The 125,000-nt window shown below is 39.1% G+C and overlaps 7 protein-coding genes and 1 pseudogene across 7 annotated transcripts; 1 reads left to right on the top strand and 7 right to left on the bottom strand.

The window, feature by feature from the left end:
- Positions 1-50,602: 50,602 nt before the first annotated feature.
- On the bottom strand, positions 50,603-71,260 carry LOC113053553 (homeobox protein Hox-D3a-like). The gene is made up of 4 exons (XM_026218675.1): positions 70,823-71,260; positions 55,156-55,221; positions 52,227-52,768; positions 50,603-52,032 (listed from the first exon to the last, which is right to left on the bottom strand). Exons 3-4 carry the CDS (start codon positions 52,666-52,668, stop codon positions 51,284-51,286), a joined length of 1,191 nt encoding a protein of 396 aa, XP_026074460.1. The 5' UTR covers positions 52,669-52,768; positions 55,156-55,221; positions 70,823-71,260; the 3' UTR covers positions 50,603-51,283.
- On the bottom strand, positions 61,639-65,074 carry LOC113053554 (homeobox protein Hox-D4a). The gene is made up of 2 exons (XM_026218676.1): positions 63,612-65,074; positions 61,639-63,130 (listed from the first exon to the last, which is right to left on the bottom strand). The coding sequence occupies exons 1-2, from the start codon at positions 64,078-64,080 to the stop codon at positions 62,829-62,831; spliced, it is 771 nt and encodes a 256-aa protein (XP_026074461.1). The 5' UTR covers positions 64,081-65,074; the 3' UTR covers positions 61,639-62,828.
- Positions 71,261-75,481: 4,221 nt separating the features above from the next.
- Positions 75,482-77,018, bottom strand: LOC113053552 (homeobox protein Hox-D9a-like). Its single transcript, XM_026218674.1, has 2 exons — positions 76,189-77,018; positions 75,482-75,818 (listed from the first exon to the last, which is right to left on the bottom strand). Exons 1-2 carry the CDS (start codon positions 76,724-76,726, stop codon positions 75,577-75,579), a joined length of 780 nt encoding a protein of 259 aa, XP_026074459.1. The 5' UTR covers positions 76,727-77,018; the 3' UTR covers positions 75,482-75,576.
- Positions 77,019-78,659: 1,641 nt separating this feature from the next.
- Positions 78,660-84,056, bottom strand: LOC113053549 (homeobox protein Hox-D10a-like). Its single transcript, XM_026218671.1, has 2 exons — positions 79,936-84,056; positions 78,660-79,247 (listed from the first exon to the last, which is right to left on the bottom strand). Exons 1-2 carry the CDS (start codon positions 80,654-80,656, stop codon positions 78,973-78,975), a joined length of 996 nt encoding a protein of 331 aa, XP_026074456.1. The 5' UTR covers positions 80,657-84,056; the 3' UTR covers positions 78,660-78,972.
- A 140-nt stretch (positions 84,057-84,196) lies between these two features.
- LOC113053550 (homeobox protein Hox-D11a-like) lies at positions 84,197-86,915 on the bottom strand. Its single transcript, XM_026218672.1, has 2 exons — positions 85,582-86,915; positions 84,197-84,905 (listed from the first exon to the last, which is right to left on the bottom strand). The coding sequence occupies exons 1-2, from the start codon at positions 86,177-86,179 to the stop codon at positions 84,673-84,675; spliced, it is 831 nt and encodes a 276-aa protein (XP_026074457.1). The 5' UTR covers positions 86,180-86,915; the 3' UTR covers positions 84,197-84,672.
- Positions 86,916-89,222: 2,307 nt separating this feature from the next.
- LOC113053551 (homeobox protein Hox-D12a-like) lies at positions 89,223-91,122 on the bottom strand. The gene is made up of 2 exons (XM_026218673.1): positions 90,529-91,122; positions 89,223-90,163 (listed from the first exon to the last, which is right to left on the bottom strand). The coding sequence occupies exons 1-2, from the start codon at positions 91,085-91,087 to the stop codon at positions 89,925-89,927; spliced, it is 798 nt and encodes a 265-aa protein (XP_026074458.1). The 5' UTR covers positions 91,088-91,122; the 3' UTR covers positions 89,223-89,924.
- A 2,769-nt stretch (positions 91,123-93,891) lies between these two features.
- On the bottom strand, positions 93,892-95,103 carry LOC113052851 (homeobox protein Hox-D13a-like; annotated as a pseudogene).
- A 26,007-nt stretch (positions 95,104-121,110) lies between these two features.
- LOC113053778 (homeobox even-skipped homolog protein 2-like) lies at positions 121,111-124,874 on the top strand. The gene is made up of 3 exons (XM_026219044.1): positions 121,111-122,071; positions 122,662-122,900; positions 123,547-124,874. The coding sequence occupies exons 1-3, from the start codon at positions 121,669-121,671 to the stop codon at positions 124,153-124,155; spliced, it is 1,251 nt and encodes a 416-aa protein (XP_026074829.1). The 5' UTR covers positions 121,111-121,668; the 3' UTR covers positions 124,156-124,874.
- The last annotated feature ends 126 nt before the right edge of the window (positions 124,875-125,000 follow it).

Below are 125,000 nucleotides of genomic sequence, written 5' to 3'. Positions count from 1 at the left end.
GCACTGCCCAAACTCAACAGAAAGATTCATTGTTGTTGGATCATTTTATACTTAATAAAGGAAATGGTACATGACTCAAGCTGTCTCCTTACAAAGAGAGAGAGAGAGTTAGTGTGTGTGTGTGTATGTGTGTTTGTGTGTGTGTGTGTGTGTGTATGTGTGTGTTAAATCCATCATAACAGTTCAGCCCAGAGCCAACGTTTTACCTTATGGGTCAGTTATTGTCCGTCAACTGTGTGTGTGTGTGTGTGAGAGAGAGAGAGAGAGAGAGAGAGAGAGAGAGAGAGAGTAATGATGACATTTCTCTGTAGTTGGAGATCAAAGGGTCAGATCGATGATAGATGCTCACTTCCTGTTGCTCTCCCTGCCAAAGGGCTGCACTTCCCTTTTCTCTCGGGCAAACATGTAATCATATTCACACACACACAAGCTCATTCCCCTCTCACGCTCTCTTCTCTCTCTCACATCACACACCTCCGCTCAGCCCTTTTGTTTATTTGCCTTTGGTGAAGAGATTAATCTCTGGCACGTCTGTGTGTGTGTGAGAGAACAAATGTATTTTTGCATGTGTGCTAATGATTAAAAGCAAATGCAAATATGTGTGGATGTTTAATTATGAGACAAAGATAAAAACAGCTGAAAAACAACTGAGAGTGAGACGTTTTAAATTAGGCTTCATTTTCATGTTTCTCTCTCTCTCTCTTTCTCTTTCACTCTCTATCTCACTCTTTCTAACTTTTTTATTTTTATTCAGCTTTATTAACAGGAAGAAAAAAAAACAGTGGATTTGATTTCTAAAGCATATCATAATAGGTAGAATAAAATTAATACAACAGTTATATGAATAAAATAAAATAACATAATTAAGAGAGGTACCATCAAAATGTATTAAATATAATAAATATTGGCTATAAATATTAAACAGGGGAAGCCTCTCTCGCTCTCTCTCGCTCTCTCTCTCTCTCTTATCTTTATTGCCATCAGAGTTAAGTTCTCTAGCTCTTCTGCTTTACATCATTGTCAATCCAGTGTTCACATTCCTTCACTATCAGCGCGCACACACACACACACACACAACACATGATTAGCCTTGATCACATGGAGGAGCTCAATCTGAAGACTGACGTGCTGTTGCCTTTTCTTACATCAGAAGGTCGGATTCTCAGACTTTCTTAGACCGTCTTTGTGTGTGTGTGTGTGTGTGTGGCTTTGGCTGTTGAATGTGTGCTGCAATGCCACTTGCGTCCAGTTGGGGGAGTCTGTCCTCAAGTGTGAGTTCTCTGTGTCCTGGAACTGAACGCATTATTAGCAGAAGGGAAGTCCGTTTTAGAGAATCGATTCGGTCATACAGTTCGTTTAAATGAATCGGTTCGCTTCAGCTATGGCGTAAACACATTTATAGTATTTGACTTTATCTAGCGAATGCAGTGTTGTTTATCGATTCAAGAGGTTACTCGCCTCTCACTTTTACCCCTTGCTTTCTTGAAATTACAATCCAGAGATTTATGAATGAATGAATGAATGAATGAATGAATGAATGAATGTTCGAGTCATTAAAAAGATTCATTCAGAAAACTTTTCTTTCCCAGTCATAAATCATGTAATAAAATATTTAAAAAATAGTGTAAAAAGATCACCCACAGTCTATTAATTCTTTATACACTGTACCATCTGTAGAAATATATAGCTAAATGTGATTCCCTAGTTTGAACTCGAATGGTCGAATGGAAAGTAGGTTTAACTGAAGGAAAATGACTATTTGCCAAGGAGAAAGTGAGTACTGTATATTTGTGCTCCAAAGCAGAAGAATGATGAGGAAATGGTCTCTTGACCATACCATCTCTCTTCTACAGGCTAGGATGGAGCCCTGTATTGGCAGTGAAGTTTGTGTTTCCAGATTTAACTATCCTCTTCAGTCAACATTGGAGAGCAGAAGTTTACCTAATGTGTTTAATATGATTTAATACGGAGGTCCATGGTTCAGACTGCCTGCACTCTCCTCGGTCAACATCATGGAGTTCAGTGCCAATTAACACAAATAGTAAGCGTAGCCTAATGGTAGGGAAATGCTTGTTTGCTAAAGTCCTGAAACATGCAAGAGAGTAAAAAAAAAGTATTTCGGATGCATTTTTTAGATTTTTATATCATTCATAAAAAATTTATAATAGTAATAAAAAAAAGCCAAAAATAAACTAACAAATTATGGTTGAAGTGCTTCCTTTATTTATGTGCCCTGCTTAAGTCTAAAATGCGACATGTTGACAGCAAGTATTTGGACAGCCTCTGTTTGATATGAAATGTCAATGTTGTGAGCTGTAAGCAGAGACGAGCAGTGAGACTGCTTTCATAGCTGCTGTTTTACGAGTCCCTGTAGTGCACTTACATCTGGCCTTTTTGACAAAAGACAACAATAAGAGTCAGTTTGGTGTTTTAGTACAGTCTATCCTGACCAATACAACATAACATTTCCTCAGCTCAACTCAATGCACAGTTAATAATTCCTGCTTAATCCTGCTTAGCCAAAATGTATGTCTCTTGTGTGTGTGTGTGTGTGTGTGTGTGTGCTTCTCTTGTCACAGCAGACAAATTATGTGGAAGCAGAGTTTCTGTACACAGTGGCAGGCACTTATTTCCCATCCAACACACACGGTATAGTCACGTTCAAATGTTGCTCAAATTACAACAGCAGTAATTATATCATGCTTTGCGTTGACAAAAATTATTTCTTTATTTATGACTAATTGTAGTACACTTCTTATGATGTGTCTCCAAACAGAAGAGATGATCCAAGAGACTTTTTGTCTAAAAAGTGGTTGATGTTGGTGTACTGTTCCATGGTTGCAAACTTAAACAGCTGCTTTTGGATGCTATTATGCACTATCAAACAATATTGCTGTAATTATTGCTGATTTAAATACGCCAAAATACATATATACTTGCTGGCTTACATATATCAAGTTTTACTAAATTGCAACTTGGCAACTGTTTTTGTCTTGGCAGAATCAAACAAACAAACCATTTCTATTTTGCACTAGATGCCATTGTCTTCTAACAATTGCATTTTAGTTGCATTGCTAGTATATTTTTGTATGACTCACAGCTATTATTGTAAATCTAAATATCTAATTCAATTTTTTTAATCTTTGTTCAATAAGTGGCAAACTGTTCTAGGGTTGCAAAACAAATTTAATTTGTGTGAGATGAAAATGAACTATGTTACAGTATACACAGACAGACTTATGCATAGTTACTGAAACATATGCATGCGCACACTGGTGCTCAAAAGACTGTAGAGATAAATTATGTCATTTGTCTCCAGGTGTTATAACCTGGGTCAAATCACGGCCTACTCTAGACTGACTTTACGGTCATATACAGTTTGACACATTTTGTCTGATCTTACCACAATGTAATTTTATCTGCTTCTTGCCCCATGCTGATCCAAACACACCCCCCCTCCAGGATGGGTATATTTAACCCTCAACGTCTCCTCACATTACTGCAGCCATTATCTGTTAGTTAAAGGCTGGGAGTGGTGTTCAGGGTGCTCTGCCTCCCTGACCAGCTGCTGAACTCTCAACCACTCCTGGAAAACACGCTATGGCCGCGCTGCTCATTTGTCACGCAGTACACTGACAGTAAAAGGTCATCGTCTCCCATTGCTGCGAGCCAGAAACAGCGGCCTCCATATTACCCAGCACAACAGATTTGTTTAAGTCTGGGAAGACAAAAGCGCGCACGCACACACACACACTTGCGCGCACACACACACACACACACACACTTTAGAGCTTTATCGAATCTAGGCCACCTGTCTGTGCATCTACCTCCCAGGTGGCAGAAGGACATGGAAGAGGATACACTGTGTAACATTGCTGTGTGCTGGCCATTACAGTCATCTGCCCATAACCATTTGTGTAAATGAGCACTGAGACCCTTATTCTGATCACCAGTCGCCTCAGAGCGGACAAAGAGGAGACCGTTTTCACTTTATAAATAGAAGCAGGATGTATTTTCTATCTGCAGAACAAGACCTGCTGAGACACTGTAACTCTAGAAAACCCTAAATATGAATTGGACTATATTTTTGTATTTTCTGGAGGCGTAGCACAAACTATAAAAGATGTGTCATGCAACAAGGCTTAGTGTTTAGGGTGAAGTTTTTTATTCTTTATGTGTGTATATATATTTTAATATATATCCCCCTTCCTCAAATCTTACCCTGGAGGTCCAATGCACTGCAGAGTTTAGCTCCAACCATTTTTAAATGATCCCAAAGACATTGTTTGACACTGACTAGCATGCTCAGGTGTGTTTGATTAGGGTTAGTGCTAAACTCTGCAGGAAAGTGGATCTCGAGGTCCAGCTTTGAGGATCCCTGATATATATATATTTCCTAAAATGTCAAAAGCTGAATTTTATGTGGAGAAACTGCTTATACATATTAGATTTTTTTTTTTTTTTTTTGCATTTTGATGCATTTAAAAAAAGTTAATGGCCAAATGGATGTTTGTAAAAGTTCACATGAAATATAACAAATTAATATTTTTATTTTACCAGGTTAAATGTTGATTAGTTACCCAAACCCCTTTATCTAAAACTGTCACAATAGTAGTAAGGACAGGAAGCAGTTGCAAGTAATTGATGTTTATTTAGAGAAGTATCACCAGGATGGATGATGGTGGGTGACGCAGGGACCTCGATGGCAGCACCGACTGGTGAGGAGGTGACTGAGTGCGCTGGTGGTGGTGGTGGTGAGGAATCCGTGCGATGACTGGTTAATCCAATAGCGACCAAACAGTAACAAGACACAAACGTAGCAGAGCAGGTGGAACACAGACAAGAATCACGAAGGACCTCAAACAACGATCTGACAAACAAAAGACGAAAGACAGGGAATTAAGTAGGCTGGTGGAATGAGCTGTAGCTGCGGTAACACCCACATGAAACAATCAACATGACGTAACATGAGACGAGCAGGAGACAGTACATTCATGAACGGTGACAGTACCCCTCCTCCTAAAGACGCCTCCTGGCGTCCCCAGACTCCCTTACCTGTCGATTGTAATCATCGATAAGGGAGTGATCCAGGATGTCTCTAGCAGGCGCCCAACTTCTCTCCTCCGGACCGTAACCCTCCCAGTCCACCAAGTACCGAAATCCGTGTCCCCTCATGTGAGTCCATAATACGATTGACCGAATACGTAGGTTCCCCATCTACGAATCGCGGCAGTGGGGGGAACCGGGGCAGGCGGATTAATCGGAGAATGAAATACAGGTTTTATTTTAGATACATGAAAGGCAGAATGAATTCTCCTGTAAGCTGGAGGAAGTTTAAGGTGGACTGCCACCGGACAATTGATCTTGGTGACAGTGAACGGGCCAATAAATTTGGGAGCCAGTTTTTTAGAGACGAAACGGAGAGGAATGTTCTTGGTAGAAAGCCACACTTTTTGACCCACGATGTATACGGGAGGCCTAGACCGGTGGCGATTGGCTTTAGCCTTGTCTCGCGTGCTCTAACCCAAAAGCGGTGACACCTCTGGACAAAGGCGTGAACGGAGGGGACCGCGACTTCGGATTCCAGACTGGGAAAAATAGGTGGCTGGTATCCTACACTACACTCAAACGGAGATAGGCCCGTAGCTGATATTGGTAATGTATTGTGGGCGTACTCCACCATTGACAGCTGTTGGCTCCAGGAGGAATGATTCTTTGAAACCAAACATCGCAACACCCTTTCCAAATCTTGGTTGGCTCTCTCGGTTTGACCAGTGCTCTGGGGATGAAACCCTGAGGACAGACTTACAGTCGCTCCCAGTAATCTACAGAATTCACGCCAAAATTTGGACACAAATTGGGGTCCCCTCTCAGAAACCACGTCTGTCGAGAGGCCATGTAAATGAAAGATGTGATCTACAATGATCAACGCTGTCTCCTTGGCTGAGGGTAATTTGGGCAAGGGAATAAAGTGGGCCCCCTTCGAAAACCGGTCCACCACGGTCAAAACTACCATGTTGCCCTGGGAGGGCAGTAATAAAATCTAGTGCGATGTGGGACCAGGGTCTCGAAGGGACCGGCAGCGGTTGAAGTAACCCATCAGGGGGGCGATTGGAAGTCTTACCAGTGGCGCAAACCGAGCAAGCCAAAACAAAACTGTGAATGTCGCGGAGCATAAGTGGCCACCAGAATCATTGCTTGACCAAAAATTTTGTACGGTTAACTCCTGGATGACAAGCCACATTAGAGCAATGCCCCCACTGAATGACGTTGGACCGTAATCCCTCTGGCACAAATAATCTATTTGGTGGGGCCGTCTTGACCTTCGATTCGACCTCCCATGTGAGTTTAGAGACCAATAATGTCTCAGGTAAAATACATGCGGGAGTAGACTGGCGTTCGGAACGGTCAAAAATACGCGACAAGAATCGTGTTTTATGTTCTTGGAACCCGGGCAGTACGAGATAGTAAAGTCAAAACATCCAGAAAAAAGTGCCCACCGAGCCTGCCTGGAGTTCAACCTTTTGGCATTACTAATATATTCTAAATTCTTGTGGTCGGTCCATTCTATAAAAGGAACCCCCGGGCCTTCTAACCATTGGCGCCATTTCTCCAATGCCATCTTGACTGCCAACAATTCTCAGTTACCAATATCATAATTGCGTTCGACAGGGGATAATCAATATGAATAAAACGTGCATGGGTGCATCTTGTCGTCTGAGGGAGAATATTGGGATAACACCGCACCTACTCCCACCTCCGACGCGTCGACCTCCACCACAAACTGACGTGATGGATCAGGGGTGATCAGGATGGGGCTGAAATGAAGCAGCTCTTCAGTTTGGCAAACACAGCCTTGGCTGTGTCTGACCACCTGAACGTAGTTTTGGGGGAGGTCAAGGCGGTCAGAGGTGCGACAAGTTGACTGAAGTTGCAAATAAAACGCCAGTAGAGTTGGCGAACCCCAGAATTCTCTGTAGGGCCTTACAGGAATCTGGACTTGGCCACTCTACCACGGCCTTAACCTTCTCAGGATCCATGCGTATTCCCTCAGTCGACATGATATATCCAATAAATGGAACAGACTGTGCAGGAAAAGCAAATTTCTCCGCCTTGACTAAAAGCCCATTCTCTAGCAACCTCTGAAGCACTCGTCGAACGTGCTGCACGTGTTCCTGGAGAGAAGAGGAACAAGGTAGACATATATGAATCGAACTATCATATCTCGCAGCAAGTCATTGACGAATGCCTGGAAGACCGCTGGGGAGTTGGACAGCCCAAAGGGCATGACCAAGTTTTCAAAGTGCCCCCTGGGGGTGTTAAAAGCGGTCTTCCATTCATCCCCCTCCCTGATACGGACCAAATGATAAGCATTACCTAAGTCCAATTTCGTGAAGATCGACAGGCTGAAGACATCAACGGCAAAGGGTAAGTATGCTTTACCGTGATGTTGTTCAGTACCCGGTAATCAATACAAGGTGGCAGCGATCCGCCCTTCTTCCCCACAAAAAAGAACCCCGCCCCCGCTGGAGAAGAGTAAGGGCGGATGAACTTCGAAGCTAGAGAATCAGAAATATATTTCACCATAGCCTCCCTTTCTGGGACAGAAAGTTTATATAATTTGCCTTTAGGCGGAGACTTACCTGAAAGTAAATCTATGGCACAGCCATGGGGACGATGCGGAGGAAGAGAAGCAACACGAGACTTACTGAACACTTCCTTCAGGTGGAGGTACTCAGCGGCAACGTTAGACAAATCCACTGCCTCCTCCTGAAACACACACATAGAAACAGACGGACAAGCAGACACTAGGCAAGACTCATGACACTTGTTACTCCAGGCCAGGATGGAATGTAATTGCCAGTCTATTTTGGGATTGTGAAGGAGGAGCCAGGGATGACCAAGTACTATGGGTGCAAGAGGAGAGTCAAGGATGTAGAATGAGATGATTTCTGAGTGGTTACCTGATGTGATGAGGGTGATATTTTCAGTGACATGTGAGATGACCAGCAGTCTCTGTCAATTGAGGGCGTGAACCTGACCCTGGTGAGTGAGGGGTCTGAGGGGAATTTGAAGTCTGTTTGCTAGTGCATAGTCCATGAAATTACTTTCAGCACCGGAGTCCAGAAGTGCTTGACAGTCGTGAACCTGTGCTGACCATCTTAGTCTTACCGGGAGGAGCGTAGATGATGATGAGGTCTTCTGCAGCGGAGATCCCACCCGATAGTTGCCTCATACTTACTACCGGGCTTGGCCCTTTTACCGGACAGATGTAGGCGTGATGACCGTTCCCCCGCAGTAGAGGCACAGACCCAGGGACCTTCGCCTCTCCTTTTCCTCCCGGGAAAGCCGAGCTCGCCCTACCTGCATGGGCTCGTGATCGTAGGAGGGGCTGGCTGCGTCCCCGGCGCTGACTTGAACATCCGTATGGGCTCCTGGTGTGGAATTGGGTAGGTTCAGATGATCAGTGATAACACCCACATGAAATAATCAACATGACATAACATGAGACGAGCAGGAGACGGTGCATTCATGAACCATGACAAAAACTCTTAACCATCAGTTGCACATATCCGCCATGTTTGTAGTTTTTTTTTAAACACTTTTATTTCGTGTTTGTAGTTTTTAACTGAATCCTTTGCAAAGACAAATTAACTGTGAGCAAAATTTTAGTGTGTATAAAAAAATTATACCTGAAATAGCAGACCATCTGGGGACCTTTTTCCATGTGGTGTAATTTTGGACTCACTTTTTCTAATCTCACATACCATTTAGGATGGATAATATGAGCACTGGGACACAGGAATAGTTCTGTCATGCTGAGTTCTTCCAATGCCGCCGCATTTGCCAATCAGAAATACTACCTAATCCATGTAACCATATATCTGTACAATTATATTATGTCGCCATGCCACACGATTATGAAAACTTGAAATGTAAAATATAAAGAAAGTAAAATAATTTTGAAAATCAACCATAAAATCTTCTGAAAGTACGTTTAACCAGTTCAGAAACTGTTAAGGATTAAATATCAAAGGGTTAAACAGCTGAGTGTTTTAATGACGATAGCTGTTATGGTCAGGAGTGATGTAACGTGAAAGAGGTCCTGAAGTTTATGACACAGATCTTTCAAAGCTCAGGGCTGTGCTGTTTGAACAGTCAGGTATGGGCAAACCGTGACAGTGAAGGTTTGTGATGTTCTGAGTGCTCCATTAAAGGTCTGTATAAACCGACTGACATTTCTTACTAATACTTTACCTCTGTCTGCTTTTGTGAGGAGAGTACTTTCCAAGGTCAAGCACTGAGAGCAAAGTACAATACCAATCTTTCCAGACCAGGACAAGTGGTTAAAAAAAACTATATAATAATAACTTCCTGTGTTGTTTCTATTTAAACATGACATCACGACAATACTGACAACACAAGAACACACACACAGTCCCACAGTCCCTTTACTATTGAAGCAGCCTTTTTTTATTTATACAATACATATTGTCAGTTTTTGAGATCAAATAACAGCACCTATAATGGCATATAAACCTAAAATAAACATAAACTATTCAAACAAACACACTCAGTTTGACACCCTCGCATATGATCTCTGTGGGTCATTTCACACTGTACAGACTCACCTCATTAGATGCAATGACTGTGCTCACACAAAAGCACACACACGCTCACACACACACACACACACGCACTCCAGTGGTGTAGTGAGTATTTTAAAGTGGGACAACTTTTGCACACAAAGTCTAAAATTTGTAGGTGAATCCAGGGGTATTTTTAATGCCTTTTGTCCTCAATACACACTTTTTCTTCATATACTTGAATACCATTTATTATCTGTCACAGAAATTCAGAGGAGTTCCCATGAAATGCATCTACACCTGGATTAGATCGGTGATCTGAATGATATTTGCAACTGAAAAAAAAATTGCATTTTGTTAAGAAAACTGAAGTTGTATATATATATTTTTTTTTAAATGCTTTAATCAGTGCATAGGATTTCCATTCTTTATCTTGGCTAGCAATGAACGTAGGTCTGATGCTAGTGATTTCTCCCTCTGCTGTCCTTATTGAAAACTAATAAATGTTTTGTTGTTGGACCATTGGGACCCACCACTGTAAGATATATAGCTGGATATATATAACATTTTTGTTACTATTTTCAGCTATTGTCTTTGCTATTACCCAGCCATTGAATTGCAACATCGATCTATTGTTGATTATTGCACTGTAGCACTCGTGACATCTGCTTGTGCAATGCACACTTTTTAATTGTTCCAATAAACTGCACATCACATACTGTAAATACACATAGTGCATATATATCATAATTAATATTAATCAAATAATTAAGATTTTTACTCAAAATTTATATTTCAAATAATTGCTGTTCTTTTAGACTTTTTATTGATCCAATAATCGTGAAGAAAAAATATATTACCTTTTCCACAAAAATACTGTGACACCCGTAGTAATAGCTGCAGAAATGTAAGCTTTGCATCATGGGAATACATTACATTAGAAAACATAATTGTAAAAGTTATTTTAAGCTGTAATAATATTTCACAATATTACAGCTGTGCTGTATATTTGAACACATAAATGCAGCCTTGTTGAATGCAATACATTTATTTCATAAACATTACAAACTCTTACTGACCCCAGGCATTTGCACGGTAAGTGTGTGTTGTAGAGTTCATGTGTGTTTTCTGCAGCGGAGGTGAAGTGATGGTGTATCTGTCAGCCTGAGGGTGCAGTCACTCTACATCTGACATCATCAGGTCATAAACTTTGACCTCTTGACCTTTCTGATGGTCATATCGCACAGCACTCATCAGCTTCAGACACACACGCCACAATGTCTGAACCGAATAATTCTTAGAAAACTGGGAGCTGGAATTCTACACAGAGCTGTCCAGCTTCATTTGTACCTTTCATTGGTGAGTTTATGCTCAGTAGATATGCTATTGTGTAATTTCACAGATGTATTTATGAGGTGAGCTTCTAGATACAGTCTCGGCTGACTGATGAATCTCTGGTGTTAAGTGTACCCATCAGAAAAGCAGTAATGTAATGATTAAGATTATGGGCTGTGTGAGTCAAACTACTATAAAAGCCACTATATGATGCAGATGGAGAGGCTTCAGTCTGACAAGGTCACAAAACACACACACATTTATGTAGCTGTGCATGCTGTCCAAACACATAAACGTGCACAACGACAATTTGGGGTCTGTAAGATTATCAAAATGTTTCTGAAAATCTCTTATGTTCAGTAAATCAAGGATGTATTTATTTGATCAAAATATGTTATTTTTATTTTTAATATATTTGATACAAAGCTGAATTTTCAGCATCATTAATTCAGTCTTACACAATCTTTCAGAAATCATTCTAATTTGTTGATTTGCTGCTCAAGAAACATGTATTATTATGATGATGTTATAAATCTTAAAAATGGTTGTGCTGCTTCATATTTTTGTGGAAACTTTTTTTTTAAAGAAGTTAATTGGAAACAGAAATGTTTGTAACATTTGAAATGTCTTTACTGTCAGTTTTGATTAATTTAATGAATCCTTCCTCAATAAAAGTAGTTCTTAAAAAAAACTAAAAAAAAAAAAAACTGGATTTTAAACCTGTACTTATTTATACAGTATTTATTTAGAAAGAATCATATCAAACATCTTCAATGTTCACTTTAAATGCTCTTGAATGTATGTATGGAACCTTTAAAATTGCATTGGGAGCATATAGATTACAAAATGTTATTTTCAGTGTTTATATGATGATGAGCTTATTGAATCTGGTCCATGATATATCCCATCTGGTCCCATCTGATCATCATATAATGCAGCTAACCACTGTTCGTGTTGTTTTATGTGCCTTTAAGGTTTTATCTGAAATAGATAAAGCCAGTCAGATTAAATCTTGGCAGATCAAGAGAGTGTTTTCCAGTTTTGTATAGAATAAGCATCAGATGGTCAGTAAATGGTCAGAGAGCTCATGAAACCGTTCAAGAGACCCATATTTTCCAGAGCTCATGTTGCATGAGCGTATTGTATGGTCTTTGCAACCCCACACAGAGCAACAACAGCAGGCTGAATTATATTCATCCAGAGGACAGGAGACCCACACACACACACACACACACACAACAACAACATGGCCCAGTTACACACGTCCCAGCCTGAGTGTGTTTGTTTGTGTGGATCTGTGTGCGTCCCTGGGGAGGACAGTTAGTCCAGAACTACTACACTGGCACATTTTCTCCAGCATACATTACCCACACAAACAAACAAGACCGGCAGAATGTGTGTGTGTGTGTGTGTGTGTATGGAGGCAGAGAGGGCGTGCTTTGCGGGCGGAGAGGGCCGAGAGGTGAGCTCTGGTGGTAATAAAAGCATATGCTGGCTGTTAACTGAATGAGAAATAAAGACATCGCAATGATCCATCTTCATTACTTCTCTTCCCCTCTCCTCCATTTGCACTCGGATCTGTTTCAGCAGGTCACATGATATTCAGCTCTCTCTCTCTCTCTCTCTCTCTCTCCAGCCGCCTGGCTCTAATGGCTGTTTTTTAATGCCGAATGATTGCCGTTCAAGGGCGTTTTGCAGACATTGCTGCTCTCTCTGAAAGTGAACCATCATCACCTGACACATTCAAACAGAGTCGTTTAGATCAGTGTTCTCACACGCTGTATGTCATGGCCAATTCAGGGTACAAAGATGCCCCGATAGAGTGCTGTTGTGTGTTCACATGCTCGCAAAGCCACACTCTCACACATTTTACATGAAGGTCACTGCTGAATAATACAGCTATAGAACAGACCAGTCTTTCTTTGATTGTGAAACATGTCAACAAAAGTTTCCACCAGGTTATTGCTATTACCGAACAATCATAATGCATTATTATTCTATACCCTTTCAAGCATAAAAAGTAAATAGTAAAGAATATATATTCTCCATAAAGAAACAATAGTTTCATTAGCAACTATACCATTGCTGGTATTGGTTCTTTTTAGTGCGCCTGAGGGCAAGAAAGCAAAAACCGCTCTGTGTGCAAAAAAAAAGTTTAATGCGGTTTTCAGGGGAATTAGAAAGTATTTGCGTTTGTGTGTTTGCGAAGCCTGCATGCATAAACTCTCTTAGCTAAGTGCAAAGATGCAGCAGGGTTTTATCTCTCTGATCAGGAGTCTAAATGCCACACGGACACCGTAATTACATGATTTATGTCATTCTGTGATTCTAAGACAGGCACGGCATCTCTCTTCTGCTGATTCATGAGGAACGCACTCAAGTGGCTTTTGAGGGCACATCAAAGGAATTACCTTGATTCATATGCTTTATGTTTGTTTGTTTAAATAAATGCACGGTGATCAATCTTAAGGTTTTCTCCAAAGTTTGTTTGGCTCCAGACTGACTGAGGGACGGAGCCAGATCTCATCTCACGCAGACCGGCTCTTCCGAACATAATCTCGGGCGCCCTGGGTGCTCATAAGAAAAGAACCAGAAACACAGCTCGCTTCACCTGAGTGTGTTTGAGACTGCTTTGTTTTCCGTTCTACAGTCGGGCATATGACCTCAAACATCTCGCCAAACTCTGCCAGCTCCTCCAGGGGCCGGCAAAATAGGTGCGCAAACTAAAAATAAACTTGTTACCGTGCAGCGGCACTCAGTTTAGTGACTGAGGAGGGTTTTTTTTATTCTCCAGCTGTACTCAGGTGGGTTTCGCTTCATGGTTTGGAGGCACACATTAATTATCGCGCTCACAGGAACTGCCCTGCCTCACTGCTGACTTACTGCCCTTCACTGCCTCCACTCTGAGGGGGTTTTAAAGCTGTCATTTAATACAGTTCAGGCAGTCAGGCCTGCGGACAGGGCTGAATGCTGCGTATGCAAATGAAAAGATACCTTCTGACTGTCGAAATGAAAGGGAGGCAATTCATTAATCAACTGAGGAGTGTGAAAGTAATTTTTACCGCGAAGGAGTTCTGGGATGGTGAAGTGGTGTGACTGCATGTATGTGTGTGTGTGTGTGTGTGTGTGTGTTTGCCGGGGGCTGCTGCTCGCTTCAATGACAGTATCTCTTAGTATCTGGACACAGCGCCACCATTGCCAGCGATAATATTTGTTTATCTCGGGCGTTCTTGAGATGCTGCTTGCTCTCCTCTGAGCGTTCGCGCAGCAGTCATACACACTCACGGTTGTCCTCCATCTAAGCCGTCTCACTCGGTTGCAGGAGCTGACCCACACTTTTACACTGCTCATGTTCACTGTGTGTCACTGCTATAATGCAGTTTTCATCTGTCCTCCCTGGTTTCTGTGTTGATGTATGCATGCATGAAATGGACACACTATAAAAAAAAAATTGACATAATTTTATTGATAGAAAACTGTACAAAAAAAATGCAATGGTTAAAAGCTTGGTTTGGGTGACATTAAAAGGGTAACACTTTATAATAATGCCCATTTATAAATCATTAACAGACATTATATAATGCTTAACAGATGATTAGTTAATATATATCCACATAGCTAGATATATGGGATAATGTTCTTGTTAATGTTTACAACACATTACCTACCAATTAACATATGATTATTTAATGTAAATTGAAATGCTCACAAATGTCAGTAAACTTTCAGTTCATGTGATCTTCATTTGTTGGACTTTGTTTGTTGTTTAGACCTCTATTTTTACATCTTAACAAATAATCTATTAATTATTTGCTCATGTTTTGGCAGTACCCAATCTAAAGTGGAAACTATTCATCATTTGGAAATGTTTAGAAATGTTTACTAATCATTTAATATCTTTATGGGAACTGGGCTTTTAGCTAATTTAACAAGGTTTGTGTAAAGGGTGGCTGTTTAGGTTTAGCTAAATGCTTGCTAAAGACATAACAGATTGTCATTTTGGTGCAAAAAAAATTATGTTGATTGCCTCAACACTCACATTAGTATAGTACTCTTCAGTATATCATTAAACAGGATATTCATTGAATAATAAATAATCAGGAGAAAACTAATAATTTTTTAAATAGAAAATACTTGTTCATTTATCAAAACAATATCATATAAACAGATCTAATTTGTGTCCCCATGTAATAATCAAACTGACCCCTGTACACTGTTGACCCTTTAACCGACCCTTAAACCAAACATTTAAAACCTTAAACTCTGATTTGATTTGAACATGATTTTTGAAAAATTTGTTTGAACATTATCTAAAGTCTAATAAGTGCTTTAGTAAACAGACATCAGACCCTCTGATGTCACATGGACTACTTTGATGATGTTTTTCTTACCTTTCTGGACATGGACAGTAGACCGTACACACAACTTCAATGGAGGGACTGAGAGCTCTCGGACTAAATCTAAAATATCTTAAAGTGTGTTCCGAAGATAAAAGGAGGCCTTACATGTTTGGAACAGCATAAGGGTGAGTTATTAATGACATAATTTTCATTTTTGGGCGAACTAACCCTTTAACAAACACATTATCTGACGTTTTTAACTCTTTATATACTATTCGCATTATATAACATTTGTTAATTATTTATTAATGAAAGTGTTTATAAAGTGCCTCGTTTTAAATTAATTAAATTCAATATGGAGTTTAAATGAACCTGATTAAATTCTATTCCCAGAATTCCCTGTGTGACACATGAAAAGTTTTTTTCATTGAAATAAGATTGAAATAAAAGTTTATTAGCATTTTTCTGATCAGTTATGTATGTTCTGGTTTCATGGTACAATTTATGTTGTTAAATTCACGTTTATTGCATTGCTTTAGTGTCGTGTGTGTGTGTGTGTGCTACCATGATGGTGTTGTGTATTTGTGTGTATGACACTGTGTGCATCTTCTACATATTAGCATTTACTTCAGCTTGTGGAAAAGCTGAACTTTGATTCATCATTTTTCCATTTCTCTTGTGTTTTAAGTCAGTTGTCAGTGTATTATAAAGGTACGAAACATATTTTAGCAGTTCAGTAGTAGGTATTTTAACAATATTCATAACAAGCAATTGTTTCGCAAACATTGAACAGCATTTCACCTCTCCTTGCTGTAAAATCATGCAATCAGAAGGTCGTCAGTGTATTATTACACACACTACTGCACAGCTCAGATGAGGAGGGGTCGACGAGGAGACCGACTTCAGTCAGACAAACGAAGCTAAAACAAATGCTGCATATCAGACATGCTCCAGTGCATGTATGATTCATCTTGCTGTGTAAACTGTTTTTCTTTTTAGTTGTTTGCAGAATGCCTCCAAGTGCTGGCTGTTATTGTGTACAGCTCCATGCACCCCAGCCATGAACAGGCTCATGTGCCACTGAGATTGTTTCCAAATGGAAAATGAAATCAAACCACACACAACACCTGAAACCATATGAACCGAAATTAATCATGTTACTGATTTGGAAACTTGAGCCATGTGTGAAAATGGACTGCAGCAGGGATTTGCAAGTAGCATTTGACTGTGAGTGAAGCAGAGAGACCCTTATCTTATTTTAGCACAAATTTAAAAACAGATTTATTTTTATGGATAAATGACCGGCTAGTTTCTCAAATTTTGTATGAAAAGAATACACTGCATAGTCTTTCCAGCATGCTGTTCGACAAGAAAAGCAATGCAGTTCATATATTTTAAAATATTTTAAAAGACTAACCATAACAGCAATAAAAAGTACTTTTTCTATAATGGTCTTTAGTATAATGATAAAAAGAGTCCATCGCATACCTCAATGCTTCTTTAACACATTGTTTTGCTCCAACAATATAATATGAGAAAGTTGCTTTCTACTTTAACATTTTCTCAAACCAATTTCAAACTGCTGTTGTTTATCTGTGCTTTCTGTGTTACCACCTCGGGTGTGCATTATTTTTCAATAATTCAAACATTCCTTACATAACAGAGCTCAAAATAAGGGAAAAAAAATCATTAAAAATCTCCATGAGCTGAGAGGATTTGTAGCATTTCTGTATGATGCCAAATGTATGGTAAATGTTTAGGTTTTATTTCAAGTTTTCCACCAACTTAATATTAGGCACAACAATAAGATATGGCAGGCTTAGTAATGCCAGCCACAGTGCTAGCTATCCTCTTAATTTTATTTAATATGTAATGTTTTACAGACCTAGATAATAAGATGTATACAGAAGTATTGTATTTAATGAGACAAAAACCAAACACCAGATTGATTACATTATTAAATACACTATTCAAAGTGCTTTAATTTTATAAGTTCTAAACTAAATGTGTTAACTGATGTTATGTTATGTTTCACTTTTCACTTAATAATATGCAATTTTATGTTTTATATGTTTTATATGCCATCCCTTTCTCTCCATTCCCTGACCACACCTCCTACACTGAGGATGATGGAGGGAGAGATGAGAAAGTAACAGAAACAGAGCAAGTGAAGGAACAGTGGGAGTAGATGTGTGTGAAAACAGCACTCTCAGCTCTTTCTGTGTGAAGATGCACGACCATCTGCAGCAGTACACGCACATGTCTGTACATCATTTGTCCAGTGTGGAGTGATATTGTGTGTGTGTGTGTGTGGGGGAGAGAGAGAGAGAAGGAGAGAGAGAGAATGCCAGAATTAGTTGTGTCAGATGATGTATGTGTTTCTTCAGTGCTGTGATTAGTGCTGTGGTGTGGGGGAGCTAGACTCACCTCATCAGTTCCACTCACTCTCTCTCTCTCTCTCTCTCTCACACACACACACACACACATATTATAAACTTACAGAAACAATATAACCAAAAACAACGTCACACATATGAACCAAGCTAAATGAAGGCACAACATTAATAGACCAGCCCTTACAATAAGTCAAGTCACCTTTATTTATATAGTGCTTTAAACAAAATACATTGCGTCAAAGCAACTGAACAACATTCATTAGGAAAACAGTGTCAATAATGCAAAATGATAGTTCATCATTGAATTCAGTTATGTCATCTCTGTTCAGTTAAATAGTTTCTGTGCATTTATTTACAATCAAGTCAACGATATCGCTGTAGATGAAGTGACCCCAACTAAGCAAGCCACAGGCAACAGCGGCAAGGAACCGAAACTCCATCAGTGACAGAATGGAGAAAAAAATCCTTGGGAGAAACCAGGCTCAGTTGGGGGGCCAGTTCTCCTCTGACCAGATGAAACCATTAATTCAATTCCAGGCTGCAGCAAAGTCAGATTGTGCAGTAGAATCATCTGTTTCCTGTGGTCTTGTCCTGGTGCTCCTCTGAGACAAGGTCTTTACAGGGAATCTGTATCTGGGGCTCTAGTTGTCCTGGTCTTCGCTGTCTTTCAGGGCTGTAGAGGTCCTTTCTAGGTGCTGATCCACCATCTGGTCTGGATACATACTGGATCCGGGTGACTGCAGTGACCTTCTGATCTGGATACAGACTGGATCTGGTGGCTATGGTGACCTCGGAATAAGAGAGAAACAGACTAATATTAGCGTAGATGCCATTCTTCTAATGATGTAGCAAGTACATAGGGTGTTATGGGAAGTGTTCCCGGTTCCGGTTTACCTAATTAATGCAGCTTAGAAATCCTTTAATAGATTTGGATATTAGAAGCGTATTAGTGTGTTATGTGTAAGCCAGGTTAAAGAGATGGGTCTTTAATCTAGATTTAAACTGCAAGAGTGTGTCTGCCTCCCGAACAATGTTAATTAGGTTATTTCAGAGTTTTAGGTGACAAATAGGAAAAGGATCTGGTGCCCGTAGCAGACGTGGAGGACTATAATGTAACAAGAGCTTATTTAAATACTGAGGTGCTAAACCATTCGTGGCTTTAGAAGTAATAAGCAAGATTTTAAAATCTATACGATGTTCTATAGGGAGCCATTGCAGTGTTGACAGGACCGGGCTAATATGGTCATACTTCCTTTCTTCCTGCTGCATTTTGGACTAGCTGGAGTTTGTTTATTAAGCTCAGTAATACACCTATTTTATCTTATTTTATCTTACCCCCCCCCCCCACCATTTTTTAAGTTTGCCTTTTTCTAACCTCACATCTTTGAGAATCAGCATCATTTTCTTCTGGCAACTATCCCTGTTCATTCTCCCCTTCTCCTCTTTGTATGTGTAACAGAGAGAGTGTGTAGAGATCACTGAAGCGATCGGAGGTAAGTGTTGTCCCTGCATTTGTCTTAATTAATCTTTAATGAAACGGCCTCATCCTACCCCCTCTCGCTCTCGCTCTCTCATAAATGAAAGATGGAGCTGAGCAGTGCTGGTCGCAGTGTATTATTAAGGTTGAGCTGCTCATGAATCCAGAGTCTCCTGGCCCTCACATTCACTGCATGGTTTTTTTATTCTCTCAAGTATCTGACTAGCTGCTTTCTCTACTCCCAGATCAGACTCAGGTTGAGCCTTCTGATGTAAGACAATTTTATTTAAAGGTGCATTGTTTGTCTTTTCAGTGAGACTTTATTTTTGGGTAACACTTTATTTTGACAGTCCACTTTATCTGTTTTACTTACTTTAAGTAACTTTGCAACTATATGTCAACCAGCAGTCATATTATCTGCTCAATACATGCTAACAATTTATATTGTTCAGACCACAAAGGCCATTCTAATGACTATAAGTTTGCAAATACATGTCAACTTATTCATGTAGTTGCAAAATTATCAGTTAATTTAGATGTTAAATTTCCAGGTTACCATTTTTTTTTCTGTGTACAGCACATAAATAAGTATGTTTCTGTAGTTGACAGGCTAAAATGAACATGCTCTTACAGAACTTTAATTTCAAGCTGCATTTAGCTTCACAGTTTACACTGGGCTGAGTCTGCAGAAACTATGTCTTGTCACATTATTTTCTTTCTGTGTGGGTGAATTAATTTTGTTGTCTATTAAAATGGTGAGGTGTGGAAAGGAGAAAACTGAGAATCACAAACATAAGAATGTTAGAAAAGGCATGAGAGCTTATGACTTTGCTATGTGATTTTATGTAAAGGCAAAATAGAAATGGTCCGGGAACTGATCCCTGTGGAACACCAGTGGATAGCATTTGGGTAGATGATATAGATCTATAATATCTGTTCTGGTTCTCTTCCGGTGGTTATGTCCAGTTCACTGATGGTTGTGGACAACAGACAACCTGTGCGAGCAGAGAAGCCATAGAAAATACAAACTGACTGATCCATCTGCTCCCCACAGCAGTTGTTTCCCAAAAATAATCTTCTTCACTCTCACACTTTCTCGCTTTCTTTCCTGTTCAGTGAGGCCTTTAAGGGCCTGGGCCTGGTTCGTCAAAACTCTGTCACACAGTTACTCTTGCATCATATCCGAACTGTAACACACCGAACAAAATCAATCAGCTGTTTTACAGTCACTGTAACATATATTTATCACACACAGCTCACTGTTTTAGAGTGATCAAAGAGGAGAATCTCAAACAGCCTTCTTCACCTTGGGAAAGAACTTCACTCACTTGAGAAGATTCGATTAAAATCTTTATTAACAACCTTTTGAATGAATTTTGGACGCATTCAGTGAGATAGTGTAAAGCGGATACATACTGTCATATTAGTGTAAAGCGGATACATACTATCATATTAGTGACATTTTAGTTACATTTTCTGGGCAAAAAGTCTATTTTCTATTGACAATAGTGTAAAAATGAACGAAGTACAGCCCACATAGAACTCACTTTCCATATAATAAACTTGAACTTGTCGTGAAATCTGCATGAAAAAGAAATTGTCTTGAAATTCACTAAATTTCATGAAATTTGTCAAACTATAATAAATGTGACAACATCTTTAGCTGCAAAATGAGTGTAGAGTGTGAAATGGAAAAGCAGGAGTTGGTTGCAGGATGCTCACCTTCTGCAAAGTCTAGTTCCAGTTTAACTTGAACGAGCGAAAGGTCTTTCGGATTACTAGAAATTTATAGGCTGATGTGTTGGGAAAGGAGTTCAATTCTTCAGGACACTGGGCCTCCAGGAGCAGAAATGGACACAAATGACTGACATAATCAGGTGACAACTGTATTAAACTGCAGTTTGTATGTGGCCCTGCTGAAGCAAGAACCTGTGAAGAAAGGAGACGCAGTTTCACAATTTACACCAGTCAACACTATTATCACCTGCTTTGTCCTTCATAGACTGAGCACAGTCAGAAAAAGGCATGTGGCAAAATAAATGACTCTTGACTTCAGCAGTGGGGAACAGCATGAGTGAAATGTACTTATTTATAAACACAGCAGTATAGGTGATGGGAATGTAGATTTGACTTCATTCTTTACTTGCAACTTTAGCTGCATTACAAGTAACTCAACCCTCAGTCTTTTATACTGATTCAACTGCTGAAAAATGACAATCAACAGAAGGACTAGAGATAAAGCACATCTCTGAAATGGACTTTTACCAAATGAAATTCCATGCTGGTCCAAGCTGGTTTAAAGTGATTAATGCAGATCTAGACCAGCAGAACCGTCTTTTTAAATGCTGGTCAACAAGTATGGTCTTTTTGAGCAAACTCTTTGACCAAGCATCAAAAACAAATGTGCTGTTGACCACACTGGTCTTTTTGTAACAATGAAGTACGTTGTTTATTCCTTTTCAAGTAATTAGCATGAAATATCAGTTTACCATTTACTGGTCAACAAGTATGGTCTTTTTGAGCAAGGGAAATTTGCTGGTTAAGCTAGTTACAATTCATTTTAATATCTTCAAAAGGTTTAATGGTAAAGTAGAGGTGACAGTTGCAGACAGAGAATAACATGTAACACAGTTTGTGTGTCCCTCTCTACTGAACACAAGAGAGACAACCACAAGTGCTACTAGAGAAGATGATGTGCAGAAAAAAAAAATGGTATAGTGGTTAACGGAGGCTGGAGGGAAGGTTCGTTTCACCCCTGCACACAGACATTATCATGCACATATTCACACATAGATACACACACACAAAGTGAGGAAATTCTAATTAATGTGTTAATGACAGCTGGACCTGTGGCTAGCTTGGGGAGTGTATAATAAATTGTGATAATAAAAATGCATCACTGAACCCTTCTGAGGGTTTATTTAATGTAGTTACAAAAATGCCAGCAGCTGATGTGGACCAGAGAGCTTCCCCGTACACTTCATTTTCAACATCAGACCTCACATTGGGCACATTACAACTCTCCCATTCTCTCTCTCTCTCTCTCTCATACACACACACATACACACACACACACACACACACATACACACACACACGGTTTCTGTTTCATTTAATACTTTGTTGCAGGTGGAAGGTGAGTTTATAGTTTTATTTAAATTAGTTAATTACATGAATTTAGGGCTGTTATTTAATTTCCATGAAATATTGCATGGAAAATCCTCACATTTTCACTGTTTTACAATAAAATAAATCTTAACGTACTTAAAGATATTCAAAAGCAAAATTATTATTATTATCATTATTATTTGTGTGTGTGTGTGTGTGTGTGTGTGTATGACCAACCCGATCTCACGGCAATTCGTAAATTTTTCACAAGGTGGCTTATTCGTATGAATTCGTACGACCACACTCGTACAAATTAATACGATTGTTGCCAAACCGTACGTATATTACGATTTGCACAATTCGTATGAATTTGTACGAAAGACCTACACCTAACCCCGTCCCTAAACCTAACCGTCACTGGGGTCTTATAAAATCGCACGAGTGAGGTTGTACAAATTCGTATGAATAAGCCACCTCGTAAAATACGTACGAATTGGTCGTGAGATAGCGTTGGTATGACAGGACTTTCTTTCCAGAAAGTCATCCTGAATATTAGTTTCACAGAACTCTAATGGTTATATGCTGAGGATGAGAAAATGTGGTCTGTAGTCTCTTTAACAAATAAGATGATATTCAACAACATCACTATTAGCATGTTGAAGTGGCTGATTGCTGATATATTACTGAGTGCACTGGAGGGCACCGAGGGTTAAAGGTGCCAGAGTTTTGTACTCCTTCAGTCTGAACATGAGTCATTAGCAGCAGCTGAACTAAAGCTGTACAGTGCAGAGAGAAACTTCTGGAAACTTCCTTGTCTTTGATGTGGTACAAAGCCTCTTCTGTAGAGATCAATCACCTCAAATACACTCAGGCTGTGTTCAGCATGGAATACTAGCATACAATATGTACTATATGTGAAACTGTATACAGTGATACAGCACTTGGAAATGTTTAGTATTCTGAAATCAGGGTTGCACTTTATTTTACAGTACGTGTACTTCCATGTACTTATAGTGCACTTACAGTGTATTTATCTAGGAAAGTTCTGGTAATACAAGGTAACTACATGGGTTAGGGTTAGGTTTAGGGGTAGGTTCAGGGTTAGTACCTAGTTATTACATAGTTATTGTAATTACTATAATAAGTACATAGTATGTACATGGGGAACAGGACTGTAAAATAAAGTGCTACCGAAAACAGACCTCTGGTGTTAAATGGTACAATAAATGTAACAAAGAGCATTACTTTAATAAAATCATCTAAACAAATATAAATCATTTCTAAGCAGTTTTTACATAATCTGGGGAAAATATATGTTAGTGGTGCTTGCCTGTACACAAGTCTAATGCATTGAGGTGTTTGCTACACACTTTTCTAACAATGTTCTGAAGTGATTTGTAGCACTTTGCTCTATGCAATAGCAAGAGTGTTCTGGATGGTTGCTTACTGGCAAGTTAAAAGTTACCCCAAAGTTACTTTCATAATGGACACTGGACAGCTGCGGTAATAATATTTCCGTCTAAAATAAAATGTGTTTATTAAAAAATTTGTGGAAAAAGTGTGAACTGATTGATGTGCTACATAAATAAAATGACTAGACAAAATTAGAAATGGAAAAATATCAGTAAAGAAATACCTAAAGTGAAGGGGAACTCTCACGGTGCAAGTACACCATACAAAAAAACCCCACCATATTTACAGTTTAATTCTCTGCAGCTAAAATAGGCAACATTGGGAAGTTTTAAGACATGTTTGTTTGTTGATTGAGATGGTTAGTCACTCTCTGGTCATGCTCAAGTCAGGCACCACGTCGCCTGGTTCTCACAGTCCCGGGTTCAAGCCTGGCCTACAGGCAGACTGTTGCAGAGGCTGAACATGCACTGTGACACCACTTAACCCTCAAGCTTCATCCAGGTCATCTTGCCACAACATTGCCCTCTCTGTGACACTGGACAGTAGCTCTGAGAGCACAAAGCCAGCCTGTAGCCTGCAGCTCTCTCACACACAGTTCAATCAACAGTCCTTCATTTCAGCTGAGGAACTGTGAACTCATTAGGCCTTCGGTGACCAGCGCCTCACCCTGCTGGGGTCACTATCTGGACCAGACACTCGGGTCAAAGCAAGGATTCAGGCTGAGATGGATGGCTTAGGTCATTGTGTGGGCCACAGATGAACAAAACTGACGAGAGAAGCTTAGAACAAGAGGAGGTTATGATGGACGGAAATGAGATGGATTGTGTTTATGTAATAAATCACACAGGAATAATATGGCAACAACGAAACTCTCACCCACTACACTAAAGCACTTATATTCTGAAACACTGAGTACAACTTAGATTTAGGGTAAAGAAAGAAAGATCTACTTGCTGAACTATTTCATCCAAGTCCGAATGAATTCATAATTGCAGTCTGAGTCTAAGTACCACAACTCTATTTATTGTAGTTCAGCTTCACCATAAAATAATGTATAAAACCACATTAAAACATGGTAACAAACCACTAGTAGAGAAAATATAATGGCAGCATTGTGTTGAAAACATACAGGCTGGTTTAAAATGGTAGAAAGTACTTGGGGAAAAAAAGATAACACTTTACTTAAAGCCTTTATATACAGTATAATGCAGAATATGAGTAGTTTTAGTGCATTTATTATACATTGTAATTCACCTTATGCATTGCATGATCTTAAGAACAATTATAACCACAGTTATAATACATTATAATACTAATCTATTCACTGTTACACCTATAGAAAATATAACACTTTAAAAAATGTGACAAACAAACCTTCAAATATTATAATGGTTTTTAATTTTGACTACAATTATTTATAAAAAATATATATAGTAATGCATTACAATGTACATTATATAAACCTTTATAATGTGTTATACATTAAGTAAAGTGTTTCCAAAAAATCTTTAAGTGCAAAATAAAGTCAGAGACATGACCTGGTTGACAATCCACAAAAATGTATAAAGCTTTTGTGCTGGTGAACCAAGATCATGTCCAGCTCACCAACACATGCATACAGTATACAAATCTTGCTTTTTCATACCTGTGAGTTCATATAAGCAATAAATATTGAGAATGTAGTATATATATATATATATATATATATATATGTGTGTGTGTGTGTGTGTGTGTGTGTGTGTGTGTGTGTGTGTGTGTGTGTGTGTGTGTGTGTGATTTTACATGAAAAAGGATACCTTCGTTCCCATGATGCTGCAACAGTTATTCCCCTCCTGCTTGCTGCTTGTGTTGTTTTAGTTGAGAATGTTTGTTATGCTCGCTCGCCCCTCCCTCTCTTTCTCTGGCGAACAGTATTAATCATAATAGAGAGTGTTATTTATCACCTGCCTGTCCAGAAATGATCGTTTTGGCTCCGCTAGGCAGGACAACCAAATGCACCAAATTAAATAAAAAAATTAACCAGACACACGCATGCACAAACGCACGAACACACCCAGCTTCATACCACACAACAAACAAATGACTAAACACACTTTACCCAAGTTCACATATATTCCTTCTGTGTTCATCCCCTTCTCTTTTCCCTCATAATGGGATTTAAAGCAAAGGTTTCTGTTTAAATAGGTTTGGTCATTTATTTTCTTCCAGAACATGTATGTTGGTGCAGTACACAGAAATGAATGGGGATTATACAGCATGGTCAAAAAAGTCAGAGACCACTCGTGAATTCACAGACTTTTGGTCTTGGACTCAAACTGCAACACTCTATAAAACACAGGGCACTCAAGCTTTAGGCCCAAGGAAAGTCTGTCATTGCTCTTGTGTACCTTCCAGAAAGGGAAAAAGAGAAGGATGGAGAGAGAGAGAGAGAGAGAGAGAGAGAGAGAAAGAAAGAGAAGCAGTGGAGTGACCTTAATGTAAAACTGTACTTAATCACACCGCAGCCAGATCAATAGAGAGTCCTGGGTGGCCGTCCATGGGGCCGTTAGCAAATGCAGTCTTGCAAGGAGGAAGAAATTCTTTGAAATCCTCTAGAACTGAAAATACACGCAAAAAATATTCTTGGCCTTCAAACAGAGATCTCTTGCATTCTCTGGAGTGACTCCTCTGGACTGTTGAGTCTTTTGGCCTGTATTTCAGATCAGAAGAGGGTGGGTTTCTTTACGCTTGTATTTGTTTTGGTGGCTGAATCCATTGTTTTAGCAGATGGAGGTCAGCTTTGATACACATTCTTGGACACAGATTGTGAGACTGATTTGTGGTACAGTGTGTCAGCAGCGATTAATGAAGTGCTACAGCTTGGCACACAGATGCGTCTTAAGAAGCTCCTGTCACATCTCTCTCACTTCGGGGCTGTTCATTCAAAACAGGTCCTGGTTCATCTCTGCTACCTCATTCTGAGGTAGGAATATAGGCCTGTCTACTGCAATGCCACAAATGCATCTTCATACAAAAACTGACGGAAAGGGCATGCAACTCGTATAACAACACAATGTCATTAGGTTTTTAAGCTATTAAAGCTACAGTAGTTTTCATCACTCTGTCATTTGTAGGTTATAGAGTGCAATTCTGAATGAATTAATGATTATTATTCCAAAACATCGATACATATTTAAATACAAACTTTATTAATATTATTATTATATCCACATTTTTTTATATTATATATTTGTACAATATCATTTGTATATTTTATACAATCTACTTATGCCCCAGGGATGGACCTTCATGCCAACTTAAAAAAAAAAAAAAATGTTTTGTTTTTTTAAACGATTCATATCAAACAAATTCATACAGCATCTCCATCATGTAAAATAGTTATGTGTTCTCGTGAGTTTAGGATGACTCAGTCTTACACCATTTTATAGTACAGGACTTCTGAAAGATATCCCATTATTGTGTGTTAGACACTGAGAAAAAGGGGATGAGAAAGAAAGAGGGAATGATAGAGACAGAGTATCAGACACAGTATCTGCCGCGTTTCCACCGCAGGAACTTTACCCAGGAACTAGGGACTTTGGGCCAGTACTTGGTGTGTTTCCACCGCAGGAACCAGGAACTAAATAAAGTTCCGTGTAAAAAAATGCCCCTCAGAAAGTCCCTGCTGGCGAGGTGGTACTTTTTCAAAGTTCCGGAACTTTTGGGGGTGGGACTTGAGCGCTAAACATGCTGATTGGTTGAGTTCACACAGCATTGGTTGAGTTCAACCACCATTTATTCTGATCATTTTCAAAATATTACTGTTATTGTGTCATGAAATGTAATTTTAAAAGTATTTCAGGCTAGAATGTAGTTGTTTAAAACTCAAATCTGTGGTTTATTTATAAAGACAGAGCCTATTTAAAAATGTGTTTGGCCGATCTCGGAGATGGTGAACTCCACGTAAAAATGTTCCGGGTAATTTCGGTGGAAACGTGGCAATGGTTGCAATTGCACCAAACAAAGCCACTCAGTTTGAGGTAGTTGCAAAATACTGAAAGAAATCCATTGTGTTAGCTCTGTTTCCGCTTTGACAGAAATTAAATTGTGTCCAGAGACTTTTCATATAGCAGCACAAGGTCTGAGACAATATTGCCAGTGGTTCTCTAACACACTGCCTCATTCCTCGCTGACTCCACCAAAAAAAAAAATTGTACAACTCTCATTTATCTTAGACATAAAGTTCTCTGAATGACCGAAACCTGGAAATACTTATAACTTGATTTCCTTTTCCAGCAATGGTTATTATGATGATGGATTGTATACATATTAACATAGGTTTGGTCCAATTGTTTGTTGGTTGAACCATGAAGGTTTACATTTAATTAGTGCTTAATCTATATTATGTTTGCTTTATGGCTTTGTTAGATTAGCCTTTCTCTTTCATTTCAGGTCCTTTGTCAGTGTGTATGTCTCTCGCTGGAATGCCTTGTGTTTCATGAGGTCTAAAATCAACGACATTATAATGTGCTTATATTGTTCCTCCACACAGGAAATTATATACTGGCATTTTTATGTATTTAACAACATCTCTGATCTAAAACTGCAGGCCTTGCTCATTATGAGCACTTTCTTTTTTGCTATAAACATAATAATAGGGTTGTGCATGTGCATTGCACATGTACAGGTAGATGTGAGGTCCGGCCTGATTCTCTCTTGTGTTGAATGCATTGGAGCGGCTGTGCTGAAAAACTCACACAGCAGTGTAAACACACAAAGACACACTGATGTAATCAGCACTGACAGCAGAGGCTCACAGATCACAGACTGAAGCGAGGGAATGAGTGATGATAGTGGGAATGGAGTTTATAGCTTTATATTAAAATAGCACAGAGACATGGCGGAACAGACAGAGAGACCACAGAATAAGACTGATTATCTTGAGAAAGATAGAGTGAGTCTGTGGTGGGCAGGCTGAAGCAGAGAGAGGCACATTACCTGTGTAGTGTTGTGAGAGCTATGTTGTGTTGTGTTGCAAAGTGCCGTGATATGTTGTGCTGCGTGCGCTGTGTTGCCCTGTGCATGCTGTAATGCATTGTGCTCTGTTGTTGTGTGATGTGATATGCTGTAATGTGCTTCATTAGCTGTGAGGTGCTGTTATGTGATGAGTTGTACTGTTTTGTGCCCTGTAGTGTGATGCATTGTACTGTTCTGTTATGTAATGTGATGTGATTTGTGTTATTACATTTGTCTGTGGTGTATAGTGGTGTGCTGTGTTGTATGTGCTGTACTGCACTATGCTGGGTTATGATGTAGTGTGCTGTGTTGTCCTGTGATGTGATGTATAGTACTATGCTGCTATGTGATGTGCTGTGTTTTCTTGCATTTGTCTGTGGTGTATGGTGGTACTATACTGCACTATGCTTTGATGTGCTGTGCTATTCCACGTAACAAATGAAGGTTATGTAAGCATTGTGGGAACACTGTTTCGGAATGTGATGTGCTGTGCTTTTGTTACCTTGTGATGCGATGTATTATGCTGCGTTGCCCTGTAGTGTGCCGTGCTGCTTGGTTCAGTTGTGTGTCATTCAACCCAAATGTCTGCTACTAACCACAATTCATTCCATACATAAACACACGTTCTAATCCAGTATATGTTTCCATATTTCAGGTATTTAAAAAAAAAAAAAATCTGAAAATATTAAGGATGGTGAATGCGTGTTGTTTGCTTTAAATTTACTGTGCTATTAATAACATGCTATGCTATTGACAATTTCTTGTGTCTATGCCATGTTTCACACATACTATGCATTCTTGGTATTCTTTGAATTAATAGGCAAATATGATAATCACTCGGTTCCATGGTATATATCAAAGTACCACAGTATTATCATCTGATACCATCACTCTACTTTTTTTGTATGGGTGCGGACTTGATGCTTATTTAGTTCTCTGCAGATATGCATTTAAATAAGCACCGTGTAACATCACTGAGTGTTTCAGCATCAGTGTGTGTTCCCATGACTGCGGTGATGTGTTAAATGGGCTGAATTGTGTAATTGTGTGTGTAAGTCTAGGGGCGTCTCTAACAGCACTCCCGAGCTCTTTCTGGACACACCTCATTGCTTTACTGGTTCCCAGTTGGCATGATTTGCCTCGAATTCCTCTTATGAAATGTTTAAAACTGCATGTACACCCACACTTAACCCGGCAGCTTTTTAAGATGCTCACCATACTTAAGCTTTATTCTCATTCATCATACACAACTATTCACTCTGCTGGGACCATAGCACCATGCTGGTGACCGGCGCTAGCAAGGTGGAACCATGTCACTTTGACACTCGGGGGACCAAACAGATGGCGAAACACACACAAACACGCACTCTACTGGACATCAGAGCCCTCACACAGGCAGACATATTGTTCTTCAATGCATACGAGAGGGACAATACAAAACTGAACAGGATGTGTCAGTCGTGTAAGCACACCGCCCCTCCCCCCACTGAAAAACATTACAGATTGTTCTAGATGTTGATTAATGGCACAGATATAAGATGTAAATGTTTGCACTATTGTATGTGTCCTCTGTTGTTGTGTGGAAATGCGGGTCAGACATCTTAAAGTCAGCGTGGTGCTGAGCAGGAGGGACAAGGATCAGCCAGGGGACAGCAAATGTATTCAGATTATACTGCTGCTCAGGACGCATCCCAAAATCTCCCTGTTTGATTTTAGCTCATTTATCATTATTCTCTTTGGCAAGCACAATGTCATCCGCTCCCAGAAGAATTATAGGATTGCACTGCAGAAGACAAACAATTTACTGGCACTTTGCCTCACCGAGCAACACTGTCTGCCTGCCAGCTCCCATCCATTTCACTGTTCGCACCATACGTCACAACACACACTCACACACCGTTTGAACAGGCACCAACAAATTATATGCACACTGAAATGAACAAACGTACCGTGCACGCAAATATGTGTGTGACATGTGTACGATTCAAGCAAAGCATTTGTTGCAAACAGGATGTGTAATCACATGTAGTACTTCCTGCTAACGCGCTAAAGGTCATGCCTTAAATTTTCTTTGGAAGATGAATACTCAGATTGTTTTCACATTGAAATGTTTGTGTGTGACGTTCAGGGGTGGTAAAAGTACTCAAAAGTTATACTCAAGTAAAAGTAGATGTATCTAAATAAAAAAATGACTCCAGTAAAAGTAGAAAGTCCTCCATTCAAACATCACTTGAGTAAAAGTACAAAGGTATCCGATTTAAAACATACTTAAGTACCGGAAGTAAAAAGTAAATATTCAAATTAACTATAAATATCAATAATTAAGCAGATCAGTTGTTTTGGGAGTGATATGCAGTGTTTCAATTGAACAAATGATGAGACTAGATACTTAAGAATTTGTTAGATTTACAATCAAAAGAGACAATGAAGAACCTTATCGCAGTATAGGGGTTGAACTTTCAATAGACATGTGCCATAACATCATAGCTGCATCACAGAAGATGTGCACGATACAAGGTAATAATACTGTTTCAGAATATCAATGAGGAAGAACCACCTCTTTAAAGAGTTAATTCTCCCAAAAATGAAAATTCTGTCATTCGCATTTTAGGGGTTAAATATCACGTTATTGGTATTGTTGCTTCGACCTGCGGACATGAAAAACAATGAATTAGTGAATTACGGCTCTGTGTAGTATATGCCAACCAGTGTTGCCAAGTCTGTGGTTGTTTTTCTTGTCCGCCCGTCGAAGAAACCCCAATCCCAATAACTTGATATTTAGCGCCTAAAATGTGAATTTTACCAAGGCAACCCTTCCAATAAACTTATATTTTGACCCCGGGAAGCAATTTTTATCGGGGAACCTACTGGAAACACTAGTTTGTGCTAGTTTTGGACTAGTTTTGAGAAGCAACTGATCAGGATTTGTTGTGAAAACCTGGCAACCCTGATCTGAATGCATGTGCTGGAGATATGCTACTAATTAGCATCTTTACTGATGAGATGAGCATGGAAATCGCTTTCGATTTTTTAACACAGCCCTACTGAAATTTAATTCACCCGTGACAGACAAAGAAGACATTTCAGCCAATAAGAATCTCCCTTGACTTCAGAGAATTCAAACATATCCTTGAGATATGGCCATGGGTGATCCCTGTTGGAAATCTCGGGATCATTGCGGGCAGCAAGAGCTGCACTACCACCTATTTTAGCGGTCATCTTCCACCTCGGACTAACTGCTGCGTGAGCGTATGTTGGCAAAGAACTCGTGAAGTCGCGAGTTCTTTTTTCCAAAAGAAAACCAAATTTTTAAATGGTTTGTAAAATCAGTGTAATAAATACTTGAAGCGTGCATGGGGAAATGTATTGGAGTAAAAAGTAAACTTTGTCTTTAATAAAGTAGTGGTGTAAAAGTGAAAGTAGATGCAAATAAAACATACTCAAGTAAAGTACAGATCCCCGAAAAAAATACTTAAGTAAAGTAGCAAAGTATTTTTACTTCGTTATGTCACAGTGTGACAAATGGCATGTGGAACTTATTCCCGCTGAAGCAGTGTTCCCGGGGAAACGCTTTGAGTGTAACTCTGTTCCCAGGCCTGTGTGTGTGTTTGTTGCTGTGACAACCCCAAATGATGGATTGGCAACAGGTGTGGGGGATTTACTCAGAGTTTGCGTGAGGCCTCATCAACAGTGGAGAGGATAAAAAGCAAGAGAGAGAGGTGGTGCGTGTGGTTTTTCTCCCTTGTGAAAAGTCGTTTTATTGGGTGGTAATAGTGGCTGGAGGACGGGTGAATGAAGTGGAAAGTGTTGCTTTGCTGAGGGATTCGAGGACAACAGAAGGAGAGTGAAATACCCTGTTTGCATTGGAGAGGAGCTAAGTAACTGAGAACTGAGTCTTGTAATTGCACACGTTTGACACTGAATTGGATGTGGTTTGGAGTGCTTGGATCACGATCATAAATATCACTGAGTGGATTGTATTGATTCATTACCGATCTCTTACCTCTCCCTCCTCTATAAATGGTGATGTGAACTCTGCCTGTGACTGTGAAGAAAAACATCTCAGAACATCCTCCGTGGCAGTGAGGATTGCGCCCTCCCCCTTCCCTTCGGACAGAAACCCGAATGTGAATGCTGGCTTTAAATTGCACGTCGTGAAGTGAGTTTGCAGTGGCTAAAATTGATGTTTCCCCCCACAATATATGTTTGAAGTGGAATTGTCGTGTGTGTGTGTAAGCTACATTCCTGTTTGCCATGCACTCTCTATGTGTCATGAGGGCTGACTGTCAATAGTAAGAGTCCTGCGACACTGATTTGTTCCAACTGTCTGGATGTTGAGGATTTATCATCTGGGATGTGAATTAACCCCTCTGTTGTGCTAATAGGAGAAGAGATGCCCTGTTGAAATATTTACTATCTGCCTCAGAAAAGCTCTGTGCAACCTGTTGACTTCGAGTCTGCTGTATTCCTGCCATTCAACTGTATGGTGAGAGGTGTTCGCTCCTTCCAATACATGTGAATTGTATACTTGCCTGAAACATCCAGTCTGTCCGTCTCAGAAGAAGCCCCATTCAGCCTGTTGACTTCGAGTCTGCTGTATCCCTGCCATTCAACTGTATGGTGAGAGGTGTTCGCTCCTTCCAATACATGTGAATTGTATACTTGCCTGAAACATCCATTCTGTCTGTCTCAGAAGAAGCCCCATTCAGCCTGTTGACTTCGAGTCTGCTGTATCCCTGCCATTCAACTGTATGAAGAAGCCCATATTCAGCCTGTTGACTTCGAGTCTGCTGTATCCCTGCCATTCAACTGTATGGTGAGAAGTGTTCGCTCCTTCCACTGCATGGGAACTGTATACTTGCCTGAAACATCCATTCTGTCCGTCTCAGAAGAAGCCCCATTCAGCCTGTTGACTTCGAGTCTGCTGTATCCCTGCCATTCAACTGTATGGTGAGAGGTGTTCGCTCCTTCCAATACATGTGAATTGTATACTTGCCTGAAACATCCATTCTGTCTGTCTCAGAAGAAGCCCCATTCAGCCTGTTGACTTCGAGTCTGCTGTATCCCTGCCATTCAACTGTATGAAGAAGCCCATATTCAGCCTGTTGACTTCGAGTCTGCTGTATCCCTGCCATTCAACTGTATGGTGAGAAGTGTTCGCTCCTTCCACTGCATGGAAACTGTATACTTGCCTGAAACATCCATTCTGTCCGTCTCAGAAGAAGCCCCATTCAGCCTGTTGACTTCGAGTCTGCTGTATCCCTGCTATTCGCCTGTATTGTGAGAAGTATTCGTTCCTTCCACTGCATGGGAACTGTATACTTGCCTGAAACATCCATTCTGTCCGTCTCAGAAGAAGCCCCATTCAGCCTGTTGACTTCGAGCCTGCTGTATCCCTGCTACTCATCTGTATGAGGAAGCCCCATTCAGCCTGTTGACTTCGAGTCTGCTGTATCCCTGCTATTCATCCGTATTGTGAGAAGTGTTCGTTCCTTCCAACGCATGTGAACTGTATACTTTGTCTGAAGCATCCATTCTGTCTGTTTCAGTAGAAACCCTGCACAGCCTGTTGACTTAGAGTTTGTTGCATCCTTGTGGCCCACCTGTGCTGAGAGAGGTGACTGTCCTTTGTCACGAACGTGAGAGGGGCACGCTTTGTCTGGAATATCCACTCTGACGGTGTCAGGAGAAGCCACCTTACTGAAGACCGTGCACCTGCCGTATACGTACTTGACTGATATCATTCGCCTCAAATTCCGTACCTGTGGAAGAAGGAAGGAAGGCTGGAATTACATACTTACCGGAGGAGACTTACCGGACCCCTCACTTGCCAAACACATCCCCACCTCAAGGCTGTGTATCTGCCGTGTACGGACCTGACCGATATCCATCCGTCCCAAATTCTGCATCTGTGAAGAAGGGAAGGGAGTTTGGAAGTATTTAATTACCAGAGGAGACTTACCAGACTGCGGGCTTGCCGATTGTATTCCCACCTGTGAAATACCTACTTGACCACCCATCTGTCCATCTATTGCGGGGCCCGCACAGAGGAAGAGGGCGGGAGAGTCCCCGGTCGCTGCATTGTTTACCTTCAAGCCCTGAGGGTAACAAAGAAGATTTTAGTTTAGGATTCCCAATTTGTTTTTACTTCAAAATAAAACTTGTTAAATTTATTCTCTGTCTCCGACTCTTCCCTCTGATACGCTCCTCGAGGTGGTCCTGGTTTAGGGGAGGGCGCAGTCCAGCTTGGCCCCCCTGACCTGTGACAGATTGGCGTAGTCGGCAGGGTTCTACCTCGAGTTGAGCGACCAGAGGTCGAGATGGCAGAAGAGGAAGTGCTTGGGGCACGGCAACCCGTCGTGCCAATCTTTATGGGGGCTCCATGGGCTCCGAAGTATGGAGGCCCGGGATCCGAAATGAGCTTGTCGATGTGGAAGGTACAGGTGGAGTACCTGGCAGGGCTCCAAGGTCTGAGTGCCCCGCAGCAGGTTCAGTTTGTTTTAAACTCTTTGGAAGGGGAAGCGAGGAGAGAAGTTCAGGCAGCACCGGCAGCAACTCGAGCGACTGTCCAGGCCATTTTTGACTTCCTCACGGGACAATATGGAGACACCACCCCGGTAGCTGTTCTGAGGACGCAATTTTTCAATTCTCGGCAAGGCCCTCGGCAATCTGTTCGGGCATTTACCCTACAATTACGGGAACAGTTTTCTAGACTTACAGGGAGACAGGATCATGGCCTGGGGGGCGAAGAGGTTTTACTACGAGATCAGTTTTTAGTGGGGCTGCGGGAAGGCCCTGTGCGTCAGAGTCTGCGGGTGCAATTTCGACGAACCCCGAACCTGACCTTTGAAGAGCTTCGACAAGAAGCACTGGCCCTTGAGTGTGACCACATGGAGAATGTAGATCCTCCCAGCTGCCTAGCCACGAATGTTGTTAGCACCCCTTCGACTACTACGACATCTGACTGGAAGCAGGCCCTCCGGGAAGAGTTGAAGAGAGATGTGCGGGAACAAATGTCTGACCTATCTAAATCTTTTATGGAGGAGCTTCGGCGAGAGCGCCTCCAGTTGTCCTCTTTACCGCGGGAGCGGGCTTACTCTGATGGGAACCGTCCTCCCGACCGCCGTCCATCCCGACCTTCTGGCTCGCGATTTCAGTGGGATGAGCGTGGGCGTCCCATCTGCAACGGCTGTGGAGAGCCGGGACATTACTTCCGTCAGTGTCCTGCTCGACGTGCATCGCAAGGGGGTTTTTAGAGTTTCCGGCCACTGTGGGTCAAGTGGTCGGGACCCCCTTATCAGACCCCTCTCTGCCTACAACTTCTAGGAGCCGCCTGGTGGGCTGTTGCCCAGTGGTGGTGGTTCAGGTCAATGACCAGAAAGTGCAGTGCCTCTTGGATACAGGCTCCCAAGTGACCCTATTCACCGAAAGCTTGGCCCATGAGTTGTTTGGCACCGAAGGTCGTCCACCTGCGGAAGCCCCCTGGTTGACGCTACGTGGGGCGAATGGTCTTGACATCCCGTATGTGGGATACCTTGTGACTGATCTAAAGATTCAGGGAGTAGTGGTGCCACAGAAAGGAGTGGTGGTCGTACGAGACACATGCCTGGGGTCTCATCGTGCCCTGATTGGGATGAACGTCATTTCAGACTGTTGGGAGGAGCTGTTCCGAAGTAGACCGGCTCGAACAGCTGCAACATCAGCCGGGCAGGAGTGGGACCGCATCAGGGCCGACTGCCGTCGAGTATGTCTGGCCGAACAACAGGGGGATCGGGAAAGCACGGGAAGAGTAGCCTGCCGTTACGCCTTGTCCATTCCAGCTCAGAGTGAGGCTTTGGTCGGGGTCAGGTTGCCTCCTCGACTTTATAGTCCGGAAGATTGGGTCATGGTGGAACCCCATGAAGATGGTCCCAAGGTGGAAGTTGCTCGAGGATTGGCGACTGTTCAGGGGGGCCGGGTCTCAGTGCGAGTCAGGAACATGAATCCTTTCCCTGTTCACTTGTATCGTCACCAGCGTTTGGCCCGGGTGACCTCAGTGAGGCCCCAGCAGGTTCGTGAACAGGGTGAAGTCAACTTCAATCGGGTAGGCCCGACAGTGGTAGAGGTGGCCCTGACACGAGCAGGTTCGGGGGCGGGAGAGATAGGAGGAGGGTTGCCTACCCACCTGATGGGGGAGTCTTTACGGGGTGAAGGACTAGGAGAAGAGCAATTGGGACAACTCCAAGAGTTCTTGATGGAATGGCAGCACTTGTTTTCCACTCACGATGAGGATTACGGCTGCACGGATGTGGTGCGACATCAAATCCCAACTGGGGATGCTGCACCCAGCCGAGAGCGCTATCGACCCGTGCCCCCGACCTTGTATTCAGAGGTCCGCACCCTTTTGCGAGGGATGCTTGACAAGGGGATTATTCGAGAGAGCAGTAGCCCTTGGGCTGCCCCGATAGTACTGGTTCGAAAGAAAACTGGTTCCTGGAGGTTTTGTGTGGATTACCGAAGGCTGAATCAAGTCACCAAAAGGGATGCTTTCCCGTTGCCTCGAGTTGAAGACTCTCTCACGAGCCTCACACAAGCCACCTGGTATTCCACCCTTGACTTGGCCAGCGGTTACTGGCAGGTGCAGATGGACGAGCATGACCGGGAGAAGACTGCATTCACTACCCCCTTTGGCCTATATGAATGGGACCGGATGCCGTTTGGCCTTTGCAACGCCCCAGCCACGTTCCAACGGCTGATGCAGCGTTGTTTAGGCAACCAACTGATGGATTCCACCCTCGTCTATCTAGACGACGTCATTGTCTACTCCCCAGATTTCAAGTCCCATCTCGAGCACCTAGAGCAAGTCTTCCGTTCCCTAGAGCGATATGGGTTGAAGCTCCAGCCAGACAAGTGCCAGCTCTTCCGCAAAGAGGTTAAATTCTTGGGGCATGTGGTGAGTGCAGCGGGGATTTCAGTTGATCCCGAGAAGGTGGTGGCAGTGCAGGAGTGGGCTGCGCCCAAGACGGTGCGCCAGGTTCGTTCATTCCTGGGCTTCGTGGGTTACTATAGGCGATTCATTAAGGATTTCTCTAAAATCGCTAGGCCGATCAACCAGTTGCTGGGAGGTATGGGACGAGTTCGTGGCCGAGGGTCCCCTTCGATCCAATGGGATCCGGCCTGTGAAGCTGCCTTCCAGAAACTCAAGCAGGAACTACTACAGGCCCCGATCCTAGCCTACGCTGACTTCACACAACCCTTCATCCTGTATACCGATGCTAGCCACCTGGGCTTGGGGGCTGTCTTGGCCCAGAAGCAACAGGGAGAGGAAAAGGTAATCGCCTATGCAAGCCGAAGTTTACATCCAACGGAGAAGAACGACGCCAATTACAGTTCTTTTAAGCTTGAGTTACTGGCAGTGAAGTGGGCGTTGTGTGAAAAGTTCAAGGATTACTTGTGGGGAGCCAAGGTACGGGTCGTCACGGACAATAACCCATTGGTTCATTTGCAGACTGCTAAACTGGGGGCGGTGGAACAACGCTGGGTGGCCCAACTGGCCAATTTTGATTATCAGCTCCAGTACCGGCCAGGAAGAGAACACACTAATGCCGATGTACTATCAAGGTTACCCGGCGAAGGATCGGCAGGTCAGGTACCAGCACCAGAAGCAGGGTCCGATGAGGGACTGATGGTGGGAGTTGTAGAGGCACCAGGGCAAGTATCGGAGGAACCCCCCCCTTGTTGGGGGTGGGACCCACAGCGATGGAGGCGGTGGCAGGGCGAAGACGGAGATGTAGCGTTGGTTCGAACGTGGCTAGAACAGAAGGCCTGGCCTGAGGGTGTGGAACGCCGGACTCAGACTCGGATTGTGCGGGGCCTGCTGGGACAGAGGGGGAGACTCTATTTGAAGGAAGGTGTGCTCTGTAGGGCCCTCCAGGACCCAGGTCGGGGCGATGAGGTCTGTCAAATCGTGGTCCCTGAAGGGCGTTGTCAGGCTTTATTGGAGGCATATCACACCAAGATGGGACATCAGGGGCAGGAGAGGACATTGGCACTGGTGAGGCGACACTTCTACTGGCCCGGAATGGAGGGTGCCACGAGGACTTACCTTCAGAGGTGCCCACGCTGCACGTTGTTTAAGACCAAGAAGGACGTACGGGCACCGCTGGTTCCGATGCAGGCCAAGGCACCGCTACATATGGTGGCCATGGATTATCTGACTTTGGGACGGCCAGTGGATCGGATCCAGAACATCCTTGTGGTAACCGATCTGTTTACTAAGTATGCTTGGGCCATCCCAACTGTGGACCAAACCGCCATTACGACTGCCAACGCCCTTTGGAGGTATGTGATCCAACCATTTGGATGCCCTGAAATTTTCCACTCAGACCAAGGAACCAACTTTGAGTCCAGGGTGATCCATGAGCTGTGCCAACTGTACGGATGCAAGAAGACCCATACGACTCCCTATCACCCCCAAGGGAACGGGGGGTGTGAGAGGTTTAATCAGACCTTGCTGAGTTTATTAGGAACCTTAGAGGAGGAACAGCAAGGCCATTGGGTCGACAGACTCCCGGCGATGGTACAGGCCTATAACAACAGTGTACACAGTACCACTGGTTACGCCCCCACCTACCTGATGTTCGGCAGACATGTGAGACTTCCGATGGATATGCTTCTGGGGACCACTGCAGGGGAAGAGGGAGGTAGTTTGACAGATTGGGTGACGGGACATCATCAACGCCTCCAGTCGGCATACGAACGAGTCTCGGGCCGGATTAACCGAGCAGCGTTGAAGAACAAGAGGTTGTATGACCGGACGGCTCGAGAGGCACCGTTACTACCAGGGGAGAGGGTGCTGGTGCGGGATAATCGCCGACAAGGGAAGGGAAAATTGAGTGACCGGTGGGAGGCTCAGCCGTTTGTCGTTTTGCGACAGCCACACCCAGACCAACCCGTATATGTATTGCGGCCAGAAGGAAAGGCGGGCCCCGAACGGGTGTTACATCGAAATTTGATCCGCCCTTGCCCAAACTACCCAAAACGTGTTGTAGAGAATCCACCGGTTGAAACGTCCGGGATGCCCCCGCTGGTAGGATGGGCGGTGATTCTAGGAGGCCTGGGCCTAGGGCTACGACCTGAAGCACCCATTTCCCCACCTCGACGGTCCCAGCGTGAGAATCGAGGTCAGCCTCCAGCTAGGTTTGGAGACTGGGTGTCTGGAGACCGTTCTCGGGACTAGAACGGTTTGGCGGGGGGGTATGTCACAGTGTGACAAATGGCATGTGGAACTTATTCCCGCTGAAGCAGTGTTCCCGGGGAAACGCTTTGAGTGTAACTCTGTTCCCAGGCCTGTGTGTGTGTTTGTTGCTGTGACAACCCCAAATGATGGATTGGCAACAGGTGTGGGGGATTTACTCAGAGTTTGCGTGAGGCCTCATCAACAGTGGAGAGGATAAAAAGCAAGAGAGAGAGGTGGTGCGTGTGGTTTTTCTCCCTTGTGAAAAGTCGTTTTATTGGGTGGTAATAGTGGCTGGAGGACGGGTGAATGAAGTGGAAAGTGTTGCTTTGCTGAGGGATTCGAGGACAACAGAAGGAGAGTGAAATACCCTGTTTGCATTGGAGAGGAGCTAAGTAACTGAGAACTGAGTCTTGTAATTGCACACGTTTGACACTGAATTGGATGTGGTTTGGAGTGCTTGGATCACGATCATAAATATCACTGAGTGGATTGTATTGATTCATTACCGATCTCTTACCTCTCCCTCCTCTATAAATGGTGATGTGAACTCTGCCTGTGACTGTGAAGAAAAACATCTCAGAACATCCTCCGTGGCAGTGAGGATTGCGCCCTCCCCCTTCCCTTCGGACAGAAACCCGAATGTGAATGCTGGCTTTAAATTGCACGTCGTGAAGTGAGTTTGCAGTGGCTAAAATTGATGTTTCCCCCCACAATATATGTTTGAAGTGGAATTGTCGTGTGTGTGTGTAAGCTACATTCCTGTTTGCCATGCACTCTCTATGTGTCATGAGGGCTGACTGTCAATAGTAAGAGTCCTGCGACACTGATTTGTTCCAACTGTCTGGATGTTGAGGATTTATCATCTGGGATGTGAATTAACCCCTCTGTTGTGCTAATAGGAGAAGAGATGCCCTGTTGAAATATTTACTATCTGCCTCAGAAAAGCTCTGTGCAACCTGTTGACTTCGAGTCTGCTGTATTCCTGCCATTCAACTGTATGGTGAGAGGTGTTCGCTCCTTCCAATACATGTGAATTGTATACTTGCCTGAAACATCCAGTCTGTCCGTCTCAGAAGAAGCCCCATTCAGCCTGTTGACTTCGAGTCTGCTGTATCCCTGCCATTCAACTGTATGGTGAGAGGTGTTCGCTCCTTCCAATACATGTGAATTGTATACTTGCCTGAAACATCCATTCTGTCTGTCTCAGAAGAAGCCCCATTCAGCCTGTTGACTTCGAGTCTGCTGTATCCCTGCCATTCAACTGTATGAAGAAGCCCATATTCAGCCTGTTGACTTCGAGTCTGCTGTATCCCTGCCATTCAACTGTATGGTGAGAAGTGTTCGCTCCTTCCACTGCATGGGAACTGTATACTTGCCTGAAACATCCATTCTGTCCGTCTCAGAAGAAGCCCCATTCAGCCTGTTGACTTCGAGTCTGCTGTATCCCTGCCATTCAACTGTATGGTGAGAGGTGTTCGCTCCTTCCAATACATGTGAATTGTATACTTGCCTGAAACATCCATTCTGTCTGTCTCAGAAGAAGCCCCATTCAGCCTGTTGACTTCGAGTCTGCTGTATCCCTGCCATTCAACTGTATGAAGAAGCCCATATTCAGCCTGTTGACTTCGAGTCTGCTGTATCCCTGCCATTCAACTGTATGGTGAGAAGTGTTCGCTCCTTCCACTGCATGGAAACTGTATACTTGCCTGAAACATCCATTCTGTCCGTCTCAGAAGAAGCCCCATTCAGCCTGTTGACTTCGAGTCTGCTGTATCCCTGCTATTCGCCTGTATTGTGAGAAGTATTCGTTCCTTCCACTGCATGGGAACTGTATACTTGCCTGAAACATCCATTCTGTCCGTCTCAGAAGAAGCCCCATTCAGCCTGTTGACTTCGAGCCTGCTGTATCCCTGCTACTCATCTGTATGAGGAAGCCCCATTCAGCCTGTTGACTTCGAGTCTGCTGTATCCCTGCTATTCATCCGTATTGTGAGAAGTGTTCGTTCCTTCCAACGCATGTGAACTGTATACTTTGTCTGAAGCATCCATTCTGTCTGTTTCAGTAGAAACCCTGCACAGCCTGTTGACTTAGAGTTTGTTGCATCCTTGTGGCCCACCTGTGCTGAGAGAGGTGACTGTCCTTTGTCACGAACGTGAGAGGGGCACGCTTTGTCTGGAATATCCACTCTGACGGTGTCAGGAGAAGCCACCTTACTGAAGACCGTGCACCTGCCGTATACGTACTTGACTGATATCATTCGCCTCAAATTCCGTACCTGTGGAAGAAGGAAGGAAGGCTGGAATTACATACTTACCGGAGGAGACTTACCGGACCCCTCACTTGCCAAACACATCCCCACCTCAAGGCTGTGTATCTGCCGTGTACGGACCTGACCGATATCCATCCGTCCCAAATTCTGCATCTGTGAAGAAGGGAAGGGAGTTTGGAAGTATTTAATTACCAGAGGAGACTTACCAGACTGCGGGCTTGCCGATTGTATTCCCACCTGTGAAATACCTACTTGACCACCCATCTGTCCATCTATTGCGGGGCCCGCACAGAGGAAGAGGGCGGGAGAGTCCCCGGTCGCTGCATTGTTTACCTTCAAGCCCTGAGGGTAACAAAGAAGATTTTAGTTTAGGATTCCCAATTTGTTTTTACTTCAAAATAAAACTTGTTAAATTTATTCTCTGTCTCCGACTCTTCCCTCTGATACGCTCCTCGAGGTGGTCCTGGTTTAGGGGAGGGCGCAGTCCAGCTTGGCCCCCCTGACCTGTGACAGATACTTACCACCACTGGTGACGCTCTGCCCCTTTCCAGCGATGCACACCTTGTTTCCACAGTGTTAAGGTAAGGTTTTATGAATGGACCGCTCATTTTAAAAACTTCCCAGTCTACTGACATTTGATATGACATTTGCATTGAATGTTACTACCCACATGATAACTTTCATTAACTCTACATTAAGCAAATCCACTTTTCCAGCTAACAGTACAGTGCACGATGTGGCCAACATTTCACACGTCTTTTGTGGTTGTTATTTAAGTGCACCATCCCGGTTTTTAAAGTGCACTTGTTTCTTTTTTTTCTGTTCTTTTTTTTTTTTTTTTTTTCATATGTCATAGTGCATAAGTATGTGATTTGGGATGCACCTAAGATCTATACAGTCCAACTACAAGTCAGACATTCATGGGTTGATTGACCTGAAAAGTGCTACCGCTATGAGAAAATCACTGTGTGATTTTAATTTGGGAATGCTTGACATGAAGAAAATACAATGAAATTATATGGAAAATATGGAATTTCAGGGAAAACAGAAAGTGTGTAAATGGGAAAGTGCCACGATATAGGAAAGAGATGCAATTGGTTGTATTGGCAGCATTTTCTACTGCAAACTCCCTGTTGGTTTCTGCCGCAAATGAGCTGTGAGGAGCTGCCGCGGGCCGAACGAGTGGAACGGTAGCACAGAACAGGAAGAAGGGATGGGGTCGAGGGAGGGGTTTGCTGGAAGAAGCCTGACACCCGCCCCCCAGCCAACCCCAGTGTCCCGTGCTTGCTCTGTCCCCCTCAGCCACTGCATTCTCCAGACATTTACATTATTCAAAGATAAATGCATTGTCAATTCTGTGTCTCCACACACTAGATATGTGCGCTGCTCCACTCCCAGTACTGCCAAGGGTCTCTCACCCCTGCTGCCCACAAGACATGCTACAAATGAAATCAAATGGATACTGCTAGAGTGTAGAATAATTTAACCTCACAAAGGGTGTGCGTGCGTGCGGTTGCACTATGATTAAAATACAACGTACCAAAGCTCTGTGAATTTATCACTACAATGTCACTTAGTGTTTTTGCCCTAGATTGTGTAAGAAATGGGTAGTGATTTCAGTGCTTCGATATATCTCCGTGTCATTTCTTGTCATGCGTAAGCGAGGTTGTCCCTGTGAGAGAATGTGATATTGATTAAGTGCATTACTATGTTCTTGCTACTAACAGATAATAACCTGTTCAGTTCGCCCTTCTCGTGCATACATTATGCATCAGCGAATTTGTATGATGACGTATGGTCATCTTTGCTGCAGTCTGCTCAAACACAATGATCACTCTCTTTTCCATGAAGATAAACAGCCTGTTTATCAATATTATGACGTATCGCCTAAGTCTCCATTATTATCAAGTACTGTGTGTGTGTGTGTATGAGAGAGAGAGAGAGAGAGAGAGAAAGAGAGAGAGAGAATGAGAGAGAGAGATTCGTATCCAGTGAGTATATGGATCTTTTGTATATAGATCCACAGAGGATCAGATTTCCTAATAAAGGCACTCTCAGAACACTCCTGTGATCCCACACAAACGACATGGGCTTTCTTCAGCCATTTTGTGTGATCATAACATGGACCATAATGGACCCATGTGGCCACCCCTAATTACCCATGCTCCCCTTCCTCAACCCAGGGGACTCCTGTCTGAGCAAGAGCTCTATGGAAAGGGACCAAGAGATACAGGGAAGTTCTAATGTAAATTAATGTTGTATATATCTCAAGAAATACTGCAAATACATAAAATTAATTCTCAAACCATTACATAAATACATTAAAACAATTAATATCTATATATTATTATTGTATTTATTTATAGGACTATATTATTTATTTAATCAACCTCAGTAGCTGTTTCAGTTAACAATTGGAGGTTTCCACAACAAATCTCATAGGAAAACGGAACTATTTTATGAGGTGGCAATTTTTTATTCCATTTTTATATTCCATTTGGAATTTGTAGAATGCACAATGTGTGAAAATAAAATGATTTTTAGAAAACAACCACCCCTAACCACCCCAATTCCTAAACATAACCAAGATTACAGGGCATAAGTAGATTGTACAAAAATGTATGTAGTTATTTACCTAAAATAGTAACGAACTGCCATGAGACTGTGTCGTTTGCCACTTTTAACAGTGCATCAGCATTACAGATCGCAGTCCATTCAACCCAATCTCACTATGAATGTGATGTGTGAACTCATGTGATTTAGCCACCAATTCACCGAAATGTAAAATAGTTTTGTTTGCCATGAGATTGTGTTGTTTTCTCTCAGATACCTGATATGTCTGTTTGCTTGCCCTTTTCAAATATACACATAATAAAATATCAAAACATTTCCAAAGTAGACATGTGAGTGAATGCACAACTGACAGATCTAACAATCACAGAAATAATCTTAGGTTTTATTTGCATGAAGAATCCATGACTTGAGGGCTTATTATGGGTTATTACAGCTTGTATCAGTCTTCAAACATGCAACCCGATCGTCTCTCTCTCTCTCTGAGATAGATCATAAAAGTGGCTGATGTAATGCAGCGGAGTGGAGCGTGGATTTGTGCATAAGAACAAGATGTGTGCGCTCTGTAGTCACCTGTAGAAGTGAGTATGATAAAGATCTTTTCTGTGCTCAGGTAACCATTCAGAATGGATCTTACATAGGTGTCTCCCGCTCTTGATAAGATGTTTAATAACCCATTTTTAACTTCCCTTTTAAATAGAAAGACTATGACGTTTAAAACCCAAACCCATGAACAAAGCTGTCCGCCAGCCATTTTTCATATTTAATAGTGGGAGGCCATTTTACAGAAATAATATGTCTGGGATTACAAATGAAAAGTAGAGAGATTCATTCTTTATCATGCAGACAGATTAAATTCCGAACCCCGTTACTGTAATAGGTGCACTTGTAACTCCACATAAATTAGAGCATTAATTCAATCGGCCTCTGTTTTAAACAAAATAACACACAGCTCAGAATCCAGAGATGTAATTTATAGCGAAGCCAGGTTCATTTTCAAAAACAATCCATTTCTCTGCACGTCTGAGGGCTAATACGATGATGCTCTGTGGAACGATCTCAGTATCTGAATCTCTCATCGTAGAGCCAGATAAAAGATAGATGAAGATGTGTTTTATTCCGTCATAATTTCCCACTGAGAATGCCATAAAGGATGACATCCATATGGATCGAGGGTGGGGGTGGGGTGTGGAGTTTTTATTTGGAGTGGTATAGTGCTTCTGTAATTTATGGCATCTTTCCTGTGTGATCAGTTTGTCTGTCAGGATGCTGAAGGAGAAAGAAAGGACCAGCCTCAGAGAGAGCGAGAGCGAGAGAGCTTTACGCTGGCTGGGTTAAATATCCTAATGATAAAAATAAATCAAAATCATCAACTGCTGGTCAGTCAAATGTACACCATGTTGAAAATCTGGGAAACAATAAAATTACTGTTATGCCACATACACCATACCAAGAATTATATATATATATATATATATATATATATATATATATATATATATATATATATATATATATATATATATATATATATATATATCATACCATATATCTTATTTGTGTTAGCCTGTGTTTGTGTATGCACTACTATATGTTAGTCTTCATAATTTTCAGGCTAATGACAACTGTAGCATGATGCTGCACTCCAAATAGAGGCCATAATGTAATGTGATGATGTATGGAGACCTGCTAATATCAACACGAGCCACTCCACTCTTTTTCACACTGTCGTTTTTTCATACTTAAAAAGAGTGAAATTGGTGGAAGGCGATATCTCTACAACTAAACTTCCCAAATTTGCTGTTGCTGCTTTTATGACAATTCCTGGAAAAGAACCAACTATACACGAGTCAAGCTCTGCTGTGGAATGCAGCTGTAGTATGTTTTGGCTGAAAAGATTATGTCATGACAAACTCAGGGCACAGAGGGGATAAAGAAGGATTTGGTGCTCATAGTAATGACAGTTATTGAATTTGTACAAATGACCTACATCTAAAATCACAATAGTTGTGATTAAAAAATCCACTTCATAAACTCTTTCCTCAATGTAAATCTTCATCAATTCAAAATTAAATCACCATCAAAAATTAAACCTGCAAGAATTAGCTTAACAATTAAATAAAAAGTTTAAGTTTCATTATTACATAGATTACTATTTAGGAAATATTAGTGCAAATCAATAAGTGCATTGTAAATAAGGGCGTTGTAAACTCTACATCACGAGTAAGGTTTGGATGAACTGCTGGATTGATGTAGTTCCAGGCACTTTTATCTTGAGAGCAAGAGCAGTGTGGTGACAGAGCAGATGGGGGAGCCAGGCCTTCCTTCTCTCTCTTCTGCTTCATCCACTTGTTCTAGAAGCAGATCTTCACCCGCTCAACAGCGCTGTCTATTTTGGTTCTTCTTGATTTGCTCAGGTACTGTCTTCTCGGTTCTTCTTAATTTGCTGAGGTACTTGTTGAAGTGAAACTTCTTCTCCCGTTCAATGAGTCGTTTTGAAATTAGTGCGGGCTGCAGTGTTGGTCGATTTTATAACGGAACAATTAACCCCCACCCCAGCTGCTTTAATATCACGACCCACCGGGGACTGAGAAAAACTTCTCAGGAACTGCCACCCTAACAAGCATACGATTTTTGATCTCATTGCCTGACCTTACATTTCTCCAGAGTTATTGTAGCAATGCTCGTTGAAACGTGTATAGCCTACAGATTTCCGTTCAGCATTTAAGCTACTCACTACATTTGAACCATGCTCGGGAACTTGTGAGCTTACACCCAAGCGTTTCCATCATAATGCACTTCAAAAGAACCTTGAAGCATGTTCGGGGTTAATCGGGTGTTGACATGATGATCTAGAATGGTTCTCGTCAGTCTCTCTCGGGTTCCTCCGGGGTAAGACGAGGGCGCAATTCTTCCTGTGATCCTGCTGCACTTGGACGTGAAAGTCATAAAGTTTCCGCCAGGATAACAGTTGAGGAACGAGGTCATCATGTCTCTTAAAGCGCCACTTTAAACGGTGAATGGTGGCTCGCGTTGCTTGTCTTCATTACTTACTGTACTTTCCTGCTCAACATGTAAATATTGCAACACGGAGGGGGAGGGGCCTCGCTTGCTCTGACCAATCGAGAGCGACCCATGTGTCGGCTGGGGGCTCGAGTAGCCTTCATCTTTGTTTCTCAGCGAGCTTCAACGCATAATAATAACTGGATCTGATTTATTTTATGAAACCTCATGAAAGCCCAAGCTATTTTTGCTTTGCTTGCGAACTGAAATTCTTTTGCAGGATTGTCAGGGGTTCCATTGTCAAATTAGCAGGCCATTAACAGTATATGGCACATAATTCAGCTGAAACGCACGAATTACTCTCCACACAGGGGTTAATGCCATTTTTTCCCTACCTCTTAGATAATGTAAATTAATATAGCCTAATAGGCTATTTGAAATAAATTTGTTCTGGCTTGCATTAGGCTATATTGTGTGCTTTGTTAGAGAATCAGAGATAGTAAGAATGATATAAAATATAGATTCTAAATGCTTCTCTCGTCATTATAGCGTGGGATGAACTGCGGTTTTTGTCCCATGAGCTGAAGATAGACGCAGCGCATCTGGCTTCTCCCCTCGGAAGACTCGAACTGCTGTCGAGGAAGATTGTGCACAATCAGTGATTGATGACCTCAAGCTACCAAATACCCATGACAACTGCAGCGCTCAAACTAAGGCTTGCACTGTTATCGAGCTCTTTTATTGGAATGGCTTACATTTGTTTAAATATATGGGCAACGTAACAGTGAAATGGTTAAAGCTCATAGTCTACCATGAGCAACCAGCACTGTCCAGCTTGCTCAGAACAGAAACTTGAGAAATTTCAGACAGAATCCACAAGACAAATGTACGATTAAATCCCGATTTTCACATATTCAAACGATAGCTGGTGTGGAACTCCCTTGACTGCTAGTTAAATCTAATAGGACTATTTTGGGTTGATTGTTATTGTGATGAGACAGGATGACCTAAATTTATTGTGGATCTCTTTTAAAATATATATTTATAAACCTGGAATATTCGATGAATTGGGCTTCCTATAATTTTTTCGGAATTTATCGGAAAAACAATGTCGTGTCCTGAACTTTAAGATTTTTTTTTTCCAATTGTTATTATTTATTTATTTATTTATTATTATTTTTTTAACAGGTTGTATCTGTTATGAATTATTAGCTATTCCTTACTTCTGAAACTAAAAGATTCGTGTAACTATAGGGCTCATCTTTGATGCAAATGTAAATACAAATGTTGAAATACAATTATAAAACCTACATTTATTAATAAAATGATGATGATCAAAGAATTTATAATTTCACTTATAGCGCAACGAGTAAACCATAATAAAAATGTAAGAAATTAACTTATTTTACAAAACAGCATAGCCACAGAAAACAAATAATCTGTTAACTTTGATAACGAGGCCTTTATTTTGTCTTTGTGCACCAATCATAAGGAACTTAGGATCCTCCCCCTCGATGTATTTCTTATCTATTAAATATACCGATATTTTATTCACAGTATTTGCTCTCAGTGGTTGAGCCCTTTGGCATTATGTCTTTCTAGCTTCGAATTCTCTCTCATCCATGCCATGATTGCAACCAGAGTGTGTTGTCACAGTCGCTCTCTCTCTCTCTCTCTCTCTCTCTCTCTCTCTCTCTCTCTCTCTCTCTCTCTCTCTCTCTCTCAGGACAAAGTTTGGCCTCTTGCAATTTGAAATGTGTTTCCACAGTTGAGAAAGCAAAAAGCTTTGTTCATAAGGAGCTGGAATCAGTAGCGAGACTGAAAGCGAGGAGTTTTTGATTAATGAGCTTCGAAATGCCTCGCTAGGGGAAGCCGGAAAAGAGCCTATTCTGTTAAAGACGGCTTGCCAGTGCTTACAAAGGCAGTGACGCTTTAGGCTATTCATTACCACATTATAAGGTGCATTTAAAATACATAGACCTATATGTATTAATGCTTGCGCAATGGTGCAGGTTAATGTTATATCAAACTGTTTATAAGACTAAACACTTGCTCTGGGCCTTATGATGTGTCACAGTTTCTTCTGAGCACCAAGTCTAAAAAAACATTAAAAATATTAGCTATAGGCTACTATAATCTTGAGATGTAGGCTACATCAACTGGGCACACCAACGAGAAAACCCGATAACTTTATCTAGATTTGCACACTGCACCAGTTTCACTTAGAATCGCATTATATTTATAATATTTTTTTTGTAAGAAGTAGCCTACATTAACCAGCGAGAAATTTGAAAACTATATTTGTGAAATTATTAATTCACATAATGGTTATGCAGTTCTATCAAGTTTGAAATTACCACATTTTAAATATTTGCAATGGTGTGGTTGGCTTTTGTGTTTTGGGAACAGCCGTGATACGGGTGCGCGCACATTCACGCGCATCTGGATGGGGGTGAGAGAGAAGGTGTCTCCTTTGTTTACTATCCTTATGTTTCCAAAATGGCGTCTCTGCCTTATGAATTGGCCAAATCCAAGTTTGAAATCCATTCATATCCACACACAATATGAACATTTTAAAATTTAAATTATCCTAAATATGTAAATGAAAATACATTAATATCGATGTAGCATTTGCAACATCATTTGTTTATCTTGCACTTTATTTACAAAACGTTTAACACAATAAAATATAACATTTCCGTATAGTAACCATTTCATCATTTTATGCATGGAGAGCGCAACTTACAAAATAACATTTATAATGAACGTGACGATGAGTCATTATAGATGCTGGTGTTTTTAAGCAACATGATTTTAACCACAGTCGGAGATTGCCAAATTTCCAATTACTACGTGTAATAATAAAAAATTACAATTTCGAGATTCTTGTTAATTCTTCATTTAATAACATTTTATTACTGAAAGAAGAAATAAATACACCAGTCCTACATTATCACCTTGTTTGCACCAGTTCAACGAAATGTCAACGGCTTCTGCTTCTGCAAAATAAATTCTACAATTGTCATATAAATAATATACATGAGAATATAAATAATGTGCATTAAAAACGATAAATAATAAATATAATACTCAGTCAAGATAAATGTTTGTCGTACCGTCTTGGAGGAAAATAATAAATAATGGTATAATGGATAACATATGAAGAACCCATGAGGAACTGACAGCTTAACAAAGACGCAAGGCTATTTTTTTTCTTTTCTTTTTTTTTCTACAAATCCCATCTCTAAAAAGACGGATGCCTATACTGTCAAGTCTACAGAACTTACCTTCAAGTAACAGTACTTTATGGAAATTGCCTTCATTTTGCCAATACAGTCCTTCTGAGAACTAAACAACTGACAACAAACAACCATGTGTATCTTCCACAGTCATGAGAAATGGACCACAGCTATTATTAAAAATAATTACAATCATAGCAGTAATAGTAATATCAATCATAATAATACAGGATAATACGTTATGTTTCTCTCGGAGTGTAATTTTATAAATTAGTTTAACTAGTGAGGTAATAAAAACGCGAGGTTTCGCTTAAGCACACTGATGGGATCCTTACAGATGCGTGAGTTTGGGTGCATCCTGCAGCCTTCCCTGAGACGCGTGGTGAGAGCTGAGGTCTGTGTATGTGGGGTGGGGGTCACACGGTCCGTGGTGGTGGTTACCCGGGATCTGAGCCGCACAGCTGTAGTCCACACTAGCGGATGAGGGATGGGGAAGATGACCGAGGTTGAACATTGGGCCCGACGCTGGCATTGAATCAACGAAGTTTCCCCCGACGTAAACAGGGCTACTTTGTAAATTGGCATTCGCAAAGCCCCCGTTCCCCTGCATGCTGTGGTGCTCGTACTCTGCTCCCGGGTATCTTTTCTGTTGCGGTAGGCAGCCGCCCAGTGGCGCCGTGTAGGCTGCCAAGCCGTACATGTTCTGTTGCGGTTTGGCGAAGGACGGAGGAGATGGCGCGTCGTAGCTTAGGCCGTTTACGTTTGGAAGCTGACCAGAATATCCAATGTGATTCGAGCCACTTAACGGCGGGCTTCTGTCCGGAGAGTGTCCTAAGGGAGAGTGCATTATGCCTTTAGATTTCTGATCTTTTTTGTACTTCATCCTCCTGTTCTGAAACCAGATCTTTATTTGGCGCTCGGTGAGGTTGAGCAGATTAGCCATCTCCACTCTTCTGGGCCGACACAGGTAGCGATTAAAATGAAACTCCTTCTCCAGTTCAACCAGCTGGGCGCTGGTGTAGGCAGTGCGCACTCGTTTCGAGGCAGGGCCGGGTGGACTCTTGTCGTCGCAGGTTTCTCCTGAACACAGAGAGCAGAGCAGTGGATTAATTGTTATACAGCCTATTACATCACTTAAAGGCCAAAGAGAGACGGACTACTGTAAACAAACCAAACTAGGTCTTAATCGTATTTCTCGAGGTCTTAAGAGAAAGCCATTCTATCCTGCCCCACACACTTAAACACACACACACACACACACACACAGCCCATACCTGCAGCTGGGCAGTTGGAGCTTTTCTGCTTTGCGTTTTGGCGGGATTCTTTCATCCAAGGGAAGATTTGCTTGGCTATGACTGGGGTGGCAGTACTGGAGCCAGTGGTGCTGGGAGATTTCTTTTTTTGTGTGGAGCTGCTGTTAGGGCTGGGTGAGCTGGCTGCTAAAGGAGCGGCCTGCTGCTGCTCACTGATACTCTCTGGTTGGCTGTTGCCCTGGCTGGCACTCGGTCGCATACAGCTGCCACTGATGTCTCCATTTTTATGTGCTGGTGGCCGGACTGATGTAGTTTGAATAGGACAGCTTGGATTTGAATAGTTGTTCTCTATGCTGGAGGATGAGAAACCCTGGTGTGTAGGACCGTATGTATAGGAGTCAGATTTGGTGTATGAATATCCTCCGAAAAGTCCAGCATTTTCATAATACGTGGCTTTCTGCATTGCGAAGGTTCAAACTAAGAGAGTCTGCGAACCCCTGTCCGATTGCATGGACTTGTCAATCACGTGATTGGAGCCTCCCACAGATTTGCTGTCCTTTGACCTGTTAAGAAAGAAAATGAATCAGTTGTAGCAAATATTTTAGGATTAAACATGTTCTGTGACACTCATTTACAGAACTATATATTCTCTATCTAAACATATCCCACTGCAAATGAAAACAGCCCATGGCATTTTCAATATTTAAATATATGATGTAAATAAATATATCCTAGCTCTATAGTTTCTGGTGTCAACCTTATGCCCTTTCTTCTCTCAACTCTGGATTTCATTACTGTTCTTTTACCTGTTTTTGTTTTTTAATGCATTTCATGCTAAAGATGGCAAGACAAAGTTATGTAGTGAAAACTAATTGTATTCGTTGAATGTTGTTCCCTTAGTGAACCATTCAACATTAGTTTCTTTTGTCATCTTGTTTTAGTATATATAGAAGTCTCCTGACTCTTTCCAAATCAGGATGGGATACGGGCAACTTGTAAAAGTTTTCACCAATATTTTTAATGTTTTTTTTTTTATAATTATTATATTTTTTTCCAATTTACCATATCTAAACAGTAACAGATCCTATGTTGTGAACAGCCATCTTTCACCTATATTAAGGCTTTCTCGTTTTCTTCTCAGCCAACCCCCTCTTCAGCTTTTCACTTTCAGAACTTAAGGCCTGAATGCATCAAGGCGGTTAAAGTTTAACTTGTGCTAAAAGTAAACCCTATTGAGTGAGACTACAGGGCAGCAGAAGGAGAATCAGCGTTTCTCTTCAAACAATATCCCATTCTTTTCCGACTCTTTGCTCATTAGGCCTACAAGATTTTTTTGTATGTCATTCAAGCAGTACCAAAAAAAATCCATATGAAATTATTGAGTGAAATATATAGCTAATATAACGTACACATAGGAACCACACACACACAAATATATATATATATATATATATATATATATATATATATATATATATATATATATATATATATATATATATATATACTAAATGTGTGTGTCTATATGAACGTGTATAAATCTCCTTGTTCTAACAACTAAAAAGCTAGATCATCCGTTGTTTGTCTATAACCTGGAATTGTTCATCTTTTATGTATGAAATTACATGAAGATTCGGCGTCAGTTCAAAGTTGGATCGGTTCATATTAATGAAATACATCAAGTGACGTTTATAGGCTACTAACGCTCCACGCTGCTTTTTCTTGCATTTGTTTGTGAGCATTGTATGAAAATGCATATTTTTTCATGAAAATAAATAAAAATCCGAGGTATAAATTATAGAGACGAATTGACCAAACACCTCTTGTCTATTTTGTCCTTTCTAATGTCGCACCTCATACATATAAATACTGTATAATCTTTATTAGTGTATTCGGTAGCTTTTTGAACACTCTGTAATCCCAGGATTCACTTGACTCCTAAATTCCCAGTTCCCATTTGATCTGTATCATAATGGCATGGTGGGTTTGGAGTAAGGCTCGTTTCCCACCAAAGGCCGAAGGTGGATCACCCAAGTAGCCTATGCGAATAAGATAGCGATTGTTGGAAGTAAAGTCAAACTGAGATCCCAATGTGCAATACTTCTTTCTTTCTTTTTTTTTACTATTGTTGTCGTCTTCTTCTCTTATTCTAAAGATAGCTTTCACCCAAGTGACTGTAGCTCGTGCTCAATACAGTAGTTATTAGACGGCCTGAAGCTCTGCACAATACATATCAATGAATGCACCTGTCATTGTAAAGCTCGACAAAATTTATGACTGGCCATACTACAGGCGTAAATGCTTCACAGAGGGTGAGAAGAAAGGCACTCCTCAAGACTTGGTACCGTCAGAGGGGTAAAACTCTAAGCGTAGGAGGATGGATGGGGGCAAGAATGTCCCGCTGAAGCCAGAGCCTGCAGCCCGCCAGTATAAATCCGGCTACTGCACTAATTCACACACTTTGTCTTGAACCTTCTTTAACTACATGCAATGGAACACACCTTTTCCCACAAGCGCGGATAGCTGTGGATTTTAGTAAAGGATATACTCTAAATTAAGAAGAAAGTGCGGATGGGAATATTTATTTCTGTTTTTGCATGTTTATTTGTTTGATTTATTACATATGCCTACGACATAATGCTTCTGCATGTTATATTTTGCCTTAAGTGTAAATGTTTATTTTTTGTACACAGTGTGTCGTGTACTTCAAAATACATTGGCAAAAGCAAGTAAATAATTGTTCATGTTTATTTATTTATTTGTATAAGATCGGAGGATCAAAATAATTTTGTATTCATACAAAAAACATGTATTCATTTTCCTGGCCTGTAAGTTATTATGGGCTGTGTTGTAAGCTATGAAGTACGAGTCACAGGACAATAGCGCGCAGGTTATAAAGCTGCTCTTGTTCAATTTCAGTGCAAACTAAAATATTTCAAGCATCTCTTACCGCAGTCTGTGTTTTCCTCTCCTCTGTTTCTCCTCAAGCGGTCTTCATAATTTAGACGGCGACGACCTGAAGAATAAAACATAGATATTTCTTTATTTGACCTCAGTTGTTGATCGGATTTTTCTTCCAGCATCTTGTTTTATTTAGGATTCTGTGAGTACATGGTCAACGTTTTCGATTGCAAAATGACGGAATTCACATTCTGGATGTGCATTCACTGCCCATCAGCGTTAACAGTTCTAAGAACCAAAAATTGTAACATTTTTACATGATGGCCGATTTTTTAATGAACGAATTATCTCGACCCTAGAAGAGTGGACTGGTTTTAGGAGCAGTATCTGAAAGAGGGGGGAAAACTGACATAAGCGATTTTACACAAAGAGATGCTGGCCAAAATATTTAGCACTCATAAGCCTTTTGGGTGACCTTTGGCTTCCTCTCCAATAACTCACTGATTAATGAACAAGGGACGGAAGGGACTCAAGTCACAATGCAATCCACACCACACAACTTTTTCACCGGTGATTTTAAAACCAAGAGAGCCTGAAGACGAGATTTGAATCCTCATCCTTCCAGACAGATGACCTGTTCAGTTCCACACTGAAATCCTTTCGAAAACATCAGACGAGGACAACACATTTGAAAAAAACCTATGGGATTAATAATAGTGGTTATATCATTAGGCTTTTATTATTATTGTTTGCTGACGGAACCGCAACCTTGGCAAAACTACCATGTACGTAGCTTGTATTTTAAACGTGTGTGTCATGTTCAAAGTCTTAATGGGATAAATGTAGCGACCAGTTCAGCCGAACATGGTCTGCCTTTATTAGGCAACAGTGTTTTCGCCCACGCACTCCCACGGTAAGTTTGGTAGGCTACTCATAATAGAACAATGGGCTGTAAAGAATAATGGACTCTGGATATATATACATATATATCTGTTTCTGATTTGCATGCTTAAGTCGGTCTTTTTTTTTTAGGAAAATTAAGTTTTTGTATGGCTATCACTTTCTATGTTGGAAATAATGTGTACAAATACCGCATATTCGTCTCAAAATCGAAGACAAATGCGTTTGGGTTTGAGCCTCGATTTATTTACCAGATACTGCACAATGCAGGATAATTTAATTGCAGAACTTAATGTTTTGTAAAATATGTAGGAATATGTATAAATTACTTTAAAAAATGCATGACCAAAAACATGTTCTTTTTATTATTTAATATATATATATATATACATATATATATATATATATATATATATATATATATATATATATATATATATATATATATATATATATATAATCCAGTAAACAGAGCTCAAATGCAAAACGGGTTTACGATATCAACTGTAAAAAATAATCATAAAAATCTTTACGGGAATAGTTAATAAATCATATAAGGTCTAATCTAAGATTTCAAACATCTAGATTGGCATGACATAGTATGCTCTTGCTTCTTGTGCAAAATACATAAATAATAAAATACTTAATATCTGAATTTATTCTCATTAAATTGACTATTTTATTGCATGCGAAATATGGTTTCATAATTTGAATTCTTTTGATGTTTTTTTTAGTGCTTCAATCCCAACAATTTGGACAATCGAGATCAGAGAGACTGAAATGATTTGAGTTTATGGAAACGTGTATGTTTAAAAGAATAGCATACGCTAGCCCACATATGTCTTGTCTAACATCGCTTTGAATGTAACACAAATTAAAGTGATTAACGATCTCACAATGTATGGAACAGATGTTTTATACTCTGCATCGCAAACTCCACCTAGACTCTAACTATAAAGCTACCAGAATATATAAAATAAAAAAGCTCATATAAACTAAAAAATTATATGAATGAATCACTTTACAGTCTAATCCATGTAAAATAGTCAAGGTTGCGCAAATCTGTAAACTAGTCTCAGTTTTTTTTCTTCAAATCGTACTTGGTTAGTTGGAAGGCGACGACATTAATAAAGATCAGCTTTGAATGGAATAAATCATTTTTTTCACACAGGCCTAATGTAAACCCACGCTTAAAGGTTACGTTTTGCTATGCAATTGCTTACCTGTGATGTCAGTTTATTATAGCCGTGCTTCTTAGTCTCAATATCTCTCAGTTTGGCTGCTCGGATATATCCTTCACCCTTTGTCTATAGACAGTACTGTCTTAAAACTGATCTCGCGCTTTCCCAGGCATTTCCATATACCAATGCAGACAGTATTCCCGAAAGAATGGGACCCACTCACTCAGCTACCAATAAAAAGCCAAGAAGTTCTTCTTATTCCAAAACGAAATACCACTTGCAATCAACTTCCCATTTGAAAAAGAAGTGAACGTTTTACAGATGCAAGCTCGCCGAATGAGTCGACATTACTATTTCAGAAACCTTATCATGACAAATAAAGGCGCTCCCTTAAAATACAAGCATATTTGTTCACGTGATCCGGATCGCAGATTGTCCTGATTGAGACTCCAACCAGCCTCACCTCACAAATACATTTAGAAAGCAAGAGCACTAACATTCCCTCCAGCCTCGAATCATTGTACAGTCATTTTGCACCAGAACTCGATCCTTTCTCCCACTGTATCAGAGTTTATCATTAGGACAAAAGCTACATGGCTATTTATTATGGATTTGAAACCCAGGCGTAATAATAATAAAAACGTTCAAATGAAGCACAAAAGACATATTATTGTTAGCACTATGCGGTCTTTATTTGAAAGACAAATATTAACATAATCTGTGAAATATTTTATTTGATTTACTTCACACCCATATGTCTAACAAAATCTTTTTACTTTTTTTTTTATTTTTTTTTTTACTTTTTTTTAATTTCATCTTTTTTTATTAGTAGTATTTTTTAATTTAACGCAGTTTAATATATGCCTGCGAAACAGAGCATGATCGAAAGCAACAAAATTTTGGATATTTTTATTTAAGATTATCCGATATATAGTTATTGCTTTTTCTCGCTGTTTTGAACATCAATCCATTTATTATAAGATGCAAGAAACCACTGAAATATTGTTTGACTATTATGGTTTAGGCATTGACAGCAATGTATGACCTCTTCAACCAAACAGATTCATCAAAATCATCCCAAATTTTATATTGTTCTTCTCAAAAACCAAGAGTGTGTATGAATCCATATGTGAGCATGAAATGTAAAAGTGGGTACTTTCAGTGTCACTAGTTTTTTAGTTTGTGCATCAAAATATATCCTATGAGTTACAATTATTCTGAATTAAAATTATGTTACCATTAACGTTTTAGCCAAAAGACAATTTGAGAGGTTAAATGCAAGATGATAACGTTATATGCAATCTGGATCAGAATGCTTGCTCTATGGTTGTGCTGGTAAGATGGAGATGAAACGGTTGGGAACGCGGCCGAGCGCAGGCTTGTCCTGAGGAGAGGATGCGAGTCTTCTCCCCTTGCAGCATATGTTCACGGGCTAATAAAAGTGAAAGATTTACAGTCCACGCCCGGCCCCCAACAGCCTCTCACCCTTTCAGGAATTACTGAGCATGATTTACAACGATGCAGATCACCGTCAACCCTTTCCAACAGTTCGAGACACTTTATGGATGGATCCCCGATCATAACCCTCCATTACTAAACGAGTGGGTATTCCGGAGCTTTTGACATCAATGAAATGTATTGTTTTTGAATCGATACCATTGTTGTTGTTGTTTTTGTTGTTGTTGTTTTTTGGTTTCTTATGCTGTTTTGTTAGTGCTTCCACAATTGTTGTAAAATTGTCATGATCTTACATCCAGTTATTCAGGCAATACTTGCATCAATAACCATGTGATGATTTTCCAGCCAGAACTCTACAGTGAATTTTAGCCTGTGTTCTTTTTATCTAACCAGAAACATACGTCTCCACAAATAGTCGCCACTAATCGGGAAAGAACAGCATCTCTTGACGGATTATAAATCACAAAGAGGCCTTCGTTAGAGTCCTGGAGGCTAAGCAATAAACACATCGAACTGGACTTCACATCTTTCATACACAAATGCATCAATAAAACATAATATTGCATGAGAAAATAATTACCGTAAAATTTGCCTTTAATACTTAAAAAAAGTAGTGTTACTTAACAGTTTATTTTTTTTATTGATAAAGGTATAGATTGGGAAAACTTCATGCTGAAGCTATTTAAGCAAAAAAATCACAATGAGCCTGAAGTTGTTTCAGTCTGTCCACGAAGACCGAATCAAAGGACGCTATTCATCAAAATCCTGACAGATATGTTTATCCGCTGTCTCAGTGCAAATATTAATCTTAAATGTTTACCTACCGATGCTCCATTGGCTGAAAAGCTGTATGAGTGTCCAGGTTGCGGTGGGGTGAGATACAGGACCGTTTGGATAATATTTTCTTGGATCTCTTCAGTTTTCAAGTCTGATAGAGTCCTCGCGATTAATGACGACGCCGTGTTTCTAGGGGACGTGCTGCATTAATTATTTAGACAATCACGTGGTCAAACAAAAAAAAAAAGATATAGGCTAGAGCGGAACCATATAACGAATTCTATCTTGGGATGTCGACAGCGCAGTTTGATTTATCTTAACGGGTTGTCTCGACGGGCGAAGACATTTTCAATGAACAGCTGGAAATCAAAAATGGCCGTTTGAGAAGCATTGTGAGAGCGGCGGTATATCGGTGCAGTGTCATTACAAATGGGACTGCGTATGGCTCTCATTTATTGCGTTCAGACATCCAGGGCAATACTCAGAATGCCTTACTGGAGGCAAAGAGATGGAGATTTTCACTATGCACAAGGCTTATTGAACAAAAATAGAGATTTGGAATAGACGCATACATTCAAGATCTCTGTATGACAACAACGGTATACAATTGACCATGCATATGCAATATATAAATCTAATTCTCAGTAATGTAACTGATGAAAAACGGTATCAGAGAACTACTCCACATGCATGTTTGTAAGGTAGATGTTTGTAGATGTTTCGCTTGAAATAAACTTTACATATGGTTCTCCCTGGAGGTGTGTATTGCAGTTCTTATAATCTCTCTCTCTCTCTCTCTCTCTCTCTCTCTCTCTCTCTCTTCTCTCTCTCTCTCTCTCTCTCTGATTCAAGTGGCTTTTATTGACAGAAAAAGTCTTTACATTGCAAATGCATTGGTAACATTAAATCACACACACACACAGTATATTTACACACATCACAAAAAAAGATGTTAAAATTCGTATTAGTAGTAGTAGTATTAGTAGCAAATTGTCTCTCACACAAAAGTGTTCTTATGGACATGGCATAGACATCTATTGTTTTAATTTACAGCTAGTTATAAAAACTTTAACCTAAACCCAACAGAAAATGTTGAGCATTTGTAGAGTTTTAAAAAAGCTCTACTATATGAATAAGCTTGCTGTTTTTACAAATGAGGACGCCTACAAAAGGGGGTTTTGAGAGAATTTGTCTTGTTAACTTCACTTCTGGGTACATTTCCCCCCCAAAAATGGTTCAGTAGGTACACACACATACACCAAGCACAAACATTTTCAGTGCTGATGGACAACGATTTTTGGCACACTGAGAACCTGAAAACCTGTTTTGATAAATGTAGAAATATTAGTTTAATATTTAAATAAAATTGCTATTTAGTCGTAACCTTAATAATGATTGCGCATATACTCTTTGAGGGCTCGTAATACTTTTTATAAGTATATATATATATATATATATATATATATATATATATATATATATATATATATATATATATATATATATATATATATATATATACACACGGATATCATGCTTTGACATTGACATTATATTTTGCTTGATGAAGAACAACACATGGGTGGTTTATTTACGTACAGCGTAACCGTGATTTTAAACTGCAGGATTCGGGCAGACACTGATAAAGTGCATATTCATAAAAGTTGAATGACGTAGCAAATAATCACTGTGTAAGCAAGCAAATATTAATACAGAGCAAAAATTTCTTGCAGATTTTTTTTTCTTAAAAAAAAAAAAAAAAAAAAAAAACCGGCACTTCTTCTCCACCAGCACACATTATTGGAGCATCTGTGTGCAAAACGCGTCTGAGAGAACCGGCTGAAGGTCCATCAGGTCAGGAGTGTAGAGGTCAGTGCTCGCGGCTCTAGAAGCGTCAAATACAACAGAATCTGTCCTCTGGATGAACCTACCCGCGAGGCTTTTGTTGAACTTCTGTAAAAATACCTTTTCATGCTCTCAACGTGAAGGCTTCTCTGTGAAGACTCCTTCGCAATGCATGTACGCCTCGAGTTTTTGTTCCAGGAGACAAAGGCACCACACTGATAGCAGAGTGTCTAAGTTTAATCACTGTTGGAAAACCATTTCGAAATCAACACCAATCGCTTTTCAAAAATAACATAATGTGCATGAAAGTGCTTGATAAAACGTGTTTTCTTTTTCTAAGAGTTTCTAGATTCAACACAATATGACGCAGCTTGAGTGAAACCTCTCTGCATAATATTTATTTAATAACTGCAAAATATGCCTGTAAAAAATATGTACAATATACAGAAATATATACATATATATATTTAAGAACTCAAAAACTCAAAACTGAATTTGATCATTATTGAACGGATAATTACGTTCACGTAGAACATAAAGCTTTTAACATTACATTTTAATAAATAGAAGGTTCAAACATCTTGAGGGATAAACGTGTATAAAAAAAATGCAAAATAAAAAGCTGCTTTTCAAGAATTTCAGGTAACATATGGAAGACAGAAATACTGGTTCTGCAATTGTAGCTAGATTGTTAACAAAGATGACGGGCGAGATTTATAGTGGAGTATAAGGCATGGAATATTCGTGTCAAAAGGAGACATTTTTCTCGATTAAATAGGCCATTTTTAAAAGCTGCAGTAAACAAATGTAAAACGTCTATAACGAAATTCCTATTGAACATGATGAAATTGCTTGACTGAAATCTAGTAAACCATTAATGAGGCGCGCACAATAAACGAGGTTCAGAAGGAAACTTCTATAGCTTTTCAGTCTAGAAAATAAATAATTTCCCAGGCAATTTTTTTCCCCTTATTATTAACTAATTTTATTTTGTTTTGTTACTTGCACCCAGTCGACTTAAGTAAAAAAAAAAAAAAAAAGACATTCGTAATTTACTATTTGCTGGACATTACTGAAGTTCTCTTTAATTTTTAAGTTAAGATAAATTGACTCTCCACAGGCGTAAAACGCATAAAAAAATACATAAAACAAAATAAAAAAATAACTGTAGATGTACACAGATTTACAAAAAAAAGAAGTGTGAATAGTACCCTACCACTAAAACGAACCATGCTCTGAAACAAATGTGGGAAGTTTGTGTGGAATAGCGTGAGCTTTCTAACGTTTTACTGCACCTCGTGGTGGCACTTGAACCATCATTCGACGCCTCATACTCTTTTTGCCTTTAGTTACAAAGAATTACAATATCGGAAATATTGAAATTTGAGTTTTTAACCTATTGCAGCTTTTATGCTGCATTTAGTCATGGTGTGTGCTCCTGGATATCAGTTTTTGGCACTTGTACCCAACATGTCAGGATTTGCTACCATGCAATGTCAAAGAAGCATTGTCTATTACATACAGTTCATCTGTACATCTGGAGGGAGGGAGAGATATCCACTTATAAAGTTGTGAGCTCTGTCTGGTTGTCCTTCTGAGCGTGTTGTGCATGCTGATTTCCAGCTGACGCCGATCTTCCTTTCGTGTTAGGGAGTTTGTGATCCTTTTTCCATTTCATTCTTCTGTTCTGAAACCAGATTTTGATCTGTCGCTCAGAGAGACAGAGGGTATGCGCGATCTCAATGCGACGCCGTCTTGTTAGATATCTGTTAAAATGAAACTCCTTTTCTAGTTCGAGAGCTTGCTGTCTTGTGTAGGCTGTCCGAGAACGTTTGAGTTCCGGTCCCGTGTAATCCGGGTTCACTGAGAGAGACAAAAACACAGTTATGTAAAAATACTTATATATATATATATATATATATATATATATATATATATATATATATATATATATATATATATATATATATATATATATATATATGAAACAAACTATTAAAATTAAAGAACCATTCGCTTCCTTACGTTTGAACTTACCCACTTGCTTAAATTTGATCCAACAGATATCCTGTACTGGTATAATTTCAGTTTCTGTGAATTTATCTCAGAGTTTATCACTGCTAAATTATTCAGTTCAATGCTATGGGCCAAGTGGACTCTCAGTTCTACAGTGGTGTCCAACAGAGCTAGAGGCCTATTTCCTAAGCAATAAAAATTTATGGCTGGTGTAATTGGCGGCCCCTTCAGAGGAACCCATAAATATTTCACTGCATGGTTTTAACTGAGAATAAAACAGCAGAATAGGTCTGGCCTACAAGCAGATAGCAAAGAGAGTGAATCTTACCCGTAGTAACGTGCACTTTCTTCATCCATGGATAAACTACAGCAGGCTGCTTGGCTGGTATCCCGTTCTGGCTCTTTGTGTTTTGTTGTGGTCCACAAGTCCTCGGTCCGGATATCTGGACCGCGGGACACTGCTCTGTCTGTGCGGGGTAAGGGCTCGGGTGGCCGGCTGGATCCTGCACATGACCCCGAGGCTGCACCGACGAGCCCTGGACAGTGTTACAGCTGTAAGGCTGCTCAGAGTAGTTTGACCGTGAATAGATCCCGGGATGCTGGAAACCAGTGTCCCGCGACGGACTGTAGTAGCCTGGGCTCTGTTCAGGTATATAGCTGTTCTGAGAATATTCCTCACAAGGAGGAAATTTGGGATCCACATACTTGGAGTTCACCATGTACGAACTCATGGCCATTAATTTCTGAAGGTAGGAAATACTAATTTTTCTCGAGTTGTCTTTTTTTCCTCCCTCCATAAAGCCCTCCTACTTGCTGTCAACTGAATAAAGTTAGGCTACCACGTGACCAGCTCGGCCAATCCAGGCGGAGGGACTCCATCAACCGAGAAGAAGCTGTGCACACCTAGTAGCTGATTTCACAAACTTCACATTATCTCTCAATTAGGACAGTAACGATATCATATAAAACTGAATTGATTAAATACCCGGTCTGTTTAAAAATAAATAAATGAAATAAAGTGTGTTTTGTGTATTGAGACCCAGTTGGCAATGCCCATCATCACATGGGAGGATCCCTGCTAACTACACATTTCGTGATATCATAAAACATGTATGTGCATCACATATGTGTGGCCCAAATATGTCAATTAATATTCAACCAAGCTAAATCAAACCCAATCCAGGAATTTTAACTGGTACAAACAAAACAAGACAAAAGATAAAAAACGGCCCAAGGCACCAAAAGAGTCACATAAAGCCAGCAGACAATTGATGGAGACCGTCTTTGTCATGTAGAGGTCACGCAGAAGTTACTGGAGTCTCATCGTTCCAGTGCTTCTCATCCTTTCAGCTCTCTGTATAGAGCGCCCTGCTTCGCCATCAATGCGCCGTGCCAATCAATAATCAAACCCCACATACAACAGAAGAGCCACTTGGGAGTTCATAAGGTAAGACAAGGGAGCAGTGGATGTGCATACTTGGTTTACATCTATACAACATTCATATATATTAATAGATTTAATATGAATTATTGCTCTCTGTCCTGTTTTAGCCATGCATTGAGAGTTGAACTCTATATAAAAGGTTAATAAATATGTTGACTTATTTTAGTGAAAACAGCAATACACAGCACAGTTGATCAAAGCATTTCGTGACAGTTCAAGTAACAGAATCATATAATCATATTATGCAATTAAGTAATTATATGCGTATCATTTCATATTCTCCATTGTACGCAAGTGGTTTTATTCGAAGTTCTTGCGTCGACCATATACTCCCCTAGAATCGAATCTGTGACTCTCATTGTTTTCCACACAAATTCGGTTCTACAGGGTATATATAGACGACGACATGGATTCTCCCAACTGACAAAACACCATCGAAAAATAAAAATAAAAAATTGTAATATACAATTAATCCGTTATCATAAACGTTTTGACTCAAAGATTCAAGTTTTTCATTAAGCATAATTCATTTCCAAGATTACAATCAAGTTAGATTTAATTTTAATTTTGATAATACATATTTTTAAAGGGGGAAAACATATTTAAATAGAGGCCCGCAGCTCAATTTCAATTTGTTTGATAAAATGTGATTAATCTCATTAATAAAAATCTTTCATTCGATATACAACACAACATATTATATCCACCCAGGTACAGGATTGAAGAATTGGTGCTAAATTCTGCTCACTCTGAGATGCTATCATTTGATCAGGTGGCCCTAAATCCGTGTGCTGTTTGGATACGTGAAGAAGCATATAAAGGAAGGCTAAAGGTCGGAGGTCAAGCCGAATCATTTACAACACACATCACAAAGTTTCATTATTTTTTGCAAGGCGACAGCGGGAGCGGAAAAGCAGAAAAGTTCATGGATAATACACGACCTTCCTCTGATAAGCAGCTCCTCTGGCCCTTAGCTCCCGGTCACCAGAGCAATACTCCAAAACCATGGATATATTCAAAAGTTAGGATCAAGAACCCTCAACATTTAAACAATATTAAGGCCTATCGATTTTTGTCGTGACATCTAAATTTGGTTAACAGTGATGTTCAATTCATTTTTCTATATAGGGGTTTGCCATTCTTTTCTTAATAAATAAATAAATAAAACATCAACACACACACACACACACATATGACATATAAAACACAAACCTTATATAGTTCCGTTCAAATACATAGCGTGTTTAATTTGACAAGCTGTATCTGAACTGTGTTGTGTTTCAGTAAGTGATTGTAGCTTTTTGGAACAAAGAAAGGCACACGATATAAATGAGCTAACAATACTTTCGAAATTATCAAGGCCATTCATTATTGAAATTATTTTTTTTAAATGATTAGTTCATTCATTTTGTATGTTTTGGTACTTACAAAGCATAGCCAGGCATGAAATGCCCGTATTTTATTTCTTTCTTTCTTTCTTTTTAGCCAGCGTGACCCGTGTTTCACCTTGCTTTGTGACTTGCTCAGCTGGGTCAAAGCCGAGTTACAGATGAAGAAAACAATGAGACGGTCACCAATTGTCATGACCTCTGAATTTATATTAAAATATCTACTTTTGCATTAATTTTTATTTTATTTTTTTAGTTAATAATTTGCATGCACATATGGGTTTCTGTAATATGAACCGTTTTTATTATTTCACCACCACTCCGTAAATTAAACGTTTTTATGCAGAACAGTCGATTGAAAGGGTTATTTTTATTTCTCAAAAATGTATGATTTAATTCTTTATATATATATAATTTTAACTTGAAAGAGAATTACCAACGGTTTTGCTATTAAAGAATGAAATATCTGATTTTCTTCAAACGTTTACAGCAAAATATCTGGATTGTGATTTGCCTTGTCTTTTATTGTAGAGATATATTTAAATGATTGAGGTTTGACTTTACATTTAATTTAACTTTCAAATTATTTAACAGAAATAGTATGACTGGATAAAACAAAAACAATTTGTTTTCCTTTATAACGTACGTAGAATTTGATATATTTTTGCTTCTTTTAATTCAGACAATTTAATTCAGGCTTTAATGAACATGAATTTTGTTCTTTTGTATTTTGTCTTTTTTTTCCTTCTGATAAATCTAAACAGCCACTTTTAAATGGATAATAATTAGTAGTACAATGTATGGTTCAAGGCCAGAATAAGCGTTTCTTTTGCTTGGGGGCGCTAGAGAGCTGGTCAATAAACCCCAGAAAACCTGCTTATTACAAAGTTCAGTATTATACCTAGAATGATTGTGTATCGACTAACTGATGTTTTCGTTTGTACAAATTTATTTCTAAAAATAAACGGTAGACTGCACTATTTTTCAGACGAAGCGCGCTACACAACAGGTGTGAATGAGTAGCCTAACAATAATCTGCAGGTTAAATGCAAAAGCATTAAATTACTTTCGTCGTATTTATAAATATGTGGTAACCAAAAGAAAACTTGCAAGATATGTTTATTTGACACTTGGAATCCAGCAAAACAATTATTAAAAAATAATATTAATAATGAGAAAGTAAAAGTATTTTTTTTGCGCTTCGTTGTATCAAAAATGTCCATTTTGACATAGCCTATATAATACTACTAATAACAACAACAAAGATAATAATAGATTTCATATATACGAACTAAACTGTGAAAAGCGAAGGAAGCAATCTTTCATTACGTGGCGCCACAAACTGCACCAAAACCGGACTAGCCTACTGCATAACATTTACGTCACCTAGATTACAACCTTTTTTTTCTCCATAGTTATCCAACCACTCAAAAGTGTGCACAGCAACACAAGAGGAGTACTCAGAAACAAATCAGCGCTGGTTTCGAGGCTGACTATATGAAACCACAGTAAACATTATGGCACAATTCAAGCACGCACAAGTTCAGTGACGCACTGAGGACACGCTTACCTCCAGAAGCAGGAGTCTCATGTAAAGAGTATCGATACATTTGTATATCCATGATCAAAATAAGCGAGGAGCCTCTTTCCTCTGCAGCGATACTGGGATCTTTCCTAAACCGTCTGAACGACCTTTCTGATATACAATGTGAATTATATTTTGGCTTGTCAACTCCCAGGCCATAAAACAAAGTTTAATGGTATCACGTGCTTCCCCACAGCCATTCATGACAGCGCGCGGGTGCCATAAATAATCCTGAAAGTTGCACTTATTCAATAATGGCGATTACTCTGATCTCAGGAGGAAATAAAGACACGGGGTTCAATTTGCATTCACTGCACTCAAAGAAAAGAAAAGAAGAAAAAAAAAACTACATTGTCGAAAACCAGAGATTATTTCTTTTATCCTATAGCAGACAAATGCACGCTATATATTTTGGCAAATATTTATACAGTAGTTCTTATCCAAGTAGTATATAATTCGGTGTAGTATTTCTTAACCAATGCGTTGCTCAAGTCTGCATGTTATTTGGCCACAGTTCACTCTAGGATAAATGAGGTGTTTTTGAAATCGGAAGCGTGAACTAATGGGATTATTATTATTATTATTATTATTATTATTATTATTATTATTATTATTATTATTATTTTCTGACTGTAAATTAAAGGTTTTGTAAAGGCAGTGTAAAATAGTGTAAAAACAATAGTGTAAAATACATTAAGTAGACATAAATAAATAAATAAATAAATAAATGAATAAATGAATGAATGAATGAATGAATGAATGAATGAATGAATGAATGAACGAACGAACTCAAAATTAGCGCCATGGCGAGTTGTTGATTTATGTAAAATGGCCATTGGGAAAGTTTCTGTACACTGCGTTTTAATATAGCAGTAAGCTTTACTGGTGAGATACATTTTGTCATCTCTGAGTGTCCCTTTTTATATTCCACCAGATTCATATAAAGTTAACTGATTAGTCAGTAGATAATTCAAACATGTCACAGATTATAAAAACGGACACAGACCCTGAAAGTATTGTTTTATTCTAAGTATTAGCATTTTTTATCAGTTAGTAAGAGAACTGTGTGACTGTTGTGTCACATGACTGCGACAACCAATCACAGTTACAGGAAATGACCTCGAGGACAAAGATGCAGATAGCGGGCAAACAAGTCCCAGAGTGTTAGACAACAGCGCCGCCTGCCGACCAAAGCACACACTGCCTAGGTGTTCTGTACGTGCCAAACGGTCCTCGTTATTTTTATTATTAACTTGCATAGCGGCTCATACAGAAACTACAAGAAGTGCTTACATAACTATTTTACATATAGGCTATACTATGAAAATATCAGATCATTCACTCCAAAATAATTATTTCAACTCAACTTTGGGTCAAATTCGAACTAACCCAACTTTTGGGTTAAAAATTTAACCCATTGGTTGGGTTAGTCCATACCCCAGCATTTTTTAGAGTGATGTGTCAATACCAAATACAGGCCAAGGTATAGCCTACATAATGCACTTTATTTTATTTTATTTTTAATATTTAATATATCTGATAAATATCAGATTTTTGAAAAGGCAACACTTTTAATGATGTGCTTATAAAAGATAAATTAACTAAAATGCACATTGCATGATTATCAACCGGGGAAAGTCATTTTAAAGTGTTGCAGGATAATTCTAGATATAATTCTGGTTTAATATTATATTATATATTATATAACTGGTATTTCAAGTTTGTATTGCAGTTTAAAAAAAAAAAAAAAAAAAAAAAAAAACTGCGATGAAACGCGTTCTAAAGTAATTTATTGAATGTTTGTGTGACTGGGTATTGCTCTGGTTTGGAGGCTGCTCTCGCTTCTTCTGCCGCATTGCAGTGAGGTTGTAAATACCTCTGCAGCGACCTGTCAGCTGACTGTGAAATACTGTCTTTGTTCCGCAGACCCGGTCTCCCTTCCCTAAAAACTGCGCCATTCTCACCATTAAGGGAGGCATACATTAAAACACACAACAACTGCACCTCCACAGTTCTACAGACTTTCAAAATCTCTGTTTTTCCTCCTTATTGATAAACGCTGTAATTCGGTATTTTCATGCACTGATCAAAGCTAGACAGAAGAATAACGTCTGAATATAAATGAGTAACTGGTGTGGATAATTGTTTACACACATACACGCGTGTATGTATGTATGTGTATATATATATATATATATATATATATATATATATATATATATATATATATATATATATATATACATATATATATATATATATATATATATATATATACATATATATATATATATATATATATATATATATATATATATATATATATATATATATATATATATATATATATATATATATATATATATATATATATATATATATATATATATATACATATATATATATATATATATATATATATATATATATATATATATATATATATATATATATATATATATATATATATATATATATATACATATATATATATATATAATTTAATTATTATTTAATTGCTTTAAACATTAAAATAAAATACAAGAAAGGTTTGAATCGGTCATAAAAGTAACTGACGAACAGTTATCATTTGGAAATTTACATAACTTTGTATTTTTAATTTTACAATTTTTGAAGATTTGCTTCTTTTTTATTTGAACGATGACAGTCCTACCACGACAACTGTTATAATACTGACATCAGTTGTGAATGAAAAATGTATTCAGAAAGGTTGATGTTCTTTATATTCAAAGCTGTGAGTCAAATCAAACATTTCATTCAAATAGGTACCATTAAGAGCGAGTAAAGTTAGGCCAACATTAAAAAAGCACATTACTCTGAAATATGATAAGCCGTTTTAAATGAACACCCTTATAGGTTTTAGTAGAATCCAAAAGGATGCATTGTCTCGACTCAAAATGCACTATTTAATGTATCTTTTAACTACCAAAACAGTGAATACCCTGCTGGTTTGATTTGATCAGCCTGCCTATGCTGCTGTCACAATCTGAAAATATTTTCGAAAACCAAAAACCAAAAACCAGCTGGTCCTGTAGCTCCTGACTGCTATTACGATAGCATATATTATCCAGCATGTTCAATTTAATGAAATGTAAACTTACCAAACAAAGCCCTGTAATCCATGTTTTGCCTCCCGTGCTGCTGGTGAATATTATGAAGCTTGTTTCACATCAGTCGTCCAGAAGCCTAATGTATTCTGATTAGAAATGCAACCCTTGTAACACCCGAAGCATCTGACAACATACATAGGCTACGTAATCGGTAATGCACGTTACCAAAGCCTTGAATTCGTCTTCTCGATCTCTTAGACAGATAGCAGGAGAAAAAACAAACATATTTAAATATATGAGCACATTTTGTATTTTTGATTCGAAGCCTTTAGTCACAGAATGTAGTGGAAAAATCGCTTGGGAAATCAGGAAAAGGGGTCATGAAGACGTTTGCGTCTTGCACATGACCAGTGGCATCCAATGGCAGACGAAATAGGCTCATAAAAAGATCTATTACAAAGCTGTAAATTGTCTCTAACAAAAAGGAATCTGGGCTGCCGCAAAACCTCTCGTTTTTTTGTGCATAATGGCTGAGCCAGCTGCACTTCCTCAGCAAAGAAAATACAGTCACATACATCTGCCTAGAGAGAGTGTGTGTGTTTGTGTGTGTGTGTGTGTGTGTGTGTGTGAGAGAGAGAGAGAGAGAGAGAGAGAGATAAAGAGAGAGAGAGAGTGAGAGAGACTTGCAGAGAGAGAAATTGTAAAGACGCTAAAATATCGTTAATTTGTGTTGTTTTGTAAGAATAAAATATATACAATAATTAAATTAGTTTGAGTTTAATTTAGGCCTACCTAGAAATGTACATAATTTTAGCTATAAAAACATATTAGCCTAGCAAAGTAAGCACCGACGATCAATATTTTTTATTTTTTTAATAACTAGGTCTACTTAAATCTACCTCAATGCTCCAATATTAGATACTATGCTATGAATTAGGGATGAATTTTGTAGCAAGTGTATGAAATGTTTTTTTTTTTTTTTTTTTATTTGGAAATGGACTGCATTTATATAGCGCTTTCAACAGACCACATGGCCATCCAAAGCGCTTTACAACTGAATAATAATTGATAAAAATACTTGATCATTAACTTATATATTGTTTTAAAGGCAAAAGAAAAACACAGTTCTGAATATGGCTCTGATAATGTGTTTTGATCAACGGAGCATCGATTCATACATCTGTTAGAAATTTAGAAGTGAGAGAATATGAGGAAATAATAATTTGTCGGCGATTAAAATGTAAACACATTTGTCCATGTTTCTGTTTGTGTATCTGTTTGAATACTCCTTTTATTATTATTAATTTCTGCTTGTGTTTCAGAAGGACTTCTGTAAGTTCTGAGGCTGGAGATGTCAGAAGAGCTGTAGACGCCAGATTAACATCATGGTTTTGCATACAAAAATCGCAATTTTATTTATTCAAACACGAATAATATATAGGCTAATGAAAATAATATATATTTATTTATTTATTATTATTCGTGTCTATTTTGCTCATGTAAAATCAAATAACACTGAGTTTTTACTATGGCCTAAATGAGTTATTATTTAAGCTGCAGGTTTTTCTTTCTTTTTTTGTTTTTCTTTATTCCTTTTTTTACGCGGGGTCATTTATTGCGTACATCACTTGTAAAAAAAAAAGAATGTTTGAGTACATAAGTGCTTCTGAATATTCCAAATTAAAACTTAAATAAATAAATGAAACAAAACCAAAAAATTGTTAAAAAAAAATCATATTTTCTAAGGACAGACATATATCTTACAGAAATATATAATTGAATTCAGGTTAGTGCCGAATAACAGTGGGAATGTATGTAGAGTTGATGGTGGTGGGGTGGGGGGTCTTGAAAGGGAACTCCTTTATAATCAAAGGGAAGCTATAGCTACGGTAATCTGAAAACAGATTGTACGGCCGACAACCTTGAAGTCTCATCCAAGGGAATATCTGAGACGGAGGCGCGCGCTGATTTAGGCCCGCTGGTTCCGAGCCAGGGACGATTTACAGGCTCGGTGGTGCAGGGACCGGGTCTCTGGCAGCGTCGTACAGACCCGCTGTCTTTGAAAGTTATCGTGTGCGTAAAATTTAGAGCGGTCACAGTGACACGTAATTCCACCGGGATTCGACTGATAACTGGCGCTCTGTGTCGCAGATTTCCCAACTGCATCAGAGCTGGCCGTCGCAATACTCCATCACATGCCTTCCGTTCAGCATTTGTGGAAATGTTGATCCGCAGGAGAAAAAATACCTCGTCCAGTGTGTTATGTGAAGGGTCGACAAAGTGAGAACTCATTGGTGATGTCAGATCTTTACAAATGCCAGTGGGATCAGATATGATTTAGAGAGCTGATGTTATTTGGTGAACAGGCCCACAGCCAAATTCTGCAGTCAGGGAGCTACAGCATGCCTCAGAACAGGGTTGCTTTTAGTTATAGATCACATGACAGACAGGGAGGGAGAGGAGGGAAAGGACATTTATATTAAGTGTGTGTTTTGCTCTCTTCCATCTATGTTTGGAGTCAGCGAAATGCTATGCTTTATCGATGTGTAGGCCTACTGCTTTCATTACATTTGCATGTATTCATTTACTATTACTGCTACTACTACTAATAATAATAAGAATAGTTATTAGAAACTGTTGTTTTGCTGAAACATTAAATTACCAGCATTAGGCATATTTAGAAAAAGTGTAACATTTCAGATGTAACAACAAATTTATAAATATTTAAAACTAGATTTAGTTTTTAGTTGATTTGGTTTTTCATTGTGCATTATTGCTTGAAACAATTAGAACAAACTGCTTTGTTACATTTATACATCTTGCTGTATGCTGTTTTGAGTGAAGCCTTCATTTTTACAGTTCATAAATGACTGTTCTCCTGATGATTCCGTTTATATTGCGCTGTTAGTCGAAAGGATAGAAACATTATGTAAAGTAAAGTGAAATAAACTGTAGCAACCTCACTTAGCAGTCTACCTTATAAACGTCTTAGCCTCATTTTTATGGGTCATTATTAATATAATAAGCAAATCCACATTTCATAGAGAGCCCGGAACCTCCATATCATAATAATATAATCCATTCTATCCACAACGCTCAAAATACATTTATCTGTTTAGCCATAACTAACCCACACAGTGCTCCATATACTGAGATAACCATGCTCACACGCAATAATTATTTTGTTCTTGTCTTTTCTCAACCCATATTATAATTCAAAACAGCCCCTGCAACTACGTGTGCACGTTAACCATGGGAGACCTGAACTCATATGTTTGTCCAGAAATATTAACTTTCTGAAAGCAAATTCGAATTTAACCTATTTTCCAGTAGTTACCCTGTTTTGATATCTGATTATCTCCTGTAAGTGAGTGTGTACAGCCACGGACGGCCCTTTATTTTCACAGAACAGCTATGCCCTCTAGTGGCAATAATGTACACACCTGTTTAATCTCGCATTCTTTGACATTGCTGGATGCACACATTTCTTTTTCAGAAGAAATGAATAGGTGATGCAACGAATGCATGGATGATATTAGTTTAGACGCTGACAATTTACATTTACTCAGCTCGCATAAGTATTTAATTGGTTGTTATGTCGACCTTTTTTTCTAAGATGAAAACATTCCTGTTGCATTTTTTTGTAATAGCAACACCCCAAACGATTGTCAGCTTTAAGGTTTGTAGAGTAGAGATGCATTTCGTGAATAAACGTGACTTTCAGTGTACTGGGGGGGGTCGATGCTTTAGTCTCACCATCAATAGACCAGACGCCCCGTGGAAGTGTCTACGTTTTTGTGTGCAAGTAACAGACACAAAGAACCAGTGAGGTTAGTTTCAAAGAGAAGAGCAATTACAGTCCTATACCATAAACTCATTTAGACCAGACGTCTAGCTCTTTCTATGGCTTTATTGGACCCAATTTCTCCCTGCTCTAAAGCAATTCTTGGTACAGGTTTGACAATAAATTGGGGCTCTTTGCAACACCTAACACCTATATATATATATATATATATATTGCCTAACAATTAATCTGTAATTTTTGTTCAGCATGAAACAGAATTATCCTAGTCGCAGGTGGAAGCACCATTTATAAAATGCATGTCTGTTATTTAAAAGGTCTGTACATATTTATTAGACATGTCTGTACATATGCAGTTTATTTGTAAACATGGCCTAAAAGAGAGAGACAAACAATTTCACAGTATTTGCACGTGTAGAGTATTTAACAAAGCTTATCTACACCAAAATTCATTATAAAACACTGAAGGCAAGCTTCACTGTGAAAAAAAAAAGAAAATATATATTTTTTCTTTTTTAGACCGTATTGATGCATCTATCACACCAGCAAGAGCTTCGACTTGAAATACACTAGTTCTGAAAGGATAGATTAGAAATATGAGATTGTACATAATGTCCAATTTACGGACAGAAATAAACGGCACAGTAAATGATCACATGTGGATGCATGAAGGCGAAGAGCAGGTTTTGCATGCATTATGGACAGAATTACAGCTCAGCACATTAGGAACTTATCAGACCAAGAACCATATCCTAATTGCCTATCAGACATTTTAGTGGTAGGATTTTTATGAATAGGGATAAGTATAAGTAACATCTGACGCTGAATTTTACTTTGAAATATAGAACACTGAATTCTCAGATCCTGAACTACTCCACCATGTTGCTAGGAAAGAAACAGATTTTGGGTGTTTTAAGCCAAGCTATTGTATAATTTATTGTGGAATAACCATTCATTTCAAGTAATTCGCATTATAAGATATTAAGTTGAAGCACACTGTTCACTAAGGATCTTTGCTGCTTCTCTCTCGGCTCATCTTCTTCATTTTCATTCTTCTGTTCTGAAACCAGATTTTAATCTGCCGTTCTGTTAAATTCAGGATTCGTGCAACTTCATAACGACGATCCCTCGTTAAATACATGTTATACAGGAACTCCTTCTCTAATTCTAGAGTCTGATATTTTGTGTACGGGCAACGTTTCTTTCTTGTTGATCTTGCATGGATCCAGTTTGCTGCAGGGTTCCCTGAAAAAATAAAAAATAAAAATAAAACACGTAAATAAGCTTTACGTCCACAATTGATTAGAGCACTTCTTTAGGCAATATCAAAGGGAGCTAAACGTTAATATGTATCCATAATATATATATGGAGAATGATATATATATATATATATATATATATATATATATATATATATATATATATATATATATATATATATATATATTTATATATATACAGCCTATAGCATTCTCACATTCTCACTACATAGCCTACAGACGAAGGCAATATTTCGGCCCGTGGTAAGAGCCCGGACACATTTATAGGTTTGTAAAACCTCCAGTTTAGGACAGTTGGAAGGTTGTAAATCAAGAGGCAATTCATTTTACTTACTTGGGTCAAGTTGTTGTTGTTTTTCGTCTTTAGGTTCATCGAGACTCGAGATATCATTTGCAGCCGTTTCTTCAGTCGCTTGGTCTACGCTCTCGGACACAGCCCTGCAGCTGAACTCGGGAACGGTTTCTGTTTCAAAAGCAGCGCTCTCAGTCCTTTTCGAGGGTAAACTTTGAGTCTTTGTGCCGCTGTGCCGACTGCTGGAGTGGAGCCCCGATAGAGAGATATGGCTTGAGACTGGAGCGCACTCTATCCAGGAGCGCACGTATCTGTTGTCCGAAACATGGGTCTGGTGGACGTACGGATGGTAAAGTCCGGACACAGCAGCAGGAGATGGTTGGTGAACCGAGGTCCAGGACGCAGGGAACACGGCTGACTTTGAAGCGAAGCTGCACGAGGAGAAGTCCGCATTTTCCGCCACACCTGACGGCCTCACTGTGTGTGAGCCCTGGACATGACGCGCTCCGTACACATCCTCCGTGTCGTGCCCCATAATAGAGTCCACATAATAGCTACTGAGAGCTGAACTACCCGACATTTTTGGATCCCTTCGAACGCATATAAACCGTTACTCTGTTTCCGAAACCTTGCCTCTGAACAATCATAGTATTTTTGTTGCCTTCATCTCCAGTGATTGGTTACATGAATCACGTGATCATATTTACTAAAACAGAGAGTAAACCAGTCCGCTGATAACGGCGTGTTTGATTTGTACTCTCAAAAATAAGATAATACATATTTTTAATCTTAATTTAGATGTAGTGATATTCTGCACTGAGCATGTTTTAAACCAATACTTATAGTTTTTAACAAGGTCATACATTAGCCCTCACCACTGATAGCTTAACAAACGCAGTGTAATTCCAGCAGTGTAAAATCTTGCAAAATTTCGTCATAAGGTATGTCATACTCTAGGCTTGTAAAGTATTTTATAGAGTTCCGAGTTGCAAGTCCTCGTAAAATAAATGTAATAACAAGCTGTAAAACAACGAACCACAGCAGCCTCACAGATTCTCATATTTTATAAACGCTCTCGCTGCTTTAGTGTTAAGATCTGCAGTTCAGTCGTTGTAAGTTTGATACTGACTGTAAGGTGTTATAAGATTGACACAGGAAGTCATATTTGTGTATATTTTTGGTCCTTATTGAAAAACGAGTCAGATTTTTTTTTTTATGTGTAGGCCTATCAATAAAAAAAATTATGAGGTGCATTTGATTATGTATTAATGTGACCTTATAAAAAAGACTCTAGGCATTCCAAAGTGTCTTGATCCACGTGTCTGTCATTAAATAATAATAATAATACATTTGGGAATATTCTCGCCTTATTAGATAATAATGTACGTCGTGCACTGAATGAGGTGGCGACAGTGTGGAATGATGATGGTAATAAAGCGGATGTTGCTACGTCACTTTACAATAAAAGAACTAAAAGGTTTAGACCGAATATACTATTTGTGTAAAGAGAGATTAAACCCAGTTCATTGCACAGTTCTTCCTGATTTGAGAAAATAATTTCAATATTTCAATCTACGTTCCCATCTGTGTCCACATATTCGAGCATGTGTCTAAAAAAGCCTGGTTGACGTTGTGTGTGTTTGTATACATGCACATTAGAGATTGAGTGGTCAATGCTACAGAGAGAAAAAACGTAGAACTGTAATACAATTTTTAGATTTTTAGTGGACAGTGGACTTGTTAAACAAGAATTGTTATGAAATAAGAATTCCACGGGTTTTTCATCGATCAAAACATTTAAAATAGTTTTGGGCCTTTACATAACAATGGACAAAAACCATCAGTAAATGATATGGCCAGAATTTTTATCAAATTTTTAACAAATATCAGTTGACATGTGTGCCTTTTTGTAACTTAGTTTGTATTTGCTAATGTGTCTTTGAATATAATTTAAGTACAAAAAATACATTTAGAAAATTACATGCATTCAGGCTCAAACACGGGTTATATTTTAACATAAGATCATATTTTTAAATAGCTTTGTTTTTCTCATATATTTTAAAAAACGGCGTTTTAATCAGCGGAGTGTACAACTATATGTTCTCTTGTGAGTGTGTGTACGTGTGTGTGTTTGGGGGTGTATTGGGGATTGTATTATGTTCTAGATATAAACCGTGGTTTAAAAACTTTATTATACAAATATTTCAACAAACACTATTATGACATATTATGAATTTATTGTCAACTGACCACATGCCACAAACATGCACTGAAACAGACATATTTAAACATCTATTATACAGAAACCTTTATATGTAATTATTTCAGATAAATGGGTGACCTTTACTTTCAAAGTTGCTTTCAATGTCCTTTTTTTAACTTTTATTTATTTTTAATTTTTTGCCGCAAAGGTTTCAGCGACATTTTTGCTCTGTCCCCGCTGAAATTAAACATCTCGGAACAGCCTGTTTCTATCTTAATAATAATAATAATAATAATAATAATAATAATAATAATAATAATAATAATAATAATAATGATGATGATGATGATGATGATAATAATAATAATCTATTTTATTATAAGTTAAGACCTAACACCACTATTATACCCTGTGAAACATATTGAAATACACAAGGCTTCACATTTCCAATGCAATAAAAAATGTAGCAACAAATGGTAAATATTTAGCAACGATCACAACACTGGAACGTGAAAGTAGCCAAAACAATGCACACTGCCCTCATGTCAATATTTTACAAGAGAACACAGATGGACCGAAACGGGAGGTAAGTTTTTGAAATGCTCCTGTTTGCACGTTCACGTTCACGAAAAAGTGAGAGTGGATGTGAGTTCACGAATACGGTTTTCTCTGCTCATTTTCTTGAGTTTCATCCTGCGGTTTTGGAACCAGATTTTCACTTGTCTGTCAGTGAGGTTGACGCTTTTGCTTATCTCTAGACGGCGCTCCCGAGTCAGGTACATGTTGAATAAAAACTCTTTTTCTAATTCCAAGGTCTGGTGCTTTGTGTACGGACATCTTTTTTTCCGTCCACTCTTCGCGGTTAACCAGTTGCTCGTCGGTGTGTCGTTTTTAGACTCTGCAAAACAAAAAGACAGTGAGCGAACAGCAAGACAAAAAAAAAAAAAAAAAGGCAAATTAAGATCCTTCTTTCTACATGAGAAAAAAAGACAAGCATGCTTGTCAAAACAGTAATCATAATTAAACCTATACATACAGATCATTAGAATTAACGTACTGAGTCAAATAATAGCCCATATGTGGCCTCATTTGGTCTTTCAGCACATAATGACAATTCAAGTGTTGAATATCTCTGTAGCATATAGTAGGCATAGCACTTTTACTATAGTATTTTTTTAATGTTTAAATTTTGCCCTTTTAATAAGCTTAATTACTCCTTACCCTACGCAATTTTGTGTATTTAACTTACTGCACCAAAAATCAGATTTTGCCAAGCTATGCTAACCATGTTGCAGTTAGTAACAAATGGTTCCTACATTAGAAGTACATTCATTTTCCTGCTGAATGGATGAAGTTGCAAATATATTTCACTGTGCTTATATTGACCACAGCCACTTGCAACAAAAGGTATTTGATGTTAAGGCGCCCTCGCAGCGCTGTTTCCTGTTAAGGCTTTTACTGCAACCTGAGTAAGACTCCCATTAAACATTACGACTTTCAGGTTGTTTGTGTTTTATTTTGGGTTTTATGATGCCGGGGCGTTCGCATTTACACCAAGACGCGATTAATCCGTTTATTGTACCCACCTTTGCCATCTCTGTGTGGCATTTCAGGGCTGGAGACAGACGCCTCAGTTGAGCAGTTCTTCTCCTCCAGCGTGCTGACTTTGGGCTCCGGAGTCTGCGCAGGGGAAGAGCTCCTTGTGTCCCGATCGTGCGGAAGCTTCTTTTCAACCTCGACAAAGGGCGCTGACTGCGCCTTTGGAGCCACCCTGTTCAGCTGCATTAACGTAGTGCTCGGGCTCATCGTCTCGCTGTCATAGTCCAGGTTTTTCGCCGTCGCATAAGTCTGACTTAGTCTAAAATATCCAGGCACAGGAATCTCGGGACTATCAACGGAACACGTTTCGGGAATCAGGTTGGAGTACGCGGGTATCTCGGACGAACTGACCTTTGCTCTCTTGTCGGAGTACATACAACAGTTCGTTTCTTCTTTTATGCTTTGTGAAAATGTGCAGGTGGACATCTGGTTGAGCGGTTGATCTAATCGACAGGACCTGCTTGGATCTGCCCAGTTATCAGTTTGAGGTATATACGAGTGGACGTTCATGCCCATGTTTTGGTGGTTTACTTCCCCCCGTTTGCCAAGAGACGGAAGGAGTCCACAGGTTTGCATTCCATAGGTTCCCATTTCTGCAGTGGCTGGCATGTACATGTTACTGCTGGAATAAAAATCTGTTCTGCACGCCCCAATCAAGGAATCTACCAAAAACGTGCTTGCAGCAGGAGAGCTGTTGGGAAAGGACATTTTGGATTATTTTTTTTTTAAGAAGATGAGAAGTGTCCTCTGTAAGCTGACATATCTAGCAAAACAATCCCTGTATAACCCAGAGAGTCTCTCTGCAAGCACATGACGCTCTCACCAATGAAATTTGAAAATGGCCTTGAGACGCAGGCTCTTCCCCGTCACGTGGACGCGCTGACACGCGATCTGGAGCTTTAGACGTGGTCAACAGCGACACCTAGAACGAGGACTTGAAATTGGTTCCAAGACGGGCAAAATAACATTGTTAAATGCATTTTCAGAATAACATATACAATTAAGACAAAATGGGACGAAATTGGACTAATACAGACTAAACTGTGAAACAAAGAGCGAGAACAGGGAAATTAAATGACTATTATCATCTATTTTGTACTCCTTTTAACTCCAATTCAAGGTCAAGACAAGAAATGTCGGCAGACACAACAGAAGGAATTTCTGGTAGTTTACAGTTTCCCTTTGCAAAAAGCAGAGGACAATGCAGAAGAAAATGAGGCGGCGGACGTGGGCCTAAACACCGCAGACTGCATTACTGGATTAATGGTGAAAGGCAAAATTGTGATTCAACTTTTCTAATTGGGATTTTTATCATCTATATTTTAATCTACACAACTGATGTGGCCTGTCTGCAGTTAGAACTTTTCATCGGACGCAAAGAAAATGTCAGTGTGAATACTATTTGCTAATTCATGTAATACCATGTTTGTTATTTTCTAAACTAAATGAAATAAATCTTGCACTTGTTAAATCATTTTAGCCAGACATATATTTATTATATGTTATCCATACATATTTTCCATTACATTATTATTCACCTTATCATTATAAAGATGTGAGGTAGGCTATATGTTTAAAATACATAGCGCAAATCACAGGTTTAAATGACATTTTATGAATTGTTCGTAATTTATGCAGTTCTTTTAAATGTACAGAGTGAAGAGTTTTTATTTGAATAAACACATTTATATGATCGTGTATCTTAAACGCATTTACACATTGCTTTTAAAATACATCTTTATGCAGCACTAACATCTTATATGCAACATTATCAAAATGTAACTAAATATGCAAATACGTGTGCAGAATTAAACAGCATTTACAAATGTTAACAAATGATCTGTGCTTAGCTGCTTTAGAACTTGATACAATGCAAATGCGCACGCAGAATAAAATGCTGTCTTTGCCGTTGAATAAATCATCGGCAGTGTGTTGTTTGGTACAGGTGTATGATCCATTGTCACAAGGAATAATATTGTATTTATATACACAAAATGATCAAATAGAAAAAAATATCTATACGGAGTTATGAACTTGTTTATATAGAAATCTTAACATACAATCATTTCATGTTAAGGAACAATCACGTACAATTTCTTCATATAATTTAAACAAAGCAGAAAATGCAAGCACACACGGATTCCTGGATACACTTACGTAAATTAGTACAAAAATAGTACACACAGTCAGTTTTTATAGATAATTTCAGAATCACTAAAGAAAAATACAGAATCAGATTGACATCTGAAAACAGACATAATCAACAAGCACGTACACAATTTTCATATTTGTAAGTAAACACCTTTCACAATTACACGTCAAACTATTATAATACTATACGAAATGCATAATTTATCTCTGCTATGTATTTAAAGGTAAATACAATTACACTACAATTCTTCGAGAACGGTTTCGTTCATTTAATTTGTAGAATCACCCTTAAATAGATTATAATAATTATTTAAAAAGACCTACGATTAATAAGAAGATGCTGTAGAGATGCGTACAGTTTAATCATTTGCTAAATAAGTAGTGGACTGCAGCTACGTTATGCTAGAATCCATAGGAGTATTTCATTATTATTATTATCATTATTATTATTATTTAGTTAGTTTTATCATTGCATGCAAGTCTGCCGTCTACCGGGAAACTGTTAAATATATATATAGATGTTCACAATATATATGGCAGATGTTCACTGAAATTGTCTCCCCAACTATGCAGAGAAAGATATCCTTGTACGCGACTAAAATATATATCCCGGGTTTAAATGTATTATTATTATTATTTTTTTCAATATAGCCTGTGCAAGAGCATAAATCTAATTAAGGATAAAAGTGAATCAACAGCACACGGACATAAAAACATTATATTAGATCACAAAACTCGGCTTAGGCGTCATTATTGTGTTGAAGAACAGCTAACACACAGCACCAGGTCAGATCATTGCTGTACGTTCGCCCTCTCGTGGCTTCAAGCAGTATCCACTAAATGTAAAGAATCAAAGGGATGTCTATGTTAAGATTCTTTATTAGGACAGTCAATATATTTCAAAACACACAAAAATATTGGATATACTTACACACGGCTAAAACTTTTAGGAAACTCACATCTAGGAAATAAAAGGAGCTTGTTCTGCATTTGCCTAGCACTACAGAAGTCAGTTTTGTCTTTCCAGGGGGCCTATATTGTGCATCCATGTGCACAGAGTAAATAATGTCTACTGATGAGATAAAAAAATCAACAAATAATATCTGCACAAAGAGTCTTTTGTAATCTTTTTTGGTACTTTAAGCATAGCCGTATATTACTGCATTGTTGCCCTTGCATAAAACCTTAGGGAGGAAGTGATATTAATGGTTTTATTTTAAAGCATATCACCAAGCAATTTAACCTAGCCCAAAGGTAACTGTATGGAGGCCTCTGAAGGCAGGTCAGTGTGAGTGGATGCAGCAGCCATATTGGGCCGTGGTGCACTGCGGCGCCTCTGAGAGGGCGTAGTTTTTCAAGGAGAAGCCTAAAAAAATTCGCCTTTACTTATTCAAAAAGGTTAAGGGTGACGACCTTGACATTAAGGAAGTTCAAATGCAAGATTTCATTCGAATTTTTACATTTGTTGACGACATCTAACTTTGTAAACCACCGTAAGAAAAGCTGGTTACTGTACGTCTTCACGTGCTACATTTGACGAAAACAGCCCCGTGAAGACGCCTTTAGAAATGCGGTGATGTGCAATGCGTAGGACTAGGCCTCTTTTGCAACATAACCCTTAATATTATATTATCTCTTGTATTTGTACACATACTGAGTTCACATCTTCCTAAACAGAAAAACAAAACATCTGCACCCTTTGTGGTTCAGGGCAAAGTCGCAGTTGAAGTGGATATAGGGTCCAATAGCCCCAATTTAATTTACTGCCCAGAGTTTATTGTACGGTCTAGACTGTTCAAGGTTTACTAAACAGCCTTAGTGTAAAACAACATGCATGGAAAGGAATCGGTCAAAAACGACTGTAGAAAAGTTACCATTGGAAATAGTTCTCTCTCTAGCGCAGGTTTATTCTTCCAGTAATAATCAAAATCAGCTTTCGTCTGAAAATTAAGTAGGAATATACGTTTGAAATGCAACTATGTTAAAAATGTTATTGAATAACAACAAATATCTGTTAAATAATTAAATTTGTTTCTGGCTTAGACCAGTACTATCCACTATCACACACAAGAGGCATCGCAGCAATAGATAGAAATCTGCTGTATTTTTATTTATTTATTTAATACATAGATACATTACATGCTTCAAACGAATAAATGCATACACAGTTTTACCTCAATGTAATTACTTACTCTTGATGTAACCAAACGCATTGCTGCTAATGCAGTGTGTTACTTGGATGTACTTCGAGGAACAATGAAAAACACAATAAATAAATACAAATACAATGCTACTGCATTTAAATTCCATTAACACAAAGTATGACGAGATTGTCGAGCTATGTTCCTGATATCTGATCGTTTTCTTCATCGCGAATACACGGTTGTAAATCATTTGTGCAGAATTTTAATCGGAGATCACATTCATTTTTGATAGGAAGTATTTTGCATAGTTGTGAAATACAGAGATGATGTGAAAATAACCCAGGTGTCTGGCGAATGGATGATGTCCAACAAATATGACATAATAGAATAGCCATCGTTTCATCGTCTCATCGGCCAATATCATGGCTTTCAGAACAATGGATTTCCAGTGAAATACTGGAGACGATCTCGGTTCATCTTTTTCTCTTTCATCCTTCGGTTCTGGAACCAAATCTTCACTTGTCGGTCTGTAAGGCTGAGCATTCTGGACAACTGCAGACGCTTCTCTTTGTTTATGTACACATTGAAAAAGAATTCTCGTTCAAGTTCTCGGAGCTGGTATTTCGAATATGGACATCTCTTTTTTCTGGACTTTGTTGTGCCTATAAAAAGAAAAGTAACTTGATTACATTACAGTGAATTTCAAGGCTAACTCAGTTGCAACACAACTGCAGATGGTTCATGAGATGGCATTACAAGTTAGATGCTTCAGATACTAATGCCAAATTTGTAACGAGATTATTGTGTAATCCACACTGCAGTTACAAAGAAACTAAAGTAAGCTCACACAGACTATAAAACAACACAAGATCTGCCATATGAAATCCACACAAGCATGTAAGCGGCCCACACGCTCATTCACTTATGTCGAAACGCACGCACGCGCACACGAGTAATCCGTGTGTGTTTTTAGTTCGATTAAAGTGTTACTCTTTTATGTTAAAATCTTTTGTGATAATGCAACGAATTACTACTGAAACAAGCAACAGTCTTGAGATTTTTAAAACACGTGCTTTCTGGATTCACAGCACGATCATTACAACATTGTCTTTACAACATATTTGAAGATTAATTATCAGCATATATAAATAAGTGTTTGTATTGCGTGCATTTCAAATAGCCTATTTAGATGTATAATGATCCAATGAAAGCGCCTTCCACATCGTAAAGATTTTTACAACAGCAGAGAGAATCTTACTAGCTATAGTCAAAATAAACTTTTGCACTCTTATAAAGCGGCACATAAAAGCTAACCGATAAAGCCGATAATGGACCTACTTGAGCCGTTGTTCTTTTCTTCATCGCAGGTTGATATTGAGGATTCCTCCTCCACGGCTGCTGAAGGGTCTTGTTTGGTCTGCTCCACGCTGTCTGTAGAAACATTGCATGCAGCATCTCCGGGGACACTCGTATCTGGCTTTTGTTTGGACTGCTCAGGGTTGGGCTTCTCAGAGTTAACAGTTTCAAAAAACTGATCAAATCCTTGTGGAAGTACCCCATTTCGGCCGGCGTTGGTGAAGAAATTGCAAGAGGAGTTAGTACCACCGTGATGGCTATACACGGAATCGTTCTTAAAAATCATTTCCGCTCTTTTTGATGACTGCAGGAGATCCCGGTGCACTATATCCTCCGTTGAATAGTACGAAGCGTAATTGCCCCTGTAATGCCATTTGCTCGGATGATCCAGTCCATAGTCCCTGAAAGTCACTTCACGAACAGGTTGGACTTGCGCTAGGTTGGAAGAATAGGGAAAATTGACTTGACACGACGTAGCTTGTGGTAAGAACGAAGAGACCGATGAGAAATCAGGAGCAGAAACATAGTACGGTAAATACATATTAGATGCACCGTTGCTGCGATCCTCGTACTCCGTCATTGCTCACTTAGAGAGGAAAAATCGTCAGCTTGACTGGTAAACTTTGTCCATCTATTGCACCATATGCGTGTGGATAGGACTCGCGAGGAAGAAAAAATCGGAAACGTACGCTGACGTGCAATTCTCATCTTGATCGATTCTTGAGGTAATTGTGTCATGTGATCCGCGAACAAAAATCACCATATATCAATATCAGTCATTAAGTGAGCGGCTCATAGGTAACCGCATAAGGAAGGTCATTGGTTGCCAACATTTTTGAAACTCCCATGTTGATTTCCCGTGTGTATTACAAGGCATTAGTAAGCAATCACAGAAATACCACATCAAATATTTGGATTAAAATCATAAAATAGTTAATGAAATTAAGCACCTTCATCATAACATTAAGCAATTTATTTCCAATGCATCACATTAAGTTGTAGCCTACTATTCAGTTGCTTTAAGATTTCCCTAGGTTTCCCAACCACCTTTCAACTTTGACGACTGAAGCAAAACTGCAAGGTTTTCAGTCTCTTTATAGCTCTCTATACTCTGAAACTGAGATTTGCATGCCTTCAAAGTTCGTGCACTCGAAACGCACGGTACATCATTAAACACGAGCTTTACGTATGTTTCTGAATCTGCAATAGGCTTTTAAAAAAATTCTTGGAGAGCCATATTTTGTTATAACTTAGGCTATACATTCAAGACATAGGAAAAATAGAAAAAGGAAGTCAAAAAAAAAAAAAAAAAAAACGTGGAGAAAAAATCTGGGCGCTGACACAAAAACAAAGAAATGTAATGCAGTTGACCAAATGTCAGCGGTTTAGTTTATTCTTCGCAGTCTACAGAAAGGTACAAAAACGACAAAAGGTAATATATAGTAAAGGGTAATAACATTTTCAATTGTACCTTGATTTTTTAGCCTGAAGTAAAATCTTCAATTTAGTCCGATAATGTATTCCAGTAGTCAAACGATTTTGTAACGACTTGAATAAAATTCCTCGATGCAGTAACCAAAAGGAAGAACAGGAAGACGGACGGATTCACACTGCCAAGTACAAAACAACTGTTCTGGCTTTGAACGTCTGGCGTCTTGAGACAATGAGCACTCGGCAATCACCTACAACCGTCAGCCAAATCATTTTATTGCACAGGCAAAAGGATGTGCTATGGTTTAGTGTCCTGAGTGGAGGTAAATAGTGACTTCTACATACCGAGAGACTCTGGGAAAGCTACAGATTTACCGTTTATTTATTTATCCCCAACCCCACATATAGGCTATGTCTCAAATCTGTATGAACCACAAAGTAGTTCAATGTTGTTGCATTGTTTTTGTATTAACTGTTGTTATTTTAAATCTGTCTTAATATTCACAAATTTAAACATTTAAAACAGATTTAAAATACAACAGGCAATACAAAAACAATGCAAGAACTTTAATCTGCTAGCCTGCCTATAGTGACCTATAATGATCAGAATGTTTTTATCGGTAAATTTTAGCACAGTTAAAATTTTAGCACAGAAACTAACCATTCCAGAAAAAAAAAACATCTGATTTAATTTGAACACACGCCTATAATTTTCGCGTTAATAGAAAGCTGAATCGTGCCGGGGTGGCTTTCTTAACAAAATGTTTATCTTGAACGATCCATGCTAAAGCGTGTTTAATTCATTGCATCTTCGTTTCGCTTCGAGACCTAGAAAAAAGGAGTCTGTTTACTAGTCGATGTCCAATAATTTTTTAAAACAATTCTCGCAATAATATAAAAAATGTAAACTGTACTGAGCATTAGCGCATCAAATAAATTGTTATTCAGTTTGGCCTTGTTAAGCGAGAGTTGTGCAACAAAGTCTTGTACAAATATATACAAACTCAAATATATATATATATATATATATATATATGTGTGTGTATGTCTATGTGTATATATACACACACACACACACACACACACACACACACACACACACACACACACACGACATTTGAAGTGGATAAAAGCATTTAATCAGAGTTGTCCTAAAACCTAAAACCAAAATGCATTCTTGTCTTAGGACAACTCTGATTAAATGCTTTTATCCACTTCAAATGTTGACTACTGTATATATTGATGATTCATATATTTGTCTTTATTTGTCAATTTCGGTCACTAACTTGACCTTAACTTTGTATTGGCGCCCCCAGTTTCTACAGCGGTCGAAAAACGTCTTGTAGTGCTCTCCAGAAAATTACATTCCGTTTGTTTCTTGCTTGTTCAGTCTTTTAACACAGTTCAGTCTTTATTGCATTTGTAGCGATTGTAAAGACAATTAACTTGGACCAAACGTACCTTTGTCTCATTTATTTCTAATGTATGTTTTTAATTATCTATAAGATATTCTGAAAACATGTATTTTAAATTAAAATTATAATACCTGATAATATGAATGATGATAATAATAATAATAATCTAAAAGTAATAATAATATGTGTGGTGAAGGTGTGCTAGTGCTGTGAAACTATGCGTTTAATTATAACGCTAATTATGTAGCGTTAAAACTTTAAGTTGTGAAAAAGTATACAAAGGTGAGATTGCAAAACCTATACAACAAACCTTTGTGTCCACGTCACTGGACATACATTTATTTATTTACTTTTTATGTTTCGTATAGGCCAGTTTTGTTTTCGCACGATTCCCATGAATAATCAAGTTTATTTCTAAAATACGAACATTATTGCAGTAATTTGAACTAATTTATTAGAGAAAACATAAATAAAAGCTAAATTAATAACCTTTAATACATATGTACAAAAGTAGGCTACTACATTGTAGGGACGACAAAACAATAATGATTTTTTTTTTATTGTCCATTTCCTCTTTATTTACCTATACACCATAACGCAGAGTTACAGCACTTTGTTTGCTAGTTAAAGTTCAGTTTAATTCGATTATATATACAATTTATTATTAATAATAACAACAATAATAATCATCATAAATGATGGAGAGTCATAGAAAAAATATATATATATATTTGCACACCGGAGTTTGTGTATTAATAAACGAATTGAAGCTTGGACTAGAGGGCCCACTGCTTTTATTGGAGCATTTTGAATCACCACGGATTCATACAATTATCGCACACAGAAGTTTAATATAATACATAATTTACACAACACTTAATAAATATTACACATAACACTTTTTGATAAAATACAACTTGTGTTTTCAGATCGGAAGATACAAATGAGGTTTTATCAAAAGTAGCCTATTAGAATGGTTGGAACGTCTGACAATTTCACGCCTCCATTAATGTAGCTATATCAGCTGCCCATACATGATGACAGATTTTGTTATGAATCCAATATACTCCAAATTTGCTGTAGTTCTAAACTACAAAGCAAACCTTTTAACATTGTTAACATTACAACTTTGGAATTACATTTACTTTTTATTTTTATTGTTATTTTTTCACACACACACACACACACGACATACAAATGCTGCGAGTTTTTGGCAAATATATATTCAAAATATTCAGCTTCAATATTAAATGACATTTTATAAGTGGTCGGGAGATCATGGATTTCACGTGGGCCAAATATGGGCCGGATCTGGGCCAACACTATGTTCCTGTCTGGGAACCGTTTTCAGATAGAAGGGTTTGGTGGATTTGGATCTCCATAAGAACAGTCTGTTATATGTTTAAAAGATGTATGAATGATGTCATCACATGAAAAACAAACCCTAGATTGTAAATAATAATAATAACAATAATAAAATCAGTAAACAGTGAAGGTATGCTCGCGCATCATAAGTCTTTTTTTCTTCATCCTGCGGTTCTGAAACCAGATTTTCACTTGCTGATCACTCAGTTCCAATCTGTCGGAAAGCTCCTTTCGTTTCTGTCGGTTTATAAATTCATTAATCATAAATTCGTTCTCCAGTTCGGCTAACTGTGGCTTCGTGTAAGGTTTTCTCTTTTTTCTTGATCTAGCCTGTGAGGCACACCATGGCAATCCTGGGGAGGAGAGAGAGAGAGAAATCCAATAGTGCACTCGTTATCATTCTTTCATGTCACTGAATTAGTATCTTCTTAACTATTAAACGCGACCATAACTCTGATTACCCCGTAACATCTATTCATTTATCATGGGGCATGTTTTATTAGACAATGTTTTTCTGAGAAACAAACCGGTATTGAAAAATAAATAAATAAAATGATGGCTGAAATAACTTGCCTATAACAAAAGCAAACATTTAATACATCGCACAAGAAGCACACATATAAAGACTACAGAGTGAAATCCAATGAATTCCAGGTCACTGAGTGACATCTAAACACAGCGTTGGATTCTAAAAACGAAAGGGTCAAAAGATTCGTACCATCGGAGAAGGCTGATCTGATGGTCTGGCTGTTTATTGATGGTTGAAATTGAGCGTTGGAGCCGACAGACTGCTTTGACCCATCAGTCACTGGCTGGTCACTGAAGTTCAGTTCATTCTGTGCAAGCCTGTTCTGCTGTCGCCTTTCCGAGTTTGAAACGTCATTGCTGGCAGAGCCAGTGATTCTTTGGTCACTTGCGTAAGCTGCATTAGGTCGTCCAGGCTCCTCTGATTTGTGGCTGACATCTTGGAAGTAGTACCTCCCGGATTCCTCCAGTGAGCTCTTCTTGTGAGTGTTGAGGCTTGCGCTCACAGCGGCTGAACTGCTAAAGAACGGCTGAGAGTAGCCACTGTAGGCGCGACTGTGGGCCGGAGTAGTGCACGAACTTTGAGAACTCCACGGGAGCGAGCACACCTCTCTTTTACCATAGGACATCTGCGGGAGCCCAGATAGATGGACTCCAGTGCCTCGTAAGTTTTGGAGGTACAGCGAGTCTGGAGAGTGAACATTCAAAAGGGGAGCAACATACCCAGAACTAAGAAGATGGTGCTCACACATTTCTGACGAACTTGCCCGATCGCTTCTAAACACAGTTTTTAGTTACCCCTAAAGAATACGAGAGAGGTAATTGTTGATTTGTTAATGCACCATCACGTGATATGCAAAGTCAAATGTTTAGGCACGCCCATGTGACAGTAGTGCTGCAAAGTCATAAATAGGCATTGCATTAAACGAATATAAAATAACAGTTTTTGCAGATAACCCAATCAATTTCTTGTCTATCAATTTCAAACCACGATTTGTATGTATGTATGTATGTATGTATATATATATATATATATATATATATATATATATATATATATATATATATATATATATATATATATATATATTTTAACACCATGTAAAAGCGTGTCTGGCTATCGCATGCTTCGCTATTTTTGTGAAATATAGGTTGAAAAAGCAAACAGGCCTACGTAAAATATAAAGAAATAGAAAATAAAATAAAACTGTCAGTTATTTAGAATATCACAATGCAGTGCAAAAATAATAGCGTTGACATTATTAAGTTAACATTATCGTGTCTTATGTCAAGTGTTCGAAACTAATCAATGTAGGTGCTTTACATACATTACAAAATCAGTGTGAGGTTCTGTTACAATATAACTTCCTGTAAAACATTTTTTTAAGCACACACACAGACATAATGAAAAATGGTGATGTTCCTAAATTTGTAATGGGGGAAAACATAGAAAACAATAATGCCTTACTGCTAGTATTGCTGCGTTCATGTTTTATTCAACGTGACTGGTTTTATTACATGATCAGTGATTTATAAAATTATGATTTAACAAATATTTTAAGCAAATAAACGCATGCTAACATATTTTTGTTGAAAAAATGATTTGATCTTCTGTGAGCAGATCCAGTGCCCAAAATTCCATATTTAAAACATTTTGTTATTGAGTGGCCGATATCTTCATTCGATTCAGTTTATTTACTAGGAAAACATTTAACTCGGCTGTCTCGAGCTGCCGAGATATTGTTGCAAGAAATTAAACATTACTTTAGATAACGGATTATTGTTTTAGTTCAGGATATGCAAGTTATATTTTATCTTTCCTCCGTAGATTTGTCCAGATAGGCTAATCCAAAACACGCACGTGCAGTCAAAATGACTACAATGTATTGTAAACAGGCAATTTCCGGAAAGAATGGAGACAGTACAACCTCCCACATTTTACGGGTCTAGTAAATTCATGAAAACCTCTAAAATGGGATTGCTTTAGACATTCACAATCTGTTGCACACTGACAACATAGAACCCAATAATCACATGTTCAACCTTAAAATAATAAGAACGTGTACATAAAAATGATATGGTACATCAGTAGCTCAAGTTCAAAGTCCAGAAGCGGATTTACCAAATACAAGTCCAAGTGCATTTAAAAGCAGCATACTATGTTTTTCATAGTCTAAATTTAATTTAAATTGTCCCAAATAACCAGGAAGATGATTTGATGAAAATGCGTCGCTTTTAAAAGCTGAAAACATCTTGACAGAGAATTATAAGATTGTTCTTTACAGTAGGCTACTGCCGTTTAAGTACTGCTGTTGTTAAACCCTTCGTATGAATTCGCTACCGTCGGCAAAACGTAAAACAGCTTTGAGTTACCATGAGTGCAGCCTTTAGGGAAGTATTTTCTGATCAACAAAAGTGTGAATGTAACTTTTTAACTCTATATTACAAGTTATTTTTCTTTCATTTATGACTACATATTACATATTTATTCATAACTTACATCACCATCTTCTCTATTAAATGATATAGCTGTTGAATTATTAGAATGGCTAAGTTTTTTTTAATGCAAAAGTACATTTGATCTTAATGCTAATGCACATGCTAACCGGTAGGTGGAGATGCAGCTTCAAGAATTGCTGGCAAGTTTTTATTTTTATGAGACCTCTTAAAGTCAAGGTCTAGTGTAACCATACGTCTCAAGGTCACCGAGAAGAGCCAGTTTAAAAGGTGTTAAAATGTTTTAAATAATGAAATGTTTTAAATAATGAAATTCTGTTTTAAAGGCAACAGAAAAGCTTGTGTTGTGTAGAAGGGACACTCGTGTCTTTTTTTGCTTTTCAAAGATTTTCAAATGACCATTAAATAATCAGTTAATCAAACAATAAAACAACAATTTGAGGGCTGCTTTATCTAAATAACTCTGTGTATGGATCTCGCACTTGATATTCAAACAAGTATTTTACTCTTCACATTTATCACACGTTCATGCGGTGACCATGCGTTAATTTATGCAGGCCTACTGATAGCTTATATTTTGTATATACACTTTATATTATATTTTGTAAAGTACATTTACACACCATTGCACGCCTCAGCAGTTGTAAAATCCATACTATTATGAATAGCACTCCTCTACTGAAATTCATTGGTTATGTTTCACAAAGTAGGCCTAAGGTCTACTACTGTCAAACATAAAATTCAAGCCAGTTGAATTTAGTGTACAGCAGCTTTGCAATGACAATAAATAATACACTATAACTAACAATTACATTAATAAATTTATGATTAATTTAAATTAATCCCAAATGCTGGAGTGCTGAAAACTTTAGCGCTATTGACGCTTTAGTTTGGTGCTTCGGGGAAAACAGCCACGGTCTAACTTTTTATTATTATTATTCGTTCGGATCTCTTAAATAAAAATAAAGCAGTAAACAACTGTTTTTCATTTTATTTACTTCAAACCCATTTTTTTTTCTTCATAAAACTCATGTACTCTACACTATACTGTACTCACATAAAACAAAAAATAAATCAACATTTTAAATGAAAAGAAAGATCAGTGGCCTGAATGTACTGAAACATTTTGAACATATAAAAAAATGTTCGGCAAAGCTGTATATTAGACTAGGCCTGTACTAATTATATATATATATATATATAGTGTTGGCTCGAGCCCCTTCAGCTGCAACTGTGTGAGGAACCCGTTTCTTTCTCCCGCGCTGACAGAATGAAACTTCTGTTCCCTCCGAGGAAATACAAAATCATTTGAAATAGGTCTGTCTTTTGTTGTAAGATATTTTAATTATTCCAAGATTAGCAATGATGTAACATTTATTGCATTTTTCCTCAACGCAGAATTTTTAAGAAACATCCTTCAATAATCTAAATAATGGCAACATTATTTAAAACCAAAATAATAACGACGTGTAAACTGACATCCAAAGAAAGGCTGGTTCAGGTTCAAAATAGGCTAATTAATTTACTTTACAAGGAACGTTCTTCATTTCTGTCGTAATTAGTTTCAGATTAAAATTGTTATTTTTTTAAGAATTGATTTAATTGTTTTGATCCGGGCATTATTAAATTTAATAAAACGGTGGCAAAAACTAATGAAGAGAGGCGAGGAGTGATTCACAGAGTAGATCTCACAAGTCTTACCTGTTATTGATGGTTTCCAGATATGCGGGCTCTGCGTCTGGTTTTTGGGGCAATAAAGTTGACCGCTGCATTTGTTTGACCAGCTCCACGGCTGGTAGCCTTCCATCGTCAAACAAGTCTCGTGTCTGGGATCTCCTGTCACAGTTCTATGAACTACAGGTAAATCAACATTAGCCGGGGGGTTTCTAAGGTAGGAGCCTGTGTCATTTTGATAAAACGCGATATCCTTAAACCAGGCGTCACCATAGTCCACGCGTTTACTGACAGACTGGCCATTCTCATTTTGTTTTACAACACTAGACGGAAACACAGCCTTCTATGGAACCGACATCCAAAAGTGACTGAGGAAGTAGAGCCAATATTGGCGGAAAAAGAAACGTAAAGAATGAGAGACTCAAGAGTGTATCGAAGTCGGTCGTTCCGCCGCGGAGAACATCGGAGTTTCTGACGCAGAACCACTTGAGTGCTCCTCGAAGGCAAGACGGGTAAACATCTCTGAGCTCCTCATCCAGTCCCCTTGCTTCCATGTTTAATTGCACACAGTGTATATGATTTGTAATCTAACTCATTGTATTTTAGGAGTTCAAAACCAAGAAAACTGCACACAGAGATCACACACGACCTCCGTTGATGCTTTTATGTTTTTTTCCAGACTAATTACATAGGTCAGATAACCTGGTACCTGATTGGTTAGTTGTCACCATGTGACATGCGTTGGACATGCAAATAGTTAAGTTGAATTTGGACAACACCATGGTGTAGGTTTCACGTGTCTTGCGTGAGCCTAGTTTAAGTAGATACACTGATAATAAAGTTTCATTCATCCATTAAAAAAATGAAGGGTACTGATTCACATCTATATTTTTATCATGAGCTAATGAAAAATAAATGTTATTTTTAGGGCAAGTTATTTGTTTTTCATGGGCTCAAGTTAAAACATATGGATGTGAATCTTTACCCTTAATGTTTATTTATTTTTTAATCCGGTATTGCTGCGCGCACTGGAGCGTAAGAGAGGAAGACGATGATTTTGTGAAAGAGAGAACAATGGCGTGGGAAAACGTCGAGTGTGTTGCGCAACACAACACTGATTTCCATGCACGACAACTAATTTTTTGTTTCCCATTTCCAACTGCCTGTAAAGCTCAATTCCTAAAGGGCCAGATCCCTGTAGAGTTTTGTTCCAACACACATAGGCTACCATAGTTTTTCCCAAATAAGCCTAGAAGGACTTTATTGAATCCAAATTCTGCAGGCTCCAGGGGCCTGTACCATGATGCTGGTTGAACAAATTCAGTGTTACAGGATTAGTTTTGAGTTGACAAAACCAAACCTCTCCAGTCCGCCTTTGTTGGTACCATGATGTTCCTCATCAACTTTCTTTGTCAACTCAGGCTTTGATCCAGAGTTTGTGGAGCACATGCACATGAATGTGTGACATCACTGGTGAACAGCCAATCATGAGCCTTGCAACACAAAGCACATTTGACTTACTTTTTGTGAGAGACACAGCCAGTTTCAAAACTAAAGGTCAAAGGTTTTGCTAAAGGTTAAGAGATAGAAGAATATGACAAATTTAAACATATGAAATATGAAAGAGGAAAAATAAAATAAATTGTTTTGCTCTATCAGTGCAGTCACAAGTGAAACTTGTTAAGTTAGTTTATACATTTGAAAATATATAGTGATAGAGACTCAAACATGAAAGGTCAGATGCTACAGCTTATTTCTATTACATGATCTGCATACATTACTATTTATTTAAAATAAATGACTTATTATAACTGTTAAACATAAATTGCTTGTGTAATAGATAATAATAATATTAATAATTATATTAATCATAAAATGACTCTGTAATTATCATAAAGCCAGGCTTAAATATTTTTTTTAGCATTAGTGATCTTTAATTTGGAGCAAGGTAAACTGGAGTGACTTTGTGTCAGACGTGTCACTTTTCTCACATCTGATTGGTCCAGCTTCAGTTTGAGATCTCTAACCCAGAACATATTTGCCCCGGAGCAGGTTAGCCGTGGAGTGTACGTTACTATGGCAATGAATACCGCTAACTGACAAGCCACTTACATGGTACCTAAAACCCAGGATTGGTACAAACTAACCTGAAACTTACCTGGCCAGCCAGCTAATCCAGCTTCATGTACATCACTCAGGAATTGAGTTTGACACCCCTGCTGTAAAGCATAGCCCATTTTCTTGAAAAAGACTTCCTAAAATTTAATCACAAGTCTATGTGTAATTTTGTGGTTAGGAGGTTGTCTGCTTGTGATGCATTTTAACATTACAAAGATGAACAGATCTACAAAAGCTTTTATTATTTACTTAAGCTTACTTTTACTTTTGAAATGTTGTGTGCATGCAGGTCCCATTGTAAAACACCTGTGAGTCCATCAAAGGCATTAGTAGTATTTCTTCTTAATTGTGTTTACTTTTAACTTAGACTGAATGTCTGTTATTCATGGCAGCTTTCATTGGTCAAGGCCCGCCAATGAGGTCATTTGGCCGACATGTCTAACAATTCATGTCAATCACAGTTCGTTTCGTTCATCGTCACGTTTCGAGGCGTGGAAATGTTACCACAATAACCTGACCGGTGTTTAAAACCCTCAGACATGTTTTAAAGATTCAATGCCGCAAACTTAAAATATTTCACATACTTTTGAAAATCCGGTGTTTAGTTGACCCTGATAAGCCTCGTCGTCACAGTTGTAAACACCGTGGTTTCCTTCTTTCGTGAGGGGTTTGGAGCCACTGTATCTTTGTTTCCAGGCAGAACATTAAAGAACGCAACAGACACGTCTCGCGGAAATCTTGTAGAGTTCAACCATTCCGATGACGACTTTGAGATTTCTGAAGTATACACTTGTCTCCCAGATGCATCAGACCTTTAGCCATATTATATTATAATATATATATTTATATCCAAACTTTTGCACAACCCTCAACAATGTGTTTTTGGTTATTTTTTTAATTTAGACCCTTCTCCCTGTAAATGTATTATTAATTTGTTGCTTTATCTTGGAAAAAATTTACGTTCATAAGTGTACATTTTCAAATAAAACTCCCTACTTTTTATTTTCAGGAAAGATTTTGATGTGTATGTAAACTCTTTAAGAAACTATAATAATTATATGACTCTTTCATGGTGTAAGTTTTACAAGATAACATAGTTTGCTTTTGGAGTATTGTTTGTAACCCTCATTGTCTTTTGTTCTTACTTTGTCTTTGTAATTGTATTCGTTGTTTTTCTATTGCATGATAAAAAAAAAAAAAAAAAAAAAAAAAAAACTTTGTGTGTAGCTATGTTCATGTGACACAAATTATCAAAATCATAGTTCTAAAAGGCCCATTCACACAAAGAATGAACATCTTCATTGATGCACATTTTTTAACACTACTTACAGTACTAGCATAATAAAATAATACAGAAACATTGGCTGCATTTACACTGCAAATCTTAATGCACAGATCCCACCTTTTGACCAGGTCCAATTTTTTTTAGCCCGTCGGTCTACATTCAATTTAAACCCGACTGGTATCCAATATCGCTCATGTGTGCCTACTGTGCTAGAGCGAGGACACCCGAAGACTTAGGAGATTCCAATAACTCCAGAACTTGTAGTAAGCACTGGAGTAATGGGTATACACCAAAATATTTTTTTTACGTCTTATAAGATTTTCAAAATGTGATAGACCACAAACATGAGGATACAAATCTTAGATTTAACCATATTTAAATACAGTCATAATTTCCATTCTGCATAAATTTTATATGTACTCCCAATCCCTCCCCATAATGAAATGTCTTTCTGCACCTGGTTAAGAAACAGAGTTTTTCTTTTTCCAAAGTAACAAACAAAGTCTGTTGAATTATAACACTTTTACATTATTAAACTCTTTTCAACACACTTTTTAGTCCCACATACAATTTGGGATGGATAGTATGCTCAGTGGCACGCAGGGGAAGTGTGCCATTTGAGACAGGGTCGTGCATTGTCATCACTCCTCCTATTATCCTTCTGGAACTCCTCCATGGGTGTAAAGTATTGTTCTGCTCTTAGGTGCTAATTAATAAACGGTGGAAACCACTGAAACTTGTCCGATCAGAACAATTAAATTAGATGATGTCCGTTTAGAAGGAGCTAGATGCACACACCACTCATTGCAAACTGGAACAATATTTAATTAAGTTTGGTTCTAGAAAAGGAAACAACAACAATAAAGTGTAAATATACACTGATAAACATCAATATGCAAATGAATAATATCCGCATTTGCTATGACATTAACACTGAAAGTGCATCTAACAGCGATCGTATGATAAGATTGGCTAGAGATTAGCTGACAGGCACATGTGCTTGACAGACGCGGTAAACAAGTCTTGAAAGACTAATGCACAATGAAATATAAACACAGTATAATGAAGAAACAAACTTACTCTTTGATGCACGCACACATGCGGTAACTCAATATTGTGGGAAATATGGCATTATCATCACTGTTAGAATCGTCTCATGCTAGTAATAATGATAGCGATCAAATCTGCCGTGAAACTGCGTCAGCGTCCAGGTCCTTTAGACTTCTGGGTCCTAACAATAGGCTTGTGACTGACGCCTGACTAAATAACAACAGCGATTAACCATTACACATCTACTAAAACTGTGTGAACATTAAATAACTGGCCATTATTTTAGGACAGCCGCCCCCAAATGTGCTTGCAGATTTGCATCTTGGGCCAGTACTCACAGTCATTCAGGAAGTGAAAGGAGCTTAATAAGTCTGACAACAGGTCTGCCTTTGATCTGGATTTCTGCAGCTCTTACTTTATTATCAACTCCAACCTGGACAGATTTCACAGTTCCAACAGGCCAGAGTGCCCTGGGGAATTGTGGATCAGCAATCATAACCACTGTCCCTGCTGTCAAGTTGTCTTTCTTTTGTTGCCATTTCTGGCGAGACTGGAGTCCAGGCAGGTAGTTACGCATATAACTGCTCCAGAACTGGTCCGGCAATATCTGGCTGTGTCTCCAGCACTTGCGGCTGAAGCAAGGCAGGCAGAGTCTCGTCGGCCAATTAAGAAAGAACTAGGGGTTATTGGATCAGGATCAGCTACATCTGAGGATACGTATCCCAATGGCTTTGAATTTAGAATTCCTTCAATTTCAACAAGGACAGTCCTGAGCACTTCCTCCTTGACAGTTTGCACACCAATGGTGGTGTAAAGTGCGGCTTTAAAGGTGCCATATGCAGAAATTGAGGTAAAAATATCCATAACATGACCTACACGCATCAAAAGAATGAGAAGAAATAAGGGCGATGATGTCATAAAAAAAATGTCAAGTTATAGTGCTGCAGAGATATCAACCTTAATTAGCATTAGCATTACTAGCCGGGGCCCGACAGGTGTCGTAATACCAGTTTCGACCATGGGAGGCGGTATGCGGGCAACATAACCAACCTGCAATACACGAATAACTCGCACGGCTTGTGGGCGTGTACTTGAACCTGATGTCAATCGTGTGGAAAGTACAGCCCAGTACTACTTCATTTCAGTTCAGGGAAGAAAGAGAAATGATGTCTCAAGCCCTTGGCAAGAGACCCCTACCACCACCACCCGCTACAGGGAAACAACCGCTCTTGGAATCACAAATCAAATCTGATAAGAAAAGGAGCCGACCCAGAGTAAACATCGGCACTGTTTTCAATCGCTGGAGACAACTGATGGACCATAAAGAAATGAGGCTCGACTCCGAACTTGCAACATGTCTAACAGTAAGTTAGATGCTGTTAGTATTTCGCTAGAAGTTTGTTTTATATGTTTGTGTATTTGTTTTCGGGAAGTTATAACATAGCAATGTATCGAAGGCTGTTCGATAAACGTGTTAATGTTAGCGATGGCTAACCGTAGCTGCATTTGATAATTAACTAGCAATAACTTAACGTTACCCATTTTATTATATCATAACTAACCTGCTCTGTCTAGTATGTTGGTCTCCGTGTCCTGTTTGCTTCGTGGTTTTTCTGTGAGTGAAAAAATTGATGTGTGGCGTGAAAGCGTGTGAAGAGAGTCAAAAACGCTGAATGCTTGAGAGTTGGCACATTATTTCCCAAGCAGAATAAAGGACAGGTTGATTATTGCTGTTTAGCGTTTGTATTAATCTATGATGTGTCCCTGTTTGCGTACAGGGACATAAAAAATAAATTAAAAGTGATACGTGGACCAAGGTGTCTGAGATTGTTCATTTTAAGTAAAGGATCCTAATATTTCGTCCACAACAATATTTAATGAGGTTAACTTATTACTCCTTGTGGTTAGTCTGCACGAGATCAACAAGCTTGTTTGCTTTGCGGCCGCTTTAAATACAAAATAAACATTCGATCTACGTTACAGCGTCTGAGCGCTCACAAATCTTAATCAAAATCTCACAATTTTGATGGTAAATGGGCCAAAACAGTCCATGCCTGTAGAGTAAAAGGCTGATTGGAAGAGTCTTAAACTGGAAGGAGGTAAGTCAGCCATTTTAGGTATATTGGGCTTGCCACGCCACCTTTGACACTCAGTACAGTGATGTTGAATAGATCTTACTGCTTGACAACCTATCAAGATCCAGAAGCGTCTTCTGATTTCAGCAAATATTTTTCAGTTCCAGGGTGATGGAGCTGTGCATCGTACTGCTGAATTAGTAGTTTAGTCACTAGATGGACTGGGTCTAGGACAATTGGGTGAAGAATGTCAGGACTTAGTAGGTGACATCTTCGTTGCGTGTCAGAATCAAATTCGGCATCTAATGTCTTTAGACGACTGTTTGAGTAGATGGCTTTCCCTGCTTGAAGCAGAGCATATTCATCAGGAAAACTCTCCATTTGAGACTGTTGAATAATTCTGAGCTCGGCTTTCTTATACGTGTCAGCAGTGACCGTGTCTGTGGAACTGGCTGCCCCGTGAAGGGATCTTGCAGTTGCATTTACAAGCTCTTGAAAGTTGTCAAATTGAGATGCACTGACTGAATGCTGGTCACCCTTAGTTATTAGATGGAAGGATACTGGTTGACGCAGTTCCTTTGAAGTGTCGGCTGGCTCCAGATTGGGCATTTTGGGCCAAGACGATAAAGGTTTCTGCAAAAATTCTGAGCCATTCTTCCAGTGGGTAGGTTCGGCTAGCTGAGCCAGTGACAGGCCACAAGTAATATCATCAGCAGGGTTGTCTTGTGAGGGCACATAGGACCATAAATGTGAATCAGTTAGCTCTTGAATCTCTGCAACTCTCATTCCTACAAACACTTTAAAAAGGCATGAGTCTGATTGAAGCCAGTTAAGAACGGTTGTAGAATCAGTCCAGTATCTGAAACTACTGATGTCTAGTGTGAGCTCTCTTTGCAGAACTGCTGCCAATTGTGCTCCAGTTAATGCAGTGCATAGCTCAAGTAGGGGAATTGTTTGCTGCTTCTTTGGAGCTACTCGCGATCTAGCTGTCAAGAATGACACCTCTACCCTTTGCTATCTTCAGTGCGGAGATAAGCTACAGCTCCATACGCTCACTCTGAGGCATCACAGAAGGTGTGCACAGTTCGTGAGCTGGTCAATGGATCTATCTTTGTAGTGTAGCATCTGGACAGTGTGACACAGGAAAGTTGTGGAAGCTCAGCTTCCCATGTGAGCCATGCATTTCTGAGGTCAATGGGCAGGTCAGGGTCATCCCATTCTCTTTTTTTGTCCCAGAGCCTCTGGACTATGATCTTAGCTCTAGTGGTAAATGGGGTGATGAATCCAAGTGGATCATACTGACTGGAAAGGATGCTATATATGTGTCGCATAGTGGGCTCAGTTTTAACGACATGGCCATGTTTATAACCAAGGGTGTCCTAGTCCTAGTGTGCACTCCTGGGGGTCAGCTCTGTCTGAACTAAACCAAAGCTCATGTTTCTCTGACCTGATTTGCTGCGGCAGGTGTTGCAGCAGTTGGGGAGAGTTACTAGCCCATTGACGCAGTTCAAATCCACCCTTGATGACTCACTTTTGAGAATCATCTGTGGCGTGGTGAAGAATCACTCGACAAGTTTTGGCTTCATGAACAACAAAAGGCCCCGGAGGGTGGATTTTATTTACAATAATAATAGTTGCAGGGTGGCAAGCCGGTGCATGGTACTCACGGTGCTCTTCAGTGCTCAATCCAAGTGAAAGTGGGTGTCCAAACGTGCTCCAAAGTGGGTGGGCTGTCAGTCACTCGCTGCTTTCTGGAGAGAAATGAGAGAAAGGGTTAGTCCAGGGTCTGTTCGGCTCGAGTGTCTTTTTTGTCTGCTTAGCCTGTGCTGCTTAAGAGCCCTGTTCTGATGAGATGCAGCTGTGGCCAATCAGCCGGCGGAGAGGACGTGCAGGTGTATGCCGTTGGTTGCCAGGGCGATGCTGATTCCTCCGAGGACACTCATCACAGTATGCATAGTTATTGTAACTGCAATAATCCCAAGATATACTTCAAAGTGCTATAGGGCCCACAATAAGGCCAAGGCTTCTTTTTCCAATGGTGCTATGTGACCATGATGTTTGATGTTTCAAGAATTTTCGGGGGAAGTGGGATACAGGGTGTTCAACACCATGAGCATCCTCCAGGATTTGAAGAGGCAATCTGCATGCATTGTTATCATTTTTAATGAAAAAGCTCTGTTCTTGTTCGTCTCTCTTTATGAAGAAAAAAGGGCAGCCTTCCCGCAGTTAAGGACCTGCCACTCCTGAGGCACGGAGGAGAATAAGCTTGTGAGAATTTCAGGTGTATCTGTCTGCATAGCTTAGAGAGGGACTTTTTGCCTTTTCGCGCTCATAATGGTGGCGGACGAGAGAGAGCCTCAGGAGGATGATGTTACATTATGTAAGTCAAGTCAAGTCACCTTTATTTATATAGCGCTTTAAACAAAATACATTGCGTCAAAGCAATTGAACAACATTCATTAGGAAAACAGTGTGTCAATAATGCAAAATGACAGTTCATCATTGAATTCAGTGATATCATCTCTGTTCAGTTTAAATAGTGTCTGTGCATTTATTTGCAATCAAGTCAACGATATCGCTGTAGATAAAGTGACCCCAACTAAGCAAGCCAGAGGCGACGGTGGCAAGGAACCGAAACTCCATCGGTGACAGAATGGAGAAAAAAACCTTGGGAGGAACCAGGCTCAGTTGGGGGGCCAGTTCTCCTCTGACCAGACGAAACCAGTAATTCAATTCCAGGCTGCAGCAAAGTCAGATTGTGCAGAAGAATCAACTGTTTTTCAGGGCAGTAGAGGTCCTTTCTAGGTGCGTATCCACCATCTGGTCTGGATACCTACTGGATCCGGTGACTGCAATGACCCTCTGATCTGGATACAGACTGGATCTGGTAGCTACGCTGACCTCGGAATTAGGGAGAAACAGACAAATATTAGCGTAGATGCCATTCTTCTAATGATGTAGCAAGTACATTGGGTTTTATGAGAAGTGTTCCTGGTTCTGGTTTACCTAATTAATGCAGCCTAAAAATCCTTCAACGGATTTGGATATTAAAAGCATATTAGTATGTTATGTGTAAGCCAGGTTAAAGAGATGGGTCTTTAATGTAGATTTAAACTGCAAGACTGTGTCTGCCACCCGAACAATGTTAGGTAGGTTATTCCAGTTTCCAGAGTTTAGGTGCCAAATAGGAAAAGGATCTGCCGCCCGCAGTTGATTTTGATATTCTAGGTATTATCAAATTGCCTGAGTTTTGAGAACGTAGCGGACTGTGACGGCCCGAGTGGTGGCCGCACAAGAGTGGTAAAGTGGATGTATCCAGCACACACACACATGCATACATATATTTACACGAAGGACATTCATTTCAGAATGAGCTTTATTTAAACTTCTTATTCATTTTCATTTGTTTCAGTATGATCGCATAAGTAACCACAGGAAACACAATTCATTCATTCATTCTCTATTTATTGTTAGGTTTGCATAAGTTTACATTTACATTCACAATACATTGTGACTGATTTGAAGTGCACACAAATTAGTTATGTTGTATCTGTTATTTATATTTGTTTCTATTTTGAGTTTAAGTTTACCGGTGATCAACTTCAGCCATGGTCCGTTGCAGCCGCATCCTGGTGTGACGAAAAACAAGAGTCCGGCAGGAACACCATATTTAAGCTTATTGATTCCGTCTGGACGTACCATTCACTGGGAGTTTCCGGGGGGAGGAAGGAACGTTGATGTGTTTATTAATTGATTTATTTAGTTGTACATTTATGATTTTTGATTACATTCTGTTTTTCTTATCTTTATTTACAATGTATCTCTGTTTGATTTGATTTTGATTTATGTAAGGTTATATGTTGTATGTAAAGTGAAATTGTTTCCCCTCTTAATTTGTAATGGGCCCATCCCTTCCTTTATAAACTGTTATAAAACTGTCAGTTTTAGTTTGTTTGTTTGGTTTTTGTCCAATTGTTTTGATCTCGGTTTCTGTTTGTTTATTTTTGTTGTAAGTGTGTAAAGTTATTTTGTTTTGGGGTTCAAATAAAGACCCATTTGTTTGCGCAACGCTTGTGTTCCTTGTTCTTGGCTTCTCGGTCCCTCACACGGACATAGAGGATTATAATGTAAAAGGAGCTCATTCAAATACTGACGTGCTAAACCATTCAGGGCCTTATAAGTAATAAGCAATATTTTAAAATCTATATAATGTTTGATAGGGAGCCAGTGCAGTGTTGACAGGACCAGGCTGATATGGTCTTCCTGGTTCTAGTAAGCACTATTGCTGCTGCATTTTGGACTAGCTGTAGTTTGTTTACTAAGCATGCAGAACAACCACCCAATAAAGCGTTACAATAATCTAACCTTGAGGTCATAAATGCATGAATTGACATTACTGCATTTGACATTGAGAGCATAGGCCGTAATTTAGATATATATTTGAGATGAAAATATGCAGTTTTACAAATGCTAGAAACGTGGATTTCTAAAAAAGATTGCGATCAAATAGCACACCTAGGTTCCTAACTGATGACGAAGAATTGACAGAGCAGCCATCAAGTCTTAGACAGTGTTCTAGGTTATTACATGCAGAGTTTTTAGGTCCTATAATTAACACCTCTGTTTTTTCAGAATTTAGCAGTAAGAAATTACTCGTCATCTAGTTTTTTTATATCGACTATGCATTCCATTAGTTTTTCAAATTGGTGTGTTTCACCGGGCAGCAAAGAAATATAGAGCTGAGTATCATCAGCATAATGGTGAAAGCTAACACCATGTTTCCTGATGATATCTCCCAAAGGTAACATATAAAGTGTGAAGAGTAGCAGCCCTAGTACTGACCCTTGAGGTACTCCATACTGCACTTGTGATCGATATGATCCATCTTCATTCACTGCTACGAACTGATGGCGGTCATATAAGTATGATTTAAACAATGCTAATGCACTTCCATTAATGCCAACAAAGTGTTCAAGTCTATGCAAAAGAATGTTGTGGTCAATTATGCAGCACTAAGATCCAATAAAACTAATAGAGATACAACCACGATCAGATGATAAGAGCAGGTCATTTGTAACTCTAAGGAGAGCAGTCTCAGTACTATGATGCAGTCTAAATCCTGACTGGAAATCTTCACATATACCATTTTTCTCTAAGAAGGAATATCATTGTGAGGATACCACCTTTTCTAGTATCTTGGACAGAAAAAGGAGATTCGAGATTGGTCTATAATTAACTGGTTCTTTGGGGTCAAGTTGTGATCGATATGATCCATCTTCATTCACTGCTACGAACTGATGGCGGTCATATACGTACGATTTAAACAATGCTAATGCACTTCCATTAATGCCAACAAAGTGTTCAAGTCTATGCAAAAGAATGTTGTGGTCAATTATGCAGCACTAAGATCCAATAAAACTAATAGAGATACAACCACGATCAGATGATAAGAGCAGGTCATCTGTAACTCTAAGGAGAGCAGTCTCAGTACTATGATGCAGTCTAAATCCTGACTGGAAATCCTCACATATACCATTTTTCTCTAAGAAGGAATATCATTGTGAGGATACCACCTTTTCTAGTATCTTGGACAGAAAAAGGAGATTCGAGATTGGTCTATAATTAACTGGTTCTTTGGGGTCAAGTTGTGATCGATATGATCCATCTTCATTCACTGCTACGAACTGATGGCGGTCATATACGTACGATTTAAACAATGCTAATGCACTTCCATTAATGCCAACAAAGTGTTCAAGTCTATGCAAAAGAATGTTGTGGTCAATTATGCAGCACTAAGATCCAATAAAACTAATAGAGATACAACCACGATCAGATGATAAGAGCAGGTCATTTGTAACTCTAAGGAGAGCAGTCTCAGTACTATGATGCAGTCTAAATCCTGACTGGAAATCCTCACATATACCATTTTTCTCTAAGAAGGAATATCATTGTGAGGATACCACCTTTTCTAGTATCTTGGACAGAAAAAGGAGATTCGAGATTGGTCTATAATTAACTGGTTCTTTGGGGTCAAGTTGTGGTTTTTTACTGAGAGGCTTAGGCACCCGATCGTCACAAATAACAGCCAGTTTGAAGGGTTTGGGGACATATCCTAATGACAATGAGGAATTAATAATAATCAGAACAGGATCTATGACTTCTGGAAGCACCTCTTTTAGGAGCTTAGATGGTATAGGGTCTAACATACATGTTGTTGGTTTAGATGATTTAACAAGTTTATACAATTCTTCCTCTCCTATAGTAGAGAACGAGTGGAACTGTTCCTCAGGGGGTCTATAGTGCACTGTCTGATGCGATACTGTAGCTGACAGCTGAATGGTTACAATTTTATCTGTAATAGTATCGATTTTAGAAGTAAAGTAGTTCATAAAGTCATTACTGCTGTGATGTTGGGAAATGTCAACACTTGTTGAGGCTTTATTTTTTGTTAATTTAGTCACTGTATTGAATAAATACCTGGGGTTATGTTTTCTTTATTCTAAAAGAGAAGAAAAGTAATGGGATCTAGCAGTTTTTAATACTTTGCTGTAGGATAGGTTACTTTCCCGCCAAGCAATACGAAATACCTCTAGTTTTGTTTTCCTCCAGCTGCGCTCCATTTTTCGGGCTGCTCTCTTTAGGGTGCAAGTATGCTCATTATACCATGGTGTCATACTGGTTTCCTTAACCTTCCTTAAGCGTAAAGGAGCAACTGTATTTAAAATGCTAGAAAAGAGAGAGTCCATGGTTTCTGTTACATCATCAAGTTGTTCTGAGGTTTTGGATATGCTAAGGAATTTGCATACATCAGGAAGATAACTTAAAAAGCAGTCTTTTGTGGTAGAAGTGATGGTTCTACCATACTTGTAACAAGAAGAAAAATTTACAATTTTGGCTATATGAAGTTTGCACAAAACTAATTAATGATCTGAGATATAATCACTTGGCTGCATAATTTCAACACTATCAACATCAATTACATGTGACTGTATTAAATCTAGAGTATGATTTAGACAATGAGTAGGTCCTGAAACGTGTTGTCTAACCCCAATATAGTTCAGAATGTCTATAAATGCTATTCCCAATGCATCTTTTTCATTATCAACATGGATATTAAAATCACCAACTATTAAAACTTTATCTGCAGCCAGAACTAACTTGGATGTAAAATCACAAAACTCTTTTATAACGTCTGTATGGTGCCCTGGTTGCCTGTATACAGTAGCCAATACAAACATAACAGGGGATTTATCATTAACATTTGTTTCTCTGGATAATGTTATATGAAGCACCATTACTTCAAACTAGTTATACTTGAAGCCTGCCCTCTGAGAAATCCTGAAAACGTTTTTATAAATTGAAGCAACACCTCCCCCTTTGCCTTTTAGACACGGCTCATGTTTATAACAGTAATATTGGGGGGTGGACTTAAAATAATGTTATCATCATGTTTTAGCCAGGTTTCTGTCAAACAGAGCACATCTAGATTATGATCAGTGATAATATTATTTACAAAAAGTGTTTTCGAGAAAGGGATCTGATATTCAATAAGACAAGCTTTATTATTTGTTTATCCATATTGCATATGTTTTTTATTTGTGGAACCTCTATTCAATTGTTAATCTTAACTTGGTTTGGACGTTGTGACGAGTGGGGCGGGGCCGAGGGACGTGGGAGGAGCGAGGCCAGTGAAGTGATTGTAGATGAGCTACACCTGTTCAACCCACCGGTCTCGAGGCCCACCGAGGAGATGGAAGGATATAAAACTGGAGCGACGACAGTGAAGGACAAGAGAGGACCTGGGGCCTGTACCATGATGGTAGCTGAACAAATTCAGATTTACAGGATTAGTTTTGAGTTGACAAAACCAAACCTCTCCAATCCGGCTTTGTTGGTACCATGATGGTGTTCATCAACTTTCTTTGTCAATTCAGGCTTTGATCCTGAGTTTGTGGAGCACGTGCACATGCATGTGTGACATCACTGGTGAACAGCCAATCACGAGCCTTGAAATACAAAGCAAGTTTGATTTACTTTCTTGCGAGAGACCCAGCAAGATTCAAAACGAAAGGTTTAAGAGATTGAAGAATTTGACAAATTTAAATGTCATATGAAAAATGAAGGAGGACTAATAAAATAAATGATCTTGCTCCATCAGTGTAGTCGCAAGTGGAACTTGTTAACTTAGTTTGTACATTTGAAAATATATAGTGATAGAGACTTGAACATGTAAGGTCAGATTTGTAATTTTTAAAATAGTGCAATATTTTGTTACTACAGCTTATTTATATTACATGATCTGTATACATTAATATTTATTTAAAATAATTTATAATAACTGTTAAACTGAAATTGCTTGTGTGCAAGAGATAAATAATAATATGAATCACTAGAATTATATAAATCATAAAATGACTCAGTTATTATCTTTTTTTTTTTTAGCATAAGTGACCTTTAATTTGGAGCAAGATAAACTGGAGTGACTTTGTGTCAGACATGTGTCACTTCTCTCACATCTGATTGGTTCACCTTTAGTTTGAGATCTCTAACCCAGAACATAACCTGCCCCGGAGCCATTTAGCCGTGCAGCGTAAGATACCATGGCAACAAACACCGATTAAAGCCAAGCTACTTTCATAGTACCTAAAACCCTGGGTTGGCGGAAACTAAGCTGAAACATAGCTGGCTAGCCAGCTAATCCAGCTTCATGGTACAGGCCCCAGGCCTGGGCTTTAGTTTATGTTTTGCTTTTTATTTGTTCGCATCAGTCGTCCGTGAGGGGCTGATGCGCTGTTTTGTGTTTAGTTTGTTATTAAAGTTTCATTTTGATTGTCCGCCGGTTTCCGCCTCCTTCTTCCCGTAGTTATGGAAATTGTATTATTACAGACGTTTTTTGTATTTTAGAAATCCACATTGTGGTAAGTTCACACGCTAGAATTCTGCATTCTTTCTAAAATCCTATATGGTGAGGGCTTCGCGTGGTTGCTTCGTGCCCTTTCTTGAGATGGTAAAAGCCCCGTTCATCTTGGGCACCACTCCACCACTCCAGAAATATTTCAGAGAGTTCAGCTACATCTCTGAATTTTCCACCTAGGCACGCATCACTGTGCACTCAGGAAAGACAGCAGGGAAGCATTGTGCAAGTATCAAACAATTACTTGCATTCACTTCACAAATTACTAATGGTTGTGTGAGAACATCTCCACCAGTGAGATTGAACTTTGAACTGCCCCAATATACTCTTGGTCTCAGGCATGCTCTCACAAACGAGCTACAGGTGGTGGTGATTTGCCCTGAGAAGGAGAATAGAGAGAGAGAGAGAGAGAGAGATTTTTTTTTTGATTTTTCAAAAACCATTTATTACATAAAATGGAACAGGCTACAATACATCACCTATTTCCAAAAGGATAAAAAAAAATCACCTTAACAGAAATGAAAAATACAACTCTTCTTCAACAATCTCACAAAGAACCCCATTTATGCACCAAATTGACTCAAACAATAAAAGATCATGCATTAATTTATAATAATGGAAGTCAATCAAAATCCTGGATTTCACAAGTCTTAAAAAAACAGCTACTAAATCACTGAAAACATTGGTCTCCATTTTTTCTTTTCTAGTGACGTAAATTGCCATTTTTGCTTGACCAAGCAAAAAGTTCAACAACTGAGACTTTTGACGATAACTTTTTAAAAACTTAAAACCACAAATAAATATTTTCATTGTAAAAAACACATTAAAAGAATTGAAAAGCATTCCCAAAATATCAAATAAAGGTTTTAGCCTTTCACAGTGCATGAATGCATGAAAAACAGTTTCGTTTTGTAAACAAAAAGGAAAACCTTCATTACAATCAGACTTAAACAAAGATACAAAGGCATTGACTGCAACTGCACCATGCAACAGTCTCCACTGTAAATCACCCGTTTTTTTGATCAATGGTGACTTGTATAAGACTCTCCACTCTGGTTTTTCGTTAACATCAAGTTTAAGAACCTCTCTCCAGGCTGTATCACACCTGTTATTTAAAAAGTTCTTATTAAACACTTTAACACAGTTCTTATACAATTCTTTCCCAGATGCAACCTCTGAGTCCACAATCTTTAAATTCTCACAATTGAGTAACATGCCATTACATTCTCCCATAACTGGATATACACATAATTTAGGAAAAGGATCATTACAATCAGGGTTTTTAGACCCTTTTGAATATTGTTCCAGCAACACTTTTTCTTCACCAGTAAGAGCTGATCTCCAACTTTCAAGTGCTTTTGATACAATACGGCATGATTTGAGTCCTAAACACTCAGCAACTGTGTACACATCTTTAAAATCCAGTCCTGCTATTTGATTTAAGTGACCTATTGTTGTCACTTTAGTGTTCAATAAAGTCCTTTCTGGTACAGCAAAAGATGCTTCATGTGTTAGGTCCAAACGTGAACCAAAAACTAAAGGTTCTTGGAGTAACCAAAAGAGGGAGGGAGCACTGTTGTCCCTGTTAGTCTTAAATAAAGACCAGACTTTGAACAAGTTGCGATAAAAAACCGGAAGGTCACAAAGTCTTAGCCTATGAGAGTCCAGCCAAAACAAAGCTTTGTCCAAGCCTAGGCCTTCAATGCTTCGAAGAATTGCACAGGCAGCACCCATCCAACTTGAATCTTTAGAGCACATCAAAAGTCTTTGTACATACTGTAGGCGAAATGCAGCAGTTCTGCTCTGCAAGTGTACTAGACCAAGTCCACCTTCTTCTTTCGTCAGGTACAACACACTTTTCGGCACCCAATGCAATTTGTCCCAAAAGAAGTCAATTAAAATTGACTGGATTTTTGTTAAAATATCAACTGGGGGATCTATACAAGCTAAACGGTGCCAAAGTGCAGAAGCAACTAGATTATTAATAATCAAAACACGTCCTTTATAGGACATTTTGGGAAGTAAAAACTTCCACTTATCCAGTCGTCCTTTTACTTTTTCAACAGTGCCTTCAAAATTCATTTTCACAACATTCTCACTCCCTAAAAAAACTCCAAGATATTTGAAACCATCTCTGGTCCACTTTAAGTCTTCAGGAAGCTTTGGTTCACCTGTTAGCCACTTTCCAACCAGTATAGCTTCACTTTTTTTCCAGTTCACTTTGGCGGATGAAAGAAAATTAAAATCATTTAAGGTCTTTAACAACACATTTACATCATTTGATCCACTAATTATAACAATCACATCATCAGCATAAGCTGATAATTTAAAATTGTTGGTACAATTTGGTATACACAGTCCACACACAACAGTTCGTAATTTATTTAACAGAGGTTCTATGGCCAAAGTGTATAACATTCCTGACAGTGCACAGCCCTGTCTCACACCTCTATACACTCCAAAAGGAGAGCACAAGTCACCATTAATCTTTAAAACACTCTCAACGCCACAGTATAAGACTTTAACCATTGAAATAAAACTTGAGCTAAAACCAAAAGCTTCTAAAACACTCCATAAGTACATGTGCTCGACTCTATCAAAAGCTTTTTCTTGGTCAATTGATATCAGCCCAAAATCTAAATTAAAAATTCTTCCACAGTCTAAAATATCTCTAATAAAGGAGACATTGTCAAAAATTTTCCTGCCTGGCACACAATAAGATTGATCTGGATGTATAATATATTCAAGAACTTTACCTACTCTAACCGCTAAGGTTTTGAAAAGTATTTTGTAATCATTGTAGTCTCCAGTTTGATATATCATTTAAATCTCCTTTTTTGGGGAGTAAGGTTATAATCGCTTTACGGCAACTCCGTGGCAATTGCCCCTTTTTTAAACTCTCATTAAAAACGGTTAACAATTCTGGGCCAACCTCTGACCAAAAGGTTTTGTAAAATTCAATTGTGATACCATCTATACCAGGTGTTTTACCACTTTCCATTTTGCTAAGGGCATCTTTCAGTTCGCTTAAACTCAGTGTTTTACTTACTTCCTTATCAACATCTTCCGTTATTTGTGGTAAGTTCTGAAAAAACCCAGAAATATTGTCTTTTACTTCTGAGATTCCATTCTTATACAAATCCTTATAAAATTTTACAGCTCTTGTTCTAATATCACAAGCATCAGTTAGTAAAACTCCGGTCTCGGACCGCAAGGCATGAATCAATTTTTTCTGACCGTTCTTTTTTTCCAAATTGAAAAAAAACTTTGAAGGTGCATCCATTAATTCGGCACTTTGAAATCTAGATCTAATTAAAGCACCTTGTGTTGATAATCCTAGCATTTCACCCAATATTTTTTTCTTTTCTTTAACTTGCTCCATAAAATTAACATCTTTTGTTGAATCTACTTGTTCTTGTAACTTCATTAAGTCTTCTTCTAACAAACTCACCGACCCTTTAATATCTCTTGTAGCGTTGAGAGTGTAATGTTGACACAATTGTTTAATCTGTAACTTCACAAAATCCCACCACTGCTGTAATGTCAAAAAAGAGGATTTTATAGCTTTAGCATTTATCCAGAACGCTTTAAAAGCTTCTCTAAAAAGAGAGTCACATAGCAGGCTATTATTAAAATGCCAATAGGCAATCCGTCTGTAATTAATCCGTTTTTAACAACATTGCTACTTTCTAAACTCTCAGGACTGTTATGTGTATTTTCTAAAACAGCAACTGGTGCTTTGCTCGGACCCGGCATTTCAGCGTCACGTTCCCTAACGACATTCTGCACTTCAGTCACATTATCAGAAACTGATACGTTCGGTTCATTCACTTTTTTTGGACAGGCACGGATGAGATGTCCATTATCTCCGCACGCATAACACCTCATTGTGTTTGTTGAGGCATATATGACATAATTAAAATCCTCATGACGAAAGTTGAGAGTCAAATCGAGTTCATCAGTATTATCTTTCAAAACCATATACACGAATCGCCTGAAAGACACATGTTTCAAAATCGAAGACTTGCTTCCGATTGGAATCATCTTTATTGGAGATATCAGTTTTCCATACCTGGCGAGCATTCCAGCCAAAGTATCATTTTTGATAAACGGCGGCACGTTTGGTAGCGTGACCTTCTTTGAAGGAGTAGAAAGGGGAAGCACTGATGTAAAAATGCCACCAATCTCAACACCGCTCTCTACTACCAAATTTGCCAGGTCTATGGTCTTAAGAAAAATGACAATAGCATTGTTCATCCGTGAAGCTGACAGAACATTCTCATGTCCAGCTAAAGCAGCCACCGCTAAAACACACTCTTCTAAATTAGCGGTAGTATCAATTTTCACTCCGTGGCGCCTCGTTAAAAACTCCAAACTCCCTGCACCTGGAGCAGCCATGCTCCCAGTACACCGACTGGGAGCGGAAAACCCTCCCTTAAACAATCACCTCCTTTGACTATCTTTACCACAAAACACAATTTACACTGACACAGTTAAAGAAGATAGGTAAAGGTAGAAAAAGAAGTTTTCAAACACTCGTACCTCACACCGCAATCAAACGCTCCACATCCACGCTCCACGCTCACACCCACTCTACGCATGCGCACGAGAGAGAGAGAGAGAGAGAGCGAAAACAAACATGGGTTATTCAACCATGCCCACACCTTTATAAACAACAGTGGAAAATTTTCACGAATAACAATATTAATAATAATAATAAAAATAATAATATATCCTGAGACAGAACACCAAAGCTTCTGAAGGACCTGCTTCACATAGTGTTGATGTTTAGCCAGGTTCTTGGAGTAAATGAGTATATACCACACATGTAAATTTATAAATTAAAATAAAATGAAAATTACATTTATGCATTTAGCAGACGCTTTTATCCAAATTGACTTACAGTGCATTCAGGCTATCAATTTTTACATATCATGTGTTCCCGGGGAATCAAACCCCCAACCTTGCATTTGATGGCGCAGTGCTCTACCAATTGAGCTACAGGAACACTAACATACAGGATATGTAGTATCTGATTGGCCAGCTATCCAGTGTGTTTTGATTGGCCAAATGTTTCAAGCATCTAACAGAAATGTTACGCCCCTCAACATATACTTTTATGGCATATACTGTCAGAACACCGGCGTGACAGGAAAAAAAAAAACCATTACAAGCGAGGCGGTTGTTGCATCCAGTGGGGAGTTACTCCAAAGAGAAGGGAAACATTCAAATTGCTTCATATGACCCCTTTAAAACCTGCATGCAGGGTTCCTTCCTAAGGTGGAGTTTGCCACGCGTGTACCAACAAACACTTTGAATCAGCATGACTCTGACTGCAGCCACGTGAGCATGGTAGTAGAGTCTGACCAGAGCATCACCCGCTGGATGGGCAGTGTGAGTTTAGATTTGAGGATCAGAGCAATTTGTGCTCTTGTCAGAGCAGCGCATAACTCCAGGCGTAGGATTGACTGCTGCTTTTTTGGAGCGACTCTGGATCTTGCGATGACGAAAGCTACTTGGACGACTCCATGAAGATTCTCGGTTCGGAGGTATGGCACAGAGCCATAGGCTCACTCTGAGGCATCACAGAACACGTGGATCTCACACTTACAGGTAGGAGAGTCTAACTCATGGCCAGTGTAACACCTCGGAAGTGCTATGCTCTGTAGGTGAGGTTTACTCGTCCTCCCACTCTCTCATGCGGCTAGCAGGTGATCTGGCAGAGCAGGGTCATCCCAGTCATGCCTTTTGTCCTACAGGTGTTGGATGACAACTTTGGCCCTGGTGGTGTAATGTATTAAAAAGCCAAGGGGGTCATATTGGCTTGCCACCTCTTTATAGATGGAGCGCATAGTGACGACTTCTTCAGTGGCTACAGCTTCTCAACACTTTGAAGGACAGGGTGTCCTCTCGACAGTCCCACTGCAGCCCCAGGGCTGATTGTTCTTGACCTGGGTGACCTTGGGCGATCCACTTTTCAGCACTAGCCAATCTTGCCTCAGCAGAGAGGTGACGGATGGTGTCTGGATGTGTACTGGCCTACTGGCTTAACTCAAAGCCTCCTTCAGCAAGGAGAGTCTGCAGCTTGTCAATTATGGGCTTGGCATCTTCAACTTTAGGAATGCTTTGTAGCCAGTTATCCACATAGAAATGTCTTAACACAGAGTCTGTCACTGCGTCAGCTGGCTGAATATGGTTGGTGACATGCTTCTTTAGGGCTTATGTAGCACAGCAGGGGCTACAGGTAGTGCAGAAGGGAAGCACCTTCCTCTGGTAGTCTGTAGGTTGTTCATCACGCTTGAGCTCCCTCCAGAGGAAGTGGAGGAGAGGCTCATCCTCTGGAAGGAGCCTGACCTGGTGTAACATTCCCCGTATGTCACTGCTTAAAGCCACACAGTGTTCTCTGAATCGCAGGAGAACTGAAAGGAGTGGTGGACTAAGGGTTGGACCAGGGAGCAGGAGTTTGCTCAAGTCAGTGGCGCTGTACTGAAAAGAGCAATTAAAAACCACTTGGTGCTTGCCATTGTGCTCGACAAGGTGGTGAGGGATGTACCAGCTGCTTGAAGGGTTCTCTGTGCCAGGGGGGTAGTTTCACCACATAACCAGCCTGTTCAAGTCTCTGGATCTCTGCATCGTCTCTCACGCTGATCTGGAGAGTAGCTGCAGCGGCGTGCAGGAGAGTAGTCACCTCGGCATGATGGTTCTCTGTATTCTCTGGAGGAATAACAAGAGGCGGTGGCTGCCCTACTCATAATTATAATGAGAATTGTAACGCCCTTCTCTGGACTCATAGCTTCGTCACGAAGCCTGGTGCTTGATGGGTACTGGCTTGGGAGAGCGCTTAAATGAGGGAAAATCATACCTGGTTGTTTCCCTGTAGTCCTTTGTCTCTCTACTGTAGTCATGATGCCTGTCAGAGGACCATTGTGGTGGTGTCTCCCTGTCCCAGAAGTAGACTGATTTGTACTGTGTTGGAGCACCTCCATAATCCAGCCCTTCTCTGCAAAGTCTATCTCTGGCAGCTACAGTACATTGCTCTGAACGGGAATTGCTGGGCTCCACCCTGGCTCTGAGCTGCTCGTTCTGTATTTTTAATTCCTCAATTGATGCTAGGAGATCTTCCCTTTCAAGCTCTAGAAGCTCCCTTATCCACTCATCTGCAGAAGATTTTTATCAGAAGATTTTTACCCATTTATCAGTGACTGACCATCGCGCTGGGCTGTGTTGCAGCTGACCTTCTGGTGGTGCAGAGCGTGAATCAGGTCTGCTGTGGTCCTCTTAGTCTAGCCGCTCTCTGGGCTGTGACTCAGAAGGCTTCATGGTTTGTGAGATCAGACAAGTCATATTCTTGCAAGTAGTTTGTGAGGGAACACCCTCTCCTAGATTGTGCACTAGACTCTTTATCCGAGGTGGTAGACATCTCCGCTGCAGGCTCTGGATCCGGCTTGAATGACCACTTTGTTAGAAGAGGACTGGCTTCTTTGATTTAGATAGTTTGTGTATCGTTAGGTAGAGCTCACAGTGGGTGATCAGTCAGAATCACACAAGATTTCTTCATTGGAAGTATTAATTGAATTAACTGCATGATTGAACATGTTCATTGATGAGTGGTTCTGAAACAAATAAAGAAATAAAAAACATAATTAGTTCAATGCAAATGAATGATTATCATGCAACAAACCGCTATTTGTATTAACTGTATTATCCTATTTATTATATTTCTATTCCTATATTCCTATTTAATAATATTATTATTATTTGTTTTGATCAATTGCAGTTTCCAATGTTTAATTTTCTGCAATTAACCTGTGGGGGGCTAAAGGCAAGCTTCCAGAATCAGTGAAGACGTGGAGTTTTTGATCGGACAATGAAAATGATACTAAGCAGACCTAACGAGATTTATAATTAGCTACGGAGTTCGCATTAAAGAAGTGAAAGCTTAAGTGGCGATCTGCTCAAATAAATGGCATCATCCATGGGTCTCTGGCATCCATGGCTTGAGCACGGGTCTAGTACGTGTTGAAGACGTTTTGGAGAGCCAAGAAATGTTTAATATATGGCCAGTTTTCAAGTGTAGCAGCAAGTCATTAACATGTTTCCCCTATTTCCATCAGCATGTAAATTCCTCTGAATTATATTCCAGAAAATTGTTAGTGCCATATTATGCCAACACAAATCTATACTTTTCACCTCAATATTATTAATCACTGTACTTAAAACTATAGAATAGTAAATTAATAAGTATTTATTTATGCATTGATAAAAACAATAATTTTAATTAATAATTTAAATAAAAGTAAATGTAGCATTTATAAATGTATACACATATTACAACGATAACTGTGTTTAATGTAGGTGTAATTTTGCAGTTGTCCCGCAGGTGGCTGCACGTGTCTGTTTGTGTCCTTACACGAGCACTCTTCTGTAGGAACACTCCATGAGCATTCATCTACGACGAGCTTCAAGTTTCTACGATCTACTTAGGTTTAAAATTATTTTTTAAAATGCAGGCCCTGGTTTTGTCCAAGAGCTTGTTCTGTTTAAGTTAATGTCCTGCAGAACACTAAGTTTGAGAGTTAAGAGTGCGATGCTGCTTGCTGCGTAGGTCTATGGTTTTTGTAACAAATAAACGTAAATATTTCACCCCTAGCCGCGTTAAGATTTGCCTTCAGTAACCTATTAAAGAGGATTCTGTGCTTCCACTACTTACAGAGTCAGGTGTGGAGGACAGAATTGTCATTTCATAAATGTATAGCCTACTTTAAAACAGATTAATGAGCATAGCTATGTGGACCCTGCTTTGAGCAGAGGCCTTTGTGTTGGAATTTACTCATCATCTTACAATTTCAATAGGCCTAAATCAGTTACAAGTTACTTTGAAACGATGTATTTTGTGAAAAGTGGATAAATAGATAAAATGGACTTGGCTTGAAAAGAAGAAGAAGAAGAAGAAGAAGAAGAAGAAGAAGAAGAAGAAGAAGAAGAAGAAGAAGAAGAAGAAGAAGAAGAAAATAATTTCTGAAACTGTTGCAACAAAACTGAAAGCATATATGTCATGTTTTCCATTCCAAGCCTGTATTGTGCAACACAAAATATATTTGGAAGAATCGGTGGGATCCAGTGTTGTTTTAAATCGCACTGACATAGACAAAAACAGCTGAAACATTCTTTCGTATTCCACAGAGGAAAGATGCATGAGTTTTTTTTTTAACAAAATTGGTCATTTTATGAGAACCATCTGTTTGAAGAGTCCTCACAGACATGTCAGTCGCGTTAAGGTGATCAAATAGGCTATTTTGGCCTAAATTTTATATTTGCAATGTATCATCTTATTAAACAGGCGTAAGGGGAAGTCGTGGCCTAATGATAAGAGAGTCGGACTCTCAATCGAAAGGCTGTGAGTTCGAGTCCCGGGCCGGCAGGAATTGTGGGTGGGGGTAGTGCATGTACAGTTCTCTCTACACCTTCAATACCACGACTTAGGTGTCCTTGAGCAAGGCATCGAACCCGCAACTGCTCCCTGTGCGCCGCAGCATAAATGACTGCCCACTGCTCCGGGTGTGTGTTCACAGTGTGTGTGTGTGTGTGTGTTCACTGCTCTGCGTGTGTGCACTTCGGATGGGTTAAATGCAGAGCACAAATTCTGAGTATGGGTCACCATACTTGGCTGAATGTCACACGTCACACCTCACACTATATAATGTTTTAACTTCTTATCTGTCATGCAAATTAAGGGCGTAACATGCGAAGCCTACAAGTACAGTTTAAACAAAAGAAAATACTTTATTATATAATATAGTTTATAGTAGATTTAAAATAGCAATAAACAGATTTCATAAATATCGTTTATATGTTTTCTTAACTGCCAGAGCAAACGGAAAGGTGCCTTCGAGTAATTGTAGTCCATGCTGCTGTTTATTTGCTAATATATTCACTTAGACATTGAAGCTTTTGGGAAATTTGTAGAAGAAAATTCGAAGATTATGCCTTATATGGACAGGCGATTGTGTTTCTACCAAACACTTCAAGTTTTGTTGACTTAATGATTTACCTAAGCTACTTAATGTTTCCTTTTTGCTGATTTCATTTGTCTGTCATTGGATTGTTACAGATATCACAACTAATAAATTATCAATACAATAAATTAACAAATGGACTGATGTGTAAGAACTGCGGTTAACCAGCTATTTGAACTATGGCACGGTGTTGGTTGAGTTGAACACCAACAGAATTCAAGTTGGTGTGTTATCTGCGAGAAAACTGGCGAGGGCGCCAAAGAACGCAAAAACAGTTTCGTGCGTCTCTCTCTCTCTCTCTCTCTCTCTCTCTCTCTCTCTCTCCTCTCTCTCTTTCTCCTTGAATTTGGTAACTTAACCTAGCCTTAAAGAGCCCCCAAGTTAACACCTGATTTGAGAACGCAGGCTAGGCTCAACATCAAATATTAAAACCGTTTTTATTACCTATTTTATAGCGTTTGATACATGCACTAACATGTCTAGGGTCGACATATTGTGAGAGACGGTATTGAGTGGAATATTTATTCTCGTCCTTTTGCATATTAGACTTCTTTTGTGTAATCAACGACACAGATTGGCTCTGATATTATAACCTCATACTGTATTCAATTCTGCATGCTATAATTACGTAGCAATAAACGAAAAAGATTACATCAGTTCATATCCAACTGTGAATAGCCTATATAGAGAAATTAATTACAGGGATATTTTCTCACCTTAATACATTATTAAGGTTGAGTTTTGTATACCATGATTTTTAGATAAACAGTTAATAAACGAAAATTGTAATTGACCGTCATTAGTAAGTTTAACTTGCTATGTGATGAAATGAGGATGCCATCAGTTGACGAAAAAAAAAACGAATTTCATGATTTCAGCTGTAGGCTAAGATACATTAAACCATGAAAGGTGTTAGAGGCGCCTGTAAGAAAATAGTAAATTATTATTCCAAGGAATAATTAAAAAAATCATAATAATATAGATGAGCTTTTTGCAAACGTTCGAGTCATAGGCTTTATAAATTAGTCACAAAATTTAATGTGTCCATGTGGTTATTTTGTAACGAACAACCATATTCGCAACATGATCTTCTAATTGGATGCAAAAATCTTTAACTAATGTCTCTCATTGGAAAACGTCTGTGTGAAATAATCGACAGAGAAAGAAAAAAGAAACAGCTCAGAGAGAGGGAGTGGGCGAGCCACAACAGAAGGAAGGAACAATAGAGAATCAAAGCATAATGATATTCCTAAATGAAGAGGGAAATGTTGCCGCGCTCATTTTATTAATCAGACTGTCAATTTCACCCCAGAGGCCAACCCCAGGAGCCATCTAAAACAGAGTCAGATCAGAAGCTGCTCTCCTCACTTCTTCTCTCTCTCTGCACCTGGATATACGCGTCTGGCAGATCAAGGGCCGACTCTATCATCCGATGACAGTCTCTCTCCTATTTATTTGCTTATAAACCTGTTACAATAAATGATCATTCGAACCGCGTCACGCGCACCTTTAACGACGAAGGCGCAAACCACTTTTTGATGAATGACTTTCTGGAGCAGAGAGGATGCGCGGGTCATTTTGAGCAGTCATTCGTTGCCCACACTGGCATTCCTCTGTTTTTAGCTTCCAGCTCATAAAGGTGTTATATTATTTAGAGGCGGCAGCTGAGCTGAATGCGGATTAGATCCGCCACCAGTCATCGGAGCACCAGCCCTGGGACTTTGGATTTTTTCTGCACGACTTCATGATGGAGAGGATAAGAAAAGAAATGATTCTGATGGAAAGGGGACTACACAGTCCAGTGGCAGGAAAGAGGCTCTCTGACTCGGCCGGGAACGCGGTGCTTGAGGCCCTGGAAAATTCTCAGCACGCAGGTCGCCTCAGTCCGAGAATAACTTCAGCCTCGCTACACGGTAATCTCGGGGATATTCCCACCAAAGGCAAATTCGAAATCGACAGCTTATTCGGAAACCACCACAACGACAATACCTCCTCCACAGAGGTTTCATCCTCCGAAAACAGGAAGAAAATAAACCTGTACCCTGAAGTTTCTCCTGACTCCGATATGAACAGCGATGTGGAAGTGGGTTGCCCGTCTCATCGCTCACCGAGCAGTCTCAGCCAACAGAAGGAAAACAATAGCAAAGGTAAACAAATGACATGGAAACTTTGATCGAGTCGTTTTTAAATGAGTTTAAACTCGAATCTGATTGGGCATCGCAAAGTTTTAAATATAGCCTTAAATGACATTTAAAGCAAATGTCATTTAAGGCTAAATTTAAAACTTTGTTTAAACGTTGTCTTTTTAAATATATTTTGATATACTATTTTATATATTATTAGGTAGCATTTTTTTCTCAAGTCTTTCTGAGTGCTGGTGCAATTGCCTTTAACGAATTAAATTATCTTTGGTTGGATTATTTGTGCTGCATACATTTTTTTTAATGCCTATGTATTTAAATCGGTGCATACGTTTGTGTTTAATTGATAATACTATGTCGCTTTCATTTTTGGTTTAAAAACATTTCGCACTGCATTCAGATTTTCTGACAAATAAAGTTAAATGTAAATCTAACCAGTCGAACTGTATTCATGCATTTATAAATACAATCCCATAGGCTATATTATTTAACGTGCTTGAATGTTTTATTTATACAAAGTAACGTGATAAAAGACAAATATCCATCTTTAAAATATTTATAGAGTTGTCTTTTATTTTTTTCATTATCCGATTTAGGTTTTTCGGACAACAATTCAGGGACCTTCAATTCAAGTTCATCATCTCTGTCGAATATGAACGGCTCCATCAGTAACTCCAGCAGCTCGAGCGCGGATCAGGTGAGGAGATACCGGACTGCGTTCACCAGAGAACAAATCGGAAGACTGGAGAAAGAATTTTACAGGGAAAACTACGTCTCTAGACCCAGGAGGTGTGAACTGGCCGCTGCATTAAACTTACCCGAAACAACAATAAAGGTATTGGTCTGATTTGGTTTACCTTTTACCAGAGAGGGCAGAATATATATATATATATATATATATATATATATATATATATATATATATATATATATATATAATTTATTATATTCACAAAATGTTTAGCTAATATCACTCTTACAGCCTGCAGTACATTATAGATTACACACACACACACACACACACACAATAAAAAAAGTAAATAAAATAATAAAAAAACACGAAATGTTATATGCCCATTGTCATTCTAAACAAATAAATACATTGTCTTAAATACTGTTTACAGAGAACACGTAGTCTATACACACGAATGTGGGTTGCATTAAACATACATAATGTAAAATAATAATAATAATAATAACATTGTGCCTTTTTTTTGTCTGATGCAAAACCCTGACTATTTCCATTTGTGCTCATGTAACATATAGTCCATAAAAAACTTTCAAAGAATCCATTGAGAGAATTATTGGTCGATTCGAAAAAAAAAATGTAACTAATCACTCTGCAAAAATCATTTTAAATGCACAGGTCCTGAGGTTGTTTGGCCAGTTGAACTGTAGTGTTTAATTTTTTTGTTCTCGTCTCTAGCCACTGTTCACCCCATCCCTAATTGTTACCTGTTTATTTCTGTGGATGCGTGTAGGTGTGGTTTCAGAATCGACGAATGAAGGACAAGCGGCAGCGGCTCGCCATGTCCTGGCCACATCCCGCCGATCCCAGCTTCTACACCTATATGATGACGCACGCGGCCGCCACCGGAAGTCTGCCTTACCCTTTTCATTCCCACATGCCACTACACTATTACCCCCATGTCGGTGTCACGGCAGCAGCTGCCGCGGCAGCCGCCTCAGGAGCCGCTTCTTCACCTTTTGCTACCTCTATTCGTCCCCTTGATACTTTCCGTGCGCTTTCTCATCCATATTCGCGCCCAGAGCTGTTGTGTAGTTTCCGGCATCCAGGACTATACCAGTCACCGGCAGGTTTGAACAGCTCGGCGGCGGCGGCAGCGGCGGCGGCGGCGGCCGCTGCAGCAGTCAGTGCGCCTTCAGCTACCGGGCCGTGCTCATGTCTCAGCTGCCACAGCAGTCAGGCCGCCAGCGCACTAGGCTCCAGGAGCACCAGCTCTGATTTCACCTGCACGGCGTCCGGCCAGAGGTCCGAGAGCGGATTTTTGCCATACTCGGCAGCAGTTCTCAGCAAAACCGCGGTGTCCTCACCGGACCACAGAGAAGAGAGCGCGCTCAATAGATAGCTCAGTACTGGCATACACTTTTTCATTTGAAGCACATGCAATTATTATTATTATTATTATTTTAAATTTAAGGGACAGCATTTCCCGTAAGGTCTATAATGCCCAGAATTATATTTAAAATACACTGCTACGGATATCGAAGGCCTTTTAAACACGCAGTAGCTATTAAAACTGTAAGTTATATAATGAGCAAGGCGGTCATTTTTTATAGTTTTATTATTTTTATTATAGTAATTATTTTATTTCTTATTGTTATTTATTTTTTAAAAAGTATGCAAATATTATTTTCGATTAGATTTGATCACGTCGTGCAGTACAGAGAATATACACTGGTTGTGCCACTTATTCATTGGTTAAGGGACCAAGCGCAAGATGATGCTATTCTGAAAAGTGCTGCTCGAGGGACTCTCCCTGATCTGAGTGTGGCGAATAAAACCTGCACTAGCGCTACAATGTCAATTCTGCTGTTAATAATGTGAAGATTATGACGAAAATTTTCAATCATGTACCTTGATGGACCTCCTTTGAATGTGGAAATGTAAGAAAGTTCCCGTTCTGAGACTCGCTGTCAAAGCATAACAACCCGCTGTGGGAAGTCATTAGACAAGATAGACCTGGAGCATTTCGCATTGTTCTTGGTGTGTAGATTGTACAGTATTAAACGTGGTATTCGTTACCTGAGAATTCTTTTTTTATATATATAATAAAAAAAAAAAAAAGAAAAAAGGACAAAAAAAATCCCCTTTCCACCGAGTCCTATTTCCAATCTTGTTTTTGGGACGTTGGTGGGCCTGGGTAGAGTTTCTCTCAGAGATGTTCCGCTGACGCGAGCAGTCTCATTAAAT

This window comes from Carassius auratus, chromosome 34, assembly GCF_003368295.1.
Source record: "Carassius auratus strain Wakin chromosome 34, ASM336829v1, whole genome shotgun sequence".
In the NCBI taxonomy this organism is placed as follows: domain Eukaryota; kingdom Metazoa; phylum Chordata; class Actinopteri; order Cypriniformes; family Cyprinidae; genus Carassius; species Carassius auratus.
This window is presented reverse-complemented; position numbering and strand designations above follow the sequence as displayed.

Coding starts and splice junctions, on each gene's coding strand:
- LOC113053778 (XM_026219044.1), top strand. CDS start 121,669: ATGATGGAGAGGATAAGAAAAGAAATGATTCTGATGGAAAGGGGACTA. Junction 122,072..122,661: donor GAAGGAAAACAATAGCAAAG/GTAAACAAATGA, acceptor TATCCGATTTAG/GTTTTTCGGACAACAATTCA. Junction 122,901..123,546: donor TACCCGAAACAACAATAAAG/GTATTGGTCTGA, acceptor GGATGCGTGTAG/GTGTGGTTTCAGAATCGACG.
- LOC113053550 (XM_026218672.1), bottom strand. CDS start 86,179: ATGACGGAGTACGAGGATCGCAGCAACGGTGCATCTAATATGTATTTA. Junction 84,906..85,581: donor AGAAAAGAACAACGGCTCAA/GTAGGTCCATTA, acceptor TTCTTTTTATAG/GCACAACAAAGTCCAGAAAA.
- LOC113053549 (XM_026218671.1), bottom strand. CDS start 80,656: ATGTCCTTTCCCAACAGCTCTCCTGCTGCAAGCACGTTTTTGGTAGAT. Junction 79,248..79,935: donor GCCACACAGAGATGGCAAAG/GTGGGTACAATA, acceptor TTTGTTTTGCAG/AGTCTAAAAACGACACACCG.
- LOC113053551 (XM_026218673.1), bottom strand. CDS start 91,087: ATGTGTGAGCACCATCTTCTTAGTTCTGGGTATGTTGCTCCCCTTTTG. Junction 90,164..90,528: donor CAGATCAGCCTTCTCCGATG/GTACGAATCTTT, acceptor TCTCCTCCCCAG/GATTGCCATGGTGTGCCTCA.
- LOC113053554 (XM_026218676.1), bottom strand. CDS start 64,080: ATGGAGGGAGGAAAAAAAGACAACTCGAGAAAAATTAGTATTTCCTAC. Junction 63,131..63,611: donor GAAAGTGCACGTTACTACGG/GTAAGATTCACT, acceptor TGTCTCTCTCAG/TGAACCCGGATTACACGGGA.
- LOC113053552 (XM_026218674.1), bottom strand. CDS start 76,726: ATGTCGGGTAGTTCAGCTCTCAGTAGCTATTATGTGGACTCTATTATG. Junction 75,819..76,188: donor ACAACAACAACTTGACCCAA/GTAAGTAAAATG, acceptor TTATTTTTTCAG/GGAACCCTGCAGCAAACTGG.
- LOC113053553 (XM_026218675.1), bottom strand. CDS start 52,668: ATGCAGAAAGCCACGTATTATGAAAATGCTGGACTTTTCGGAGGATAT. Junction 52,033..52,226: donor CTCCAACTGCCCAGCTGCAG/GTATGGGCTGTG, acceptor CTCTGTGTTCAG/GAGAAACCTGCGACGACAAG.